This window comes from Poeciliopsis prolifica, unplaced genomic scaffold (genome assembly GCF_027474105.1).
Source record: "Poeciliopsis prolifica strain line A6 unplaced genomic scaffold, Auburn_PproV2 SCAFFOLD026, whole genome shotgun sequence".
Classification (NCBI taxonomy): Eukaryota; Metazoa; Chordata; class Actinopteri; order Cyprinodontiformes; family Poeciliidae; genus Poeciliopsis; species Poeciliopsis prolifica.
In genome coordinates, this window is record NW_026562401.1 from 3,449,645 (window position 1) to 3,559,800 (window position 110,156).

The window sequence follows — 110,156 nt, forward strand, 5'->3', positions numbered from 1 at the left end:
AGCATTGTCACACACCAATGCTGTTTTATTCTGGAGCAGCTCTGGGTCATTTCACCCAGCACTTCTTCATTCCTAATGATACTTATGATGATTTGGCAGCAACTGAGCTCAAGATTAAAACTAACCGAAAATATGTATATGTAGCTTCAATCCTGTAAAACATAAATGAGAAATAATAAAATGTCCTGAAAATGAAAATTAGTTCCTATTCAATTACTCCAATAATTAGTCTGCGACCTGCAATGAGATTTGTGTGTTGTGTTTCCCAGCTGTGACAGAGTCACAGGAAGTAATCGCAGCAAACCGAAGACAGAATGACAGCAGGGCAGGAAGGGATGGAGAAAAAGAAAGCAACGAAAGAAGGAGTCTGAGTGGGTGTTAGGGGAAGACAAGCACTTGTGGGGGTCCCAGCTTCTAAATAATTCACGGGGAGACTCGCTGCACTCAGTGCAGGGGAGGAGCACTGTCAGGTCAGCTCATTCACTGCAGAGCGGAGGCGGGGAAAGGATGAGATTGTAAGAAGAGGGTTTAAAGATGAATCCACGGAAGAGTTTTCCTTTGTGTATGTGTGTGGATATATTATGGGAATAACTGTGCACGGTGTGCTAGTTGTACATGCCTCTGCTCTGTGTGTGTGATGAAAATAGATATGCAAAAGAAACAGGCTGCTTCTTGGTGGACCTTTTCTTAGTCACCACAGCAAATGCCTCCTCCCTCTATCTCGCTTTTTACTTTGTTTATTCATCCCTTAGCTTCTTCCCCACATTCCTCCAACACACTTTTGACTTGCTATGTCTTCTCTGGCCTTTTTTATGTCCGGCAAATTTGATGACATCTCATCCCCAGTTTCATTCTTTCAATATTACCTGACCATTAAGTCTCGTTTTTCAGCAGGAAGGGATGGAGAAAAAAAAAGCAAAGAGGTATTAGGGGAAGGCAAGCCTTTTGGGCCCAGCATTTCTCCCTCCTGAATGATATTTCAGATTTTTCTACCTTTCTGTATAACTTATTTACACCTTACTTTGAGTTATAAGCCTTAGACAAGAGGAACAGAAAATGTGACAGTAATACTTGATCAAGATTTAGAGACGCATAAAGCAGTGCATGTTGGTGAGATGGAAAAAGACGTGGTTTTTCCAAAACCTACAAAATAAATAAATAAACAGAAAACGGAATTTATAGTCAGCCTCTTTAATTTAACACCCCTTAATAAAATCCAGTAAAATGTCTTCAGATGTTCTATTTACCTAATCTGTAAATAGAGTCCCAGCAGATTAAATAGAATAAATAATCTCAGTTCATGACAGAGATTTGTTGTGGAACAGAAAACTTTTTCAACTACTTTGACCTCTGAACTCACAGCTCCTGTCCAGCCAGTCTGACTGAGTTGTTTTGTGAAGAATAATTAGAAAATGTTTTGGTTAGTAGTCGTGCAAAACTAATGGAGAATTGCTGTGGTGGTTTCTAATAGGGATGCTATGGGCATCAGCATCTCGTCAGAGGGCAACATGAGAGATAAGTCTAAACTTAAACAAAAAGCTTAAATATATAATACAATATTTATGGAACAACTCTGTTTTCCATTCCAAACTGATTAGAAAAAAAATAATTTATAGATGATAAAATTTCAAAACATATTTGACACTAAAGTTGAAGCAGCCAGAAAAACAGAAAAAGATGCCATCGAGTTTGACAAGGTCACTGGAAAGTCAACATTGGACATTCTGTTCGTGCCTGCGAGTGCTTAATATTATATGGAGATGAGTGAGCAAAGACGCTGGCATGGCTGGCTGATGTGGAGCTCTGAGGTGCATCCTCCCCTCCCTGCTTGCTCCATCGTGCCCGGCGCCCCGCCCCCGCCTGTCCAGCGCGTCGCATCTCCAAGCGGCGTTCGGCGCGGTCAGCAGCAGCAGCCCGCAGCCCAGCGCACAGCTCACCTGGCTGCACCGAGAACACATTTCTAGGTTTTTTTTTTTCTTTTTTAATTTCCTCCTTGACAGGGGTGGAAGGAAAGGAGCAGATACCCCCTCTATCTCCCCTCCCGGGAGAGACGTCATCATGTCAGGTAGAGAGTGAAGAGGAGGTTTCGGAGCCGTGAGGAGGTGGGGGAACAACACTGCGGGTTGCGCTTGGAGTGGCCTCTCCATCCGGGCGAACACCTTTCCGGGCTCAAAGCGCGCACGATGATGCACCGCTGGCAGCTGCCGCCGCGGCTGCTGCTGGCTTTCTTCGCCATTGTGGGAGGTGAGTACCTTCTCCATCCATTGGCTGCGTTCATCGATACGCCCGTGTGCGACAATAATCACCTTGTCAAGCCGTAGAAAAAAAGCCCTGTACGCTTTTTGGCCAGGATGGGGAATTCTGGAAGTAGAGGTGGAGCGAGCCCAAAAATAAAAACAAACATGAGCGGTGTGATGTTGGAGAGGAGGCAGGTGGAGAAAACGACTCTTTCATTGCTGTGTCACCATCTTTCCTGTAACAGCAGCGAGCGCGATGATGTAGAGAAATAATCCTCACACTCCATATCTGAGCGCAATCCAGCACACCGCGCTATTGTGCGGTTTTATTAGATGATACGTTTTTACAGACTTATTATAATGAAAGTCGTGCTTTTTTATGTTTTTTTTCTTGTTTTTCTTGTTTTTTTGTGTGTATTTTTTTTTAAAAAGTCATTTTTCTAGTTTCTTTATATTTTGGAATAGCAGTTAAGCCTATAGTGTTAAATACAATGTCTGTGCTCTAAGTAGTAGGTAATCTATATTTTATTTCTATAATATAGCTATTTATCTATAGTTTAATTAAAAAAAAAAAAGAAACTGGATCCAGCTGAAGCAGAGCACATGAACGCTAAAGGGAGTTTGAGTGCAAAGAAATTGTGTTATCACTCACCTCTCTGTGTCTCTTTCCCTCTCACTCATTAACACCGAGGTCTTGATTTGAGTGGGTAGGTTAATGAGAGGCATGGAGCGAAAACAGCTCCCACATCCTGTCTGCCAAGGACAAATTACTTATCATTCATCCACTGGAAAATATGTCTTCCTCCTGCTTTTATGGAAGGCACCGCTGAGTGCATACTCTAATCATGTATACCTGTTCAGGTGCTTGTAAGCACGTTGTGAATCAGTCACTTTGGAGCAACTCAGACATGTTGCTGTGCTTGCTGAAACACCAGTTTGAGGAAGAATGGCGATTGGAGGGATTTTCCATATGGAGTCTGTGCCAGATTGGCTGAGTATTTCAGAATTTGCTCTGGGTTTTCACACTTAACATCCTCTCTAGTTTATGGAGGACTGTACATTAAAGAGGAAATAAGTGGCTTAAATGACACCTACGTCCAGAGAAAATCCAGATAATGGAAACACATCTTTCCAGCCAAGGCATTCTCTGAACATAGCACACGCGGTAACTTGAAGCAGATGGGCTGTCGTAGCAGAAGACCTCAGAATGGGACACAGAGATTGCAATTCACACAGACTGACTGTAGAAAATGTTGCAGTCAGTCTGATGGAAACTGAGCATCAGTTTTATCGTTGCATAATTTGGTGTAAACAGGATGAAATCATGCATCTATCCTGCCTTCCATCAATAGTTCAGACTGGTGGTGGAGTAATGGTGTGAATAATATATTTTTGCACACTTTGAGCCTCTTGATAATAATTGAACATTGTTTGGACACTTCAGCTTACCTGAGTATGGGAGCTGACCATGTTCAGCCCGTTTTGACCACAGTTTGTCTGTTTCAACAAATGCACCACATCACAAAGCTCAAATCATTTCAATTAAGTTTTGTCAGTATGACAGTGAGTTTACTGTACTCCAATGGCCTCCCCAGATCTCAGCCCAGTACAGCGTCTTTTGTAGATTCATGGATTTGGCTTCCAGGCATAAATTTTCTGCCTCTGTGTAATGCTATCGTGCCAATAGGGACCAAAATCTCTGGGGAATGCTTTAAACACCTTACTGAAAGCTGCTAAAATAATTAAGGTTCTCTGCAAGCAGAAGGGGATCCAACCTGGTAAAAGCAAGGCGTACTGTAAATGTGTAAAGTCAATACATTGGCTCACTATAAGACATCTTTCGCACAATTGTCTCTGTAGTCCATTTAAGGCAAATCAGCATTGTGTTTGTGGATGACATTTACCCTGATTTCTCTCTGCTTACATCTGCTGTCTGCTCAAATGGTTCAGCATCTGACATCAGCTGGCTGAATTACAATAGCCTCAGTAGAGACACAGCTCAGATTGTCCATCCATCCATCCATCCATCCATCCATCCATCCATCCATCCATCCATCCATCCATCCATCCATCCATCCATCCATCCATCCATCCATCCATCCATCCATCATCCATCCATCCATCCATCCATCCATCCATCCATCCATCCATCCATCCATCCATCCATCCATCCATCCATCCATCCATCCATACATCCATCCATCCATACATCCATCCATACATCCATCAACTCAAATCTATGTGCAATCTAGGATCTTCACGTCACCTAACAAGCATATTTTTAAATGTGCAAGAACAGCAGCAGGAAGTGCATAACAAAAACCAACGAATGTTCAAGCAGAACATTCAAACTTCATTCAAATTGTGAAAACTCCCCATATGAGAGCCTTCACACAGAAAAGCTACCATATGGTGCCAAGACCATATGGTAGTTTACGGTGCCATATGGTTTATGCCAGCCCAACCTGAGCCTTTTTTATATCATATTTGAAACTCATGGTGTGCTATGACAAAAACCTCACACAAAGTTGATTTTTTGTTTTATCCAAGGTTAAGAAAAAAAACACTAAAGCTGAAGTTTAATTATCTAAATTATGAATTCATAGTAACAATTGTGATTTTTGTATGATAAACTTGAATTAATATAGGTGCTTACACAAACATTTAAAACAAAAATGTACAATATAATTTAATTGCTTTAATTTAATTTAATTGCAGAAAATCTGCTACCTAACTGGTGGTGTGCAGCAGCAGGTCGGGACAAAACCGAGTCACAGTTTCTGACCAGCCCTGTTGAACACAGGGGCATTTGACCTGATGGAGAAAATGCAGCCATTGTGAAACTTCACTGGAAGGAGCCTGGGAAGCCCTGGGCTTCTAATGAGTCATCTGGCCTTAAGGGAGAAAATCTGATTAGCAAAAGCCTCAGGGACCATTAACTTTGTCCACACACTAACGCCCAGACACGTATTTGAACGATCACGTAATTAGACAGGCTCGCAGCGTGAGCTTAGAATAACGCAGTTTATTTTTTTCATACTACAGAGTGAGTATGAGAAGATGCACATTCTCTGTAGGGGGGAAATCTCACCTACAGATTTTTTTGGTTTCATCAATTAAGTAAGAAAGCTAGTCAAATCAATCTGGTCCTTATTTAAATAAGTAAATCTAAAAAGTAGTTGTACCAACCAGGAGTCATTCAATTACAGGCAGGGAAACTTTTACACCACGAAGGACGAATTGCGGCAGTCTCTTCTTTCTTTGAAAAAATGTTTCAATTCAGCCACATTGAACTGAATGTACTTCAGCTGTAGATCACAAATTGATGGCCAAACATTCTCCATCAGGATTCTCTTGCAGGAAGTTGAAATTATTGTTCATCCATGACCTAAAACAGCTAAGCAACCCCAGACCATCACGCTACCACCATGTTTACTCATAGTTTTAAAGTTATTTTTCTGTAATGTGACTTTTTTTTTTAGACATAACAGGATCCAAATATTTAAGAAGTTTCCACTTTGTGCCACAAGCTAGTTTTCTAAAGGGGATGTGAAGATGTTTCTTAATAAATTAGAGACTGACCTTTGCTTTCTTTTTAGTTAGCTCCGTTTTTTCCCCCTTAGATTTCTCCAATGGAGTTTATTTTTGCCCAGTCTCTTACTGTGGAATAGTGAACTCTGACCTTAACCAAGGCAAATTAGGCCTGCAGAGCTGTTGTTCTGACTTCTTTTGTGACTTCCTGGATGAGTCCTGGATCCGGTCTTGGAATATTTTGGTACGTCAGTCACTTCTGCAAAGATTCCCCATTTTTCAGTTTTTTTCCCCATCTGAGAATAATGGTTTTCTCTGTGGTACACTGGAATCCTAAATGCTTGGAAAGAGCTTTTTAACATTTTATAGACTGATAGAAGTCAAAACCTTTTTCAGTTGTTCTCGGATTTCTTCCAATAAGAGTGTGATTTGTTGGTTTAAAAAAAATACAAAATTCTACTTTCTGTAATTAGACGGGTTCATTTCATTTTAAACAAATTCTTCACTCCAGTACTCAAAAAAGGATGTGGACAGTGAAACCAATCCAAAAACAAAGTCATCAATCACAATTATTTCAGAATATACCCAGGAGGCCAATTATAACTTAGGGCCAGGTTGATTTGGATCATTTTTCCTTCTTAAAATGAAAAATGCAGTTTTTAAATTGAGTTTCCAAATTGTTCTAGTTTGACATTCAAATGTCATCCGATACATGGAAGTGTGACAAAAAAATGATCTTTTTCTCTGCCTTGTAGTTGTAAAACACAAACTCTGGGAATGCAACTTGGATCAGTTGTTGTCCACGGAGGCCTTAGCAAAAGCAGTGACTGTGCGTGCAAGGATGCTCAAGGACATTTCAGCACCTGTCTCAGTCACTGCAGAGACGATGCAGCCATCCGCTGGTGTGAGGAGGATGTCTCTTGTCATTTCCCCAGCAGGCCATGCATAATAAAAACAGTTGTGGTGCTGAGTTGACCTGATGCAGGAGTTACTGAGTGCGGAGCACAGTGTGAGCCTGTTTCTGTCCTTCTTATTTGCTCCTTTGTAACACGGTAGAAAGTTTAGCTGCAGATCCCTGCTTCATTGTTCAGGCTGTCTTGTCTCTGTCTCTTCTCCACCTGAACATGACACCCTTTTGTCCCTTTGTTTTTCCTAACAGCCTACCACTTTCTGCCATTAGCTTGCTTTTTTCTTCTGGCTTTATATTTCTTGAGGAAACAGCAGCTGTAGGATCAGATTAGCCAGGAGGGCTGGATTTAGACGGGAGAATGTTAACGCTTGAATTCGTGGCCCTGCAGATTATGAAAGCAAAGAAGGTTTACTAAAAAAAGATGTAGGAAAAACAGATTAGATTTTTTTGTAAGTTAGGAGCTTTACTTTTGACCTGGTCGGTGTATATTTAGGAAAATGAGGGCTTACACCGAGGCAAGATTTTTCCATCTTTTCTAGCTTCTTCTTGATGATTAATTGTAGCTACTGGCTCAGAAGATAAGATAAAAGAAACAGAATGAAGCAGTTTCCAGAGAGCATGAGTTATTAAAGAGGACTGACTGACTCCAAACTCATTTCTTGACTCATGTCCCGCACTCTGTCCCCTCTTGCTTTTCCTTTTCCCGCCTTCTTATTTGCACACACCATCAATCTCAGATTTATACGTATCTAAACGATAGCACACAATAATAGCTGCCAAGAGCGGCATAATACTGTTTAAGTGATGTATTTTATTGCAATCCTTGAAATAAGCTCTGCTGTTTGAAAGCTATAGGCCAGTCATCAAACCGCTGAGCTTCTCTCACAAATAAAACACACAGTACTAATTCACTCTGCACATGCAGCAAGATTTAGAGGCCTTTTAGAGCAGACCTTCCAGCTTCGGATGCACCCCGTGTTCCTGCCGATGCAGTTTCAGGTGAAGCGGCGCACTTTGAATTTGTTCTGATTCATCCCAGTGATTCACAGCTGTCGGGTCGTTCAAACCGTGAACTTAATTACTTTTGTGAACAAACAGATCTGATGGCAAAGAAAGCCATTTTCTTGATGGAGTGTCTGGAGGAGGCCTTTCTTTCTGTTAAAGTCTGATGAATGAAAGCGGCTCAGATGTGTGTGGTGGTATGCGTTTCTTACTAAATTGCAATATAATGAGGCTCCATGTCTCGGTGAGTTTAATCCTATTGGGCCACTGGAATTCGGTGCAGGCTATAAGAAATGATGCTGTCTCGCAGATCCGGAGGTACATGTACCCCAAGCAGAAGAGCCAATAGATGATGACACATAACAGAAAAAGTACTTGATAACTTTTTACTGGCATTGTAACCATTACTTAGCATTTGAGAAAATGTTATTGGAGTTTTCCTGACCTTGATGTAGCAAAGAGAAGCATAGGGTTGCCCCTCCCCTGCTTATAGCTGCACACTGCTGCTCAGCTGGCTGAAAGGAGGCTGTTCAATGTTTCTTTTGCTTTCAAATAAAACAGAATCACCGCTGATCTCTCTTACTAAAGTAGTTTTTTTTTTTAAACTGCAGTCGGAAAACTGCGAGGGTTATGTCTGTTTAGCAGCTGTGTGCAGCTGCTAAACAGCTGCACACAGCTGCTACTATTTGTGCAGGCTCTACCTGTGCAAATAGTCTGAAAGAGTAGAAAGAAAAGTGTAGTATTTTGTGAAGAAATGTGTTTTCTTCTAAGTTATAACTTAAATATTGGTGTCAAATTAAAAAAATACCAAGAAATGAATGTTTAATAATCATTAGTTTTGACTATTTCTGCATTTCATAAAAATAGGTGAACATAAAAAATAAAAGTTCTTATTTTAAACTCAGCTTGCAGAAGGTTGTCACACTTTAAGATTTAAAGAAATATGTTATTCCTCCCCATTGCTGAAATTTATTAGCAGTTTTTATTCCCAAATTGTTTAAGGGTTTATGCTAAAATCTTCTCCATATTCTGTTTTTTTATTTATTTATTTTTTGCAATAGCCTACTGGGTATTTTTATATACGTCTCCCCTATCTTCATGCAAAAGTTATTCACTACCAACTCGTTGTAACAAGGGCTGGCTTAAGATGGCCTCGTGAATGAAGCAATACAAGAGTTTGAACTGTTTATGCTTCTTTAAAAAGGTAACTTCAGATTAAGTGGAAGGAAGTGCATTGAACCAACAGTCATCTGCAGTAGTGTAGAAGCAGTTATAGCTATGCTCCTCCTGCCTGCAGAGCTTATGAAGACCATATAGCTTCTGCTTCCAGTTAGTCCAAAGTGGGATGACTTTGTTTCTGAGTGCTGTGATGTGGAAGCAAGATGGTGAATCAATATTAATATCTCTGTTCTCTGGCCACTACAGAGCCAAATTGGGTGTTGTCAGGCGATCAATGTATCTCTCTTTTATTCATTTAAGAATAATTCAGCTTCAAACATCTCAGCCAAAAAGCCTCTTTGGCAGGTCACAGAAAAGGAACAAGGAACCTTTTTCCTCACTCAACCTTCTTTTTTATGTATGAGTTGGATGTATAAATAGAGATTATCACTGTAAATAGTCTTTCATTCTCATTTTCAGTACATCTGTACAATCTGGTTTAGATCCAATCAAATGAATCCATCAGAACACAAAGACTGATAAAACCCAGACTTACGTAGTCATGACCCAACCGTCTCTCTGATTCACCGGATCTTTGAGGTAGGCGTCTGGGTTCGCACGCGACCTCTGGTGTGTCACTTCCGTTGCTCCGCGCTCTAATGGGGAGCCCTGCTGAAAAATTCATCGTGTCACATTAAGTTTGCAATATTTGCACTGGAAAACAACCGGAATACAACTTGAGTGACGAGCAGCATTGCAACCTCTCAGGGTCAGCGTTTGCATGCAGACAGAGAGAGAGAGCAGAAGCTTTAATAAACACGAGAAGAGCCGCATAGATAACATGATGATGTTATCTATACAAGTCTCTTTTTTTTTTTCGAAAGAAGAAAGAACATCAGTGAATATTGATATAACTGTGAATTTTGCTCTATTGCTGAAAACCCTGAGAGATAATCCATAAACCATCGGTTTGTGACCTTGATCTCAAGTTCGCTTGTATCATGCAACAGGACATTGATTTATATCACACCAGCAAGTCCACATCCAAATGACTCAAATAATTCTAATAATAATAAAAAACTTTGGAGTGGCCTGTTCAAAATCTGGCTGTAAGTCCATTTTGGATGCTCTGATACGACCTTAGACAGACTCCTCTTGTTCAAAAACTTTAATGTAGCTGGATTACAACATTTCTGCAAAGAAGAGGAGGCAAAAAAAAAAATAAAAATCACAAATGCTTCATGGCTGTTTTTGCTTAAAACATTTATTATATGTGGTCAGGTTGACGTGAATAGCTTTGTTTCCCTCCTATTATTTAAAAATAAGATTATAGGTTCAAATGATCACATCTGATCATAATTCGTTTGATGATCGGCACCATTAAAATATTTTTCAAAAGTTAATCAAATATTTATAATACTGTCCAAGCCATTTGGAGGAACAGTGAGAAAGCAGTTTTATTTTGCATGGTGAACCTGTTTATTTTAAAACAAAATGAATTTATTGAGCGCTTATCCTGTACTTTAAAGCAGGTTTTTCATCACGGGGTACATCTGCTTTTTTCAAAAAGAAAATCCTCCTGCTGACTCTGGTGTTTCACCTCAACACTTTGAAACTGAACTGAGATTTAAACTTTGATTATCATATTCTCCATTGCTAAAATCTATTTCAAACAAATTAAAGTTAGCATACTTTAATTTGCTAATTAAATTGGCCCAACTCATCAGTGTCGTGAGTATATTTTTTTGTTCTTACTCCATTAAAACCTTTTTGCTGGCATTTAGCAAACTATTAGAATCACGAACACCCTTCCATAATGCTCAACACAACATGTTTTTCCCTGAATCATATTAAATATGAATATAAATCTTACTGCTCCACATTGAGGACAACACTACCTTTAGCAAATGTGAGCTTACTCAGATGTGAATTGCTCTGCTTCCATCTTTGTTTAAGTGAACTGCATTTGCTTCCTGTCTCTCATTCTTTTAAGTTATTGCCTGGCGCTTCTGGGAGTAATATACATAACTCATATAGTTCAGACACAGACAGTCATGCTTATTTCCCCCCTGATCATATGCAGACAAACAGGCTCATATAAAAGAGCCCAGCCGACATTCATGCACAATAAGCAACGCGAGTGCTACACGCAGCTACTGACAGGAGGCGTATTGATGACAGTGGATCCTTGAAGGAAGAGCTAATAAACGGACAGCGGCTGTCACTGACAGCGAGATGGAGATAGCGTGAAGGGAAGGCAGGGAGGGAAACTATCAGCCCAGTGAGAGATCAAGAAGTGGGCTGACTCCAGTGATGGAAAGATTAGGAGTAAAAAAAAAAAAAAAACACAGTAGAGAGAGAAAGGAGAGAGGGAGGAGTTGCATGTTGGCAGGGAATGAAGAGAGTCGTCATTGATCTTCAGACAGCGGCCATCATTCCTGCTCAGTGAACACAGGAGAACAGCAGAGGAGGGCAGGGAGACAGAGGAGGAGGACAGGGTGACGATCTGGACGTTTTAGTTTGGGTTTCTGTCTTTCAGTTGATTTAAATTTATCTCAAGATGTAAAGTTTATTTATTCGATGCTTTGTTTTTGTTGTTTTTAATCTGGCCAACAGTCCTAATCTAACATCTGTACATACACTCGTCATCCGAATGATAAGTGTTTTACAAATAATGCCTGATTTAATTTAAATTTGACTTGTGCAGTGAACATAAAAGCAGTCAGTGTCTTACCTAAAGTCCACCGCAGACAGATTGATCATTGCCTCATTATTTTTGCATGAAAAGGCTATTTATGTACATTTGCATGCCATTTTTGATTAATAACTGATAGCCCCTTGTAACAGCAGCTGATTCTAAGTAAAACAAAGAGGATAAAGCAAGTTATACAACAATGAATATGAAACATTGTGTATTTTAATAACTGTTTATGCGAAGGCCCTTCTAGGGATCGTCATTCCAAATTTGCCAAGTCTGCTACATATGAAATGTACATACTTATTCCTACCAAATGAATGAAATGAGAAATGATAAAGCTAATAAAAATAAACATCAAAACAGAAGCATCCAACCCCAGAAGCCTTTGCAGATAGCATTTTGCCATCAGCACGTTGCACTCTTGTAGTCTGGAAAAGAGCATGTGTGAATATGCTGAGTTCACAGCAAGCAGCCTGTGTTTATCTGCGATGGGAACGTGTGAAGTAATGAGCAGCGAGCAGATGCCAAACAGGCAGGGAGTGAAAAAAAGGACGGAATCACAGAGGAAGAAGGAAAGACACAGCAGTTGTTTCTCCTATTCATTGTGTCCTGACTCAAAACAAAACAAAACAACCCTCATCATTTGTGAGTGTTTGTCAGACAGCTCTGTTTAAATTTGATCGCTCCCAACTGCAGATGGAGGGATGGCAGACAGAAGGGAGGGATGGAGTGAAAAGAAACAATCCCAAAGCCAAACCAGAGTTGGCAGCTGGGGAGACGTTCACCACCGTACAGGAATAGATCGAGACAGAGTCGAGGCAACTGGGAGAGCGATAGAGACAGGATGGACAGCGATAGAGACAGTCAGACTGGTTGACTCATTCTTATGATGTCAGATCTTGTAAGAAGTCTCCGCCGAGCCGTGCCGACACGCTCGAGCTGGCAGCGATCCGTAACGCCATGCTAAAATCTTTGCTCTCTCAGTGAACATGTGCAGCCATGAAGCTCCGAATGCTGGCAGCGAGAGCATGGGCTAAACAGAGAAACTCGGCAGCACAGCTGATTTTCTGCTCCGCGTGGTTGTAACGTATTCCAGCATGAGAAATATCTTGGAAAAGGAAAACGCTGGGAGACACACAGATGGGTGCAACTTTCTTTGATGACGATGGCGTGCTCTCGTTGCAGTTGGCCTCGGGGCAGACACAGAGGAGCGGCTGGTGGAGCATCTCCTGAACCCGGCACATTACAACAAGCTGATCCGACCCGCCACTAATGGGTCTGAGCTGGTTACCGTGCAGCTGATGGTGTCGTTGGCCCAACTCATCAGTGTCGTGAGTATCAACGTGACTTTGTAACACTACATTTTGTAGAGTTACATCCACAAGTTGTGTGATTAGTAAAAGGACTAAAACCAAGCAGTGCTGATGATACTTTTTTTTTTATCTCTGAACTTTTGGTGCTTCTTGCACTCAGACTTAAGACTCTGTACGAATTTTCTCAAGTTGCATAATGTGTCTCTCGGGTCTTCTATTGGTCCTTTGCTTCTTTGTAGATGGAGGTCTGCTATGCTATAATGAATCTAACATAATCAGCCAACCTCTTCATGTATTATTTCCCCTAAATTGAAAGCATAAACTTCAGAAAGTTGGGGAAACTGTTAAACAAAAAAACCTTACAGAAGGATGACAATGGTTTCATTGTTTAAATGTGTTTTTGTGTTGTCTTTCAGCATGAAAGAGAGCAGGTGATGACCACCAATGTCTGGCTGACACAGGTGAGACTTCACACGCCTCATCACATCCAGCCACCTCACCAAACACACACCGAGGCAAAAAACACAAAAAAAGTGTTTTGGGTCCTGTCCACATGAAAACATTCCACACATTATACAGAAAATGGCAGAAAAATGCAAATTTATGCTTCATTTTACTCCTCCTGACCAGTTTGTGGGGCTCAGCAGGGAGTATGGGACACGGAAATAAAACCTCAAAAAGGGCAAATATGTTATTTGAGATTTTAAACTGTGAAGAACTTGGATGCTACTGAATATGGTACAAAGTAAAAATGATTAAACCTTTCTCTATAGCATTGGGATCTACATGATATAATGAGACTCAGTCATCAGGTTGTTCTCAATACAGTGTTAGTTCCTTCAATAAATTAAGTCATAATTTGAGAGACAAAAATACTTCTTAACTGTGTGTTTACAAATGAAGTGATAGAGGCTGTAGAATGCTACGTCATGTCTTCGTCTGTGCAGTCCATCCTGATCCACTTTGTGTGTCGCAAAGTGGATCTGCTCTCCACCCAGCAGTCCACAGTGGAAAGTTTTGAGTGCCATCTGTGTTCGCTCTGCTGAGGATCAAGTAAATTTATCAGAGCTCTGTGAAAGTTTGTCTGCAGTTACTTTCAGACATACTGGGGGGTTTGTTTATGTACACTGATCTGACGTAGCAATATTTCAGTGTACGTAAATATGTATTGCTACATACATAAATATGCAGTAATACATTTTGCTACATATATAGCAATATGTATTCTCTTCTGATTGTAGCAATATATTTTTTAAGTACTGCTGGATGTATAGGATGTATAAACTATGACTGTAGTACAGAGCAGATCAAACAATATCAAAGTTTTTTTTTATTTAATTTGAAATTTGCTTGTAAATCCAATGTGTGTTTATATTATACAATTGCTAAAATCTGCATCAATATCAAAATAACATTAACAAACATTATTTTTGCAGCAAAGAGTTTTTAGCTTTTTTGTTTTAATAAATGCAACTAGATTGGGGATGCGCATGTCCAGTCATGGTGAGCTTCTACCCTGCAACTTTTACATGCATTACTCCTTGAACACATCTGAATCAAATCACAGCAGCAGCTCTGCAGAGGCCTAGCAACAAGCCAGTCATTTGATTCAGGTGTGTTGGAGAAGGGATTCATCTAAAAGCTGCAGGGCAGTTGTTTTCCTGGACTTAGTGGAGGATGCTGAGGATGTAAGGAGATGTTTCGTTGTGACAGAAATCAAGAAAATATATTCTGTTGTGTTGAAACTACTTTCATATCAAGGACAAAAACCATCCTGTGGTTTCTACATTTCTCTCTGCCTCATAGTGAGGGACACACTCACACGCACGCAAACGCTTGCAACCTGAGCAGGCGCAGATTTATGACAGGTAGCCAAGCGTAGAATGACTATGAGGGCTTGATACATTCCTCACCATCAGAAAGTCGGAAAGCTGAGGATAGCCATACTGAGCCTAAACAAACTAATGATTATAGTGTTTCACGGCTGCTGCAGACAATATAGCATGGACCAAAGATCGGTGTTGTAGCGACTGCCTAAGTTTCAGTGTGGGGACATCAATAACTGCACAACAGAGAACAGTCTCTTACATAGTCTAGCAAAGAGGACAGGTTTGCTGATCTTCACTCAAACATCAATTTAAATATATTTTAACATGAAAATCGGTAAAGCGTGAACAAACCAGGGCATGTGCACATTTTTTTCCATTCACTTCTAAGAAATGAAAAGCAAATTCTCCGTTCCCTGCTGTCTTCTTGCTGCTGTGTGATTAGCAAGTGAGTGACTAAGCATGTTGTTTCTGTTGGCCCTCAGGAGTGGCAGGACTATCGGCTGACTTGGGTCCCCGAGGAGTTCGATGGAATGTTGAAGGTCAGGCTGCCCTCAAAACACATCTGGCTTCCTGACGTGGTCCTCTACAACAAGTGAGTCACTCTCTAACGCCCTTGGCCTCACTTAGAAAAGATAAACTGACACATGAATGCCCTGCAAGAGACCCAGTGAAGACATGTGGATTCCCTTTTCCTGACCATGTTCCAAGCCGGTTCTCTGGTCAGGGCCGTCCAGCCGCTATCATGAGATTCTTAAAGTGAAAGCGGGAATTAAATAGTCATTTTAAGCGGGTGATACGATGAAGTTCGCAACACATGACTGAATATGTCAACGAGAATCTCCTCTTGTTGCTCAAGCTACCATGCTGCTCCACCACCACAGAAACGTCTGAAAGATTTAATCATCTTCGCTGCACACTGGCGTCCTGTGGAGGAACAAACATGCAGCAGATGTCACATACAATCATGTAAAAGTATTCACACTCCTCAAAACGTTGCACATATTGTGCACAAGTTTCAGAAAAGAAGGCTTAACATTTGAGCCCCTTTTTAGTGCCACTCCTAAATAAAGTCCAATGTATCCTATTGCCTTCAGAGTCCATCTCTGTGTAATTCAGTCTCAGCCCACATACAGCTGCTCTGTGAAGTTTGATAGAGAGCATAGTCCAGGGGTGGGCACTCCAAGTCCTCGAGGGCCGGTCTCCTGCAACTTTTGGATGTATCTCTACTTCAACACACCTGAGTCAAATAATGAGGTCATTAGCAGGACTCTGGAGAACTTGATTGCATTTAGGAGGTGATTCAGCTATTGGATTCAGGTGTGTTGGATCAGGGAGACAACCAAGAGTTGCAGGACACCGGCCCTCGAGGACCAGGAGTGCCCACCCCTGGCATAGTCGGACAAACAAGTGAGGATGACCCTGGAGAGGTCAACGATAAGGTTGTGGCCAGAAGAACATAAAGCAGACAAGCAGTCAATAGACTTTTGGTTACTCTGGAGGAGCTGCAGAGAAATCGTCAATGGGGCAACTATTGGTTGTGTATGTCACAAATCTGGCTTTGAAGGAAGAGTAACAAGAAGAAAGACATTGATGTGAGAGAGCGTTCTGGAAGTCTTGTTTCAAATTGATCACAAACCATGAAGGGACAAAGTCAATATGTGGAAGAAGGTCTTACAGTTAAACGTACGTGAAAAGCATAACGTGTGACGAGAAAGCGACACTGCAACTAACACACCGTGAAACACAGAGGTGGTAGAATAATGCTGTGGAGATGATTTGTTTTGGTTTTTTAGCAGTGTCAGGGAAACTAGCTAGAAAAGCTAAACACAGAGTAAATGTGAAAGAAAAGCTAATCGAGTCTCCACAGACCTGAGACTGGGCTGAAAATAAAGTCCAAAGAAGAGAGAAGAGAGAGAGAAAAAAATGAAAGCAGGTAGAGAAATACCTCCTAATGTTTATAGCTGAAACTGCAGCAAAAGATAGGTTTCACAAAGGAGTTGCACAAGGGCTCTATATGTCTGAAGATGTTTTGTTATATTTTTGTCTATGGCTCTGTATCGTCTAATATTTACCTTAAGCTGCAGCTGTGCTGTAAAGGCTTTCATAAAGCCCGAACATATTAAAGTGTACAAAGACAGTTGAAGAGTACATACCTTCTCAGATCTTATGAGTGAGCGCTGTATTTTTGTGTTTTTATAATATATTGATTAAACGCGCTTAATTGTGGCTATATCTCATTAATTAGAGTGATCTAATTAATGTGGGAAGAGGGAGGAAAATACCGCTTTTGTCATTTTTTTTGACAAAGATTGCTAATCATGCATATTGATAATAATGCATATTGATAATCATGTATATTGATGTGCAGTGCATCAGAGCTGCAGTGCATGTGGATGAAGCAGACCTCATCAGAGTTCATTCGTCTTCGAAGCCATGCGCCTGAAGAGGGTTTGCTTGCATTCAGGATGCCGCAGATGGCTTGTCTCAGTGTAGTGGAAACTCTGTGTCAGCCTATGGTTTGCAAATCAGCTCATCAGAGAACAGTGATCTGTGTGACCTTCTCTTCTTTCGTTACTGAAGTGATGATTAAAAGATCACTGACCCACCTCACTCTGGATAAAGTGATCCTGATAATCCTGTGCACCCCAGGCCAGCATGCTAATCCCCAATTCTCAGCTGCTGTCGTTTTCTTGAGCAAAGGGATTATTTCACTGTGTAACAGCATCAGAGATATTGTTTGCAAATTCTGAATTATTTCTGAGTTAATGCTCTTGACAGAACAGGAAAATAACTACTGGTTACTTTTCTTGCATCACATTTATTCCCAAATCTGAGTTTACATGTTTTTAGGTCACTCCAAACTAAAGAGTTTGTCTTGTGCTGATCTTTTTAAATCCATCCCATCAATGAACTTTGTTTCCTGTTTGAACCATCTATTCACTTAATACCTTTATCTTTTTCTTTGAGTTGCTCTTCATAAAGACAAAGGTCCATCAGTTCACTTCAAAATGATGAAAATGTTACTCTTTTGAAGTGGAGGAGTTATGAGTAGACAACAGCTGGTATAATCTTGTCTATAACTTTCATCAACTTAAGATTTTTATGCATAGACTCATATATGGCGTGAGAATAGTGTTGGCAGTTGAATCTGAGACAAAGATAACCAGTGTAAATATAAAAGCTACTCAAACCCATTTGTAACTGAACTGTCTTCTCTCCCATAGTGCGGACGGGGTCTATGAGGTATCCTTCTACTCTAACGCGGTGGTGTCCTACGACGGCAGCATCTTCTGGTTGCCTCCAGCCATCTATAAATCAGCCTGTAAGATTGAGGTGAAGCACTTCCCTTTCGACCAGCAGAACTGCACGCTGAGGTTTCGTTCCTGGACCTACGACCGCACAGAAATAGATCTTGTGCTTCGTGCCGACGTGGCTAGCATGGATGACTTCACGCCCAGCGGAGAATGGGACATCATTGCCCTGCCAGGTCGACGAAACGAGAACCCGGCTGACCCCACCTACGTGGACATCACATACGACTTCATCATTCGCAGGAAGCCGCTGTTTTACACCATCAACCTCATCATACCTTGTGTGCTCATCACCTCACTGGCCATCCTGGTCTTCTACCTGCCGTCCGACTGCGGAGAGAAGATGACGCTGTGCATCTCCGTGCTGCTCGCGCTCACCGTCTTCCTGCTGCTGATCTCCAAGATCGTCCCGCCAACTTCACTGGATGTTCCTCTGGTGGGGAAGTACTTGATGTTCACCATGGTTCTGGTCACTTTTTCCATAGTTACCAGTGTGTGTGTGCTCAACGTCCACCACCGCTCACCCACCACGCACACCATGCCTCCCTGGGTTAAACTGGTGTTCCTCAACAAGCTTCCCGCCTTGCTCTTCATGCGACAGCCAAGGAACAGCAGCGAGCGCCAGCGGCTACGCCAGCGAAGGCGAGCACAGGAGCAGAAGGAGGGCGGGCGCAGCGGGGAGCCAGCGGCCCTGATGGTCGGCCTCGGGCTTGGTGGCGGTGGTGGGAACGGAGGGGGGACCTCATCGTCTGTTTTTGGGAAGGACGACGGGGACCCTTGCACGTGCTACGTGAACCGGGCGTCCGTCAAACAGTTTGGAGGGGACCTGGTGGGTGCCGGAGGGGGATCAATGGATGGTCTGAACAGAGTGAGGGAGGGCCGGGAGGGCAGTTCTGGAAACCTGCCCCGGGGGAAGCAGGCAGCTGGAGGTCCGGCTTTGACTCAGGCCTTGCTGGCTCAAGCCTGTCCAGGATTTGATGAGGCAGTGGAAGGAGTTCGCTTCATCGCCAACCACATGAAGAGCGAAGACGACGATCAGAGTGTAAGTATTTTCATAACTCTTTTCCACATCCTTTTGAATATGAATGGACATGGGATTTTTCAGTTTCAAGTATTGGCTTTGTTTTTTTAAATTTATTTATGAAGAACATCACTGTTTTAACTCCTTATAAAAAAAGTTGCAGTATTGCACTTCAAATTCTTGTTGGTCAGAGGACTATACAGTAAAATTGCTCTGCCCAATCCTGATCTGTAGTGATCAGTCAGCTGTGTAAAATGGTCAAAAGCAAGCAATGATCAAAAGCAATGGATATACCATTCACAACCTAAATTCCAGAAAAACCTCACCTGTCAAAACGCTGCAGTTTCCAAACATTGAAAGACTGTGTCAGTAAGAAACTTTCAAACAATAGCCTGTGTGTCATTAAGCACACACAGTCAGCCTGCTGCTGACTGTGGGAAACAACTTGGCTAATTGGTGAACTGACATCATCTTAGGTTTCTACCTCACTTTTCTGTGTGGGGCAAAATTATACTCCCTGAGCTTTTTCAAATTTTTTTGTGCTACAACCACAAAACATCAATTTCTGCTGTTATGATTTTGTAATATAGAACAAAAACAGTGACTAGTTGTTGAGTGGTAAGATGTTTACAACCACAATGTGGTTGTTTTTTTTTGTTTTTTTACAAATAAAAATCAGAAACGTTTGACACCTGGTTATGGTCGCCTCCTCAGAGTTAATATTTTGTGCAACCATCTTTCACTGCAGAGTCTCTCAATGTGTCCACCAGCATCTGGAGACTGAAATCTAAGTCAGATTGTCAAGGTTGTAGGTAGGAGAATGGGATTTTCATGAAATTAATAATTTAAGGAAGGAAAGGAAAATACTGACAAAAGGTGAAACTGCAATGGTATGGGATGACATGGAGATAATGGAAGTGCAGTGGAAGGAGCCTGTGGAGAACAAAGGAAACCAGGAAGTGAAGTGAGTGGCAAGGAAGCAGAGCGACGAATCAGAGGTTAACGAAGGCAGCTGGGAAACTAAGAGATGTGAAGCTGCTGGGCAGAGGAGCAAGATACCAGGGAGACAGAAAGACGAAATATGAACAAAGCAGAGAGAAAGACAAGGGGAGAAGAAACCTGAAACCAATATAGACAGTAAACAAAGAAGAAGACTAATCTAAAGTCTCCGAAGCACAAATGCTGAAAAACAGTGAAGCAGCATAAGGGATAAACTAAAACATATCAGCAGATAAACAATAAATAAAACAGGAACAAAAATGAAACTAGTCCAGGTAAATTTGGATCATGACACAGATGGGATGAAATGTCTGTGAACATCAACTTTCAAGATTCGCCACAGATTTCATGTGGGTTTGTTTAGGTCTGGACTTTGACTTGGCCATTTCAATTCTTTGTGGTCTGTGCAAAAGATGCTCTTCCAGGACTGCCCACTATCTTCTCATTACTTCTCACCATCTTCCCTGTTCCTTCTAAAAACATCACTATATTGCCATTAATTTGATCAGTTTAACTGATAATTCAATTAGTGACTAGATGCATCATTTTTAATATCAAATTGAATTGTTAATATTGTGATTTGAAGAAGAGACCTACTGTCTTTCCTTTGATCATGTTTGCAGTTTAACCTTCAGACAGATTGAGAAAGACTGGAGACAAACATATTTTGCTAAAATAGACTGACGTTAATTTTAATCCATACATCATGTGTGAGCTTTACAAAGACATTTACCCCCATATTATTCACTACAATATGTTACAATTTTGCTTGTGGTATAAAAATGGCATCAAGACAATGTATTTACATGTATTGTTCTTGTAAATGTATATGAGTCTATTTAGAATAAAACAAAACTGCTGTATTGGTATTCAGGACCTCCCACAGCGTCGGCATCCTAAAGCGGCTCATGCCTTATCAATACAGCTTTAGCATGCTTATCACTGTCGTTCCAGCATAAACAGGACGTTCCTAATCTGCTCAATAATTCATAAATATTTCATAAAACTCGTAGAAGAGACTACTGAAGTTAAATATTTCATTGTATCTTTTGCTGTCATTAATAAAATATTTATTCTTTATGTTCAGCTTTAAGAAACTGTAGCTTTGCTGTCTCTCTTGCATCCTGAGTAAGCAGATTTTTCTTGGTGCGATGTAAATTTCCTCCGGCTAATTGCTCTGCCAACACACGGCCTGTGATGACAGTTTTTGCCGATGCTGTCAGCTCGCCTGAGTGTCACTTTGATTTAACTCCTCGTGGCTGTGTGTGGATCAGCTTAGCAGTGAGTCATTGTCTTTTATCCAAGTACATTACCAGCCATTATGGTTTCCTGAGCTGCTCAGATGAGTGCCATATCATGTTGTGTGGCTGCTCAGCTCCGTCATTTAACTCTGCCTTCTGAAAATGCACGGGTTGCTGGAACAGAGCAGCAGCAGAGCAGACAGATCTGATGATGCAGCCGTAGCCCGACGACTATCCAGCGCGGTATGTAATAATAGCAGCAGCATGACGTGTGCATAAAGAAGTGGGAAAAGGCCGAGTCGCTGAGATGGAGGAGTGAGGGTGTAGTGGTTATTTATTTTTTTCCCACTGCTTTTTACCTGGAAACATAGAAAAGAATACAGGAGTTTACAATTTGTTCTGATTCGGCCCATCACAAGCGTTCTTTCTTTTCTGTAGCCTTGAAAACTGAGTTCAAATCTTTCCTCTCGTTGCCCAGTGTGTAATTTTTCAGTTTCCCCTCCCCCCTTTGCTTTTCCTCCCTCCTTTGCTCCCCTCCTCAAGTTATCATCACAGGGTTCAAATGTCGGCACCCTCTCTGTGTCCTCCATCCCCTGGGTCTCTTACCTTCCTCTCCTCCTCGACTCGAGTCAAACCTCATCAGAGCTGTGTGCCAGAAAGAGTCTCAACTCACATTAACCACTCACCTTCATTAACCCTGCGCCTGACTGCAGAAAGGGGTGCCGACAGACAGAGACGGCAGAACGCTGGATTCTGCTTACGGGGTTTTTTACTTAGTGTTAATAGATAAACTTTTGCAAATTAAACACAGCAACAAAGCAACATCCCACGTCAGAACAGGAGCAGTAAAATGCATTCCCTAATAGATGAAGTGGCTCCAGAAAGCCTCCTTGCTAAACCTTTTCTGATTTTTAATATCCACAAATGTACATTTATCTAAACTGAAACTCACAAAAAATGTGTTAAGAAAAATCTAACATCTCAAATCACCTTGAACACACCATTCCAATGGTGAATCATGATGCAGGTAGTTTCATGCTATTGTGATGCATTTCTCTGGGAAGGATGTCAGAGGCTGCAGAAGACTGGGAGGCATTAACCCCAAACACACAACTGTAGCGACAACGGAGAGGTTCAGATCATAGCATGTTTAGTGTCTGAATGTGGTTTTTGTCCAAACCTAAATCCAATTGGGAATCTGTGGTCAGACTTGAAAACTGCTGTTCAGAGGCTCTCACCAACCCATCTGTCTGAGGTTGAGCTGTTTTACAAAGAAGAAAGTGCAAAGATGAGCAAACCTGGTAGAGACAAAAAAAAAAAAAAAAACAGTGTCTTCTGTAATTGTAGCAAGAGGTTTTCAGCATGACCTGGTCTTTTCCTTTGTGCGTCGTTGTGGATTGGTCTGTCATATAAACTAATACATTCAAATGTGTGTTATAATATGACAAAATGTCATAAAAAAGGTTATGAATACTTTTGCAATTAAAATTTCAGATTTGCATTTTAGAAAGGTCAAACATTTCCTCAGGCTGTTGACCTGGATGTCACATTTATGACCCTGTTCTCAAAGCCAGCAGATAAACCCAAAGGGGATTTCAGTGTGAAGAAATGTAATAGAAGCGAAGGAAAAAAGTCAAAAAGAAAAGAGTGAAGTCGCTTTGTGTACAGTATAAAGGTCATGGAGTAAAATATGGAGCACTTATGTAATGTCTCAGATTGCAATGTGGCAGGTGAGTATTTAAAAGTTGAAGATGTGAAAGATATTTCAGGAAAAGAATCCCAGACCTCTAGACAAGTTGTCATTTTGGAAGGTTCCTACACTGTGGAAGTCAAAAAAGGGAAATATTTATATTTAGGGATTTCGCTGTAAATGTTCTGTCCTTTTTCCTCTTTATTTATTTATTTGTTTGTTTGTTTATTTTGTCTTCCTTACTTACTTATTCCTTTCTTTCTTGACTTCTTTGCTTTTCTATTTCTTTCTTTAGATGTTCTTGGATTGAACACTGATATTACATTTTTTACTGTAGACAAAGTTACTGAAAACTGGAAAGTGTAGCACATCTTGCTCTACATATGCTACACATTTACCTTGTCATTCTACAATGCTGACATTTATCTTTCTGTTTGCCCCTCTCCTCACACCCTTTTTATGGCCCATCCCACTTCCCATCTGACCCGCAGGTGAGCGAGGACTGGAAGTATGTTGCTATGGTGATCGACCGCCTCTTTCTCTGGATCTTTGTGTTTGTTTGCGTGTTCGGCACGTTGGGCATGTTCATGCAGCCCCTTTTCCAGAATTACACAGCGAAAACCATCAACATGCCCGGCTGATTGCTTCCGCCAACAGACAAGCGCCAATGACCAATCAGAACCGCAGGACAAATGACAGAGGTGGTGTGTGACGGCGAGTGTGTGTGTGTGTGTGTGTGTGTGTGTGTGTGTGTGTGTGTGTGTGTGTGTGTGTGTGTGTGTGTGTGTGTGTACTTTGGGGCAATTAGGGTTCTTAGTTTATCGTGTCTATGGAACTGGAATCAAAAATGCTATTAAAGAGCTGTCCATTGACTTTATAATAACATTTTTGTAACAAACAACCATTTTTCTTGTATGAGGTTAAATACAAGGAAAAAGACAGTGACACGCTTTTTCCTGGATTTTTTTTTTGTTGCTCTTGGAGAATTAAAACAGACTGACCTCCCGTCTCTAGTGTAAAGATCCACCCTCGTTCCTGTCCTCAGCCTTTCAGGGAGTGAGGACGCAGATTTTCTCCTTGTTGCACCCAGCCAGACAACACCGACTGCTTCACAGCAACGCCGCCACAGATGAGACTCCACGGTTGTGTTGGCTGATACTGAGCATCAGACAGTGAAGGAAGGTTCATGTTGAGCATCTTGCTTTTTGTTTTTCTGTTGTTTTTTTTTCCAAGAAATTCATAATGTCAGTGAACCGATTCAGTATTTTTCATCATAGCGTAGCAGCTTGCCACAAGCATATTGCATCGAGTAAATACTTAATATTTCTATATATCAATTCATGCAAAGATTTGTTGATGATAGAGAGATTTCAGTGTATTGTATGATTGTATAGCTATAAAAGGAATGTGATTTAAACTACTGCACAACCTGCGTCCCGCACGCGAACACTAGACGTGTAAGATCTGCAGATTAAAGGGAAACATAAAGGAGACGCATATACCGAAAAGAAAACAAGGGGGCAATATTAATGAAAAGTCACGCATGGACATTTTTCCGGGTGTTCTTTTTTTTTTCTTTGCTTAAAGTGCTGCAGACGAGTCCTGAGAAGTGGATTAAACTGAGCCAAAATGTTGCAACCGAACAGTAAAAGTGCTGAACTCTGGAATGAGATTTCTATTTTTAACCAGATGAAGTAATAAGGAGGCACTCGTTGGTTGTGCAAACAGTTATGCATACATTGAATTATCGATAAACTGATGGAGGTATTTTCAAAGGCTTTGGGATAATTATGTGTGTTAACATGGTCTCATGTCTGTTTGCTTCATGTTGTTGCCCTAATCAGACTGAGGTAGAGTGTCTTAGCTCCTCTGTCCTCATTAGAAATGCACCAAGAAAAGAAGTCGGCTGGTGACCTGAATCAGTCAAACCAGCCTGAAACCAGACAGATACTTCAAAATCCAGATATTTTTCCGGTTCAGGACACACGCCATACCTGGAGGTACTCAAAGCTACCTAAATATTGCATCTTTAAGGCACTTAGAATCATAGTCAGAGGAAGCACAGATACGTGAGAAGGTATTTTGAATAAACATGGTTCTCCCTTACATTTGAAGAAGGTTAATTCAGGCAGACAGAGAGCAACAGTTTCAGCAGAGAGCAGGAATGCTGAACGTATTTGGAAATCTAAGATTAAGGATATCGATTCTCTAAGGAATAAACGCTAATTCTGCAGGTTTTGTAATGCAAGCGCGCTAATCGCTACCACAGCATACTCAAGATAGTTTAAACTCTGAATTCTTTAATAGTTTGTTTTTTAAAATTATTGGAAAACCTTGTTGGTGACACAATTAGTCATTTTGATCAGATCTGATCCAGCTGGATTTGCGTTTGATATGCCAGTCCATTTGTTACCAGACAAAGTCATAGTAATTTTAGGTTGTCTTTCATCTTACATTATTTCCTAAATACAAATCACTTCACCATAGCGCTATCTCATGAGGAAGATTAAATTGCAAGAGTTCCAGTGCCATTCGTTCATCCTTTAATAGTGTTGTTCCTCAGGAGAAATCAGAGCCAACTTCAGGATTTCCAAAAGTAGAAAATCAGAATCGCAGGTGCATCTCAAATCCTCTTGCTCAACGCTTGAACTTTAATGTGTAAATGTGAACACCCTTCTGTATTATCACCCCTGAGAGCTGCAGCATAAAGAATGTGTGTCTTCCAACCTTTTCTTCAATTAGTCTCTGCCAAACTCCAGTCCATTTGGTATTTCAAACTCACAAATTTCCCCTATTAGTATTTCCAGAATCTTATCAGGGTCTTAGACTCTCAAGGTAAACGCAAAAGGACCTTTGCAATCACATGTGCAATTAAAATGTTAATGAATAAAGAAGGAGCTCAAGAGGATCAACTGTCCTTGTAAGTGGAAAATGCCTAAACAATTGAGTGGAAACCGAAACAGAGAACGGACTCCAAATGTTTCACTTTGAAGGAAAAGGACTAAAAACACACAAAAAAAGCTCTTTCATCCCTGTAATTGTCATCGTCTGTGAGTTTCTCGGGATTTATACAGTCATGTGGCCAGGTGTGCAGCTACACTCGCGAGGAAACGTCTCCCTCTCTGCCTCTCGACGATGGGATCACCCGTGGGGATCCCTGGCAGATCTCATACAAGTGTGAAAAGCCTTTCAGAGACCCGTGAATACTGTTGGCTGCATGGCTCTGCACAGAGAAAGTGCCGCTGCCCACTCTCTGTTTGCTCCCCTCGACCTTTTCGCTCTCCTTCCTTTTTCCACTCACTTCCTCTCTGATGATTATGCTCCACCATCCTTCACCTTCCCCCCATTCCTGACTGAAATCTGCTCACCTTAACCGTTCTAATAAAGGTTGTAGGTTCAGATTAATCGTCTGTGGCTCTTGTCGTCGTCCTTTACTCCTGAACATGTACACAAAGCTTTTGTGTGTTGCTAATCAGTTCATTTCATTTTCATTGCTCTTGCACCAGTGGTTTAGAAAAGAAACATATCCTGGCTTTCAAGTTTGGAAACTTGCAGCAACCTTTTTGCAAACAAACATGCTTTATTTCAGGAAGCTTTAGTCAGACGGGGGAAGTGGTCGGCTGAATCTGGCACATTGACAGGATGTATCAGTAATCATTATTGCACACTCTCCCTTTAAACAAATAAATACACACATGAGCCTTTAACTATTTTAATCAACCCTCAAATCACAGCAGGTGACTGCTCATAATAATAATAATGTACACTTTGTTGGTACTGCATTAGCGTTTTCAAAATCTCAGTTCTAAAATGATTTCAAACGCAAAGATTAAAATAAAAATAAAAGTTAAAATATATAATTACAGAGTAAAATGCATCAATGATGATTACTGCAATTGGATCTACACACATTCTTGTATGACAACAGGAATTTGACTTAAATCTGTATATAAACATATTTAAACTGTTGCTTTTTTGATAAACCAGGGAGTAATGCTGCCCCCTGCTGTCCATTTGCATTTGCTCTCCTTTTTATTTCGTGCTGCAATACAACAGAGCCGAGAATGCACGGTTTAAATTAATGTTTATTTCCAGGGGAAGAAACATTTAGCTTGGAGCTGTATCAAAAAGTAATTCAAGAAAAAGGACCGCAAGAAATGAAATGAGAAAAAATAATCCCGTTTACAGTCACAATGAGGAAAAAAGAATAAAATAAACAAACAAGCAACTATTACAGCTCAGGTCAGTGTGTTTTTGGGGTGTTTTTGCACTTCAGCTTCGTGACAAGATGTCTGTTGCCATTTCCCCGCAGGAGCGTAGGGGTTTTGTGTTTGCAAGAGCAGATTTGTAAGAGCCGCTCACTTCTTCTCTGCCTTATCATTGAACTCCAGGAAGAAGTCGTTACAGGCTACAGTTAGAGCTCCAACCAAGATGACAAACTCGGTGAAATCGACCTCTCCATCGTTGTTTGAATCGAGGTCTTTCATGACCTTATCCACAGCCTCTTTGTCCTGGGCATTCTGCATTTGTGAGGCAAAGGGAGTCAAATATGCATCAGCTGTTTTTCAGCTGTAATATATGTATGCATGGGTGTGTGTGTGTGTGTGTGTGTGGCTGCATGTGCTTTCTTACCCCCAGGTAGGTGCCGAGCTCCGTGGTGAGCAGCTCTTTGAGTTCGGCCCTGCTCAGCGTGTATTTATCCCCCTCATTTCCAGAATATTTGTGGAAGGTCTGGATCATCAGCTGCATGGCATTCTCCAGGGTGGAGGCGTTCTCCGAGTTGGGCAAAGACATTCTGGAAAGGAACAAAGCAGAATGGGTTGGAGATGTAGCAAAGACGGTCTAAGTGGTGCTCTCTCAGGTAGAAAAAAAAAGTCAAAAGCAGCAGCTAAAGTTTCTGCCTGCAGCATGCAGTCTTTGCTTTCTCGATATTACTCAGAGATAAAAAAAAATTAAAATGCTAAACTGATGGAGGAGTAAAAGCATTCTGTCACTGAATAAGCTAAACTGATATGAGTTGGAAACAATACCTAGAGGTGAGGCCTGTTTCCTCCCTGTCAGTTTTCCTGGTAAAGATAAAAAACAATCTTCAATTAATGTGCTGCCATGCTGCAGAGTATGGACCTCTAAAGGTTTGTGTCAGCCAGTTGATATGGGTGAAATCAAACTCTGGCCAAACAACAAGAAGAAGAGATGCACTCAGAGGCAACCTGATCCGCCTTTTACTTTAGCTCAAAACAGCAGATACGAGTGTAAGGTCTTGCCTTTCTCCAACCTGCATCACCTCTAACCTGTAAGAGGCTCATTCTGACTACTGCATCAGTTTTTTGCTTACCGATGCACTTTCCTTGTTGTGGAAAGCGCGAATCTGCAGCGTCAGAGATGAATAAAGAAGCATTTTGCAGTAGCTTTAGACACACTGTTGACCATAATATGAGGATTGCAGACTTTTCATGAAAAGAGAAAAAGGGTGAAAGCTAATTCTGTGCCTGTTTTTGCTTTGCAACGAAAAAAAAAAAACAATAACTGTGCACGATATTCATAAGATGCATTTCTAAAAATGAACTTTTTGTCATATGAAGGGAGATCTCTAATGCCAGAGACCTTGTTTGGTTCTTACCTGAATGAAGATGAAGCTCTGGCTTGATGGCGAGGTGCAGACGGAGGAGGCGGTAGCGGCTGATGGGGAGGCTCTGGACGACGGCGCCTTAAATACAACCCATTTACTCCACCCAAACCACCTCTCTCTCTCCTTCCACCTGTTGCCCCATTGCATCTTCTCCACTCTGACTTCTCTGTTTACGCACCAGACACCTGTCATACTTCAAAGACCCACCTGCCGCTTGTTCCTGAGCTACTTGGACATTTTCAGTGAAATACTGAATATATACATTTCAGAAAATTAGAATATCATTTAAAAAGGTGCTTATTTCACCTATTCAAAAAGTAAAATATTATGAAGATTTCTTAGATTGAATGTTTTTATTTTTATGCCTTACAGATTATGCAAATCCAAAATGAAGTTTTTCATAAGATTCAAATATTAAATAAGACCAATGGGGAAAAATACAATTTCTCAGACTACCTCAGTGAAGATTCTTGACAGCACAGTTGCCCAGCAGCCAGTCACCCTCCACATTGAGGTCATTACTGAAGAACCTGGCTGTTCACAGAGTGTTTTTAGAAACCATATAAATGGAAGGTAGAAGGAAAACATGTGTTTAAGTTCTTGACAGAATAGTGAAGTAAAGCTAGTCAAGAGTTTTGGGGAGATTCAGAAATTGTGGACTTCAAATGCTGGAGCTTCAAGAGCTTCAGCGATCACATTTTGTTACACTATTCCTGAATCAGGGACAATGGATTTGTGAAAAAGCACTGGAGTGTTGCAAAGTGGTACAAAATCCTTTAAAAAAACCCCAAAAACACACATAATCAAAGTTGATCAAGGTAGAGTGTGAAGTTTCCTCAATCAGTGACAGCTTGAGGTCTCATGTCATAAAATAGGTTTTTTCTGAAGTGCATTGTCAGTTCAGTCATCTGGACCCTTCTGGCGTTTCATGGATCCCTCTGCTGAAAAACCTGGACTTCCTGCGGATCACAACAGAGCCATAGGCTGGCCGCCTCAATGGCGCGTTGCATTTATTTAGTAAGTCATGCAAAGCAATCGTGAATTTCTGGGAGCAGATGCTGCACATCATTTGGACACAGTGTTTTGGCAGGTTGACACTTCTGTTAAAAATCCACTTTTGATTGGTCTTAGGTAATATTCAAGTTTTTTCAGACATTGTTTTTGTGTGGTTTTTATTAGCAGTATGTTAGAATCTCTTTAACATATGCGTTGCTTTTAGAGTTTAGTTACTGAAATAAATAAACTAATCCATCATATTTTAATCTATGATGCACCTATTACATAAGTGAATTTGTATTTGTAGTTTAAACAGGTATTACTCCAAGCAGTGAATTTAATTGTTTGCAGGTGACGACTTGGTTTCAATATGCAAGTCTGAAGCATATTTTTGAAATATTCATACCTTTGTTTATGATAACCTGCAAGTCCAATAGGATTTTCTGAACACAGTTGGCTTTTGTCTTCAGATGACTTGTCAACTGTTCACTGATGATTTATAATAAACACAGTAGTTTATCCTGTTGTGTTGTGCAACCCATTTGACTTTCATGCCAAAACAAAGAAGGGAGTTCTAAGCTAGTTAACGAGCCAAGATCAAGATAAATAACTTCATAACCTCTGTGTTTGGGTGATTGTGTGTGGACGAGGTGTTCGCAGAGGAAAAGGGGGTGGGGGGGAAATGAAGGGGGGGATCATGCCTGATATAGTATCCAGCTGGATTAGTGCAGCACTGGTGAACAGAGCCATTGCACCTGGCAGCCATACAGAGAAATCCCCATACAAAACCATCACACAAAGAGAGGACATAACACACATGAATACTTTAACAAACACCTTCATGCCCCAAACTCCAGGGCGCTTTATGTTTGAGCAAACGGCATGAAAATAAAAGCTTAACCACAGTCACTTTTGAACGGGAACAGAAACATTCTTCAAATAGTCCACTGAAGGCACCTTTCAGCAGGAACAGAAACATACTCTTAAACGGTTCAGATCACGAATCCTCCTCACTTCAGGTGACTGTGTTATAGATAGCCGACAGCATGCAATGCACGCAAGGTCAAAACATTGATGCCGAGGTGCTTTTATTTTAAACAAGCCATGAAATTTATTTTTGATTGTGCAGTTTTGGTAGGGGCGTCATCTTGCTCATGCGTCTCTGCCGAAGGATATTGTGTCAGTGAGTGGGGTGGTGTGGTGTGAGCTCATGCTCCTGCACGCCATAATATGTGGATAGTGTTGCAAAGAGGCAGGATGGGGCACAATAGGAAGCATACTGTGTGTCAGGATCTGGTTGCAGCAGTTCATGCATCTAACGGCCGGTGAGTCTGGCTCGTCAGGGAATTCACAGCTATATTTAGCAAGTGCGGCAGGTAAGGAGAGGGGAAGATACGCAGCGAGGCATTATAACCTATCAGACAATGTGGCGAGAAACTACAGTGTATACAGCATCCTCAGTGTTTGCCTGCATCCCTGGTACTAATGTGTGAAAAGCACTAAGTTAATATTTTAGTGTAACATAATCTCACAGTAAAACATTTTGGGAAAAAAATAAAAAATATAATCTCCAATTTGAGCTCCAAAGCTCTAGTGTTAGCAATTCATCTCTTCTTGTTTGTCTTATTAACAAATATGCCTGAAAGTGAAGGAGCCATTTTTCTTTAGCACTCCTTAATATGGGTAAGACAAGAAAACATGTTGTTCCGTTAAAGCACATATGCGATGATCTAAATAAGTCAGGGAATGGGTACAAGAAAAGAAGAGTGAAATGTTTTAAGCAACAGACCGAGACGCAGGTTTATGTTCCCATCACCTTCTGTGAGCAGGATGGTGACAAATCAGAGGACTGTGGAAAAGAGTGACATCTTGGGCTTAACATTTCTCCAAAATAGGCAGAAAAGGTCATTTATCAACCGGTTGTTTAGGAGACATACAGAAAATATATCCCACCATCACACCATAATGTGGATTTTCTAGCAGATGCTGGGATTTGACCCTTGAATATGAGTTTTGGTCAGATGAGATACAAGGTGGTAAAGGATAAACCATCTAAATAATTCCTCCGAAGACAAGAGTATTGATGTCTTGGTAAGAAATAAAACGTTTTTCTTTTCTGTTCTTTTTTTTCCAAGTAGCTACGTATCAGCCAGTTCATTATGAGGCAGGGAGTGAAAAATTATATAAACATAGGTACAGTTTATCATATGAAGGAACAAACGCTTTTTTGTATTTCTTATATAATTCATGACATGCTGATTATGTAGTTAAGATACTTATTCATTCATTAAGCAATTTACTTGTTGCTGTATTTTTGCCCTCGAATTCAAAGTAGAAAACGATAATGTGTAAAAAAAAAAAAAAAAAACAATACATTCCACTCCAGTTTTAATACAAAGCATTTATTTTTTACTCATGTTTTCTTTAAACGGTTATACAAAAGGACCAACTGAGAGAACTTTAATGTATAAAAGTGTGAAGATTAACTTTTTTTAAGAAACATTGCAATTCAGTAAAATGACTGTTGACTTCTGATAAAGAAAAAAGTAAACGCAACGGCTGGAATGTTTTGATTTTAGAAAGAAGAGGGTGTGCTTTAGTTTGAAGATCTTGTGAAGACCTCTGCTCCTATGACGAGTTTGCTGTTGGTTCACTCTTGCTCTGACTCATACTGTTGGCAATGTAGCCAATCAGAGAGAGATATTCCTGGAAGTCGACTTTTCCGTCGCTGTCGGAATCCAGGCCCTGCTGCATCTCCTTGATAGCAGAAGAACTGTTTGTGTCCTGCCATGTGGGACGCAATGAAACAATCTGGGTTAAACGGGTTCAGCTGTGATGCATAAGAGCGACCAGTTGCACGTGCTCTCACCTCCATGACGCCACTCAGCTGGCTCTTGACCATTTTCTGGAAGGTTTTACTGTCGAGGCCCTCTTTCCCTCTGGCAGAACTAAGAAACGTTGTCACTATGGTCTTAATGGCTGACTCCATATCTCTAAAATTAGGAAAGACAAGGGCAGAGGAGGACAGCTGAGTGTGGGGAAGTGACAAAGGAAGATACGGTCATATCTCTGACTCCCAGACTCTCAAACATTGGGCCTTTAAGTGGAGCTCTTGGGAATTTAATTAAAAGAGGCTATTTTTACAGCGCCTTTTTTTTGCATATTGCCAAATTGTAACGATAATGCAGCAATTTAAAAGCCCACGAGAACTAGGGCTACACATCCTCTGTTTAGATCACTGCATTTTTAAGTCAAATGGTCCAGACTAAGGCCCAACCCAGATCCAGTTGATAATCTCTCACTGAATGACTTAATAACTGATTTTTGTAAAGGCCTACTTCGAATGTGACTGGCCTACTTTACATAGAAAAGGAAAACTAGACGTGCAAAACTGGTAAACACAAAAGATATGCAGCTGTAATTGCAGTGAACGATGGTCCGACCAAAATTGACTTATGGGGACTTGATGAAAACGCATGCCACACACCTTTCACATTTTTATGTAAACAACCAAAGAATTCAAGGCATTTTCCTTACATTCAGAATATGCACAACCTTGTGTTGGACTGTTATATCGGCAGAGAAATATGTGACAAGATTCAGAAAGGTTTTTGTTGCACTAATGGTGTTCATCCTGTTAGAGCTGAAAATGTTTAATTTCTCACCTTCATTAAGGTAAGTTTTAAGTAGATTTCCATTTTAAAAAAACATCAGGTGAGAAGTGAAATAAAAAATATAGATTCAAATAGAATCAAATGAGAGAGGCTGGCAGAATGGCAAGATGTCAAACAGCTGATATAACTTTTTATTCTGTACAGTTACACAACATTTTTTCATAATTTAAGCACATTTTTAAGCACTTACAACTAACAAAAAAAGTTAGAAGAATACAAAACAAAAAAATAAGGTTGCACAACTGTGGCACAGCTAAGCTTTGCTTTATATAAGAAAGATGGGAAACACAAATTATGCCAGCACAGAGAAGAAAACAGTGAGTGAAATGAAGTGGGAGTCCCTGAAGGTAAAGCTATGATCTCTGGCAGGAGATATTTGATCTTAAAATAATAATAATAATAAAAAAAACGACTCCAGGCTCTGAAAGTTCAGATTATTCCTTCCTAATACCCATCTGCTGCAGCACACCTCCACATACTCTGCAGCAAGACATGACTCACACTGTTCATGTACGACTAATGAAACATCTCTCATCTGGTCAAGGAAGCGACCTGAACGCAAACCCATTGCTCTATTTGAAGGAATCTAAACCAATCCTTAGATACCAAGCTTTCCATGAAGCTCCTGATATGCATACATATTATTTGGACACAGAAGTTTTGATTCCAGCATGCCGCTGCACCAAAAGAATGGATGTCTCCAAATAAGATAGCGATGATGAAATCTCATCCATCTCCTACAAGTTCAGGATCTTTAAGTTGCTCATGCTGGAGCGCCACTGTGCTTTTCTGGGACACCTGAGCAGAGCGAATTATTACCAACACCTGTGCAACCCCCCACCCTCACCACAGTGACTAATTGCAGCTGGAAACAGTAGCTCCTGTTTCACAACACTCTGCACAAATGAAGGCAGTAATGAGAATATTTCAGCAGGACTGCTGACAGCAAATGAAAAGCTACGTTGAACCTCTGTGAACTTTACCAGTGAAGTAAAAACGATATTCTACAGAAGCAAGCAGGGGCACAAATCTGTCTCGTATTACAGATGGCGCGTTGCTGGTGTTAATTTATGAAGGTGACCCAAAACATCATATGGTTCACCCACAAGATGCAAATAAACATAAAGAAACGTCGGTGAAACTAATGAGATGGGATTATATATACATTTATTATCTGCAGATCAGCCTTTCATGAAATTGGCATCATCTTTTGAAGAGAAATGCATATGAACTTTTTCCAGATGTTGCATTATGACTCAACAAATTTATTTTCCAGTTAAGTATTTCAATCGAAGCTTAGGACAAATGTCTTGCAGAGAAATCCAGGGTTTTTTGTTTTTCCAACATTGTCATGCAGGCCAAAATTTAATCTTATGTGTCTATAAAAACTCCTTTACTTAAAAAAATAATACACATATAACTGCTGGAGCTCACAAAACTTTTTGGTAAACCTCCAAAATTAAAAAAAAAACAACAACCCAAAAGTCTAAACATGACATTTCTGTCCCACTTGATTATTTAAGTTCGTTTTCTTTTAGAAAATGTGTTGACGTTTAAAAAGAGGCTTGACTGTTAGGTTTAATGTGGATGTGGGGGTTTCCTTCACAAAAACTGAGCAACAGAAAAAGGAGCCGCTCACAGCTGCAATCAATTAAAACTAACTGCTGTTGGTGAAGTCGACTGGAGCGACTTTAGAAAATAACAACCAAAGCGAAGCCATAAACTTCTGATGTCTTGCATGGAGGACTATGGAGTCTGACTGAAACAACAACATCGTCAGTAATGATGATGTTTTCATGCTAAACACGAGCTGTGGCTATTTTTTTTTCAACATTAGAACGGCTTGTTTGCAACAGGAAACGAAGCTTTGCGTGTAATGATGACAGTAATCATCGTTACACACACAGCTTCATTTCCTGTTACTTAAAAGCAGTTTCCCAAATAGAAACTGCAAAAATGACAAGACAAAGAATGTTTAAATACTGCATGTTGTTTAGCATGGCACTGAGCATAGGTTTTTATGTAGGATAGTTAATCAGGAAGACTTCCTGCCTCATCAAAGCACCTTAAGAAGAACTTCATGCCAACTGATCAGATTCAAACGTGTTTTAATTGTTGCATTCATGAATGATGACAAAATTTCACTTAATGGCTTTTGCTTTTAATCCAACAAAGTCATAATAAATGTCAAAGTGAGAGATAAGTTTTTTTTCTTTTTAGTAAATACAACCTGTCATTAGAGTAACAATGCGTTTGTTTCTGTCTGTATGTTTAGTGTCATTACTGAAACGCTAACCTCCACCTGTCTTAATCTGTGACAGGTTTCCCTCCAGGGTTGTTGTTTTTTTTTTTTTAAATGAAAGATAGTTCATTTCAGGGCACTTAACTAAGTCCCTGCCTCTTTAAGTGGTGAACTATAAACATTACTATAGTTTTAGTCCTTGCAAAATAATCCTCAAGCTAATTCTTGCGCAACAACAGCTTGGAAAAATGCTGGAGACACTTGAGTCGAGTTGATCAGTATCAGCAGAGTGGAGTGAGGCTGCTCTGCAAGATTTCCAGTGTGTATCGGAAACTACCCAGAGGCCACGGCATGAGTGATGGTGACGGATTCCTGGGGCGACGCCGTTGGGAGTAACCGTAGAAGCTGCTAGATCCTCTATCTGACACAGATGCCACACCTTAATACTTACACTACACCTACATTGATACACGCGTACACAAATAGACAATAACGCACACACATCGTTAGAAGGTCAGCTTGGACTTCTGCTGCATTAACCTAATTAGCAGGTGAGTGAGAGGCAGCAGCCAAACCCTGGGTTTAGTTTCACCTCGACATACAACGCGCACACAGCTGACCAACCAGCAAGTAAACATCCATCATCAGCATGCTGCTTATTATTATTTAATAAGCTGCTATGAATGTCCCGACACCTTCTTTACATCCTTCACAAACCAAACAGCAAAGATGACTGCACACTGGAGTGTGCGTATCAGCATCCGCGCAAATTAAATTTCAGCACGATGGGAAACATTTAACAGCAAGACGTTTTGAGTCAAGGTGGCAGGATGACAAAAAAAAAAAAAAAAGAAGAAAGACAGGAAATGTTGGGAGAGAAAAAAAAAGTGACCTGCAATGGTCAGTTTTTGTTCTAAACGCATAAGGGGAAATTTTGAAGGTTCCCCTCGGCACATATTCACTCCGACTCAGAGTGTGTGAAGATCAGAATGACTCGTGGAATAAATGCTGGTGTGGAGCTACAATATTTGTTTTATTTGTACCGATGATTCTGTTTAGGGGGAGTTTGACTCTTTAGTGTCGGCTTAGTGGACGTTTCCAGCACATGTTAGTTCAGAGATTCACAGTCTACGCTGGTCCTTCTGTGAATTGAGACTGCAAATATACATGTTTCCTACACTCAATTTATTTCAGAGACATAGAGTTGAAGAACAAGCAACACGCCTGATTCTCAGATCTGCAATAAGTAGTGGGCCAAAACTCCTTCACAGTGATGTGACAGAATCATAGCTGGTTACGTTTCACAGTTAACAACAGATGCTGTTGCCAAGGTAAAATGAAGTGATTAGGTGTGGCGGGAAAATTACATTTTCACATCAAACAATTCACAGTATTGACTGTTGACTTTCAAGTCACATTGAAAGGTTTGCAATTTTACAAAAACATATTGCTAAATTTTGAATGAACTCCAGATTTTCCTGATTCTTTCTTCTCTTTAATGACGACGTCTACTGGTTGAGAGCATGTTGGCCAAATATTCAAGGCTATGAAGACTGATTTGATATAACTCCAATTCACATCAATTGTGTTTCCACAGTTCTATTATATTATGATGAATAGATGATTCCTTACATTAGTACTTAGAACGTGTGAAATTAAATGCAAGGTGACAATTTTCCCCAGCTGTTATTCTGTAAAGCTCAGGCTGCTCTATGTATGTAAGCAGTTCTGAGCCGATTTTATTGTTTCTTGATTGATGCATTACAATAGGCGCTCATAAAAAGACTCCACCATAAATGTGCAGCAGGTGATGACTTACTGTGTACATAAGAGCTGCTATGTTCAGGCTGGTTCGGTGACTCATGTTGGTCCAGCTTGTGCGTCTGTTCGCAGCCACACTTAATGGGCTGAAAAATGAACATTTTTTTCTCTTTAACTTTTTTTTTTCGGATATCTCTGAAGATCTTAAACACACAACCTGCACAGATCATCCGCCACTTCTCTTGGGGAGGTGGAACAACAGGGGGTTGTCAATCCCAGTGACTGATCCGCTCCACCCAGTTCAGGTTGGTTTCATTAAGGTGTGACCGCCCCACCTCCTGCCTGTCAGCGGTCAGCTCACTAACTACACCAGACCCGGCCCGGGCGAGCTTCAGCACCGGGATCTGATCAAAAACTAAATAATTCAGGCTGATAAGAGACTACACACGGATCTCGACTGAAGACAACATGGGCGCAGGAAACCACGGTTCTGATGGTTCTGGCGGTTCTGGACGGTGTCTGTCGTTTCAATTCAACCTCAAACTAATCTTGACAATTTGTCAAGCGATTGGGGGGGGGAGAAGAAAGGGACACACACACACTGGCAGCGAATGAATAAATAAATAAAAAAGGGTGAGTGGAGACTCCGGTTTCTGTGGAAGTGTAAAAGGAGTTGGAGTTGAATTACTAACGAGGGGAAAACAAGCCCCTCGCTGTCACCACAACAGACACTCCCAAAGAAGATGGCCTGGAGATTTTAACAGACAGAAGAAGAAGAAAAAAAAGCAGCCTGGAATCTCCGGGAAAGTCGCTTTAATTAGAAATAAAGTTTTGCGCGGCACGAAAAGCCCAAAAGAGAGCAGGACTCACCTTATAGGCGCAGCGAACAAGAAGCGGACTGAAACTCTCGGCTCTCTTTCCTTCTTCCAGATCCTCCTCACCGGATTGACGGACGGCGCATATCTTTTCCGTGATTTAACCTCCACTACAGCTAACTTTTTTTCCTTTTTTTTTCCCTTCGTTGTCACAGGGCGTGTGCCTGAGAGAGGAGGAATGTGGATTTAGGCGAAGCTTCAACTCTTGTTTCAAGCAACACTTTCGTAATAAATAAATAAATAAAAAGGAAAAACAAAACAACTAGTATAATTCACGGAATATTATCTGCCTTATATCTCTAAAGCATCCTATGTCTTTTTTTTATCTAGTTCAATGTAAAACCATGTTTGAGCTCGCGCACAGATGTGCGAGCCACACCCTGAAACTGGGAATAACCCGACCTACATAAACAACCCTTTTTATTATTTATTTATTTGAATTGTTTTGTTTTTTTTTTTTTTGTTTCAAACATGAAGACCTCGTCTCGTCTCATTCCGTCACCTCTCAGTCCCGCAGAGGCAGAGAGGGAGGTGATGTTTTCCAGGAATCAACCGAGCCAAGGGCCAAAAGCCAAGAGCCAAAAGCTCACACAGAGCTTTTTTCAGACAATGCTTTTCCCACCCAGTTACTTTAATGACAGGCTTGTGAGCACATGTAGCTGGGAGTGAGTGTGTGTGTGTGTGTGTGTGTGTGTGTGTGTGTGTGTGTATGCGTGTGTGTGTGTGTGTGTGTGTGTGTGTGTGTGTGTGTGTTGGGAAATGGCAAAGGCCCATGTCAACTGGTACACAGGCAGAGAGGGAAGACTTGATCATTTCATGTTTCTCACTTGAGTCTCCATCTGGAGCCTGTCAGTGTTTTCACAAATGAAACATATATAGGTTTAAATTCAAACACATTGCATCTGAGAGAGTCAATGATCCAGTTAAGTTCAAAAACGTCTGCATTTAAGAGTTTGAACCATATTTGGTCAATAGAGTCCAGACTTCTGTAAAGTATCTCTTTAACATCAAACTAAATCGTAAAACCTAAATAAAATCTCAAAATCATTTCAATCCCCTTATGAAAAAGTGGTATCAAATTGTGCCACGCCTTCTGATTCATTTAGATTTTGCAGCATGTAGATAGATTTTGGAGGGCAATAATAAACATCAACCATTAAAACTATGTTGTTGTTTTTTTAATTAGATAATTTGTGAAATGTTCAATGCTGGCCAAGAAGTAGCCTGTTTGTTTTTGCAACAAATCCCACTCAAACATTTTGATTTAAATTCAACAGAGGATGTTGCTTCACTCAAACGTATTCTCTCTTGTCAAATCTCCTGCAGAGAGAAGAAAGACTAATATGTTTTATATGTAAACATGGCATGTTTTACATATCAGCTTCGTCATAGTTAGGAAGAGCAAATTGTGGCCAACAAGGTTTTTGTTCCAAAGCAAGAATGTTCAGTTTGTGGTAATCTGGCTTTAAAATTAAAAGTCAGACATATTAGCAAGCGAGTTTAACTTTGAGTCTTTAAAAGTTTGTATTCAGTTCTAGTTTGGTGACACAATTTGAGTGACATTTTATTCCTTGACCACAAATTATTTTTCTTTTTTTTAATGTGGGAGGACAAATCACACAAACACAATCATCTTAATCTTTAGAACTGTATTAACTTGTAAGCCTTTTTAACATCAACAGAAAATTACTCCCAAAATGTTTTTGCAAAATGTTAACAATCAATTTTACTGAGTGAATTTAAACAGTTTATTTTGTTGGTGCAGTCAGTATACTCACTGGCCTCTTAAGCAGAGGAAACTGGCTGAGGTGATTTCCATTTTGGAGGATTTCCCTTTTCTTCCATGGCACACAGAAAGTTCAGTAGCACACACATTAAACTTAAAAAAAAAAAAAAGTAGTTGAAGACACTCTATTGGCTGAACCCCCCATTCTTGGTTGCAAGATGCCCAATCAGCTGCCAGAACTCCAGGAAGCTCAGCTCTCCATCATTGTTCTTGTCCAATGAACTCATGAGCTGGTCAATGGCAGCAGCGTCGGCAGCATTCTGCAGGAAAAACAGGAAAACATGTGTGAGACACTACAGAGCACAACCTTGTCAGCCAACAGATGACCTTGTAAAAAAGAAAATCTCACAAGTGAAAAAGTGTCAGAGGTAAAGTGATGCCAGTGGCACAGGCAATCAGGATGAGAAAAGCCTTTAAACATGCTGCGTCAGCAGAGTTGGTTTGGCACAGGATTCCCTGGCTCTGTCACCACCGTGTGGCTGCTGTGGATGATCTCAGCCTCGCACGGAGAGGAAACCCATGGAATTTTCCACACTTGGAAAAGGGAGCCCGGTATCCTGTGTTAGGCCTCATGAAGAGCTGCTTTCTGTCAGGGGGCATTCTTGTTAGGAATGCAAAGCGAAAGGAACAGAAAGTCTTGCAGCACGAGTGGCTGCAATGAGCGGGGCCAGTTCTTTCTGTTTGAATTCCATTGTTTTGCTTTGTTTTTATAAATAAGAATATATATATAGTTTTCCTTTCATGGAAACTGCGCAGCATTGCATGGAATGTCATGGCTGGGATTCACATAATGGATGACGTTCACAGCAGTCAGATGATGCCCATTAAGACTCGACTTCCCCACCATGAAATAACTGCTATGTATATAAATCTTTCCTCTCATGTGTTTTATTTTATGAAACTGCAAAGCTGATCAAATGAACACACGTTTTGAAGAATGAAGCCGATGTACATTGTAATTTCTCAAATATTACAGTAAGCGTAGTGTTCAAAACACACAGACAAGATGCAGCTGCAGGGGAAGAAGAAGTCTTATGATCAACTTTATTCAAAGCTCACTGCCTTCAATGAAAAGCCAGAAAATTCAAAACATAACAACAAACATTGTGTCAATACTCTAAGACATCATTTCCTTTACTTAAGGCCACTGTTCATCAACAGTAATAAGAAAGAGACTCAACAATTCATGGAAAGCTCCAAGGTAAAAGCCACCAGTAACCCGACCCCCCTGGCTTATTGAAGGCCTTTCTCACAATTGCTGAAAACTGTCTTGAGGATCCTCAACCCTTTTGGGAAAATATTCTGTGGTCTGACACAGACAAAAGGGAAACATTGTGGAGGCTGTGTTTTCCACTATGTCCGACCTGAACGTACTTGCAATTCACAGAACAATACATTCTGCTCTCAAGTAAAAAAAAAAAAAAACTAAAGCAGAATATCCAGACATCAGTTTGCAAACAACAAGTTAACCTCTGAATGGCTAAGAAAACACAAAATGTATGTTTTGGCGTGGTCTAGTCAAACTCTGAGCGTACAGAGACATAAACATGCCCTTCATGCAGAAAAACCTCCTCTTCTACCTTCACAAAGCTGGAGAGCTCTGACTCGACCAGTTTTTGAAACTGCGTGTCAGAGGAACCATCTCTACCAGCATACGCCTTGAACTGGGACACCAGCACACCGATGGCAGTCTCCATCATGGGCTGAAAGTCAGACAGATGGATCTGTTTTTAGGGAAACAAAGAGAAATGCTCTCAGTGATAAGAGTAAAATCATTTTGAAAAATAGCAAATGATACAAATGTAGCAAATGTACATTGAGTCCAACAAAAAAAAAGTTTGCCTCCATAAAACAGGTAAACACTCACCTCCTCAAGAGTGTTTGGTCTGTTGAACCAAAGCTTCCCTGTCTTTTCAAAGCCAAGCTTTCATGGTAAAGAAGTTAAATTATTGACTTTTAACTTTTTCCAGTGGCAAGTCACACTTTCCTGTATTGCACAACTAAAATGTGTAACCAGACTCTGGTTTCTGTAATTATTAATTATATGTTGTGACATGAACCATTGGAAATATGACCTTATGCAGACATTTTACAATGAGACTTTTGTAGAAGGCCTTCATTGTGACATCAGTCTGCATTTTTTTCCCTCAGATTATCTTAGAGCTTGTTAAACCATCTCCTAATGCAAGGTTTATGATGCAGAAGCTTTTGTCATCCATTATGTAAATGTACCATGAACACAGTTTCCTAAATTCCTATTTTTTCCTTGTGCTCAGCACATGGAAAAAATGCGTAACTTCTGAGTAGAGTATGAATCAATCCAATAAATTCAGCCCAATCAAATTTTCCAAGTCTGAGCGGCTTGTTTAAGATTTGAGTTTTTATTCATTCCGGCAACTTTCTTTTTATGCCTTTTAAGATGTTGATAAAACCTACTTATCCAACAAAATTTCCTTTTGCACCGTTAACAGTTCAGTTCTCAGTCCAAACGAGGAGATCACTCTTGAGCTAGGAGAGACTCAAGAGTGATCTGAGAGCGACAGGATATTTCTCCTCATCAGCATCAGAGTGTGTGCAGCACTGCATCTGCTGAGGTCCTAATTTGGCTTCCACAGAGAGGTGGCGCTACTGTCTCACATCAGATCTTGGTAACGAGTTACTGTGACAGAGCAAAGGTGCTTCACTTGATGTTCATGCCTCTTTTTTCTATCTATCCTTATTTTGATTGTGAATTTAAATGTTATTCTTTATTTGTAGTCCTTTAAATTTCTGATATTGTCACAATTTAACCATCTGCAGTCATTTTGGTGTTGGTCAAGTAAATTTACTGTCACAAAAAATCAGAGTTTGAAAAGTAAAACTGGTAAAGTGACTAATGGGACCTTTTAATGGCTCTATTGATGACCTTAATGTCCTGAAGTTCCTATTAAATTCTCATCACAACTTATAATTCTGATTCCATTCAGCACTGAAAAAGCTGCTTGGATAGGAGTTAGAATATCTTTAAGCAACAGGAGAACTCTAGTTTCCTTCTACTTAAACATTTAGGATTTTATGTCTAGGATGACTGAAAACCAATATTTATTCTACAAACAGGACATAAATAAGCATTGAAATACAAAAGTTAAAAGAGCACAAATGTGTGCAAGCACAAAGAGCAGTTTTGAAGAGAATTCACACAGTCAAAGCAAAACAAGTTTCTTTTTATGTCCACAAAACTGGGAGCAGAATGCAGCAGTTTATTACTGATGATCATAAAGTCTGGGCTCCAGAAACGGGTGAGAATGAGGCACTTGGGTTTCACCTTAGAAAAGAGGATGTGCACAACTGGCATATTAGGGAAGCAAGTTTGTCCTAACAAGCACATTGGCTTTGTCATCCACATATCCCTGAACATCGCTTTCACATCTCAGTGGAATGGCTGTTACACAGACATGCATATCTATGTCACTTTTTACCTAAAATAGCAGCGTACAGCCCTCGTTTCATTCCCATAGCTGCTGTAGAGGAAGAGGGAAGCAGTAGCTAACAAAACTAAATGGTTCATCAAGATATTGGGCAACCATGAGAGCTGCTTTGTTATTAATATTTTCCAGCTCGGGCTGAATTTAGAGTTCTTTAAAAAAAATGTAACTGCAGTACTTTGCAAAGGTATTCATATCCCTGAAACTTTTCCCGTATTTTTCACTGAAAAGCTAAAATGTATTTACTGTTAAAGGTAAAAGAACTTTAGTGAATAAGCAGCATCATGAAGACCGATGCTTCATGATGCTGCAAAACGTTCACCCAGAAGGGAGATCGTTTTGGAGAAGTTTGAAGCAGGATGAGGATATAAAAATATCTCAAACTTTAAAACATCCTAAAGAGCTGTTCAATGTATCACACAACTGCAAACCTACTGACTCACTGTTTCAATTTTCAGCAAGTTCGTGCTATAAGTATGTTCTTTTCTACAAAGAGGAACAATTAAGCTGGTCAGTCGATGGGAAGATGGAGGGACTAAATACTCACAATCCTGGAAGATTTTTTGGAGGCTGCAAAAGACTTGAGTCAGAGTCTGAACCCTGTTGCAAAAAAAATAATGATGAAAATCTGTCTCCCATGTGCAAAGAGAAATATACTATTGCACAGTAATAATCTGCCTCTAAAGGCAGATTCTAAATGTACACAAATCTAATATTTGTAGGTAGGAAAAATCAGGTACCTTCTTCCTTTTACTATGCAATTACACACTATTTTGTGCTGGTGTCTGGATGGAATCTGACAAAATAGAAAAAATAAACTGTAGGTTTCTACAAGTTCAACCAGGACAGAGATAGCGCGACTTCCTGGACCGATGGATATTCCATCACAGAGACAAAAGGCTGCTCATTCATACACAATGGGAAGTTAATAATTAACCTGACACACGTGTTGTTAATATTTGAGTGGAAACCAAAGTAACTGGAGCAGAACACAAGAAGTTACTGCTGACATTTGAACCGCAGGCTAAAAAGCTGCAAGGCAACACAGTCAACTTTCACAGTCAACTATCCCATCACTGGTTCCATTTCATCGGAAATATTTCATCTCTTTGTGTTTCATAATGAAAGCTCCATATTTATGACAGGCAACATTTTCCTGGTTTCAATAAGTGCAATGATCAACAGGCTGAACAGATCCTGACTTAACATGCAGTTTGTCTGGTTTCTTTCACCTACTCAGTGAAAGAAACCAGAGTATTTTCTCAGACATCTTAACCCGTCTAATCCCAAATTTTTTCCTACAGAATAAATGCATGCATTTCAATCACTGGACCTAAATCATGATATTTATGAATTATTAGTTTATGTTGGTCATGTTAGTGAAATGTAGGTTTTATACTCTGCAACATGTGTTGCAGGTTGGGAAACTGCATCGTCGTCTGCTTTGCACAAAATATGGATTATTTTCACACATATATCATATATCCATTGGTCAAAATGATGTAGGAACAAAATGAACGTCCTTGACAGAAAGGTTAACCAAACATCAACAACATATGGACCAGATATGACTGAAACTTGTGAAAACATTTTCTACAGTAATGTTAAATGTGGCAGCCAAGTTCTAATTTTTCCACACACTACAAATCTGGACTTGATGGAAGAGCAACAGGAAGCCATTTGAAGCGCAGCTTCCAGTTTATGGCAAACTAGTTTAGGTGATAGCTGAGATCTGGACAAAGGTGCTCTGGTCAGGTGAAACGAATTGATGGCACTCTAGCTAATGAGGTGGAAAAGTGACTGGTAAATGCAGAAAAATCCTAAAAGCCTCAGACTGGTTCGCAAGAAACTCGCAATGTTTCCTCCATCTGACCTGAAAATCATTTTAACCCAGGTGTCTGTGGAGAAACGCCTCGGTTCTGAAACACAGAGGTCACCCTTTTCTCCAAGTGGTGACCTCTGCCCTCCAGTCCATTCAGACTGCCAGACCAATTTTACTTACGAAGCGCTTCAAAACTGTGCCAGCTGAATCAAAGTGCCGCACAAAGCTACAAACCGTAAAAGCACAGAAGTATAATGAATAAGAAAGATTAAACAATGCAATCAGTTAAAACAAGGTCAAACTACATCGCTCCAACTAAAAAGCAGGCTGTCTTGGGCTCAGGTGTAGATTATTCCACAATTTAGAAGAAGCAGTAGAAAAAGCCCAGCCCTCTGAGCCTAAGATTGAGATCTCACCTTGGCCAAAGTTAATGTGAGGAGGATGACAAGAATGCAGTTTCTGTGTATAGCAAGAAAGTTGAGTCAGGAGTTTTGAAGGCTCAAAAAGATAAGGAAAGATTTACTGAAAAGTCACAATTGATCAATTTAAATTAATATGTTGGGGAAATTCAAACCTTATGTTTATGATCACACAGGGAGCTGATTTATATATCACTCTTATAGAGGAAAATTAAATGGTCGATTTTAACAGATCTCACAAGGCAGAAAATTCAACATCAGGATTTTTAGTCTGCCCTCCACAATTATCAGAGCTAATGAACAATCTTCACTTATTGGGACCTAAAATTTCAAACACATTTTTGGTTGGCTGTTTTTATGGTTCTGTGGAGAAATTATTTTAACTGATGAGTTAAAACTCAAAGATCACAAAAGAAAGTTTATTTTCTTTGAGGTTACAGAAGCAACAAGAAACATCTGAACTCAAATTCTCCACATGACAAAAGAACCACAATGAGAAATTGTGCAAACATACAGAAATTAACACAAATTAAAGTAACACAACCTATTTAAATTAACGACATAAAAAACAAGCAACTTGAACATGCCCGTACCTTAAGTGCCCAACGTTTGTTTTCCACACAATGCCTGTTGTAAGAATACAATTAAATACTTTTCTCCACAAAACATGTTGGATGCAACATTTACAAACAATACAAATCAATGCCAAATTTTCAAACATAAATTATCCAACTTTCCTAACAACCCATGTTGAAGCCTGTTTTAGTATCAATGATTTAGTAACCCACAACACAGTGATCAATAAATATGACAACCTGTATCTCCAATAAGTGGAGCTTTAGTAAGCATTAACAGTGCACAGTGCTGTATAAGCAGGAAGTGTTTAAATAATAAAAAAAATAATAATAATAATAAATTCTAGAAATTAAGTTCAAAACATCAGAACTGCTCCAGCAGGTTTAAGTTTCAACATTTCTAAACAAAATATTTGAACACCAGTGAATGTTTACATAATCTGAAGTATCTTGATACAAAAACCTGGACCCAACTTTTTGATTTTAAAGATATTGCTGAATGAAAAGGAGCAATGTTTGAAAGTACACATTAGTTCAGTGTACAGATTGCAAAAAGCCATGTACAAAACATTGCGTTTTAACCTACAAGCAAAATTCTAAGGGAAAGACTGAAAACACCATGAACACAATTGGTGGTGGCAGTTTCATGGTGTGGGGCTGCCTGATTCAGCAGGGAAAGAAAACTGAGTTGACGGGGAAAAAGACGTAGTGCAATTCTGGAAGAAAAACCATTTGAAGGCAGCAGATGGAGGTTCACCTTCCAGCACAATGACCCTAAAAATGTACAGCTGGATCTCCAAGAAATGATTTAGAGCACAGCATCTTAAAGAAATGTTTAAATCCAATTGAGAATCTTGTTTGGGAATTGGAAATGTGAACAGATGCTCTCCATCCAAACAGGTGTGACTTGAGCTCGTTGTAAAGCAGAATTGGCAAAAAATATCAGTCTGTAGATGTCGAACTCATTAGAACTTGTAAGCTTGGCCAGCCTGTGCGATACAGTAAATATATGAGCAAGAGTAAGATTTTAAAGTTTAGTGAAATATATTAACAGATGGTAGTGGGGCAAAGAAGGGTTGGTTGACTGCCTGATTAAAACATTGAAGTAATTATGGTCTTAAACAAAGTATGTCCTCCAGCCTATCAAATCATAATCAGCCACGTTCTTGTCTGTTCTCCTTCCTCCATTCACCTTTAATCCTCTTCTCCTTCTCCCTGCCACCTGGAAGTGAAAACATTTTCAGGACTTCCTTTTCAAACCCTTCCATTTCATCCTCTAGGTCACCATCTTTCTCATCACCATCCTCCACCATGTCTTCCAAAATATCCGACAAATCGTCCACAAAGTCCTGGAAGCTCCTCTGGTTGTGCACAAACATCCCATCCTGGAAAAACTCCAAGGCGATCTTTCTGAGCTCTGATGTTTTGGATCCATCGACTCCGGCCTCCTCTATCTTGGTCAGATAGGTTTGCAGTACAGAGTCGAACTGTGATAACGAGACAGGGCGGAGCCCCTCCGCCTGGGCGCAGGTTTCCAGCGTGTCGCACTGCTGCGGTGGTTTGGGGTCGTGTTGGAGGCGTCGTCTCTGTTGGAGCCAGTATTCTGGTTGTCCTATGGAGGGTTTGGGGTGGGTGTGATGGGGCTTTCGCTCACCATACAAGTGCTCTTCCTTGTGGCCATGATCACCTGGAAATTCATGTTTGTCTTCTTTGTTTTTAAGGGAGTGTGACTGGTCTTTTTCCCAGTCTACATTATGCTTCAGTTTGTCTTTTTGATCTTAAACTGTTCTGAAGTCTCATCCTTCCTCCTAAAGTTCTTCTCTTCTTCCCGTTTTTGCTCTTCCTCTCATATTCATTCCACTCTTTCCTCTCATCCATCCCGTCCTTTCTTTAGCCTGACTTTTGCTATTGTCCCACTGCTTCCTCTCACCCTTTCCTTTCCCTTCCTTACCAATTTTTCTTTCCACTCAGGGTCTTTCTTATCGCCTTTCTCCTTCCAATCTTTTCTCTCCTGCTTTTCTTTGCCTCCATGTTTCCCTTTCTTCCACTCCATCTCTCCTTTCATCTTCTGATCGCGATGCTTCCCTCCTCGCCACTCCTCTTTCTCCTTACCTGTCCATTCTTTATGTTCATGTACTTTCTCAAAGTTTCCCTTTTTCCGGTCTCTGTCTTCCTTCAACTTTCCTACCTTCCTTGTCCCAGGGGTCTACCGTTATCTCCTCTTCCTCCTTTTCTCTTTAACTCTTTCTGCTTCCAAGGACTTGCCTCATCACTTGCTTCTTGCTTACCTGGCTTAGCTTGTCATTCTCAAGCTTCCCATGTTCAAGTTTTCCCTTCTTCCACTCCACTTTATCTCCCTTTTTAAGCTCTTTTCCATTTCCTTCCTTCCCAACAGACTTATCTTTCCCCTTCTGCTGTTTTTTGTCATGTATTTCATATTTAACCCTATTTGGATCTTTCTTCAGCCTCTGATCTCCCCAAGTCTTCTGTTGCTGTTTTCCAGCTGAATCCTGCCTGCCGTCTTCTGTTTGGTCACTAGGTGGTGATGTAGAGTGTTTCATGCCGGCTTGATCAGCATCGCCGGCTGCTGGAAGAGACACAAAAGTCAATAAAACAACACAAAGTCTGCAACAAAAGTAAAAGAAAGAATAAACTTGATCTGCTTTCCCTTCCTGCTTTTAGTAACTAATCCCCTTCAACTTCTAACTCTTGTACCTGGGGAGAGTTTTAAGTTTGTCACAGTGGATCTCAGGGTTTCTAGCTCTTTCTGTAGGGCCGGGACAGACTCCAGCTCTTTCTTCATCCTGTCGTTCTCTTTCTGAAGGGCAGGGAGAGATGCAATCTCTGTCTTCAACCTACTGTTTTCCTTCTCCACCTCCTCCCAGAGCAGCCGCTGCTCCTCTCCTCTGCTGCCTGCTCCTTGGCTACTTTTAGCTCCTCTTCTGTGCCTGGTTGGAAAGGAAAAAAAAAAAGGAAAAGTAAAGAAGCTCCCATGAGCATGTTATGCACTCGCTGACACATTTACGCAAAGACACACATTTGTTTTACACACATACATAAATAAAATGAACTAAGGAGAAATGAAGCACTGGACAGAATGGAGTCACACCTGAAGCTGAGCTTGTAGTGCAGAAATCTGCTGGTTCCCTTCTGCTAACTTATTAAGGAGCTCAGAGCTGTTGTGATCTAAACCTGGAGCTACTTCGGGACTAAGCCACTCCTGTCAACAAATTGCAAGCGGAGAAAAACAGTCTGAATTCAAAATGCCTTTGTCACATCGAAAACATTTCTAAGGAAGCAGAAGTTTGAGGTGAACTGCTGCCCATGTTGGTCTTCCAACAAGCACAGTCCAGAAAATGCTTGTGTTTTTAAAACTTATTATTTATGATTTTCATGATGTTATGGAATGCATGTGGTATGTTGTTATTAGATAAGTGATTGAAAGTGATGCCAATAAAAACAGAGAAGGAGAACATCAGTCTGACCTGTTTCCCTGGTGCTTCTGTATCCTTCAGTTCCCTTGTTGTATAGTCACCCTCTGCAAATCATTATGAAAAGTGTCAAGTCAATGTAGATGACTGTTTTCAAATCAGCATCATATATTTAGCGAACAAGCCAACTTGCAAAAGTAATAACCCATCAACCCCACGTTATCAATCCAACATCAAGTTTTCTAAAATGGGGAAAAGGGGCAGTCTGCAGATGTCTGGATACAAATGTGCAAATCTTGTTTTTCTGTATGCCAAGTCTTCACATATACATTTTATTTTTTTTTTACCTGAAAATGTATACCACTTTTAAAGTCCTTGTGTCGATGCCAATAAGCATGATGTGAAGGGCCTGGGATCCTTTACAATTCAGTGTGGTTAATTTATGCAAAATTTTGATATCAATGTCAGGATAAAACAAGCGTCCCTCTTCCAAAACAAAAGAAAAGCAAGACGGACTTTTAAAGTGAATTTTAAAAAGCATCCCATGCAAAGTCCCTAAGTTCTGCGTGCATGTTCACAAACATGTTGTGGCCGAGAAAAGGTGAATTATTTTACTTAGATGCACACACAATAGGACTAAAACAACCTACCCTCATCGAAGTCCATGAAGACACCTGCAGGCATAGTACACCTCAGACTCAGAGCCTCCTTTAGTCTCATTAGTCATTGCTTCTGACATAGACACAAGTCTAAAATATCACAGCAACAGGTTCACAGGTGATGCTCACCAGAGAAAAAGACGGTGCCGAGCCCCAACAGAATGAGAGCAGCCAGGATGCATTTGTTAAGAGAGAACATGCCGTCATTCTCTCGCTGTGGCACCTGAAATTCTTCTTCCACTTCTTCTTCCTCCTCTTCTTTTCGCCCAATCTGCTCCAGGAGAGACTTTCTCCTCCTCTCCACCGACTCTCCCTCGTCTGTCCTTTCACCAGTTCCTAAACAGACAACAGAAAGGAATCTTTCTACATTTAGACACCTTTTAAATGAGGTGTATGTGCTTCACAAAAACTTTAGACACTTAAACTCAGCTTTGATAAAAATGTCATACGAACAACCACTTTAATACCATCAAAACTGCCTTCATTTGTTGTGACATGGACTCAACAAAATGTTGGAAACAATAGTCAGATTTTTTTGTTTCATACTGACATGATGACATCACACTGATGCAGTAGATTTGTGAGCTGAACATCTATGATGTGAATCTCCTGTTTTACCACATCCAAATCGTTAGGCTGAGCTCATGTGACTGTAGAAGTCACTGGAGGACAAGAAACTCGTCGTCATTTTCAAGAAAGAAGTTTGGGATTAGTTCTTTAGGACATGGGAAATTATTCAGCTGGAAGTAGTAAAAGCAATTCTTGCTTACTGTTGAGAATGATCTAGGATCTGTGATGCTGTGGGCCTGTTTTTCAAAGACTCCTGGAACCTTGTTAGACTTCCTGGCATTATGTATTATTTGAAAAATAAAAATTTGAATAATAAATGAATAAAATTAAACAAGCAGTCATAGATACATTTAATTTGCCCAAGAGGTTGGAGCATTCCAGTAGAAATAGGCAGTTGCAAAAAGCTGTGGTGGATAACTTCCATTAGCAACACTTACCGGACTGCTGTCCCTCTTGGTTTGGCACCTCTTTATTTTGCAGATGAAGCGTTTCGTCGAGTCGAAGTTCCTCTTCTGCCGGTGAAAACTCTGCACCTCCAAGAGTCTCTGTGCTGAGCAGTGAGTCTGGGGGCCCATCTTGGGAAGGCGTCAGAAGGGTGTAGGAGTCAGAGGACGAATCTGGCTCAGGGGAAGACCTTGTCAGTCCCTCAGTTTTGCTCTCAATAATACCATTGTCCAAGGTGCCAGAGGCATCCACAGATGGAGGATTTGAGTTGGAATCTGCATTTTGATCTTCAGAAACCTAGAGAAAAGAATGATTGTTTTTAAAAAGTTTAAACCTCTTCAGTCAGTGGGTAGTGAACAAAATAAAAATAAATGACCGGCTAGTTAGAAATAAAGCTAGAGGACATTGCACACAGTGCTGAAAGATGATATGGTGTTATGAGTTATGGTGTCTTACTAGGTAACCCTCCTCTGGGAGTCTTTCTTCTGCAGACTCGGCGCTATTTGGAGGCTGATTTGTTTCTCCAGGTCCTGGTTCATCAAGGAGAGGAAGCATTTAAAGCAGCAGTTCAACATTTTATAACAGTCAGTTCTTGAAAGGGAACCATTCACACTGTTGTAAAACTTTGGCACCTCAAGCACCTTTGACCAAAATGACTGCGGACATGGGTTTAGTTTTATTAACAGAGGAAGCTGATGTTCAAGTAGAATAAAGCTTGACTGGTCTTTATCATCATTAAAGTGTGGGAAATGTATTTATGTAAAAAGACTGAGGCAATAAAATAAAACAGAGCCCTCAACTAAATGACTGCAGAACAATGTTGTGTTTACAATGACCTGAAGCAGTAGTCTCTTGCTCCATCGCCTCATCAATCTCATTATTGTTAGGAACATGATTTTGCTGACGCAGGTTTATGGGTGAACATGGTTTATACGTCTCTCAATGGAGCTGAGATTAAGTAGTTTTGATCAACTTTTTTGTTGAAATTAAATTACAAATTATTAAGTAATTTTCTTTAACCAAAACCTTAGAAGTTCTTCATGGACACCTAATTGTGTAGCTAATTGGAAACTGAAACAAAATACTTATTTGGACATGAGCCAAATGCAGCACTAAAGAAAGCAAACCAGATGCTATCTGTTAAGGGCTTGAAGTATCGTTGTTTGGGAATGCTTTGCTGCACCAGAACTATGCCAGCGCCTCATCATAGAATCCCTTACAAATTATACTTATCGTCAGAGCCGCCTGAGGAAAATGTAAGCACATCTGTAAAAATATTAACGCAGAATTAACTGGAGCCTGCTGCATGACAATTGCCCAACACATACCAATGAATTTACCACAAATCTCATGAAAATTAAAAAGCAAGAAAGTGTTGGGCAGATTAAAACCCCAAATTCTGATTTGACAAGATGCTGCAAGGTGACTAAAAACAGGCATTTGCAAGAAAAACGTTCAGCATTTCATGGCCACAAGTGAATAGTAGGACACACTGTCCTCTGAGATTGGTAGATGGCTACTAGACGCATCTTAGTGAAGAAACAAAGGAAACAAAGGATTTAATGGGGAGGGAGAGTTGAGATTAAAAGGTTAAGTGCTTTGGATTGTTCAAACCTTTTCTTTAATCACGTTTCTAATTCCATAATGAGACAAATACAGGGTTTATTTTTAAAAAGTTTATCTATACATCTGCATCACTTCATCTTCTAGAGATTAATGAGAGAAGAGCTATTCTAGGTTAATCAGATTTTCTAATGACTGAAGTGAGCTCAAGCAGCTGGATTGAGAAAAATTTGACTGGACTTATTAGGGTCTACCTTTCAGATTTTATTCTAAGCTATGAGAGGAAGAGAGGGGTCAGTTAATGTGTTTATAAACATTTCACCAATATATTGTACACCTCAGAAACTTATAAATGGTCACATAAATGAAGCATACTGTCCCCAGACCTGTGGCAGATGTGTGGCTCTCTTCATGCTGCTTTGCTCCCTCCTCAAGGGGCCTCAGGGTTTCAGCAACTGTCTCCTATGATGACAGAGGCAGAGTCATTACCACTTGATTGAAGACCTATCAAAAAATTGCTATGTTAAAAGGTAAATTTAATATTCAGAAACCATTTTTATTGATAGTAAATAACCTTTCATTGACGTCATTAATAACACAGAATGTTCCTCTTTTTTACAACTTTGACATAAAAAATGTTTTATAAACATTATGACACAAACTTAATTCATATTCAGGTGACCTGAAAGAGAAACAAACTGGGACAAAGCTCTCTTTTTTTTTTCAGAGACACGTTTAAGAAGGTCATGCATGACTGCTTGACATTTCAAAGTGATCATACCTCAGATGTGAGGATGGTCCAACTGTTGTTGGCAGCACCGCCCCCAGACATGGCCCCCCCAGAGGCTTCGCCCGTCTCCTGCAACACAACACCAGCATTGAAAACAAATGTCGTGATTAGCAATAGTTCCACGAAATGAAGTGAGAGGAGAGTGAGGAAAGTCTGTGCTCTTCTGTTTCTTAATAGTGTCTGTGTCAGGAGTTCAGCCTTTCTCTCTCCACTTGTAGGTACAAGTAGAAGCTGGCCCACTCTAATTACTGACAAAACCATGGTGAGACATGATTTCCAACACATAAAAATGTTATACCTTTCCAGATCTGCATTATTCGTAAAAATCTCTGTCTAAAAATCAGACAAAGTCAAGCCAGCTGAAGGAAAATGAATAATAATGCATAGATGGATGGATAGTTTGGTTTGATGGACAGAAGACATGATGAATAGACAGACAAAATTATGACAAAAATATCTAAAAATATGTAATAATAAATATTCTGATGTTTCAATGGTATGAAAAGACAATAAAATCTGGAAATAAAAGTGTTTTCCATTTTCTTCTTCCATCCTTATTTAGATCTGTAAAACAGTGAAATATTATATATATATATATATATATATATATATATATATATATATATATATATATATATATATAAATCTTTTCAAAACAGCCTGATGGTAATCTTGAGATTGCATACCCCTGGTCAAGAGTTATATGGCAGCTGTGACATTAATAATAACCGACTGTGATTTATTTTTTCCATTTCACTTTTACCGGAATGATGAAGAAAAAATAACCTGGAAATAAGAGTTTGGCCAGTCTCGGCACAAATGTGTGTCCTTGGAAAACATAAAAGTTTTCACTGAGAAAAATAAAAATAATAAACTAAAAAAGTAAGTAGTTCTGAGAATGAAGGCTTGAAGGCTGAACAAATACATCTCCACAAAGGGAACTTTCTAATAGATGTTTTTTTTGTTACTTCTTAGATGCTAATAATGCAGAAATCCATTTCTTCTGATTCATTAGGTACATGTGAATCCCATTCATTAAAATAAGAGGTCATTTTTCTCTACAGTAAAGTCCATCATGTTAAATTGCCAATCTCTGGAATCAGCGTGGGTGTTTTTGTGCCACTGGATCATTACACCTGCTGTGAAAATGATTGTAGCTTCTCATTTGACCTTTTCCCTCAATCTGTACTCCATTTTGAACATGAAGAGCATTTCTGTTCTCTCTACAATAGAAATTTAATGAAGTGATTTTCAGCCCAAAAGGTGAGAGACATTCATGTGGTTTTATTGTTAAGATAAGCTCAGCATTTTCTAAGGCACTATTTAATGCACAACTCCCATTTGATTTGCTTTTTTGGCAACAATGAAATGATTAGATTTTCTCTGGGTATCAGTGAGTCAGAATTTCCACCTCCAAACTGCCTTAGAAAAGGGCAGTGCTCATGTTTGTTGAGCTGTTTCCTAAACACTACCTTTCCAAACATATAAGCTGGTATTTGGTAAAGCTGGGATCTGATTTTTGTTTAGATACAATATTCATGAACATGTTAATGTCAAAAAATTACCAAATTACGAATTGAACTGAAAAAGTGTACATATACACACATTACACATAGTTCAATATATCTTTCAGCTTTTATATAGTAAATTTAATGAAGAAAATAAGTCATATTTCCATGCATTCTCAAAAAGTAGAACATTAGATCTTTTTTTTCTAAAGGCTAAAACATTAATGGTTCTACCGGCCCACCGTTTTATTGGGAAAACTGCTGACCTGTCATCCTAAAGCAAGTATGGCTGCATAATACCAAGAAAACAAATAACATACAATAATATATGTGAATGTCGCAATGAATGTGATTAATGAATAAATACTTCAGTGTGTTAATGTCTGTCTGCTTTGGGGTCTGCATAAAAATGGAACCAACATAGAAGGTAGTTATCCAGTTACTGAAAATTAAATGAGAAATTATGTCTTGTTCCATAACAAACACGGTTTACCATCCATTTGGGAAACAAACGACTTTGATGTAGCATCTTAAAACACTCAAACACCCTTTTCTGTAGAAGAAAATGGAAAATTAATTGGAAAGAAAAGCAGGAAAGCACAAGGTGCAAAAGAAACATAGTTGGCTGTAGATATGAGATGGAAGAATCAAGAGATAGTTGAGAGAAACAAGAACCCACAATGAAGATGACCTGAAGCAAAGCATCAAAGCAACCTGGACTTCCTGAGCGCCTCAGCATGCCATGCTGCATTAATGCAGCATGGCATGGAGGCATGCTGCATCAAACCAATTAAATTATTATTTTTTAAACTCAAAAGGGCAGAAAGCCTGTCTGAAGAAGCATCACTTCAGATTTTTTGTTTGTTACTCATAGTCTGCAGGAGATCTGTCTTTATGTATTATTCATATACAAACTGCTGAGCTACAGAATGAAAATAGACAAGTAGGACAATCCCTGTGTGGCCTGCAGCTTTAAGACATTTACATTTGTTTACACAAGCATAGGATTTGGATGCCAGCCTTTGCTATTCAGCCTCACCCATTCTACTAACATAGAACCTACTGTAAAGTGTTATAAACATTTAGTGAAACTGGGCCTGAGTGTGTTTGTGTGTGTGCAGGAAGTCTTATTGCTTTAGGAGAATTCAGTTCTTCATTAGTAGTTTGTGAGCACAGGAGGCCTTGTGGGCACCCTGGCTTTTGACTAGCAGAGAAATGTTTTGGCACAGACACGGGTAACTAAGGCCTGCAGTGTTCTGAAGATAGAGGCTAAAGACGCCTTTCGTTTCAGAGTTATTGGTTTGTTCAATAGGCGTCTTCCAAGCAGCACACTGTATTTTTAAGAACACAGAGAATAGGATTTCAACAGATAATGCTCAGATTACATTCTAAAAGAATATTATTTTACACAGTCATTTCTTTAACCCGTGTCATCTGACTGTGATCTACAAACGCAGAGACTCCTCACTTATGGCAAGATAATGACACACTTCACTCCTCAAATTCAATTTTCTCCCAGCGCAATTTAGGTCTCCTAATCCAGTTCCTCCCGAGAGAAGTCTGCCGGATCTAGCCTCGGGCCCCACAAGGAGCATTGTGGAGCATATAGTGGAATGGCTTAAATAGATGGCAGCTAAATTTAGCTGCTATGAGATTGACTAGAGACAGAAAAGAAGGGGGAGCATGCAGAAGATTGCCACAGGGAATGGAAGGGAGGCAGCGGTCTAGTCTAAGGACAGTTTTAAAAAGATTACAAGCGCCATAAAGCTTGATGCTTTTCAGAGAAAATGCATCTTTATTCCAGAGTTTCAAGAGATAAACTCAAATGTATTCCCTAAGCACAGAGGGACCCTTCCTTTTGCTTTTCAGTAAACTTCCAGCTCCGTCTGACGTCCCTTTACTTCTTCAAATAAACATAACTCAGTGTTTTCCCTTGCGTGTATTATATATGCAACGTGCACAGCTGACTATACTTATTTTTCCCTTTGAATAAAACATACAAACAAGCCAACTGTCGCAACACTGGGTCTTATCTGGTCTCTCCTGGGAAAATAAATGACCAAAAAAGGTCAAGAGATTAAGCGACACAACAGGATGTGTCTTTAATGGTATCAGTGAAGCAAAAACTAAAAGGAAACTTGTGCTCACAGGCTCCCATGCAAAGCACCCGCGATATGCACTCATAATATGCAAATGTAATAGTCTGAATGAGACAGGAAATGTCAACTGAGGATGGCTCAAGTTGAATAAAAGCTAATAAAATAAAATAAAATAAAAAAAAAACGAGGATATTTTTTGGGAATGTGACAAAGACTTGTATAACTTCAATATACTGGATGGATATCAAAAGAAAGCACATTGTTCCTGTGACGCTGTGACATCAAAACATTACAAACAAGTTTTCCGTTTGAAGCGAGCGACCAGGAAAACGTGAAGCGACGGAGGCGGTGCCGTGTGAAGAGAAATAATGTACGACTGCTCTGTTAGAGGTTAAAATAAAACAAACAACAGAATGTTCAGACTCGGGTTGTTCTTACCGTGTTGGGGAACTTTACTCCAGACCCCGGAGAAGGTGAGAGATACAGCAGGCTGTCCCGTCTCTTTCCAACCAACTTGGGAACTTCGAAGGTGAAGTCTGAACTCAAGAGTTACACGTCACTTGACCAATCGCACTCTGAGGTCGTTCTAGTCCCGCCCCTTTTCCGTACCACTGAACCAATGAAAGTTTTCCTCGACAAACACGCTCATAGGTTGTTTGACAAGCTGTGTAACTTATTTTAAATTGTCACACATTTTAAGTTGATTTCTTTGGCGTGCAAAGAAAAACGAGCACATAATTGTGAAATGAAATGAAAATTACACATTTTCTTATTGTGTGCCAGCATTTAGCTGGGGATAAAACTGTTACAAAACAATATCCTAAGCTTTGGACATAATATGGAGCACTGTTCAATTTATTGATCATCCGTATATAGGACACAATCCAACACCTGCCATGACTTTTCACCTGAATACACAGGCCTGTCAAAAACAGAAATAATTTACAAAGCAGCAAAGAGGACCCTTGGTATCTCTGGAGGAGGTGCACAGATTCATAGCTAAGGTGGGACAATCTGTTGATATGAAGAAAGCCATTGGCAGAAGACAGCCATGACAATTTCAGATTGCAGTTGACACAAGACATGTGGAAAAAGTCTTGGTCTTGTCTGTTCAGGAAGGCAAGCTTTTCTTTGCTGTGATCGTCAATCTTAAATCAAATTCAAATAGGCTACATCCACTTGAACACGCCATCCTGACACTGAAACAAGGTGGCAGCAGAATGATGCGGTGGCCTTTTCTTCAGCAGGGACAGGGAAGCTGGTCAGAGTAGCAAAACTCTTGAGGATTGCTGGGAGGGTTACACTTGTTTTTTTGTTTTTACTTCTCACCATAACAATGTTTTTGACACATAAACCTGGATTTAGTTGTTCCACATAAAGTGCCAGATATTCATCCAGCTTCTTCTAACTACCACATGAACAAATAAAAAGAAAGAAACAACATATGAAGGTAGAAATATTTAATTTATTTAATGGCACATCAAGGAAAAGCAGGTTTCCAGTCCAAAAAAAAAAATCCAAGATCTTCAGAGTGATGCTTTAAAATGTTGACCCCAGTCAAGCAGCATTGAAGAATGATTCCTCAACCTCAAAATGGACATACTATGGACACTAAAACAGAAACGGACGGATTTGAAATATTGCCAAGTTTGCTTAGTGACCTAAATATAAAAAAGTATATTATTTAGTTTGGTAAGAGCACAAATTGCACAACAGATCACTCACCACAGCTCTTCCAAGAACGTTCTTCATACGCTCCAATGAAATGCAGACTAAAACTGCATTTTACAGAGCAAATGTTCAATACGTCAAATGTTTAGTTTACAGCTTGTACTTTCTTTCGGTCCTTCAGTCAAGGATCTCCTTTATACACCAGCAGCAGAGGAGGAAATAAAGACACTCCTTAACTGACTGGATGAAACCATAGGAAAAATTCCCTCCGAGGAAGTTCTTGCCCCGTCCGAGACCCATGGTCATGTCCCGCAGGTGCTGCCCTAAGGAGGGCGCAGGCATGGCTTGGGGAAGAGGACGCTGGGGGTGCATGGTTCAGGCAGCAGAATCAATGCAGAGGCAAAGGTGAGCCGTCAGTGAGAGTGCATGTAGAAGGATGCCTGTCAGGTCAGGCCAGGTTGCCTCTACTGTCCAAACTGCAGCTGCCTCCATTCACATCCAGGATTTTCTCTTCTTCTTTCAATCATCTGCTGATTTTTTTAAAAGCTTTGTTTATCACACTCGTCTGTGTTCAATCCCCACACCAAAACAGCTTAGGACACCCCACTGTCACAGCTTCTGTTAACAAATGGGAGAGTTCCAGTGGGTCCCCATCCACATCGCACCTTTTGTTTAGGACAGTATATGTTGGAGCTGCACACATTTCTAGCAGTGTATTGTAGAGCATAAACATCTCGGATTTGACCCTTCAACCACAAGAACAACTTTTCTCTCGGTTCTTCAAAGAGTCCCTACCGGACCACGGGTGTCCCCAAAATAATCCTTCATTTCCTGCAGAAGGCTTCAAGTGATCTTCAAAATAAGAGATGCATCTAACCTTGTGCTCAAAAGGTTTTCTTTGAAACAATCTGTTAATAGTTGTAGCTTCAAATAATGATTTATTTAAACCTTGAATGCGAATTGTGAGACAGTATCTCTACAGTATCTTAATACATTTGCTGTCTCAGTCTAAAAGTGTGTAAAAGGAATTATGAAATCAGTTTTTATTGAAAATTGCTGCCTTACTTCAAGTCCATCTCTGATTGGGTGATTAGCTCTTGGTGAGGACTCCTTTCCGAGGAGCACGTTACTGAGAACTGAGCTTGGAAACTGACCAAACCTTGTTCTCCATCAAGAACTTTGTCTCGTTCCAGTCTGTGAGGTTTATTCCCAGTTCCAGAAGTAATCCAGATGTAAGAAAGTCCGGATATCCAAAGGGCCACCTTTTCAGAATGAGCCGTTGTAGCAGGAAAACAAACCAGAGCATCAGCAGAGATGAAAGTGGCCAAACCACTTAAGCAGAAATGCAAGATATTTCCACAAGTGCCTCATATGACTAAAGTAAGGCACTTTTTCCTTTTTAATTTGTGGTTGTTCTGGTACATTAAGTTCATACTTGATACCAAATCTCAATCAATAATTTTACTAGTGAATCCCCTCATTCTAACACTTTACTTTCTTAATAATAGGAGAGTAGAATTAGTGTAGCATCTTTGCTTCATTATTTCGCTTGCATAATTAACTAGGGAATAAACAACATTTTTGATTGGACTGATTACAATCTCGATAATTCTCCCTCGATTGATTCTGACAGACAAAAATCTCTGAGCTTTTATATTTGTCAGATTACCAAGACGAGATCCAAAGAGTTAGACAAGGCTTTGGTAGGTAGGACTGGTTAAACACAGCTTACGCTACAGGATACTTTGTTTTTCTGATTTCAGTTAAATGCAAGTTAGTCCAGTAAATTACCAAAATGAGCTAAAATGCAACTAAAACCCACAATGATGAGTGATGTATTTATATATATTTATCTATATATGCAATCTATATTTTCAGTTACAGGTGTAAACAGACATGTTTCCCTATAAAGGAAAACAGAATGGAAAGAAAATATAAAGTACAAATCAATATCTTTGCACACAATTCAAATAGAACCTTTGGCTTAAAATCATAAACAGCATCAACGACACTATTACTACTGCAAACAACAAAACATCGTTTTAAAACATATTTTCATGCAACAAAGGCAACTGTGATGAGCAACAACACAGGACCAGTTCACTAATGATACAGAGGGTCAGCTGAGTCTATTCCAGCACAACATGCACACACAAGTAACGACGGCGCTCCTTTCTGGTTTTCCTATTTCTGACCCATCTGAACAGTTGCCACTCTGATATGTGCGCACGTTTGATCACATGCGACTGAAAGGTCCCTTCTCACATTTCAACATTTTTGGTTTCAACCTCTCTTACATTCTAATATGAACAACCTTAATGCTGTACAGTCTGCGTTCCTCGTTGAATAAGTCATTAAATACACAACAGAAACAATATTTAAGCCGATCACTCTAAAATGAATGTTATTTACAGGTGATCGAGAAATATATACTCCCTCTCAACCCCCTCCCCAATGGTGACATCAAGTATCTGTGACTAGAAGCTGAATGCAGGAATGTGCATCAGAGGAGATTGCCATCACTGGAGCCACATGTTGTCGTCATCAGGGTGTTCATTTTGCAGAGTTTTTGCTAAACTGAGATTCTTCTGTAGTTGACTACATCTGAATAAAGTACATAAGGTGACTGCGTTAAAAAAAAAACATGACTGCATTGAGGAAACAAGGCACAATTGAAAAGATAAAACGCATCATGAACTGAGGGGAGAGGAAAACAGCATTAACTTCCCCCCTTTATTAATCCATGTATGTTTGAAAGTAGCACTGAAGATCGAAACCGCTTCAAAAAAATGATATATAGTCATGTAGAGTACTTTGTTTCATCAAAGGTTTTTGTTTTTCTTAAAAAGATGATTTCATATTATTAAACATAATGACAGAATACACTGCATTAATTTTGTAAGCAAAATGCTCTTACTTAAAGACTGCTGAGCATTTCTCACCTTTGCTTTTTCTCTGTAGCTATAACTCATAGATTGTCAATGCAAACACACACTAAAGAGCTATTGAAAAGCAACCTTCATGCTTCTCAAAATGCACCATTTTTTTCCTCTGTGGCTGACATCAGTGTACTTTAAAAATCTCCTCTTTGACGCAGGATTCAGGCACAATCACCTCAAATCATTTCTCCACTAAAAAAACAAGCCCATTTAGAAATTAATTTAACATAACTAGGCATGGGCCAGTTACCAGTACTCATGTGTACCACGGTTTTAAACATGAGTGGAACAGAGTGTTTTCACATGAGATGTGAGAGAAAATGCCACTAACCGTTTACTTGTTGCTGCCCATTACAGGTCAGCTGGTGACTAAAAAAAATGGTGCAACCCTTTACAAATTCAGTTGCAAGTTTGGAAAGTATCTGACTGTGCCATCGACCTGACTAATTATGTAGCTTCAGCTTAAAATATCACAGTTTAGCAGTAAAATAAATATTTCACATCAATATCGTGTAATTGTAGCAGCAGCAATAACTGTTGGTGTTCTGTGTCAAATAAAGGGAATTACATCACTAATTTGTTTAGTAGATTTTTACATTGTTTGATTCCATTGTAGATTTTTACATCATGAGAATATAATACCGGCCCATGCCTAGAGACAACTGCTAGAGTCATGGCTTCTCTTTTTTTTTTCCTTTTTCGTAAATAGCAACCAAGTTTATGATCTTTGGCATGACATGAGAGTGTTTATGGCGTGTAAAGGTGAATATATACATTTGCATGTGTGTTTAAAAGGTTTGGGGAGATACAGCTGTTTTGATCTTCCTGTACTCCACATGTCCAGTAAGTTATTTGACTCATGATAACAGAATATACAAAACACAATGAAGGTGGTGGTGTTTAGCATAGCTTTTGCATACAGGCTTTCCTACAAGGTCCAAGGTACTCAGGCTGGAGTGACCGGAGGTGGGTCAGTGCTCCTCATAAGATGGGCGGTGCACTCGTTTATGCATATTTGCCTGTCTTGTCACGTTTACATCTCCGGTGAGACTTGAAGGGTGAACTGAACTCAGTCAAGTCCCTGAAACCGCCTGGCTTCTTTTTGTCAAACATAAATGCTCCAGCGATGCTCCGAGGACGAAATATTTCCCCTCCTAAATAAGACACCGAGCATCTCAATCCAAGTCTGTTCGCTTTCCTCCACAGTTCAACCATTTTAGAAAACAATTCCTTGTATTCATTAGCAGTTCTGTTTTTCTCCTCAAACAAATAAAATAAAGAAAAATAATTGCATGTTTTCAGCCCTGTTGTGATGTTGCTGAAGGGCTCCTCCCTGCTTCACAGTTGGTTCAGAAAATGCAGCAGTGCCTCTCTGTGGTGGGTGGGTAGGTGGGTGAATCCAATGGGTTTCTAGGAGACTGCTGGTCACAGATTGGCAGAAGATGTGGCAACAGAAATAAGAAAGTGATTTGTTTTTTTTTTGCTGAGAAACAGGTGATATATTTTAATTATTTTGGCTTGTAGTCATGTGTGTTTCATGGGAGTGCTGTGTGTAGTGTTGTGTGTATTAAAGCGTATGATTTTGGGAGTGTGTTGTGTGGATTTGGAGAGGGAGTGAGAGTCTATTTTTGGTGGAGTATTTCATTGGCGTGCGTGGCTTCAGGCCCTGCGCGCCACTGGCTGCTGCAGGAACACTTCGCTCCCGGCTGACACAATGGGCAGTTTGTTGTCCGTGTGGTAACTGATTAGGTGGCTGACGCTTCCGAACCGGTGGTCTTTTGTGCGCACCTAATGGGTGAAAAATATTATGCGTTACCATCAACACCACTATGTCCAATAAAAATGTAATGCTTCTTCAACTCCCCCGACGTACCACTCCCTCTGGGTCAACAAGAAGCAGGTGTTTGGGCTGACCCCCCTGCTGTCCGGTAAGGACGTACTGCCCAGGAGTGGTCCCAGATTCCCGGACAAGGAAGTCTCCGTCTCGGGTCAACAGTCTCTCCGCCTCTTTTCGACTCAAGCTACCGTGGAACCAGATTTCGCTCTGCAACTCTTGCACCAGCGACAGCGGTACCACCACTGATGTTGGGCCAGCGTGTCCAGACACTCCCAAGGCATCATCGAGCGGTTCTTGAAAATAACAAATGAAAACACATTGTAACATTATAGCGTGGTTTAGAGGACATGATCCAAGCTATAAACACATTGTAATAAAGACAAATGGGTAGATAGAATAAACAGATTGAGGGTTTGTTAGACAGACAAACTGATAGACATCTTGAAGGATAGTTGAACAACAAAAGAATGGATGAACTGAGAAATGAAAATTTGGATGAAAACAAATGGATAAAAGTTTAAATATATGTATAAATTGAATGTATAACTGGATGGAGTATCAACCTGATGGATAAACAGGAGAATGATCAAAAAACTGATTAATTAATGATTGGACAGGCAGACCAATATGCAACTATGAACAATATTGAAATGAAATGACTCCACTTAAGTTTTGAATGATTCACCTGCTGTGGTCTGAATTCACAACCTAATAACTTCCTACAGGTTTGCATCTGGAGGAGAAATCTGCACTAGAAGTATCATAGTTGACCTGGGTCGATCTCATAGGCAATGTGCCCAAGCCAGATCCAACTATTACTAACTTTAATGAGAGGCCTGAGGCTGAATTAAACCCAACATATTGTAAGTAAGCTTTTGTTTTTAATGCACCATTTGGTGCTTTGTTACTTCTCCCATTTTTAGCCTTTAACATCTTCAAGCTCCATTTTGTCACCTGTTGAATCAAATGCAAATCTTCCGGGATGTATTGATAGGAGCAGAGCAGGGCAGAGCTGCGTGACGCATTTAGCTGTACAGTGTGCTGTGACTGTTACAGTCTAACTTCTGCACTTTAACTTCTTTCCTCAACAAGGTAAACTGATTCCTCTTCTAGTTAAACTATAAATAGATTAACACAACATGGTATTCCATCTTGAACATGCTGGCACACTGGACAATGGAATTAAGAGTACCATGTCAGTGATCAGACAGCCTGACAAATGATCAAGTTTGAATACTGTTTGGTGGATTGAAGGATCGACGAGTACAATCTTCAGCTGCAGAAATAATTTTTGGAAATAAAATTATCTTTCATACTCATATTTTTAACAGAAAAATACTCAAACACAGGCAAATCATTAAAAATATACATTTATATATCTTTCAAACTGCATCATAATTCTGCAGGCAATGCAAATTTAATGTGGAAAACTCCAAGAGGCTTGTCAATGTTTTATAAAATGCAAATTTAGTCCCATATCTTTCCTATCTGTCCCATATGGCTTCCTTGCAGAAGCTTCTGTTTTTAGTTTGAATCTGCTGGAATGACAGCTTTTTCCACTGTGAATGTACAACCTTTATGTTTCTGCACACAGTAATTACCAGTTATTTTTCTGTTTTGATTACAACCCACACATCCCATTTACAACAATTCATATCAGTGTTTCCTTATTTCACAGCAAATTGCTTTATTGTGGCACCTCTGTATTTCACACAACCGTGCAGTTGAGCTCAGAAAGTTAAGAAATTACATTTTAAACTAAGCTAAGCTATGGAGAAACACTCACTCATGTCAAATACGTCTCTGTGAGCATTTCCATTAGCTGCTACAGAAGGTCTGGGTTTTTCCACATTCACGTATGACGGGTCGTCAAACAGCTCCCGGCCTCCTTCTTTGGCACCCACTAAAAAACAAAAAAAATTATAAAAAGGTGTACAAAGACATTTTCTGCTTTCAAGTTAAAGAACATGAAGAAAACATTTTCCTATTATTAGGGTTAAAATACACGTCTTCAATTTAAACACAGTTAAAAAAAAACTAGACATTTTTTCCTTTCTGAATTTCCAAAAAATGATAGGCACAGAGAGGCAAAGACGGAGCTCACCTGGTAGAGGAGGCACAGGCTGTTTGTGAATGTCGCTCTGACCTGGCTGCCCGTAGGGCTGCAAACAAAAAACAATCAGAAGACCAAAATAATGTAGCTATTCCAGGATTTCTAAAAGGATTACAAAGGTCAAGAATTATATGAAGCAGATGTATTCCTTATGGGTTATAGTAATATTTGCCACAGCTTCCAAAACTACAACTTGAAAATGCACTAAAATACTAGTTAATAACCAGCACATTGTAACTAGGCCAGTGGTGAATTTAGGCATAAGCAGATCTTATTCCCTTTCTAATCCATTCATTCTCACCAGAGTTGCTCCTGGACGAGTCCTCATGTCAATCAGCCCACCAGGGGGAGGCTGCTTATCAGGAAAATTATTATAGTAAGGAACCTCAGTGGAAGGAGGAGGAGGAGGGACAGCCTCGTCATCTTCTTCCTCCCATGCAGAGCCATCAAACGGAGCCATTCTGACAAAGACAAAATGTTTAGAATACAAAAAACAGAAAAAAGTGAAGAAAAAAAAAGCACTGGCTGAGAAATTACCAAAAAAGAGCTGCAGCTTATTTGTGAGCTGTACCTGTCATGAGGTGTGACCAGTTTGGGGGGGTTCTTCAGGTACTGTTTGAAACGCAGCTCAAAGGCCTGGCCGATGGTGCTGATGACTTCCTGTGCTAAGCCCTCGGAGCACTCCAGGATGTGACATGCTGCAGTCGAGGAGGTACACATAAAAGATAAGAGGTCTGCAGCAACATGTCCTTGAAATAAATGCAGCACTCAGACAGGCAACACCATTCAAACAGAGGCAGGGCAAGAAAGAGAGCAATAGAGAAGAGGGAAGGAGAAATAGCAAGAAGAGAGAAGGAAGGGAGAAGAACAAATTAAAAAGAGAATAGGAGAGCAAATAGTCAGGAAAAAAAGCTCAACAAAAAAAGGAGGAAAACAGACAAAAGCAAAGAAGACAGAATGAGAATGCAAAAAAGAAATGTATGCATGTACAAAGCATACATTTCTTTGTAAATGCAATATTTTCAAAGTATTTGACAGAGAAAAAAAATATAAAAAAACGGCAATAAAGTTCAATCAACTTACACCAGCAGCAAATAAAAATCTGAAATGTGTTAAATTTTTTAACACATTTGGGTTGGAGACAAAACAAGTACAACAAAAAAAGCAGACTAAATGAAGATTTAAATACAATAAAGTAACGAACAGTGAAACAGCTCATTCTAATATCATTTTTAAAGTATTAAAATAGTCAACTACTCTCAAAGTGTTTGGGGGAAATATAATCTCTTCCCTTGTCATAAGAATCTTATGTATGAACAGCAGATTACTTTTAATCTAGGTGGAACTCAATTTCAATAAATCACAAGATGCATTCATATGAGGCTCGTCAGAATGAAAGTCCTTTGAAAAAAACAAAAACCTTTAAACATACTTTTAATTAAGCCTACATTTCTGTGCTAAAAATGTCTTTTTATTTATTTTTTAATCTAAAATATTGTGTTTTCATTCATTTAAAGAAAAAAAAGACGTGAAAACATCAGTCCAATCAGATTCAATTGTGATGAATCTGTATAATGTGTTCCACTAAGAAGTGAACCACGTTACTGAAATAAATGAACTTTTCAATAATATGCTAATTTAATTAATACGATTGCTCATGTCAATAATATTTATTTAAAAAAGAAGTGGGGGTTAATCAAGTGAAAACCTACAAAACAAATAAATCCTAAAGTCATTACTAAACGCAACAAGAAGCCTGCAGAGGTATTCAGATCCAATTTGCTCCTCCTTCCTGATGTTCTTCTGAACTCCTCTGCATTCATTACTGATGTGGCAGAAGAACAGATTACTGTCAGAAACTACTCAAACGTTTCTAACCTCCTTTTATTCTTTCAGCAAAGAGAATAAAAAAAAGAAAAACATCTGTCATATTTTTCTGCATTTTATTTTCAATGACAAGAATGTAACTTTTGTTCTTTCAGTTCAACAACTTAAATTTATATTATCTAGTCCAGTGGTTCAGTCCTTTTCTGTAGAAAGTAAGTATGTATTTTTATAACCCAAATGTTATCAGTAATAACTGAATCACAAGAACAATGGATCAGTAAAACATAACAAATGCAGGAACAACTGGGGATAAAGAGAAATATAACTGCATATCATCTACTTACTGATAAAAGCTCATAAGTTACTTTATCACACAGAATAACAAGAAAAGGACAGGGCTATGTTTAGAGCTATGGAGGAGCCTCCGAGTAATAGGTAATAAATGCAACAAAAGAACCACTGTTCAGTTAGCAATCAGTTAAATCATTCAAATGTTGAAGCCAAAAAGGTCAAACTGGTTTTGAATCCTGTTCTGTAAGATTTTATGATGAAAAGAAACAGAAGAAGCACTTCAGTCATGAAGCATTTTCAGGACAGCTGTTTCAGTGCTGCCATGTAACCGAAAGATTACATGATCCTTCTCAGAGAAGATTGTTGGTTTAAGAACCTAAAATGCAAACTCACTCAGCTTCGGTCTGGATGGATGGCCATGTTTGGGACACAAAGCCAAATATTTAATATAAGTCAACATATTCAGCGTTTATAGATGCCCTACAGAGTAGAGTTTTTTGATATGTTGTGTATTCTTTCTTCCTGTGCCGTGTGTATTTAATGTCTCAGCTGTGGTAGGCGGTGTTTTAAATACAAACCCCAATAAAGCAGATAAGCTTTTTCATGCACCTAATGAGATTAATTTGTATTACTTCAATGGAAATGTTAGGCAAAATGATGATCATAGTGCACAATTTCAGGCTCCATTTCCATGTGTTGTACAATTCAACACAGAAATCAGGTGATTCATGTAAAACTCCCCGAAAAGGAGTCAAAGCTGTGGTTTTGGACAGAGGCAGCTGCTGTTTTTACTCACCTCTCTGGTTGACTGGATCTTTGGCCACATATGCTACATACTCAGCTGTATCCTGTGGGAGCAAGACAGGGGAAACACAGTTAGAGGAGGAAGGGAAAGGGAAAAATCAATAGCAGGAAAAAGTGAAGGGCAGATTTAAGATCGGAAGACTGAGATAAAGACAACTAGACGGGTAAAGCAGCAGCTGTAGTCTCTAAGTTGCAACAAGGGTGAAAATCATAAAGCAAGCTGAAAAGGAGAAGACAGGAAGTGATGTGGTCAGAGACTCTGAGCTAATAAGGCAACAATGAGGTAAGTGGGATTCATAGGAATAGACAATGACTTAAGATAGGAAGGAAGCACATGCAGGCTGAACAGAAATGGAAAAAAGCCAGAGTGAGGCCTGAGCTTAAAAAGACAGAGAGCAAGAGAGACAGAGAGAGATGGGCGACTCACTGGGTCTCCTCCAGAAGCAAAGGAGATGGACTGCATGTGATGGTTGGCGATAATCTGTGGAGAAAAACAGAGGAAGAACGGGGGACAAAGAAAAAAAACAGGAGAACACATGGGTGAGATGAAGTATGCGGGGAGTGAAATGAAAGCGTCTGGATGGGACACAAACATGGAGTCATTACTGAGAAAAGGCCTTTTTCCTCCACTGAACACCATCATCTGCAGCAGACACTTCTGGAGCACTTTTGTAAACAGTCTGCAACAACCATCCAAGATGAATCAATATCAATATTAAACTGTATTAATGCTCCTTGGCCTGAATCTGTTCCCATGCCTGAATGGATACATGTGCAGAACAACATGCTCCGCTGTCCCATATGTTGTTATACATGGCTGTACGACATCTCCCAGCAGATTGCCTACTTTGTATTTATGAACACATTAGAGGTCTTAGAGGAGCATCACATCCTGCCCAGTGGCAAGAATAAAGCCAGGAGGAATCAGTCCAGTGAATGAGGCTCACAAAGTGGAATAACTAATGGATCTGCATGAATGACCTAGAAAATCCCACAGCTGATCAAAACAGTGAATTGAATTGTAAATCCTTAAGATTTGTGTTTATCATACAAGGAAGATGGTGTGTGTATTGCAAGCAAGAATCTTATAAAAATATTTCCATAAATAACTACAAGATTTTTGTCAGAGATGACAAATACTGAATAGACACTTAAACGGGATTTGAAAAACAAATTCTTTAAGGATTGATTGTTGTCTGCAGTCTATGGATTTTGATCTAGGAGAACCATTTAACTTGTGGTTAGTGTCTTTACGACTATTCTTTAAGACACATTTTATGGTTAACTGCTGCCAAAGGCCTTACTGTTAGACAAAATATTAATGTGCCTTTCATTTCTTGAGTTGTTTTCTAGAGTTCTGAACTGCATTACAAATAGTGCTGCTATTAATTGTGGACTGTTTTTGTGCTGTTTTTCTTGTAAAGTACACCTGTGACAATTATTGTGTGTTTGGTTGAATCTCTTTGCTGGCTCAAGTCATTGCTGAACGTATGGATGTTTTTAGCCTTTTCTTGTTTGTTACTCTTTCAAAAAAAGCATCCCTGTTTGAATGCTCAATTTTTTTGTTTTCTTTCCCACAGAAAGCACTCCGAGCTTATGAATCTGTGTTTTTTCCTGTCGTCTTCCCGTCCTTTCAACCCCTGGTTAGCTGCGACAAAGGGATGCTAACACTTAAACTGAGTCTGCAGGAAGTTTCTTCTATTCACACTGGGGTTGTTCCCCTGAACTCCAACACATGCTTGCTCTGTAGAAACAATTGCTGCAAAATCAGAGACTTCACCCACCTGGCTGAGCTTAATACTTACATTCCATTTATAAATGTTCGACAACAATTAGTATTGTTTAACAAACTGAATTTTGATCTTTTTACAATTAACACAACAAAAACAATACATTTGTTGCTGGCTTTTATTAGTTTGGCTTTACATGTAAGCATCGACTGACCACCAATTTCCCAAAATTAAGGAAATCGGCTGGTTGATAAATCAATGCAGCCCTACTATAAGTTGGACACACATTTGAATGTGATTATATGATTAGAATGAATTAATCCCTGTTTGTCTTGTATTGTAAATTGGCACTCAATATGTAAGCTGAAGTGAAACTGAAATGAACTGTAATAATTGCATCTTCTTGATTTGTCTTCTGCGATACAAACACTTGTGTCATATCGCAGGTCTGGCAATATGGCACATGGCTTCATTGTTGCGGATACTGCAACAATGCAATATCCTCATTGTTGCAGTTCCTTTTTAACAATGCATCACTCTTCTGGAATTCATGGAGTGAAACTAAGAGATGAAGCCAGCTGAAACAACACAGAAAATGTGCCAAAAGTAACACCAAAAGACCAACCTTTTTACATATTTATAAAAACACTTTCAGTCTAACCTGCTTGCAGTCTGAGGCCAGTAGATTGAGGCTGCTGGTCGAGATAGTTAGGCTGATTGTCATGCCTGCGAACTGCAAGTTACTTTTCCCCAGAATGTACGTCAGAGAGCGAGAAGAAGGCTGCAAAAGACAGGCATACATTGTTATGAGTTGTAAACAAAACCTTTTGAACACACCAGAAACAACTAGAGTTTTTTTTTTTATATTCTCCCACTTCTATAAGGCATAATAATATCTACAAGGTGCTTCTTTTGTGAAGTAGAGTACTTGGCAGAATGTGTGAACGTGCATGCATGTGTGGGAGTGACAAAACAGCTGCAATTGTTAATCTGCTCTCCATGGCCAACTGTGACCAACAGAGGAACCTCGGCCAAGACTGTCACAGAAACCTCGACAGTAACAATGTGTCAGTCCAACCTTGTTCTTTCATTCATGACTATCTCCAAGTGTGTAGAATATGTAATAAGAAAAGCACCATCAGGACTGAATGAGCATGCCTTACCACATTAACCTCAGTCCTGTCAAATAAGAGAGCCTAGACCAGTATAATCTATTCTAGTATAAGTACTACCACTGTATTTTGTCTGGGGCGCTTCCCTGCCAGACATTCCTTGGTTAAACCCTGCAATGGCAGCAGGCAGCTGGATTTAGCCACCTGTTTTATGGATGTTTTCAGTTTCATACGTGCACAGACACTCAAATTCTTTAAACAGCAGACTGGTGACTGTGTCTGCTAATCTAAAGTACTTTAAGAACATCATTGGCTCCACATAAGCGTCCCTCGTGGCAAGGGGGAAGCAGGAGAGAGACTGAACAGCAATATCGAGTTTACAATTAGCTCAAATGAATATCTGTGCATTTCTGTCTCCTTCTATCAGCATACAATTGTGAACAGGAAAGTAAATGATACACAAGTTCCAGCAAGTTTTCTTTTTATATAAAATAAATTTTGAATTGTTTTGATGCATTTGTATTTGAGTGCACTTAGAGGAACATCTTGACCAGATTTCTGCAGCAGAGGCCAAATTTCTGCCCATGCAAAAATAATTCAAGCTCAATCAGATTGGAAGCAGAATGTATGTGTATATACATTTTTCAAGTTTTGCCAAAGATTCTAAGTTACATTGAGGTCTGGACATTATATTTCTGGTTCTCTGTTTAGAGTCATGTTCCTGATGGAAGGTGATCGACTGCCCCAAATTAAAGTCTTTTGCATCCTTTTGCAGGATTAATCACTAAACTGATCCATGGCACCTTCTTCCACATGTTTGCTGTGTTCCTATGCAGATTAATGAGTCTGTGAGACAGAACCTGGCTGAACAGCCAACTGACCACAGGGTGGACAGTCAAGATAAACAGAGATTTCATCCAGAAAACCCTTCCTCCTGCTGTCCACTTGAGCTGTATAAATAAATAATTTTCTGAGTAAGGGTGTGGTCGAGTGCAAGCTGTATGTACCTTTCTCCTGCGGGATCCTTTGGCTCCAGGTACTGCCTCACAAACCACAGCTATAGCCTCTCTGACAGAGAAAAGATATATACATGTCAGGCAAGTTACTTTCTCTTTTCTGGACTCATGTTGAGGCAGATTAAAAAGAAATCTGCCAGAGGGTAGGAGAGTTCATCTTCCCTGACAACTGTGCTGCTCTTTACCAGTTAGACAAATATCACTCCGGAAACCACAAGGAAACCAACAGTATTCCAGAGTGTTCTAATTTAAGGCTTCAGGGAACAGCAGGGTGCATATATACACACACACACGCACGCACGCACAGAAGCAGACAGAGAGTAAAAAAACAAGTAAGCAAAACAGACCAAAAGCAGGGCAGAAAAAGAGGTAGCAGAAAAAGACTTGAGGTGAGCAGAGCATGTCAGCGTACAAACCCAATATGTCTTTAAGACTAACCACTGCCACTTTTCTTACATTCTCACTCTCTTACAATGCTCTCTGTTGAAACAAGAGAAGGAAAACGCTGTCTTTTCCTGTGTACATTCTCACCTGGTGACCTGAGTTCTGGTGCCGAAGTCAAGAGCTCTCATTGACTGTAGCACCTCCACACAACCCATGTACTGTTTAGGAAACAGGAAGGCAACAAGTTAACAAGAAACATTTCCTTTGTTGCTGTAACATGAAACACAAAGGAAGCAAACTAAAGAAAATCATGAACAAATGGCAGCCTGGCCAGAGAAACCTTTACGGTTGTGCTCATAAGTTTACATACCCTGGGAAAAGTCATATGTTTGGGTCTTTTTAAAAACAAAATATGAATGATACAAAGACTCTCTTTCACCCACGGTTAGTTGTTGGATGAAGCTGTTTAGTATGCAACAATTGCGTTTGCTCTTTTGAATTCCAGGGTTCCTACACTTTTCATGCAAATTTTCTAGACTTTGCAGACCTCAGGCCTTTTATGCGCCTCTATAAATGTAAATTACGCTGCAAATTTAGGACCAATATTTCTGCAACAGCCAGGCTTTAAATATTGAAGGTGCAAAATCCAGAAACGGAAAGTAAGGAGGGATGCAAGGAAGGATGGAAGAATAGATAACAGAAGAGGAAGAACACAAATAAGGTAGGGTTGTTGGAATCAAGAAAGTCAGGACAAAATGAAGGAAAAAGGAAAGAAGAAATAAAGGAACAAAGGAAACAAGGAAGTATGTAAGTTACAAAGGAACTATACATCTTCTGTATATGTTTTCTCTGAGGAGGAACTATCTACTTTATTTTCTGAATAAAGCTCGGAAAATCAGTTGAAAATATTTTTATTATTCAGACCAGGAAAATAATGTAATAAATTTTTTTTTTCAAAAAAAGTGTAGGACAAATGTATACTACATAGACAACAGAAACTAGGAGGAGAGCCTGATCACAAATTCACAGAGCCTAGAAGTTTTGTTTTGATTACACACCTTCCAAGCTGAAACAAAAAGCTTAAATAGCTCCTGAAGGCAACAATCCTCACCTCTGGTATTGCTTGTGATTAGTGTGTGTAAAAAAAAAAAAAAAGGCAGAGTCTTTGGGCTCCTTTGTGTTTCATGTAAATTTTGTTTTATCTATATTTTCTAAAAAACAGTTTAGCAAAAACTGAAATTTTAACATGGTATGTAAACTTATGAGCAAAGCTGTAGTGTTGTGGCATGAGACTCACAACATTTCAGATTTTTCTCTGACTGGTTCATGTTTTCACACATTATATATCCAAAGAGAGTGATAATACAAGAGTGCTAGCTTACCCGTACTGTATAGCAAACCCCACTGGTGCTGACCACATTGTCTGAATGCAGCCAGCCACGGGTGGGCTTGTTGACAAAGGAGCCATGGCGTGTCCATTCATCTCCTCCCAGCTGACCTCCTTCCACCCGTGCCCTTCTGGAGGCCCCTGCAAGCCGGTTCATGTCCTGCAGAGGAGGTCGGGGAGGGGGACAGGGAGCAGTTAGGAGGGCAACGTGTTGATGAAGAGGAGGAGAGGAGCTGGAATTGCGCCTGTCATCTCCAGAGGACTCAACAGGCGCCTGAGCCGGCTGTGACCTGCTAGCAGCCCTGGGTCCTGGGAGAAGGGTAGCGGAGACACCCAGACGAAGGGATTTCATACTGGGGAAGAAGGAGCAGAGAGTGGTAGGGCTGTTTTCAGCCTGTCTGGGAGATGTGGGGGGCAAGATGGGAGTGAGCGACGAGGAGGAGAGAGAGGACGGTAAACCAGGGGACGGGGTAAGCGGAGTGACTGGGCTGGAAGGCGGAAATGATGATGGGTTGGAGTTTGTTTCATCGGTTGAGCTCAACGACTCACTCCGAATGTGGGTGTACTTGGCTTTCTGCACAAGTTCCATAGTTATGCAGGGCGAGATTTTAAGTCCACACAGGCTGCAGCGATTTAAAGTCTTTTTGTCTCACAATTCAAAGTTTTCCTTTGAAAGGACATACAACCATCTGTCCTTCTTGCTCACTGCAAGAGCTCTACATCCATCTGTTTGGTTGTCTGTTCTCCACTCGTTACCAAGCAGCCGAAAACAAACTGCAATAAAATTGGCTTTATCCACAACGAGTGCAAGATGGGAGACGGTGCGTTGGAGAAGCCGGGCCTCCACCATAAAGTTGGAATACAGATGAAAATAGTTTATTAGTGCACAAGTACAGCTCATTTTGTCCTCAGTTCTTTTGTAAAGTTTTTGTTTGTTCAGTTCCCCTGAATAGATGAAGACAAGCTTTTAGCTTTCCACAGAGGGTTCCTTGTGGTGTTTGTACCCAATGTAAAACGACATCCGGGAGTGCCTCATCCCGACGTAATTGGCAAAGTGTAAATGTTACTCAGCTGTCACCAGCACCATGAAGAATCAAGACAAGTGATTGTCTCTCTAAGCCCCCTTCTGTTTGTCTGAGGAGTGCACACTTGTTAATGATCTGCCTACATGTGTGGGGCAGTATTTATCTTTGTGTGTGTGTGTGTGTGTGTGTGTGTGTGTGTGTGTGTGTGTGTGTGTGTGTGTGTGTGTGTGTGTGTGTGTGTGTGTGTGTGTTGGCATGCACATGTGAAGCAGTACCCTTTGCCAAATCTACCTTGCTTGATGTAGGCCTATAAAAATTCTATTAGCGGCCAACATGGTGCTTCTAAAAGACGTTGTGCACACCAACTAAACAGCACCAACACATGCATAATATACAACTTCAACTGGTCGATAACACAGCAAACACCTGCAGAGCTGCTAAAGAAAAGAGAGAGGAGGCTTACTGATGTACGACTACTGCCAAACTCTTTGTATAGTCTTCTGAATACCTGTTTCAGAAGCAATGTGAATCTGTCACTGACTGCCCTTTTCACTCCCTCTCCCTCTTCCTCCAAATGCTTTCATGTCCTCCCTGAATGGCCTTTGCTCTATCCCTCCCTGCTTCCCCTTCTTCTTCTTCGTCTTCTCTCCTCTTCCAGATCACTTCTGGTGAAGCCTCCTTCCCTTTCCTAGAGCCCTTTCCTCCCTTCTCTTGGTCTCCTTTTTTATCTTGGAAGTCCTCTCTCTTCCTCCACACAATGTACTCTGCCAACCTCTGTCTCTCCAATGCCTCTGCCTTCTCACGCGCCACCACGTCCTCTCGCCTCTTCCAAATTATCTCTCGCCCCCCCTCACCCCCTCCCGCGATTGCTCGCCCGTTCTCCAGGCTGCCTGACTTAACAGTTTGTTATTTTAATATATTAAAGTTGAACCGTGCTTTTTTGCCTTTCTACATAAAGATTGTGGATAGTTAGAGGCCAGACATGGTGGCTCTAGAAAAACTGACAGATGAAAAGTTTGTACTTAAGACTGGGCTGGCAGAGTTGAGCCCATTCCTGAATTAGGTTACTGATATGGCTAAAACAAGAGCCGGCCTTGGTTCAAGTTTGTTCCCTAAAACTGGCCACCTAGGTAAGAATGCCTTTTTTTGTTTTCTGAAGCACCATTTGATAGTGGTACGTTGAGTCTGAGATGTTGCCAGTGTCTGGTACACTAACACACACTGCAGTAGCACGGCGGTGATGTAACACTGCAGAATGTAGGTCACAGGATGATGGTGACTACTAGCAGGCTTGTAGTGATGATGATGAGCCCTGACAGCTCTGGTTTAGACTTCCTCACTTAGGGTTCCCTGAATGGAGACTCACTGATGTTTAACATGAACCCAATGCACTTTGCACCAACTTGCTTTAGCACTTCCTAGTTCAAACAGCAAGCCCAGATTACCTGAGAGAAGAGTGTTGATGCAGACATCTTTAATATGCGCAAACCCAGATTTATATTCATTCCTTATCTAAGGCAAACCTTCCAGTGCTCAAACACTCTTAAACATCTCATGTTCTGCATAGTCCAACCTAGAAAAGACAGTCTGTTTGCATTAACAGTCTCCTTAAACTCCAAATCCCTCCAATAATTCAGTCTGAAAACAGTTCAACCTCAGAAGGAGGCAATGCTACACCAACAGTCGCACCTCATGAGGCACTATTCATCCATGCCTATTTAAGGTGTCCTATTTATCTAAACAATTTGCACCAAAGTTTCAATAATTGCAGGCAAGCGGCTTATTATATGCCTTCCTTCCACACTAACATTTAAATGATCTACTAGGCCTGAAGTGACACCACTCAAGATTGAAGTGGGCGCTGGATTCATGGCAGAGGAACAGTCGCCTACACAAGTCTAGCACCTCAGAGGGATTGTCTAGCAACTCTAGCTAGTCATCCATCTGGTGTTGGCCAAAAAGCACCATGGAGGATCCAGTCATACTAAAGCACTGCCAGTTGAAAAGGCTGGGATGAGCTCCAGAAAGCTGTAAAGAACTATGGCTGGACAAACATACCCAGGCAAATATTATCCATAACAACTAAAATTCCAGAAAAAAGATTAGCACTTTGAAAAGGCAACAGATCCAGTATGCATGGATAAGCAAGTAGTACAAAAGAAACTACAAGTATTCTTTAACAAAAGCGTAGCAGACCTGGTATATGTTTTTTAGTGCTCTGAACACAGTGTAGGTCAGGTGACAAAGATGACGACCCTCAAAATGGACAGAAATCCTGAGTCACCAACACACCATGAAGCACAGCCTTGAGGCCAAGCAGCTGTACTCACCGATAAGTACAAGAGAAATCAGAATGATAATTCAGTTATCCAGTAATGCCTGATAGCAGCAGATCAAGCTTGACTGATAAACTGGATAACTCTACAGAAAGGGTAAAAGGGTATAGATGACCTGAAACAACCCTGAATCAAAGACTAGAGAATAAAGTAAAAGTCCAGTTAAAAACAAACAAGATGCAACTATAACTAGCTATCTATAAAATGTGTACAAAAACCAAATGGAACAGCACCAGTTTTGAAAAGACAAGGACAAAAAGAAAAGATTTTTACATCATGTTCTGTCTGCAGCCCGTTGCGATGGCAACAGACATTAAGAGAAATGCCTGCAGAGGATTTATGCCAAGAAGTCCCAACAACAGCAGAAATCTTCAAAGAGATAACTGCTTTGGCAAGCAATTATCTGCTAGCTGTTGCATCAAAGATTCTACATTAGAGCTTTTTTTTTTCATCCAATGGCAGGAAAAAAAAAAGAACTAGAGTCTCTTAGATCAATACAGTTCAGGAAATGACCAAAGTTTGACCGACATCGCACCAGCCATAAAACCCAATCAATTTTGACATCTCCACTGGCTGAATGCACCGACTCCAGTTGGAGTGATAAATGTAACAATATTGCAAGAACAGCAACAAAATTCAGATTAACAGTATGCTGTAAAGAACAACATCATTATGCTTGACTTTACAAGACAACTAATGCTAAGAAAAGTTGCATAAAAACCACCTGAATATTCTCTGCAGCAGTTAAAGATGATTGTATAACATAACTCCTGCTGCTGAGTAGATCTTATTCTGATAGAAAAATCTGAAAAGTAATACAATTTCTCTGTATAAATCAAGTCTAACAAATCAAGTCTAACAAATCTGCCTTTTTAAAAAGAATGGCAAAATATTAGTAGTTCGTTTTTTGGTTTATAAAGCATGCAGTTGATAAGTAACAGCCATTTATATAAAGCCAATTTCCATATTAATCTGAAAGCCACATTAATGTTTAAACATCCCCGGACTGTCCGAACATCCGTCCTCTCCCTCTGTCTGGCTCTCCTTTCCTCCACTCCCTGACATAGAAAAAAAAAAAAAAAACGTGCTTCTCTTCTGATCAACTCTTCTGTTTGATCAATTCACAAAGTCATTGCCGGTAGCTTTTCTCCATCTATCCTCTCCTCTGTGTTCTCTTCTTTTTCTTCTTCTTTTTCTTGTCCCCTCCCCCGTCTCTTCCTGTCTTTCAGCAGATGGTGAAACGGCAATGCTGCCAGGATGGACAATGGCACTCCTTCATTGTGCTCCCCTTCTGTCTCTCATGCCCACTTCCCTTCCACCTCTGTCTGTTGGAGGGACGAACACGCTGTCTCCCCTCCTCCCCTCCTCTCCGTCTGGGTGGGTGATGCTGCCTCCCATTTTCTCTCTTACCGTCTCTCTTCTCTTCCTCTCTCTCTCCCTCTCAGACACACATGCATGCGCCGCTGTATGTGCCCTCCCCACCTTCTTTTCTCCCATGCTACCTCCTTCCTGTTTCCTCCCCCAGCTCCTCTCTGCAGCCAGTCATTTAGCAGAGTACATGTGCATGCACAGCGAGATGCTGCTCTCCTGCACGTTAATGCACACACTCCAGGGAGAGATGGGGATGTGGAAGAAGGAAGGAATAGAAGAGAGGGTGGATGTGTGCGTCTGTGTGTGTGTATGTGGATGTGTGTGTGCGGGAGCGTGTATGTGCGTGTCAGTCTGGGCTTTATGATGTTTGTGGGACACAACTCCTCCCTTATTCATGTTTGGTAACCGGAGAAACAGTTAAAGAGTGAAAAGAAGTGCAGCCCCTCCAATCACATGGTGGACAGTGTGACAGAAGGTCACACTACTTAACCTTGATGAAAGCAGACAGGGAAAGGTAAAAACTTACACCTACAGTAGATGTGAGACTAAGCCAAATCATTTCAGAACTCTATCTGCCTTTAAGGTGACCTAACACCTTTTCCACTCAATTCAGAGAGAAACTGAAATCTTCCAGGTGGGGGATAAAATTAAGTAAAATGTAAAAAGACTAAATCCACGTAGTTGCATGAGTGTGCACTTCCCCTTGCATTTGTGGATGTGGCTGTGCTCAAAATTAACAACCACATTCAAACTGATGTTTAATAAGAGTCAGTCCTCAACTGCTATCTGAAAACCCAACATAAATTTCAGCTGATCTAGTGTAAGCCAGGTTCCACTGACTGATATCTTTCAGAAAGGTATCAGTCAGGAGAAAGGAACGAATGAATTTCTAAAGTATTAAAGCCCTGACGTACTTCATCCTAAGTACTAAAATCAGCTCTCACTGATGTATATTTAGACAGTGCTCTGTGAAAAAGTGTCAGACTGTTCAGGAGTTACTTGCCATGTTCTATGCGGAAATGCACTCAGACATCAATGCTGACATTTCTCTTCAACTAGTCAGCTTCCACTATCCAGTTTTTGTACCTGCAGGAGACATGAATACTTTTGGGTAACACTGAACTAACACAGTGAGGAGTTATGTACATTTGTATGAGTCTTCACTAAATAACTAAGACAGGAATATGGTTAATAACTCCTGAAAGGAAAAGGAACATGTAATGTTGTTGTTCAAGGAGGAAGCTGTCTGCAGGAAAGTGTGGCATGTAACTGACAATTTGTAACCAAAACAGAGGATGCAGGGAGGAAAAGAGGGATGTGGGAGTCCGGGAATGACGTATACAAAAGTGGGAGAGGTGTCCCTCAGGTGGTCTGTGCCATTGTATGAAAGGTTTGTGCAAATACGAATGGTCAGTCACATTGTCTGTTTGGCTTGGAGTGAAATATGTTGGGGTCCTGTATGAACAAAGTGAGAGCAGTCATCATGAAGAGGAGAAAACATGGAGCAACAGTGATATCACTAAGAAGTGAATGTCACTCCACAACAGATTAAGAGAAAACTGGTCAGGGAGGCTGAAATGAGGTCTACAGGTACATTTCAAAAATTTCAAGCAACTACTATGGCTATGTTGTAGACTCCCCAGCAATCCTTATGTTTTAAATTTCCCTGCTGTGGTGTAAGGTGGCAAGAAAGAAGCAGTCTTAAAAACAAACATCTATCCTCGACAAAAAAACATTTTAAATTGCATTTATGTGGCAATAAAGTGTGGGATAAATGTGTTTTAGGGTTTGAAAAGAAAAAAAAATATTATTCCCACAAGTATACTTGGCACCAAATCAGCTATGAACGTCACTAAAAGAACACGATGTTCAAAGTGAAGCATGGTGCTGGCTGCAACACTAAAATTGTGCATCCTCTAACAAACAATGGCTAAATTAGGGGCTGCACAACTAAAGGACACTAAACCTAAATTTGATGTAAAACTTTGGATTGAAACACTAACTTCATAAAATCCACAAAAGTACCAGTCAATGGTAGCACAAAACCCTGAGACTCCAATGCTTCAAATCAAGAGCAGGTTTAGGGTTGTTAGGACAGCCTATTATGGCTGACACTGCTGCAATACAATGAAAAGATACTTCAACAAAGCATTAATGTATGGGTGTGTACACCAATGCAAGCACTTTTCTGTATCATGTTTAGTACTTTTTCTTGGCAAACATTTGTTTTTGATGAGTTCTACAGGCTACAGATCATTAAAGGGAGGGAAAAAAGCTCTGAAATGAGTTTAGCCTAATGTTTTACATCACAAGAATCTGGCAATTAAAAAAAAAACTGCTGCCACTACACATCATGCATAACATGACTACAGCTACAGGGGAAAGTACAGAAAGACAAGATATCCAAGAGATTGACCCCAATATTCAAGCATATCTGATAAGACGTCAGTGTTGCAGAAAAGCAGAAAGCTGCAGCAGAAGCTCAGCAGATCTCGAGTGGATAGTACAGAAAGACTTCCTGCAACACACAAGAATCAAGTAACTACATGTGTTCAGACTTGCGTCGATTACGACTGGTTAGTGGTGAATGGTGAGAAAGTTAGCCTCCACCGTACCCACAACCAGTGAAACACAAGAAACAGTGGCCTAGGGCAGACAAAAAATCCTCTTCAGTTCCTCAGAACTGCAGCACTTTTGGTTAAAAATAAAAAGATATTCTGACTAAGACAACAGTTTAGATTCTCAGCTGTAGCTTATAAAGAGTAGAAATCTTGTTTTAAGACTTAGGTCAAAAGCAAAAGAGGAACTAGTTTAGCTCTTTGCTTACATTTTGATAAAACAGTTCCCTTCCATGTAAAAATACAGGAAAACCTCAAGGTCGGTTAGATACACCACAGCGCCTCACAAAAGTGTCAATAAAACCTAAGACTTTGATGTACAAGACACTGTAAAGTGTATGAATACTGTTGTCTTTCACTTTTTTTAACAAGTCAAATCTGAAAATTGTGACGTGAATTTGCATTTTACTGTTATTTCCTTGAATAAGATTTCAGTGTAGCCAGTCGCTTTCAGAAATCACTGAAGTAAACCAAGTTCCCTTGTGTGGAATTTAATGTTAATATAAATCCAGCAGATCTGTTAAGGACTCAAGGTCTAAGAGGTTTGTTAGAGAACATCAGTGAACAGAAAACATAATGAAGACTAAACCTAAAACTGGAATCAGTGTGACACAACTGCAAACTAGAGATGTTTCATGTATGTTGCTCCCAGGATCAACATTAAATGAAGAATGCTCACATATAAAAATGTGTGCTATTATTAATGTACAATATTAATAGAGCAGTTATGGCCAATCACATGTATTCATATAATGTTGCAGCCAAATAAATTTCTACATTTCATTCACACAGCCTCAGTCACTGATTTATCTCCTCCGCTGTACAAGCCACTGATGGATGTCCTTTGTAAAATGTGGCTCAATTCTAATTCTTAACTTGACGGTGCCCTGTGTGCCTTTTCACTCTTCACTTAAATGTACACTACACACTACTACCAAGTCTATGTTCTTTTCCTCGAAGTCACCAACAAAATATTGCTTTAAGACTGTGTAACTAGTAAATTTCTAAACATGTATTTAAAAGATGTGCAGCAAATATGCCCTCCAGGTTTATCAATATTTAGCTGTTTTTAAGAACCGTAATCTACTGAGTTTTGCTCTGTTTCATGCTAAAAAGCTATTTATCATATTTTAAAGCCAGAAAACCTAAAAATCTTCAAAACATCTCTCATTTGGCTTTCCTTTAGTTTTACAAAACAGATATTCAATGCTAAAATCCACTTATTTGACTCTTTTTGAATAATGCTGATTAAAATCAGCATTACCAGTCAATGAACCATTGACTGTAGGGTTGGGTACAGTGATGTAATGGCAATTTTTTTATATAATATTGAGGTGCACCCAACAACAAATTTTGTGAATTATCACATGAACCTCAGCAAATAATCAATCACTGTGGTATATTCTATTTACCATTAGTATAATTTGAATATCATACCACATATTCCATCTGCCACCACAGGCTGCCTGTGAATCTACGGCACTAAAAACACATCAGCAGATGAAGACAAAGACATTAAGCACAGAATCCTAGCTGCAGAATGCTCCGATGATGCCCTTACAGCTACTCAATCCCCAGCATGCTTTGCTCCCAGAATCAACTGTTAAGAAAATCATGAGACTGCCTTGATACCACTGGCGCAGACACATACAGAGCAATAACTGAGGAGGGAGAAAGTAGTGAAAGTCAGGGCAACCAAGGAGAAACAGTGACAAAAGAAAGGCAAAAATCCACACAACATGTTAAAACACAACTTGTGGAATGAAAGGAATTACCTGCAAAGAAGCCATAAGTGAAATATTTCTGTTTCAGCTTGCCCAGTGCAAGAGAGCAAGAGATTGATTTGATTGATTTGATAGACCGAATGACTCTTTAAACACAACTTTAAATCGGTATTTATTGAGTCAAACAGTAAAAAAAAAAACTAAGCAAAGTGGTCTGGATTTCATATACACTTTGCATCAGCTGCCTGAAGACTAATTCAAGCCGTTTAATACACCAGAACGCAAATGAACTGATAAGTTTTGACAGTCGCTTGGCCGTTCTCATACTTTTATCATCTGTGGCACAGTTAGCCATTAGAACGCATTAAAAACAAAACGTCGTCCAGAGAAGAGAAAGAACATACAGAATTTGTGTTGCTGAGAAAAGACATGGCTGCATGCAAAAGCAGCTGAAAAAAAAATCTATTACATTAGCAAAACTCAGGCTGAGACATTAGATTAGCCAGACATTCAACAGGACGTCTCTCTCTGCTTTTTTCACAGCTCACTACACACACAGCAAACATGTGAGATGGCTATTTTTGGTTGACCCACCCCCTCCCACAATCACTCCACTAGCCACAGACCCTCATCTCTATCTCCTTCCATCCTTCCCTTTCTGCTACACTCAACTTCATTTAATCTACAACTTTCACTTACATCTTCCCAGTTGCTTGCTTGTTTGTTTGACCACTTAATTTAAATTGACTAGATAAGTACTTTCATATTAAATCACGAGGAAGCCAAAACGTATGATATTCTGACTGCATCATCTTGTTTTATTTAAACACGCTTCAATTAAATAGTTGTACATCAAACATAACATTTACCAACTTTAAACTATTTTCCAACCTAAAAAGTAAAAACAAAAATGCTTGTTTTATGCTTGTTTTTATTCAGGAATTGAGGTTTAAATAAATTATAGAAATGTTGTTACTGAAACTAGTCAAAATACCAAACCACAATCAATGCCACTTATCAACTGAATAAGAAAATGATGTATGGAACCCTAGACATAATGGCATTTATTGATTTTCATCTATTCAGTTATCTTTGATATGTTCAGTGCCAGTGGTATTTTTTCCAACCTTGTGTATTCTCATTGCAGAATTTATACTGAGGCCCTATATTTTTTTTTACAAATTGATTTCAAATTTGTAAATTACAAAGAACAAAATCAAGAAGTGAAAGTATTTCTACAAGATTGTTATAACGCTCTTGTTTCTTCTTTAAAAATACAGTTTAAAACTTGTTAATTTAATACAGTTTAAAATTATTTGTGAATAACCACAGCATGCTATTTAATATTTACTCTAATAATACTCATTTTGAACACAATTGTGAAGTCTCAGTTTTTCCATCCATTTTCTACCCTTGCAGGGTCATGAGGTAAGTTGGTGCCCATATCCAGCTGTCACTGGGAAGAGACAGACCCTGGACAGGTTGCTAGTCCATCACAGGGCAAAATACAGACACACAGGACATAGAAACATGCACACACTCACACCTATAGACAATTTTAGAGACCAATTAATCTAATAGTCATGGATTTGGACTGCGTGAGGAAGCCAGAGTACCCATAGAGAATCTATGCATGTACAGGGAGAACATCAGTACTCTATACAGAAAGACCTCAGGTCTGACGTTGTACCCAGTACCTTCTTGATGTAAGGTGTATAATGTATTGCTCCTAAACCCCTCCACTGTGCAGCCCAGTTATAGGTGATAAGCAAGTGAGTACAATAAGCAATAATATGGTACCCAGGACTGATCTCTGCTGAACACCATAACACCAATAAGTGAGTTAAGTTATTCAGAGTGGTGATAAAATGCTAGAAAACCAATCCTATTGTTAAATATTTTGACAATAGCATTAGTTAAGAGAAATTAACATTTTCCTCACATCTCTCTTGTTGCTACTATACCTGGAATAACTCTCCTTGCTCTTTAGCATCATGAGTATTATTGTCTGTAACGAGTGAGTGAACCTGCCGAATTACTACATTTATTACTACGTTTAAAAAGGTCAACTATTGGAATGCAGAATTTGTATACAAGAAATAAAAATTTTATAAACATATTTCACCATCCAACTAGATGTTTGTTACATTTATATTGAACTGATATGGAATGTCAACATATTTTCAGTGTACTGCTAAACCCCAACAGGGATGTTGCGACAGACCAATATCTGTCACAACATCCCAACTGATAACTGATATTACAGGGATCAGCTGTCATTTGATTTCACATCTACTAACATTGTGCTTTCTCCTTCATAATGATTCAGTAGGTCATAATTTAGTTATTTAATCATGTTTTCTACTGAGTGACATACTACAAACAAAGTGAAATCCAACATCTTGGTTGACCAGTATATTTAATATTTTGATAGCTAAAAGCCAAACTGAATTAGGCTACCAGATATAAGGAGTAGTCCATTATGGTGATATAGTTATGTTTAGCAAAATCTACAGATAAGTCAGCTAAAATTAAAATATAAGCGTGTATAAAGTTTGAATAAACGGCAATGCAGCTATACTTACTTCTGGTTTTCATCACCTTACACATCAAGCTTTGATCAAACCTGTATCTCACACTGTGCACTCAACCATGAGCTTGCAGCACTGAACCATAAACCACAGGAGGAAACACGGCTGAGCTTCAGGCCCATTGTGTATGGCAGAGACGGACAACCACATGCTATGAGCTCAAAAACAAACTCCTACGTTTCTTTCCCACAACACACACACAAATAAGAGTACCCTAACAACACCAGTATAAAAAGACAGAAGAATTTATCTTCACAGCATCATACCCTAACAATGCTGAATGTCCTGTCAGGAAATGGTAACCTTTCTACTATTTGAAAGACTCAATTATTCTACACACATCATCACACAAGAAAATCTAAGATTATTGGTGGGACAGAAGTGTCTTGCAGAGTTTGTAGCCGTTTGCACAACCTATGTTAGTGAAGTAATAATAACAACCAAATGTCATTCTCTCCTGCCAATCAGCACTAGAGTTCTTACTTGTGACTGATGAGATCCAAGCAGAACTGGACAGATCCCACTTTAATCAAATGGATTTTAGACCGAGGCAATGTTGTGACAGTGTGACCATGACGCTCCTCTCTGACTGACAGTTCACGTCTCGGACTGTCCTTCTCTCAGTGTCATGTTTGCCCTTGTATGTTTATGTGTGTGTGTGTATTTGTTGGGCTCCTGTCATGTGTCTGAATCAGACTTTTTTTTAGGGGGGGATCTCTGGCTGATTGCACCTTCTCTTCGCCTGCATTTCATCAGTGATGATAACTTCCACCATTTAATATCATGTCACGGGCTGCTGGCCTGAGCCTTGTGGCTGACCCTGATAAGAGCGCCAAGCGCGTTGGTTTCAGTCACCTCAATCATCCTGCATTGCCTTCAGTCTGTTTCCATAATAGTGTGTCTACCCTTCATTCGTTCACTCTGAACTTCAACTCTGTCACAGTGACCCTGTTTCAGTGCATCTGAGGTGTGTTTACGCTGGCTGGTCTCCACAGATAACAATTATAAGACATAGTGGAGCGTAGCTCTAACTTTTTTTGTCTGATTGTGTGCAGATTTGTGCCCATGCACTGACTGACTCTATGCCTTATCTCTCTGACAATTTAGCAGAGCCTGGAGCATCATAGCTCGACTCTGACAATACATGGGCCTTTTCATAGAAGGTTTGCCCTATGCTAGTGTAGAGAAGGTTGCTTTTGAAATGTGAGACGTTATAAATATGAGTCAATAAAAAGGGGCACGCAGAGAGTTATCAGCAAAAGTCCAAAAGCCAAGAAATGTATTCCTACAGGGATGCATTGCTGTTCTTCGCAAATCTAATATAAACTTATGCAATGCCCGGATGTGTGTGAAAAACAGAACCTTTAAAGCAATAGAAGCATTTCATAAACAGGACAATGCAAATGATCTTTCTGCACACATCCTTGCTCAAGATGAAGTGTTGCTGCAAAGTCAAAGACTAAATTCAGCTAGGTTTCCTTAGATTCCCATTTACCAACTGGCCCAATGCTCAGTATCTGAGCTGTTCAACTCAAGTTGAACAGGAATATATTAATTAAAATTTGTTTACGTGGTTGGACTGATGAATAAGATAAACTGAATTGTAGAAGTATGGCTACCTCAATTTAAGGGGAAATGCACCACTGCCTTGACGTGTCTTTTGAGGAGTAAACGTCTTCAGATAACTCGCCTATCTTACACAACCTGAAATTTTGCTGCAGAAAGACAAATGATATCTCAATTATGTTGGCAATGTGCAATGGTGCCTCCTCAACACATAAAATGTATATTTCAACCATGGTTCCAAGCAATTATATACAAGAATATTTATTCAATGATTTTGTCAAAATATTCAGTTTTGCAAGTTAACTTAGTTTTTTCTTTAAGCACACTATGTGCAATGTGTTTCCAAATACAATGAGCAATTGTGTTAAGCAATCTTTCTTAGGAACTGTGACAACCATCAGTAAGTGGATTTAAATTTATAACTTTACCCACTCATTGGCTGTGCATAAAAAAAAACTGTAATCAGTCATAGCAGATCAATAAAATTTATTTTATGTGAAGATGAATTCTTAACTTATCTACAGAGTTTTAAGCAACCACACTCTAAAATTGAGGAACAATAGTGTGCTTTTTATAATATACTGTCTAGCCATCAAAAAACACAAAGCTGAGTATCTCCCTCATCTCTTTACTTTCTTAGTCTTAATGCAACTACTTGATGGAGTCAGACTTCCATGTTTAACGGTTTAGTTAAAGCCTGATGTAAAGACATCTCTTGGACAGCTACACAGGTTCTGGATCGTGTTTTAAAGCTGATAGACAAATTAAACCTAAAGGGTCACATCCGCATCTTAACACGTCTTAAACTGGATCATTGTGAAGATCTGGATTTAAACCCCAAAAAAAAATTCATTTCCACAGACAATCTGAATGCATTTTTTTTTAATCTATGCACCTTCCAAGGCACACTGTGAGCATGTGCAAAACTTAGGATGGATACAATTAGCTAAATTAGCTTTTAATAATACATTGATTATCAAGAACTGCACAATATATTATAATTGCATCAATCTGTGCTTGAAAAAGTACTGCAAAGAACTACAATATCTGTTGGTTGGATTGCAGTTGTCCTGCATAAAAACCTTGCACGCCATTAAGTTATTTAGCATATTATAATGGAGACCCACGACAGTAGATGCAGAGCATGGTGCCCAAAGTAGTGAAGGTCATGGGGATTGCTGGGGGATTTGTGGGTTGCAAAATATCAAAATATCTTGCAACCCAAAAGCATTTAGTAAAGCGAGAGGCTTTATTTGATCTTTCCAAAGAAGAGTACGGTATTTTTGTCCAGCCTCATTGTCACTGTTGAATCGTGAACATTGACATAAAGAGGGGCGAGTGGATTTTGGTTCACTGGCTGCTTATTTAAAGGTTCACCACTGTTCCGTAGTTTCTGTATTTGTCCAAAGCAGCTCCCAGTACTGTTCATATAAGTACCAAAACCTTAAAATGGCTTTTTAAATCTTTCTAAATTGATGTGGTTTAGTAACTTGAATATCACATCGAGGCATTGCGTTTTACTTTTTGTGAACTTTTAGTCCACTTCATGTTAATAGGATATTTTTCTATTTACATTATTCCTTTATTCTATAGTTGTGCTGATAATAAGCACCTGCTGCGGCGGGTGAAACCAAACTAATCTTACATCATTAGGCTTAACATGGGAACAGCTACAGCAATCCACAATAAGTTGATTTCAGACACTGATCATGAAATTATTATTTTCAAACTGTTTTTTGTATTTATGCATGTTGGTTTTGTTTAATATTAAACTGGATAGCATAATACTTATTCTGCTTTTCCTTTCAAGGAAAACTATTTGTCTCCATTTTGTCCTATCCTCTGCCTCTAAACTCACACCAACTAACTTCATATGCTCTTCCACTGCATCCATAAATTTCCTTTAGGGAATTGATATAACACAATTAGGTGTGGGAACTAAAATGGGAGAAATCTGTAAATCAGTGAAAATTCCAGTCAAAGTTTTTACACCATCAGATTTTGTACAATCATAATCGCTATACAGTTTGAAAAATGTATTTTTCCACAAATTCTCCATATTTTGTATTGTTTTCAAGTTCAATAAAGTTCTGCAGATTGCTGTTCTCAGGGATTACGCCTAACAACATTCAATACACCATGTGCAAATAATTTTTTTTCCCATTATTTTTCATTCAAAGAGTTTTTTTACAGTAAGATAACATACAAGCAGTAGATTGAAGGTCGTTCACTGAGTCCTGCTCTCATGTACTCGATTGGAAAAAAAAGAGCTGCCCACCTTCTTCTATAAAGTTGTCAAACACCTGAACGCACCACAAGTCAAACATTTTGATCCAATGTGTGAACACTCTACACTATTCGGAACCCACAAGTACCAAAGCCTTTCTCAGCGCACATTACAGATTCTAAAGCGCTCCAGAAAGTTTTCACATGCATGAAAAGTGCGAGGGCTTGACTCACAGCGTCCGAGCCGTGACCCAAAAAGAGTGCGGTCAGTTAACTTTTAACGAGAAACTTACCAGCTCTCTTCCTCTCCCTCCCGCAGCTGCTCCTCCTGCCTCTCAGCCTGCTGTTGCTGCACAAACTTCAGCTTAAAGTCATGTAAACAGCGCGCAGCTGTTCATACACGGTTTTATGTCGACTCGCTGCTTCCAAGTTACTTTGACTTCAGAAAAGGTTATTCTAAACTTCTTTTTCTTCTTTGTCAGCTTCTTCTTCTCCGTCTTCTTTCCCCTGCCTTTCCTTTCTCCTCCCCCCTCGGCAACGCTCCCCCCCCCCCCCACGCTCAACAGTCACGACTGAAGCCACTTCCGCGAAAAAATGGCGACGTCATCTGGCCGCGGTTCCTGTGTGTGTGGGTGTGTGTTTGGCTGCTGCGTTGCACCTGGTCCTGGACCGGTTTCCAGGTTGCGTAAAATAGAAATAGTGGCCAAAGGCAGTTTTACTTGAACTGTTGGGTGATTTCTGTTCCCTACTGGAAGTTTTTCCTTCCGTTTTCCGTTCAGTTTCATGAACTAAAACAAGTTAAAAGTTTAATACCGCAGCATCAATGCATCTGCCAAGAAAACCCTTAACAGTTTTTTTTAAATTAGCAGTTTTAATTATAAATGCTTCATTGTCTATCCATCATTGTCTATATACCCACTTCTCCTGGCACTCATTTGGCAAGATGCGGGGTACACCATGGACAGGTCATCAGTTCATCACAGTGCATTATAGAGACGCATCGGACAATTTGGAGAGACCAGTTAACCTAACTGGTCACATTTTTGGACTGTAGCAGGAAGAACAAGAATAAACCTATGCAGAAAGAACCAAGGCCAAAAACAACTGCAGAGAACTGAAACTGAATTCTCGGTTTTCATCGGCTGTAAACAGATAAAGTTTACTGTGTGCAATGTTTATACGTAATACAATTTTCACTTTTTGAATTTAGTTTAATAGAATTCTTTTGGTGTTTCTGTTGTATTGAGATACATTTGTACGAGACTACCGACATTCAGAAAAGACAAAAGGTAGTCATAAGTATGTAAGAAGGTTGCTTGGTCCATAATGCACTTTCAAGTTGAAGAGTGAAAAAGTGCAATAAATAAAAAAAATAATTAAAATAAAAATAAAAACTACTGGACATTCCCACACAAAAATGAAGTGCAGCTCTCCTTAGTAATATTACAGTAAGATAAGAAGCTGGAGGACCAGATAAGCATGATTAATTTAGTATACTGATTGTACATCTTTTAGCATTTGGAAGTAATAAATCTGGCATCCCAAATATGCCAAATTTGGAATTACAAACTAACTCTTCTCTTTACTTTCACTATTAAACAGCACGTCCAGATTAAAACAGTACCTCAATGTATTTTCCTCAAGCATTTTATTTATTTGAAATAAAAAACAGAAATTATTTTGCTGATACATTTCACTTGATTTTCTTTTTGTTTTTATATAATTTGCAAATATTTATTTAACATTCTTTTTCCATACAAGTGTAAAAATATACAGACTTTATAGTTGTTTTTTTTCCTTTTTCCAAATGTTCCATACATGTCATCCAAGGGAAGCTGCACATACATTCTGTGCCTGCATTGGACACAACAACTTTGCTAGTCTCGACATCACCCAATCTACCCTTACACTTGTTAATTAAAATTTAAAAGAGAACAAAGAACAAGAAGAAGAAAAAAAATCAAACTTAGTTGTTTTTTTTTTTGTCCATTATTCTCTTCCAAGTCATCACAATTTTAAATCTCTTCTCATTGGAAATTAACTGTAAGCAAACTATTTAAAGTTTGTAGCTCTATAAAGGAACCCAAACCCACAATATTAATCAACAAAGTCTGCTCTCCATGGTGAAATAAAATCCTGCCAATTTTTCCAATAAGTCTTGAATTTTCTTGATTCAAATCTGATGGAAAAAGTCAGCCTTTCCATAATATAAATATTATGCATTACGTCAACCCAATCTTCCCTTTTAGGAGCTTCTGCCTTCAACCATTTCCTAGAAATGGCTTTTTGATACTATACATATATTTATCAGCTGCTCTTGTTAATCTTTCCATCCCTCTTCCCATGTACATAGCATCAAATGTGAGTGGAATATTCACCCCAGAACCTTATCCATACAATTCTTTGAATCCTGCCAATAGGGTACCATGTAGGCACAATCCCAAAACACATGGAAGTGACCCGCTCCGTCTTTTCTGCACTGCCTCCAACATCTTGTCTTTTGGTATTTTCTTCATGCTGGTTTACTGAAATATCTTACAGTATTCTTCCAGCCAAACTGTCTCCACGAAAGGAAACAAGATGTTTTCCACTGTTGCCAACATATCTCCACCCAGTTCTCCTGCGAAAGCCCACAGTTAGTATATTTTTCCCATCTCATTTGTTGTGTTGCTTTTTTTCAAATTTTCCAAATCCTGTGCACAATTTAGAAATTACTTTCTTCCCCAAGTTTGATTCATTTGCAGAAATAAACATCTTAATTATACCAGATTCCACATCACTTAAATTAATCTTTTTTAATATTTCCTCCGATAGTGTCTCAATTGTCAGTAGCTACCTGAAGAAGTCCTTGAAGTTTAAATCTCATTTGATTTTCAATGTTTTTTATATCAATTGCTTACATAAATCTCTCTCTCTCTCTCTCTCTCTCTCTCTCTCTCTCTCTCTCTCTCTCTCTCTCTCTCTCTATGTATGAGAGAGATATAACCACCATATAACACGGTGGTTATATGTTACAACCACCGTGTACTTATGGTTTTAAGATTTTTATTTTATTATTTATAAAATTACAGTATATGGTTCAGGCCTGACTTTTTTCGCCACTGGGGGCGCACAAGGTGAAGAACTCATTTAGAACTCAGAGAAGAAGCGGGTGCAGCATTTAGCATCTTTAGCAGTTTATAGCATTCTCTCGTATCCGTTATGATGGAGAAAGTAGGCGCTCAACGTGCATGGTAATTTAGATGTTTATTGAGTTTAATAGCATTCTATATGTAGGATGTTTTCGCTGAAGTAAAACAACGATTTCCGCGTACATGAAATTGCTAACTGCTAAAGTCCACCTCCATAATAACGATAGCTTGTCAAGTGACGCTTTCCTGATTGTGATTAGTCGCTTCATCTTGAACGTCATGTCGTCATAACTGTAAGGATACGTACGTAAGAAGGACATGTCACGTTGAGGGTAAGTTCCCTATATCTTAAATGTTAATTTCAGAGTTTAATTAAGTCCTCACAAAACTGCAGCGAGCGTGCCTCTGGAATGAACTAATGGATGTAAGTAGAGTATATTGTTGAAAGGCAGTTAAATACATGTGTTAAAACGGCATGTTAGCGTACTTATTGCTTGCTGTTTGTGCTTACAGGAGGCGAATTAATCATCTAACAGCGAGGCTTATCTCAGGTAAGTCAAATCTGTGAATAAATTGCGAAACGGTTTATTTGAAGATTGTGGTAGTTTGTAGCTAAACTAAACTGTGTGCATTAGTTCACGTTCATGCTTGACTTCAAAGATACATTAGACTGCAAGAACAAGTTTGTTAATTATTGGTCTAAATTATGAAATTATTGTTGGCTAAGTCATTGCGAAAATAACTGAAATATGTGCGATAAAGATGCAGGCTAATATCCAGTGAAAAGTAAAATAACTCATAATGTTTTACAATAAGATTCGGGAAATTTGCTTCGAAACAGACAGGAGACGATGCATATTTGATTAAGTGAAAATCTAGTCTTTGCCTGTAGATCTGTGATGCTTTGCAGCATTTCTTCTGTGCAGCTGAAATGCCTTCCTTAATCACAATATTTCTTCCTTGTTTTTTTTTGTCTCTCTGCTATTCTCTTTTAAAATCATCCCACAAAGATACTTCTTAGTAGGTGACAATTTATGAAGAACAAGAGGGCCTGAACTTCATTGGAATAATTTTAGATGCTCCATGTGGATCCATGTTGATGTAAGCATCATTTTCTGTCCACATGGGGTCATCATGTGATTATTATAAATTATTAATATTTTTGGACAGAGGGGTAAAGTGTACATTGAGATGACGTACAGTGCCTTCCAAAAGTATTCATAATTCCTTGAACATTTTCACATTTTAACTTCCATCAGGAATTTCTTAGGGCTTTCTTGCTACTCTTCCGTGAAGGACAAATTTGTGGAATGCATACCAGTGGACGGATAATCACAGCTGAGCTGTAGACCTCTGCAGCTCCTCCAGAGTTATCACTGGCCTCTTCATGATAAATTGATTGCAAATGTGTTTCTGCTTTTCAACTGTTTTGCCACTGTCCTTTCCTTTTTGCTGCTTTGTCTTCACAGTGCTATTTGTTCAGTAATGTTCTGCAACAAATTTCTGAGTCCTTCACAGAACCGTTGGAAATGAATACACAGGTAGACCCTGTTTATCAAGAAGGTGACTTCTAAAAGTAGTTTTCTGCACTGGATTTTATTTAGATGCATCAGAGTAAAGGGTACTGAATACCCATATCGCACTTTGTCGGGAGTTTAATAGTATCAAAAATACAAAATTCATGTATAATTTTCCATCAACTATTATTATTGTTCCATCCCATAAAGTCATGGAAAAATAAACATAAGTTTTGTGACAAAACTTTGAAATGTTAAAGAGGTATGAATATCTTTGGATGGCACTGTACATCATATTTTTTTCCTAATTGACCTGACAAGCTTTTTAGCTTTATTTAATGTTGATATTCCCAGACTTTCTTCTGTATTGTTGCTCTGTGCTTCTCAGCTTTTCAATACCTGGTCTGAACAGAGCAGTGGTGCGTGTGAGGAGACTGGCAGCACAGCTCAGCAAAGCAACCATGTCCACTAACAGCCAGGGCGCCAGTTCATCCTCCTCAGTCAGCGCTGACGCTCCGACAGCCGCCATTCTCATCATAGGAGATGAGATACTCAAGGTAGTATTTTTTAATTCGGTTTACACAATTGAGAGTAACATTTCTGACATGTTTTGGATGTTTTCCTTGAACAAATCTATAGGCTTTGATGTACTTGATATTCTAAACATAAACTCTGTCATCCTCAGCAAAGTTGGCTTGTCATAACTCCGAGAAAACCTTGCAAAACTTGTTTGATGAGCCAGTGATGCTTTGTCTTAAAACGACAAGCCTGCCACAACTTGAAACAATAATGATTTAAACATGAAGTCTTTGATTCAGTCAGTGTCAGGGCTGACCATCCAGACAGACCTACTGTGGGTCCTTGAATTTCATCAGACAAGACTTCTTTTTTTTTTTTGAAAAGTCCTTGAGTTTGTCGTCGGAGTTGGGTTGGAAACTAACTTCTGCATCTCTTTCAGGGTCACACAGTGGACACCAACAGCACCTTCCTAACTCGAGCTCTCAGAAGACTCGGAGTGTCAGTGCAGCGTATAACAGTCATACCGGATATACATGAGGTCATAGCTAAGGAGGTTGTCGTCCTCTCCTCTCAGTACACCCACCTTATAACGTCAGGAGGTGTGGGCCCCACTCATGATGATATCACCTTTGAAAGCATTGCCGCAGCGTTCCAGGAGGAGGTCTATCCCCATCCAGATCTCACCCAGCTGGTTGAAGAATTCTTCGGAGTGACGGACACAGACAGCCCGGCCATGAAGCTAGCCATGGTGCCTCGGTCAGCTAAACTTAACTATGGGATCGACCCTCAGACTGGAAAACGGCAGCGCTACCCAGTGGTAAGTGAGCTCAGGATAAAAGAATAACACCATAACAATCAAAAGAAGAAAACATGTCTGTAAATGATTAGTGTCAGTAGAATATCACTTGGTCTTCTCCGGTAGGATTGGAGCATGCAGAGAGAGAAATCGTCTTTCCCTCTTTGCTTCGTATTTATAGATTATCCAGAGTCCTGGGGACTTGCTCCTGCTCTCTTTTCTTCATCTTCTGTCTCAGATATTTGGTCTTGTAGGTCCAGGGTTGAGATCACCACAACCCTAGATGTGTCTTGTGAACAATTTCTGTACTGATCATAAGTTTTGAAAACATTTTTCCAGCTGAACGACCTAGTGATGGTCTGCACTTGAACAATGTTCCTCGGATTGTTGAAAGAGTAGCATGCAACACTCCATATCCTCCACTGTACTTTACAGTGGGTCTTTGGATATTATTTCTTACATTCATCCTCTGCTTTTACACTACATCCTCCTGGAGTATGTTAGTGAAGAGATTTATGCAATTAAACATAAGGCTCCACCAAAATTAGTTAGACACAACTTTAGGATTCCATGAAACACGATTTTGGACACCAAAAGACATTGTTTTTTAATCATAAACGGAACTGAAACCATTGATTTAAAAAGCATTTAGGTTACATATAGAAATAAAACCTTAGCGTAATATAAATTCATTTCATTTTCAGAATTCATTTTCTAAAATATATATTTTAAGTACAAATTTTAAATGCTTCAGAAATAGATGACACTAAGATATAAGTTGGTTAAAAAATGTTCTTAAAAAAGTGAGTGAAGTTTTAGAAAACTTAAGTTTGGAAAAATTTGAAATTATAAACTCTGTATCGAACCTGTGTGCAGTCAGATTTTTGCATAATCAGGTTTCCAGAGTGACATCCTGCCAGCTCTGTCAGCACTAAAATATATTTTAAGGAAATATCTTTAACAGAAGAAAGTAAGACAACAGGTTGTTGCTGGAGAGGCAGAAGTTATTTTGCATTATAACTCTGGAAATTGCTTTTAAAATTGGACTGAGAGTAATCATAGTAAAGATGTATATTTTGACTAAATTAGTTGCAGCCATTGTTGCACGTATCTTTCCTTCTAACATTTTGCCCGTCTTCTTGCAGGTCAGTGTGCGTAATGTGTACGTGTTTCCAGGGACCCCGTCTTTCATGGAGTTGGCCTTCACAGGGCTGGAGCACCTCTTTGCTAGTTCAGGAACCACATTTCACTCTCGTGAGGTAACATCTCCCCACAGCTGTTTATTACAACAACATAAAAATAACAACAACAACAAAAAAAAAAGAACCCTGGTGTTTTACTGTTTTTAGACTGAACTAACTAAACATGCCCATTTCAGGTGTTTGTAGATGCAGACGAAACAGAGATTGCACCTGTGCTCACCAAACTGCAGGCCAGTTGGGGCCGAAGGGTGGCTCTTGGTTCTTACCCCGACTGGTTGAGTAATTACTGCAAAGTCAGACTGGTTCTGGACTCGGACAGCCAGGAAGAGGTGGACAAAGCCCGAGGTCAACTGGTTGATCAGCTGCCCAAAGGAAGTGTTGTGTCTTTAATCAAAGACCCAGTGACTATTGCCCCTGCAGAGGTCTACAAACTGGCCAACAGCGGTGAGTCCTGTGAAGCCCAGAGAAGGACAATAGCTTTAGCACTTAAAATGTTTAACACCTGTATCATTATTTTACTTTTTTGCATTTATGTCCATTATTAGTATATATGATTCATGCTTAAAACCCTGCGACAGACTGGCGACCTTTCCAGGCTGTACCTCGCCTCTTGCCCCAAACTTTCACTGGAGATAGGCACCAACACCCCTCCTGACCCCACTAGGGACAAGGGTGTACAGAAAATGGATGGATAGATTCATGCTTATCATCAGTTTTTAAATCTGCAGATGTGCACAGGTGAAAAACACCTTAAAACATATCTCATTGAAAGACTCGGGGGAGGGGGGGGGAATCTAATGTTAAGTACATTTACTTTCCAAATGATAATCTTTAGTTCTGGCCCAGACCTACCTGGAGAATTTAAGTTAATAGAAATTATGGTAAATATAAAGTAAGCTATGAATAAAAATATTTCCATTACTTTCATTTTCTATGATTTTTTAGTAGTACCAATAAGTGTGCCACAATTATTTGAAATGATCTGATTGCTTTTTTCCCCTTGCTGAATAAATGTTCTCCTATTAAAAGTTGGAATTTTCAGATTTATTTTTACCAGAGGCAACATATTTGTGCACATCTGCATAGTAAAAGGCTAGATGTTTAGAGACCAGTAAATTGAGAAACAAATATTAAGAACATAATAGTGGATTATTATAAAAGATATATTTTATGAGACCGAATGATGAAACAAGTCAAACAGCCTGCAGTTAGCTTTAGGAATTATGAATGATTTATGCCTATTTACTTTTGATTACGAACCATAATCTCACTGTGGAGTTCTTTTCTCAGGCACAGCATTGGGGGAGAAAGTGAAGTGTGCGCTGAAAACAATAGAGACGGCACTGGATCAGTATTCAACTGAGCAGGTCTGCGTTGGCTTCAATGGAGGCAAAGACTGCACGGCTCTGCTCCATTTGTACTACTCTACAGTGAAACGGTAACTGGAAAGGATAGGAGGAACGGGAGGAGGGTTTTTAAAATACACAACACCTGAGAGGAGAGACAGAGGGGAGAATTAAAATGAACAACATAATAGCACCACTGATCTAAAAAGACTCAGATAAGCTTTGAGACAGAAAATCTTTTTACGGGGTTATTTTTCTTTACATTCTTGACTGTATTTGACAGATTGTCTTATCTAATCTTCCGTTGTCGTCCTGATGTTTATCTTTGATGTCCAATTTCTCTCTTCCTTCCACTCTCAGGCGGTTTCCAGAAGGGAAAGACAAGGTTAAAGCTCTGTATATCCGTAACGTTTCTCCATTCCCAGAGATGGAGCGATTCCTCCAAGACACAACAAAAAAGTGAGTCGGCAGATTAGTCTATTCTCTCTGGGGCAATTTCAATTTTTACCCTTTTGCAGATTTTAAAGTGCTTTGCTGCAGAACTCGTGTCCGCTGAACTTTTTCACGTGTTGTGACTTTAAAATGGCAACCTTTATTTTATGCCTTTTGGATTTGTTTTTCATATTCATCCCTTTTTACTCTAATACACATAAACAAAATACAGTCTCCTAATTTGTAACCGGAGGACAACAGAGTGCAGTTTAATTTAAGTATGAATACAAAAGAGTGGCTGGGCTGGAAATTCACCTTAACATTGAGCAACAACATCAAACTTACAGCCAGAACCTAAAAAGCTTTAAAGCACATATTGGAGTTCTTCCACTTCATAATGCTCTACTAAAAATCCTTAATAAAATACATTAAATATTTTGGTAATAAAATCTTTAATGTATTAATACACTGCGAAGACACAGTGTTTTAGGACAAGCAATGCTTCTGGTCCAAATATTCTCATCAATCTTTTACAGATATGACCTGGAGTTGATCTCGGTGGAGGGAAGTATCCTGCAGGCTCTTAACGAGCTGCATGACAAAAGGCCGGAGTTGAAAGCCGTCCTGATGGGAACCAGGAGAAGTGACCCCTATTCCCACACCCTCACACCGATGTGCCCCACTGATCCTGGCTGGCCGGAATACATGAGAGTCAACCCGCTATTGGTAAGCCATGTTCATGCCAATTCCAGCTGTTTAATTTCTATTTATCGCACATTTGAATTTTTATTTACTTATTTTTTTTGTACAATCATAACACATTCTGTTGCACAAAAGTGTCCCTGTGTTTTTAAAAGTACATTTTTTATTTTCCCTGAGCAAAAGAAAGAAACCAAGAAAGAATTTTCTTCCCTCAAGGAGGCTAGTTTATTACTTTAGTCATTAAAAAGGCACTTACTGGTGAACCATTGTTTAGCATCCAAGTTTTCAGTTTTGTTCCAGCTTTTCTTCAGTGTTTACAGGGATAACCTAAATATTTAAAGACCACTTTAATAGTTTCACAGAAACAGTCATGTGTCTTTATATAAATATGTTCCAACAGTGTTTAAGTGTTCAGTCCCACAATATTAATGCAGAAATGTATCTTGTTAAGGTTTGCAATTCTCAGTGGTCATTACCACAGGCCCTACATTTGGAAAACATAAAATTAGATTTCACTTTCCAAGTCAGAATAAGGGTCTAGAATTACGTATCAAAATCTGATTTCTTATTCTGTTTTCCAGAAAAATCAACTTTTCTGGAAAAAAAATCAAACCCAGGACCTTCTTGCTGCAAGGCAACAGTGCTACCAACTGTGCCACTGTGCAGCTGAAAAAATAAATTAACTCAATCAACATATGTCCACATTTATTTCCTGTGTGAGCTTTAGAATATGAGTTTGAAGTTTTCTCCGTATATTTTCTAGGCATTCTAAAAAAGTATGAAACCAGATTTTCCAGGTCTGGTTAAGTGCGGAACAAGAAAATAAGAGAATGAAAAATATTTCCATTGCCAAACAGAGTTTTCTATCCCAAGTATTACTGAAATAATTATAACCAGTTTAGAAGATGGTTTCCGAACAGCATAATCAAGTCGGATGTTTAATCAAATGTCTCCTTCATGCTCCTTCACAGGACTGGACATATCATGACATCTGGTCATTCTTGAGGACGTTACACGTGCCCTACTGTATCCTGTATGATAAAGGGTAGAAATATCTCTTATTTCTTCTTGGTTTTTCAGCTTTGAGCAACATTTTCTTTTCTTCCCCCATAACTTTTTTTTGTCCACCTGCAGGTATACATCACTCGGCAGTATGGACAACTCCTACCGAAACAAGGCCCTCCAGGTGGTGGACGAGAGGGGCGTGACGCGCTACAAGCCAGCCTACCTCCTGGAGAATGAAGAAGAGGAACGAAACTCTCGTGCCTGAAATCGTCCCTGTTCCGAGTTGTTTTTATCACTGTAATTATTCAGATGTCTGATTAACATTCACAATATTCTCATAAACAGCATTTTGGATTTTATGACTATTAGAAAACTCCACACTATGTTTATCTGACTGAACAGAAAGTGTGTGATACGGTAATGTGTTTTCGAAGCTGCTGAATAAAACATCAGTTCATGTGTCTTTTTGGCCTTTGTCATATTTCACACAGATCTGCAGGATATCCCAAGCACCCCAGCAGGGGGTTTTATTCATTGATCCATTTGTCTTGTTTCTAAATCAAATAATCTGCTCAGACAGACAGCTGTTATCGGAGTGCATTTGTGAATAATGTGAAAAGGTGAGGAAAATCAGGTCTTAAGACACCGTGTGTGCAGCAGCATGGACACAGAGCTGAAGGTCACCCAGCAGGCTCGTAATAATCTGTGTTTTATGTGCAGAGACGGGCCAGCTGCTGCGTGTTTAACCGAGCGTCCCTCCAGGATGTCCCCACTGCTCCCTCCTCACATGTTGTAGTTCTTCAGGCGGACCTCACGGGCGCGTTGTTCTCACGTTTTCCAATTTAGCCAGCCGTGATTACAATAAATTACCTTCTCTGTTTCCAGACATGATTGAATCCAGGCTCATCGATCCACCCTCTCTCTCTCTCTGCTGCGCCTGGAGATTAGTCAACGCGGCGCAGCGACGATCGATGCCGGCCGATCTAATAAAGCGGATCGCTTACGAGGCCACCGCGGGGCTGCACACACTGTTACACCGGCAATTACCACTTTTAGGTCGGGCCTTCTCTCTCTTTCCCCCTGTAACCCGTCTGACTTTCTGTCCCGGCTTCACGGACCTGCCTGATTTATTCATAATAACAGTAATATAAGAGGCAATAAACGGGGGCTTCATAATCACAGCACAAATGTCATGGGGTGGCTCGTGGTAGTGCGACAAACACTCCGGGACATTCCCTGAAATGATTCGTGTGGCTGAAAAAATTATGTGGTATTAGACTTCCAGTGTGTTTTGTTTGCAACCAAACTTGGTTACAGTGTAGAAAAAAAAATAGCTCAAGTTCATTCAGGTAGGATGGAAAACCTCTGTGAACATTTATGGTCCACGATTGGATTTGACTAGGTCATTTCAATTGAACACATACACATAGTTTAAATCAAATTTCAGCAACTGAAAGAGCAATTTTTTTTGTTATCTCTAAGAAAAAAAAACCTGTACTCATTTATAGATTAATATATTTCAAATTGTATTCTTAGTTTTTATATTTTATGTTTAGTCATATTTAAATAACTTAAAATCTCACACTTGTATGAATGTATGTATATATATATATATATGCTGCTGTATGAGACCTGTGGACTCTGTGGTGAGGTCCATCTCCATTTAAATAAAGAGATGATTTCTTCTTCATTACTGCCACCTGGCACGTAATTGGCTGATTTAGCAGATGGCATAAAATTTCCACAGAAAGACATTTCTGGAATATGAGAGGCTGCTTGGTGGGTTCTGATACCTGAATGGATTGCTTTGCATGTGAAAGCTCAGACAGTGAAATGATGTTCATCTGATCAAAACTGTGCTTATTCTTTCACTTAAAATCAGATGCAGTTTGCATGACTTAGAACCAGAATAACATACAAGGAGAACAACATATTTGTTTAGTTTTTGTCAGAATTGGTTAATCTGAAATATGCTCTTTCTCTGTTGTGCTTGCACGACCTTCCACTCTGCAGCCACTCGTCTCTTCCTCCCAGCAGTCGACTGCGGTCATTTCCCGTCTGTCACCGGTTCGCCATCAGACATCCTCCTTCATTAGAGAAAATCAAAATTCACCTGAGAACAAATCACTGGCGTAGGACATAAACAAGCGAATAGGGAGTGTGCTTGAGTGATAATGAGAAGTGGTTCGACCAATTTGCATGTAATGACATTGTGCAGCAGAGTAATGCAGAGATGTTTTGAAGGGTAAATATCAGAGAGAACCAGTGCTATGTTGTCAAATCGAAAAGTCCATAAAAAGCATAAATTTGAATGCAATCATGTGCAAAAATGTTTTGAATAATTCAAAACATTATTCAAAAGAACATTAAATTGATTTCATGATGTGTAGAAGATGAGATTGGCAAAACTTATTTAGAGCATTTCAGGTCTAACCTTAAGTACAGCAAACTAATGATGGGAGAATATGAGTTTTTAAGCATGTTAAACTAAAGGAATTTGAAATAAAAAGCTTCCCTGCACAAATCAGTAAAGTAAGGGTATTTGTGCAGGACCTTAATGCTTAATGCTTAGTTACCAATGGATACAAAATTAATTTTGATAACATGAGATTTCACCAAAAAATTAAGTCATTGCAAAATATTATTTTTTGTGACAATAAGCTGCAGATTATCTTATGTTTAGTCAGTGATATATCTGTGTCAGCTAAAGCAGCAGTACAGTCATCTTCACAGTGCCTTCTTGGTTGAGATATTCAGCTGTGCAAATCATTAACAACGGTTAATTTGTTTTTTTTACTCGTTCTGCAGATCTACAGGGTGTTGTCTCATCTTGGGTGTTGACTCTGCTGTTTCTTTATGCTTCTTCCAATCTCACAATTTTCCCCCCACTTTTCTCCTTTCTTATTTCTCTCTGTGTCTGGTAGATTTGACATAAACCCAAAGCAATTTCTAATAAAGTGTCAATATATCAAGTACGCCATGATGCTCTGCTTGTGAAAATAAATCTGCAGGGCCTCACCTTGACACTTAAACAGCAGTTCTGAGTACCTCAGTGTCAGAAAGGCCCTTGAAAAACAATGTCAGGGGCGTCACAGAAGGAAAACGCCAGGGGCGTCACAGAAGGAAAACGCCAAAAACAAGCAGGTCAATGGGCCTTAAGGATCAGGGCTGAAAATACCTTCTAATGATATTATTTTAGTTACTCTTTCACAAAGGTCAAATGGAGTATGCAACTATTAGTCCTCCCACCTATGCTTAGGATCTCTGCAGCTCCTCCAAAGGGTCTCTTTTGAAAAAAAGGTATAGATATTGTACCTCTATCTACAGTTAAGAGAACAACATAAACAAAACAAAAAGCATGATTCTTTGTTTTTGTATTTACAAAGACTCAAAGCAGTTTAATATCGCCTTTTTATATTTGTGTATAAAAAAGAAGAGGAAATAAACATTTCCTAAAATTCTGTCTTATTGGAAAAGCTGGAACACATTTGAATAAAAATATCATTTTTTGACCTAATTGGTTCTCCAAAGATGGGCTTTCAGTGAGCAGGTGGACATGTGGTAAAAGCAGCCACTTAAGGTGCTGTGAGGACAAAGACCTAATCTTGCTGCACTCTTTGTAAACCTCAGACTTTCTCTCTATATTCCTCCCAGGTGGGACTGACTTTTCTAAAAGACTCCACAGAGCTAACAGCTCCTGTGATATGGACACAGCATGACTTAAAATTGCACTTGGCGTGACTTTGTGCCAAAAACATGTGACGAGCTTTGATATCAGAGCGAACTATCCATCAGATGCCGCTGGCTGTGAAGCTTTTCTCTGAAGGAATGTGTCCTTAATCCAATTCCTCGGGAGCTTCTGCGGTGTAAAACGAGACTTGAAGCACCATGAGACAGCAATTCAGGCGATGTCCCAGGAGTGATGCTTAACACTGAGGATGAATAGACGCCGCGTTGTCAGAAAGCATCAGGAGAAAAGGGAGACCTTTGAGTCTATGCAAATTAGCAACCCATCTGCATGTAAAGCCAACAGACCAGAACACGGGAAATAGGATGTTCACTATCAAAGTTTTGCACATTAAAAGTGGATAAAAGTGAGAGCGAAAGAAAGAAAGGGGGAAGGATTGGAAGGAGGGGATGTAAGGAACAGAGGCAGCTTTGCTTTCTGCAATGTGAAGTGTGACTGACTTGGCTCATTTGTGCCAGGTTTTGGTGCGTTCAAATAAAAGCCTCGGCTCATAATCCTGAGTTTGTCACAGCTCTGGGGCCAGTACACAAACGCAGGACCCCCTGCTCATATCCACACACACACACACACGCTCACATGGGATGCATTCAGAAATGCCTTTCATTGTGCAGACGAGCTCCGGTGCAAAGGGCCAGGGTCTGTGAAGCTTCAGCCAGCGTGCTGCAAACCTGATGAGAAAAATATCTGCTCTGCTCAAGTCAGCTGGAGCACATTTGCACTCAACAAGCATAACTTAAACATGGGGTGGAGTGTCAGAAGGATGAAAGATGCCCTACACCACAAAGTCTCACCACTCTCTGCTGAATCCTGATTTTTTTATTTTTTTTTTAAAGATTAAAACTGGATTTTTAACACTCTGTAAAACCTTCCATTCATTTCTACACCAATTTAGAACACCATTAAAATTATTCCATGTCTGGAAAGAAAATAATACTTCTATCTGTTTACCTGGAGATGATAGGCCTATCTTGTTCTTCTATTAGTAGAAAAATGACTGTGACCAGGCAGCTCGCTGCACATATTGAGAAAATAATGGATGTGAACAAGAAAATACTTGATTATCTTTGAAACAACGTCAAGATATCAATCCGAAAAACTCAAACAGAAGCAATTATACAACTTATAATTTCAGTACATTTAGTGTGTAAAATTAGACCCCGTGTTAAGAAATAATTGTAAAAAAATTGCATTAACTGAATGTAACTGAAACTTTTCAGTCATCTCTACTTTAATTTTCTAAGCTGATTATTCTCCACAAACATTTTTCTAGTACTGTCAAAAAGCTTTTGCCTTCTTGCAGATGTAGTTGCTAACAACAGCAGTCAAGTGTTTGAAATAAAGCCTGTGTGCCTTTTATATTGCTGTAGAAACATTTCATTCCACTTTTCTTTGCAAAATTGAGACATTTGAGAACTTTTGAGCACAAATAGCTCCTATAAACTCATGCTGTAGCTTCACAATCTCATTTAAGTGGAGTTAGACAAGACCCTTAATTTCTTTTTTTCTTTTTTGACCCTTCAGGTGGGAACCAGATGTTGTGCTTTGGATCATTATTTTGCTATATATATTTGTGTGATGGCATCTAAGGTCAAAACTTGATTGACAGAAATTCTCCCGCAGGACCTTGTGCTATAAAGCAGAATTCATGGTTCCATTAACTATAGCAAGCTATCCAGATCCTACAACACAAACTACCAATATACAAATATAAAAATAATTTCTTATAAAAAATATTTTTATAAGAAAATACATCAGTTAAAATATTGCTAAAAAAAAGAAGCTATATTAAGAAACGGGAAATAGTTTAAAACCTTTGTACAGTAAGAACTTCCAAATAGTTTCTTATTATTTCTCCTGTCACCACGCCATTCAAAATACAGGAAGCAAAATGGGGCAAAATAAACATGCAGTGCAGTTCTGCGCAAAGCATCTAACCTACAGCCTCTGAATTTTGAGCATCAAGCAGAGGGGCTCCAACTCTCCCTTGGTCATCATATAAATAACAGAAAACAGATAAGGTATTTGCTCCCCTCTTTTCTAATGCTGCCCTGGGAAACTTCCCTTTTGGTCCATAACAAAAACCTCCACGGCTTATAAGCAAGTTGAAAGTGGCCTAAACACAGAGAGACAAGTGAGATAATTGTTACAATAACAATCAGGGCTCCCTGGTAATTGTGTGCTTTTCTCAAGGTGAGTGTCAGTCTGATCTTACAAATGAGGACAGGGGTCAAACCCAGTGTGATTAAGGTCAAGGTCCCTTTAATATACTTCAACAATAATTTTCTGTCTCACTGGGCATGATGTAATCCATTTAATGGATATAAGTGTCAGATTCCTCTGTGAATAGACTGCACAAATAATCTAAATTTAATGCTTTCCTCATGACATTTTGAATCTTTGATTACAAAAGCGAAATAATCGGTTTCAATAGTTTTTTTTTCAATTAGCTGGTGCCTTCAGCATAAGGATTTAATAATCACATCCCTGCAGCTTTGTTCTGTGTTTTTAAGCATCTGTAAGCTGATATAACAAGCTGAAGTTGTAAAAGTTATTATACCCCTTCAACTTTATTCACATTTTGTCCCATTAGAACAAAATGTTACAGGTCCAATATTTCTGTGTATGTTTCTGTTGTTCTTTTTACATTTTCACAGACTCAATATTGACCCGTGCGTTGACTAGGTCATTCTGACACATATGTATTTTTGGTCTAAATTATTCCATTGCACCTTCAGCCTCCGGTCTTTCACAGTCTCTCTTTCAGAATTGTCCTGTGTTTAGCATCATCCGTTCTCTGTCCCTGCTGAGAGAAAATGATGCTTCCACCACCATATTTCACAGTCACAATGCTGTGCTCAGGATGTTAGGCTTCCAACACAGATAGTGTGAAGTAAAATTTTGAACCAGAGAGCATATGCTCAAAAATGGTGATTTTAATGACCACTGCCATTTTAGCTTTTTGTATTCAGGTATGAGAAAACAACTCCCCAAACCTTTCTGTTATTCATAGATATGTTTTCACACCTGCCTATGTATTTCGCTTATGTTTTGAGTCTTTTTATGAGAGCTAAGTGATGGTTAACACGTTTTTAAAACGGATGGTTTCCGATGCAACAATATACATGTCTTCTAAATATTCTTATGGTTTCTTCTGCATAGATTTTACCAAAAAGTTTAAAGCTTCACTCTGCCCTCCACATCCCTCCATTAAACCTTTTCTCATGAAGAGGTTAGTCAGGAGCTTCGTGATTTCTATTTTTAGTAGCCCTTCCTTCACTTTGTAGACATGAATTAGTTTAAATTTCACATCCCCTGTCATTTTCTCAACCATCTTTTCCCGACCTGCTTCACAAGCTTTAATGAGTTACTTAGGGATACCTATAGGCTGCATGAGAATTTGAAGTCTGGCAGGTTTAAAGATGCCAAAAGATTTTAACATGAGAAGACTCACTGGAGCACAAAATAGGGTGCCAACTCTGACTTAAAAATAGCAAAAGTTTATTATAAAAGAGGTAATCTAATAAAAAAATGTCCAAAAGAGATGGAAAATGATAAATATGGTGTGCAACAAGCCAGCTATAAAACTAAAAGCAAATAGTTGCAACTGAAATAAATTCAAGTTAGTTGGTCAAAATTAGCCAAAGTCTAACATGGATGACACAAATGTCCACCCAAGAAGAAGGTAGTGATAGAAAAGTCTCCAGCTCAAAATTGAGTTCATGATGCAAAAATGTTTTTGTAAATTTGCTCAGAGAAATGTTGAATGTCAGGAGAAAGGTTGCAAAAGAGCAGAAGGTTATAAAGCTAAACGATTAGCACCCTCTTTAGCCAAATGTGCTCAAAGATGAGCCCAGTCTGACTATCTCACCACAAAGGTGAATGACTGCTTGTGACAAAAAATTCAAATTCTGTTGATGTTGAGGGAGGAGTAATTTGTGCTCAAATTCGAAGTGTTGTTGTTCTGATGGAGATGAACATAAGGCCTGCGGTGTTTCCATAAAACATATTGACAGTGAATGGAAGCAGCTGAAAGTCTCATTTTAAAAATCAGAGTGGCTTCATTCCTGACATGAATTCATTTTCAAGTTTGCAGCAATCTTTGATCAGAATTTTTCACATGAACAAAATGAACAAAGGGGGGAAAAACATATTTGAAGCATAGGAATGTTGTCAGTCAATTATGTAACTATGCATAAAAGTAGCATGGTGTAATTATTAGTCAGCTCTGATGGTCATAATGAGACCTTCAAAATGAGAAGCTAATAGAATAAAAATGGAGAATATTTGGAAGAAATCATAGCTGAGCTTTTTTTTGTTTTGCCTCAGAATTTGTATCATCATGCTTTTAGTCTCTTCTGCATGATATTACAAAGTTCTGAGACCAGATGTGACTTTTCTATAATTCTGGAGATTTGTAATCTCTGAAACTGTCATTAAAACTTTGCAGGATAATAATAAGGAATTCACAGCTAAGTCTATACATCTCAATGCTCCATGCAGACTATTGCAGTAATAAATCTCTGCCACTGGACAGTTTCTACATTTTCAACCTTCAGAAATAACCTCTACGTCCCGAGAGATGAACTACAGAGCAGTAACACAAAGAATGGGACATTTCAAACTGTGATCCGTCTCCACTTCCTGACGCAAAATGTGTTTTCGTTTGGAAACTTGCAGATGAAAGCAGGGAAGACGCTCAGAGACTGGTGAACTGGAGAGACTGGTGGAGCTTAAGTCTTAATATCTTCTCTAACTGGTTCCACCCATAAGTAATTTTTCTGACCACATCATGCTGAAACCTTTGAAAAGAATACAGTATTTGTTAAAAAATGGAGGAATAGTAACTTTAGGAAGAACATCAGTCTGATACAAGCATAAGGTTCAACAAGTAGACTTCCTCCATGAATATAAGGTTATATAATTTATTTGCTTAAAAACTCTTTAATCTTTTGTTGAATCCTGGATGTAGTATACAGTTTTATGTAACAAATATACTGGTACATACTCTATTACCCACAGCAAAGACAAGTTGCTGAACTTCATTTGTTTCAAAAAGCTGGAAATTGTTCGGTGCCACTTTCCAAGCATATTTAACCTTAAAAGATTTTGTAGTAGGTCATCCAAACTGGACTTTTCCACTGCTCTGACATTTGCTGTATGCATCTGCATAAACGTTTATGGATAGTGGTTTGACCTGTTTGAGACTTTGTTGATCAGTGAGCCATTATGATTAATGTTTCATGTAAAACACGGTTTGCAAAACCTCATAAAGCACCAGAGAATCTGCCTTTTGCAAAGTGTAAAAATTAAAAATATGAGAAACCACCTTTCCATCAGGGGTTTACTCTATCTGAATAAGTGTATTAGGTTTATTTGTGTTGTATGTCTTCCAAAAGAAACTGATGCAAATATGAAGCAGATCAAGTAAATCATCATAAACCTCTGTGAAAATCATCAAACTGAATTCGAAGGCTTTTAAAATGATATTTGCAAGAACCACTGACTTTTTTTTAAGATTGGAGCTGATCCAAGACGATTAAACAGTCCCATTCTAACAAGCCGTTAGCTTCAGCCTCCGGGGAAATACTGTTTTGTAAATAAAAACTAAAGCTCCTCATGCCACTTAGAATTTTAAATGTAGGAATACATCAAGTAAATATACCTGATTAAATAAAGATTGTTTTTCACTGTGAAGTTCTGTATATAGTTGGAAAATAAACACTGAAATGAAATCTAACTGCAAAGAAAAGCAGCCAATTTCTATTGATAGTTGTTTTTTTTTGCATGTAATCGACACCAAGAAAGCTAGGAAAAAATAAAGCCCAAGTATCAAAACATAATCTGCTGGTTTGGCTTCAGACAGTGTAATTACAAGGTAGTTTGTGGACAACTATATGGAATGTCGAAGAAGTTTTTATTTTACGCAGATGCACAGCAAAAACC

General features: G+C 39.5%; 8 protein-coding genes across 21 annotated transcripts; 2 read left to right on the forward strand and 6 right to left on the reverse strand.

Moving 5' to 3' along the window:
* The first annotated feature begins 1,905 nt into the window (after positions 1–1,905).
* chrnb2 (cholinergic receptor, nicotinic, beta 2) lies at positions 1,906–26,345 on the forward strand. Its single transcript, XM_055047682.1, has 6 exons — positions 1,906–2,244; positions 12,722–12,867; positions 13,266–13,310; positions 15,161–15,270; positions 17,903–19,031; positions 23,432–26,345. Exons 1-6 carry the CDS (start codon positions 2,184–2,186, stop codon positions 23,579–23,581), a joined length of 1,641 nt encoding a protein of 546 aa, XP_054903657.1. The 5' UTR covers positions 1,906–2,183; the 3' UTR covers positions 23,582–26,345.
* A 293-nt stretch (positions 26,346–26,638) lies between these two features.
* On the reverse strand, positions 26,639–28,951 carry s100t (S100 calcium binding protein T). 3 transcript variants are annotated; one of them, XM_055047684.1, is made up of 4 exons: positions 28,561–28,951; positions 27,971–28,006; positions 27,573–27,735; positions 26,639–27,460 (listed from the first exon to the last, which is right to left on the reverse strand). In XM_055047684.1, exons 3-4 carry the CDS (start codon positions 27,732–27,734, stop codon positions 27,299–27,301), a joined length of 324 nt encoding a protein of 107 aa, XP_054903659.1. In that variant the 5' UTR covers position 27,735; positions 27,971–28,006; positions 28,561–28,951; the 3' UTR covers positions 26,639–27,298. The 3 variants fall into 3 exon arrangements, with proteins under 3 accessions (XP_054903659.1, XP_054903658.1, XP_054903660.1); XM_055047683.1 differs by lacking the exon at positions 27,971–28,006 and having other exon boundaries at positions 28,561–28,942; XM_055047685.1 differs by lacking the exon at positions 28,561–28,951 and having other exon boundaries at positions 27,971–28,372.
* A 2,995-nt stretch (positions 28,952–31,946) lies between these two features.
* Positions 31,947–38,246, reverse strand: si:ch211-105c13.3 (uncharacterized protein LOC325758 homolog). Its single transcript, XM_055047686.1, has 3 exons — positions 38,113–38,246; positions 32,435–32,558; positions 31,947–32,349 (listed from the first exon to the last, which is right to left on the reverse strand). The coding sequence occupies exons 2-3, from the start codon at positions 32,552–32,554 to the stop codon at positions 32,194–32,196; spliced, it is 276 nt and encodes a 91-aa protein (XP_054903661.1). The 5' UTR covers positions 32,555–32,558; positions 38,113–38,246; the 3' UTR covers positions 31,947–32,193.
* Positions 38,247–40,028: 1,782 nt separating this feature from the next.
* On the reverse strand, positions 40,029–41,813 carry LOC129371453 (protein S100-A11-like). The gene is made up of 3 exons (XM_055048045.1): positions 41,771–41,813; positions 41,484–41,627; positions 40,029–40,163 (listed from the first exon to the last, which is right to left on the reverse strand). The coding sequence occupies exons 2-3, from the start codon at positions 41,601–41,603 to the stop codon at positions 40,029–40,031; spliced, it is 255 nt and encodes an 84-aa protein (XP_054904020.1). The 5' UTR covers positions 41,604–41,627; positions 41,771–41,813.
* Positions 41,814–47,278: 5,465 nt separating this feature from the next.
* Positions 47,279–57,770, reverse strand: pbxip1b (pre-B-cell leukemia homeobox interacting protein 1b). The gene is given in 19 exon segments (XM_055048080.1): positions 47,279–47,951; positions 47,954–48,010; positions 48,013–48,060; positions 48,063–48,143; positions 48,146–48,363; positions 48,365–48,382; positions 48,384–48,480; positions 48,483–48,770; positions 48,899–49,090; positions 49,093–49,117; positions 49,278–49,403; positions 49,669–49,721; positions 50,265–50,288; positions 50,403–50,609; positions 51,281–51,584; positions 51,744–51,817; positions 53,237–53,312; positions 53,632–53,709; positions 57,686–57,770. Coding segments are annotated over 18 exon segments (2,553 nt in total). The 5' UTR covers positions 53,683–53,709; positions 57,686–57,770; the 3' UTR covers positions 47,279–47,337.
* A 936-nt stretch (positions 57,771–58,706) lies between these two features.
* lenep (lens epithelial protein) lies at positions 58,707–60,675 on the reverse strand. The gene is made up of 2 exons (XM_055047673.1): positions 58,973–60,675; positions 58,707–58,858 (listed from the first exon to the last, which is right to left on the reverse strand). Exon 1 carries the CDS (start codon positions 59,288–59,290, stop codon positions 59,096–59,098), a length of 195 nt encoding a protein of 64 aa, XP_054903648.1. The 5' UTR covers positions 59,291–60,675; the 3' UTR covers positions 58,707–58,858; positions 58,973–59,095.
* A 1,856-nt stretch (positions 60,676–62,531) lies between these two features.
* Positions 62,532–90,348, reverse strand: shc1 (SHC (Src homology 2 domain containing) transforming protein 1). Of its 6 annotated transcripts, none has more exons than XM_055047670.1 (13): positions 90,109–90,348; positions 74,354–74,518; positions 73,119–73,189; positions 72,579–72,639; positions 71,121–71,240; positions 69,157–69,210; positions 68,722–68,773; positions 66,379–66,505; positions 66,109–66,268; positions 65,799–65,856; positions 65,481–65,597; positions 63,731–63,987; positions 62,532–63,645 (listed from the first exon to the last, which is right to left on the reverse strand). In XM_055047670.1, the coding sequence occupies exons 2-13, from the start codon at positions 74,513–74,515 to the stop codon at positions 63,517–63,519; spliced, it is 1,368 nt and encodes a 455-aa protein (XP_054903645.1). In that variant the 5' UTR covers positions 74,516–74,518; positions 90,109–90,348; the 3' UTR covers positions 62,532–63,516. The 6 variants fall into 6 exon arrangements, with proteins under 6 accessions (XP_054903645.1, XP_054903644.1, XP_054903646.1 ...); XM_055047669.1 differs by lacking the exon at positions 90,109–90,348 and adding an exon at positions 80,094–80,542; XM_055047671.1 differs by lacking the exon at positions 90,109–90,348 and adding an exon at positions 74,908–79,758.
* Positions 90,349–92,963: 2,615 nt separating this feature from the next.
* flad1 (flavin adenine dinucleotide synthetase 1) lies at positions 92,964–100,927 on the forward strand. 7 transcript variants are annotated; one of them, XM_055048151.1, is made up of 12 exons: positions 92,964–93,370; positions 93,460–93,497; positions 93,957–94,047; positions 94,852–95,020; positions 95,422–95,799; positions 96,924–97,037; positions 97,157–97,424; positions 98,271–98,418; positions 98,687–98,785; positions 99,295–99,484; positions 100,432–100,505; positions 100,595–100,927. In XM_055048151.1, the coding sequence occupies exons 3-12, from the start codon at positions 94,040–94,042 to the stop codon at positions 100,728–100,730; spliced, it is 1,584 nt and encodes a 527-aa protein (XP_054904126.1). In that variant the 5' UTR covers positions 92,964–93,370; positions 93,460–93,497; positions 93,957–94,039; the 3' UTR covers positions 100,731–100,927. The 7 variants fall into 7 exon arrangements, with proteins under 7 accessions (XP_054904126.1, XP_054904128.1, XP_054904127.1 ...); XM_055048153.1 differs by having other exon boundaries at positions 94,876–95,020; XM_055048152.1 differs by having other exon boundaries at positions 92,964–93,278.
* The last annotated feature ends 9,229 nt before the right edge of the window (positions 100,928–110,156 follow it).

Coding starts and splice junctions, on each gene's coding strand:
- chrnb2 (XM_055047682.1), top strand. CDS start 2,184: ATGATGCACCGCTGGCAGCTGCCGCCGCGGCTGCTGCTGGCTTTCTTC. Junction 15,271..17,902: donor GACGTGGTCCTCTACAACAA/GTGAGTCACTCT, acceptor TCTCTCCCATAG/TGCGGACGGGGTCTATGAGG. Junction 19,032..23,431: donor GCGAAGACGACGATCAGAGT/GTAAGTATTTTC, acceptor TCTGACCCGCAG/GTGAGCGAGGACTGGAAGTA.
- s100t (XM_055047684.1), bottom strand. CDS start 27,734: ATGTCTTTGCCCAACTCGGAGAACGCCTCCACCCTGGAGAATGCCATG. Junction 27,461..27,572: donor AGCTCGGCACCTACCTGGGG/GTAAGAAAGCAC, acceptor TCACAAATGCAG/AATGCCCAGGACAAAGAGGC.
- si:ch211-105c13.3 (XM_055047686.1), bottom strand. CDS start 32,554: ATGGAGTCAGCCATTAAGACCATAGTGACAACGTTTCTTAGTTCTGCC. Junction 32,350..32,434: donor AGCTGAGTGGCGTCATGGAG/GTGAGAGCACGT, acceptor CCCACATGGCAG/GACACAAACAGTTCTTCTGC.
- LOC129371453 (XM_055048045.1), bottom strand. CDS start 41,603: ATGATGGAGACTGCCATCGGTGTGCTGGTGTCCCAGTTCAAGGCGTAT. Junction 40,164..41,483: donor AGCTCTCCAGCTTTGTGAAG/GTAGAAGAGGAG, acceptor TTTTTCCTGCAG/AATGCTGCCGACGCTGCTGC.
- lenep (XM_055047673.1), bottom strand. CDS start 59,290: ATGCACCCCCAGCGTCCTCTTCCCCAAGCCATGCCTGCGCCCTCCTTA.
- shc1 (XM_055047667.1), bottom strand. CDS start 74,947: ATGGAACTTGTGCAGAAAGCCAAGTACACCCACATTCGGAGTGAGTCG. Junction 65,598..65,798: donor GCCTGTGCCTCCTCTACCAG/GTGAGCTCCGTC, acceptor TTTGTTTTTTAG/TGGGTGCCAAAGAAGGAGGC. Junction 63,646..63,730: donor TTGTTGACCCAGAGGGAGTG/GTACGTCGGGGG, acceptor TTCACCCATTAG/GTGCGCACAAAAGACCACCG.
- flad1 (XM_055048151.1), top strand. Junction 95,021..95,421: donor TAGGAGATGAGATACTCAAG/GTAGTATTTTTT, acceptor CATCTCTTTCAG/GGTCACACAGTGGACACCAA. Junction 95,800..96,923: donor AACGGCAGCGCTACCCAGTG/GTAAGTGAGCTC, acceptor GTCTTCTTGCAG/GTCAGTGTGCGTAATGTGTA.